The sequence below is a fragment of the Oncorhynchus kisutch genome, linkage group LG19, assembly GCF_002021735.2.
Source record: "Oncorhynchus kisutch isolate 150728-3 linkage group LG19, Okis_V2, whole genome shotgun sequence".
Taxonomy (NCBI): domain Eukaryota; kingdom Metazoa; phylum Chordata; class Actinopteri; order Salmoniformes; family Salmonidae; genus Oncorhynchus; species Oncorhynchus kisutch.
In genome coordinates this window covers 64,019,357-64,163,535 of record NC_034192.2, presented here as the reverse complement: position 1 = coordinate 64,163,535, position 144,179 = coordinate 64,019,357, and the positions used below count along the sequence as shown (strand labels likewise).

General features: G+C 43.0%; 4 protein-coding genes across 6 annotated transcripts; 1 reads left to right on the top strand and 3 right to left on the bottom strand.

Moving 5' to 3' along the window:
• Positions 1-42,529: 42,529 nt before the first annotated feature.
• On the top strand, positions 42,530-43,360 carry atoh1b (atonal bHLH transcription factor 1b). The gene has a single exon (XM_031797272.1). It carries the CDS (start codon positions 42,530-42,532, stop codon positions 43,358-43,360), a length of 831 nt encoding a protein of 276 aa, XP_031653132.1.
• Positions 43,361-46,212: 2,852 nt separating this feature from the next.
• Positions 46,213-93,797, bottom strand: dok3 (docking protein 3). Its single transcript, XM_031797271.1, has 6 exons — positions 92,890-93,797; positions 92,488-92,692; positions 91,302-91,402; positions 87,637-87,733; positions 78,894-79,063; positions 46,213-47,511 (listed from the first exon to the last, which is right to left on the bottom strand). Exons 1-6 carry the CDS (start codon positions 92,944-92,946, stop codon positions 46,213-46,215), a joined length of 1,929 nt encoding a protein of 642 aa, XP_031653131.1. The 5' UTR covers positions 92,947-93,797.
• Positions 93,798-94,146: 349 nt separating this feature from the next.
• Positions 94,147-115,206, bottom strand: ddx41 (DEAD (Asp-Glu-Ala-Asp) box polypeptide 41). Its single transcript, XM_031797889.1, has 17 exons — positions 114,635-115,206; positions 114,186-114,284; positions 113,807-113,957; positions 113,524-113,598; positions 113,029-113,089; positions 111,897-112,033; positions 107,339-107,411; positions 105,379-105,532; positions 104,105-104,241; positions 102,889-103,051; positions 100,049-100,180; positions 99,480-99,551; positions 97,964-98,060; positions 97,634-97,783; positions 96,355-96,426; positions 95,752-95,862; positions 94,147-94,659 (listed from the first exon to the last, which is right to left on the bottom strand). The coding sequence occupies exons 1-17, from the start codon at positions 114,659-114,661 to the stop codon at positions 94,523-94,525; spliced, it is 1,848 nt and encodes a 615-aa protein (XP_031653749.1). The 5' UTR covers positions 114,662-115,206; the 3' UTR covers positions 94,147-94,522.
• An 11,022-nt stretch (positions 115,207-126,228) lies between these two features.
• LOC109885660 (protein FAM193B) lies at positions 126,229-138,843 on the bottom strand. 3 transcript variants are annotated; one of them, XM_031798093.1, is made up of 6 exons: positions 138,275-138,843; positions 137,197-137,436; positions 128,048-128,650; positions 127,348-127,765; positions 126,897-126,993; positions 126,229-126,702 (listed from the first exon to the last, which is right to left on the bottom strand). In XM_031798093.1, exons 1-6 carry the CDS (start codon positions 138,287-138,289, stop codon positions 126,606-126,608), a joined length of 1,470 nt encoding a protein of 489 aa, XP_031653953.1. In that variant the 5' UTR covers positions 138,290-138,843; the 3' UTR covers positions 126,229-126,605. The 3 variants fall into 3 exon arrangements, with proteins under 3 accessions (XP_031653953.1, XP_031653951.1, XP_031653952.1); XM_031798091.1 differs by having other exon boundaries at positions 127,348-128,650; positions 138,275-138,842; XM_031798092.1 differs by having other exon boundaries at positions 127,348-128,650; positions 138,293-138,837.
• Positions 138,844-144,179: the final 5,336 nt, after the last annotated feature.

Below are 144,179 nucleotides of genomic sequence, written 5' to 3'. Positions count from 1 at the left end.
AAGATTACGTTGTTTACAGGAAACTCACTCTGCATCCTTAGTGTTTACAGGAAACTCACTCTACATCCTTAGTGTTTATAGGAAACTCACTCTACATCCAAAGATTACGTTGTTTACAGGAAACTCACTCTGCATCCTTAGTGTTTACAGGAAACTCACTCTACATCCTTAGTGTTTACAGGAAACTCACTCTACATCCTTAGTGTTTACAGGAAACTCACTCTACATCCTTGGTGTTTACAGGAAACTCACTCTACATCCTTAGATGACGTTGTTTACAGGAAACTCACTCTACATCCTTAGTGTTTACAGGAAACTCACTCTACATCCTTAGATTACGTTGTTTACAGGAAACTCGCTCTACATCCAAAGATGAAGTTGTTTACAGGAAACTCACTCTACATCCAAAGATGAAGTTGTTTACAGGAAACTGGCTCTACATCCTTAGTGTTTACAGGAAACTGGCTCTACATCCTTAGTGTTTACTGGAAACTGGCTCTACATCCTTAGTGTTTACAGGAAACTTGCTCTACATCCTTAATGTTTACAGGAAACTAGCTCTACATCCTTAGTGTTTACAGGAAACTGGCTCTACATCCTTAGTGTTTACAGGAAACTGGTTCTACATCCTTAGTGTTTACAGGAAACTGGCTCTACATCCTTAGTGTTTACAGGAAACAGGCTCTACATCCTTAGTGTTTACAGGAAACTGGCTCTACATCCTTAGTGTTTACAGGAAACTGGCTCTACATCCTTAGTGTTTACAGGAAACTGGCTCTACATCCTTACTGTTTACAGGAAACTGGCTATACATCCTTACTGTTTACAAGAAACTGGCTCTACATCCTTACTGTTTACAGGAAACTGGCTCTACATCCTTACTGTTTACTGTAAACTGGCTCTACATCCATAGTGTTTACAGGAAACTGGCTCTATATCCTTAGTGTTTACAGGAAACTGGCTCTACATCCTTAGTGTTTACAGGAAACTGGCTCTACATCCTTACTGTTTACAGGAAACTGGCTCTACATCCTTAGTGTTTACAGGAAACTGGCTCTACATCCTTACTGTTTACAGGAAACTGGCTTTACATCCTTACTGTTTACAGGAAACTGGCTCTACATCCTTACTGTTTACAGGAAACTGGCTCTACATCCTTACTGTTTACAGGAAACTGGCTCTACATCCTTACTGTTTACAGGAAACTCGCTCTACATCCTTAGTGTTTACAGGAAACTGGTTCTACATCCTTAGTGTTTACAGGAAACTGGCTCTACATCCTTAGTGTTTACAGGAAACTGGCTCTACATCCTTAGTGTTTACAGGAAACTCACTCTACATCCTTAGTGTTTACAGGAAACTCACTCTACATCCTTAGTGTTTATAGGAAACTCACTCTACATCCAAAGATTACGTTGTTTACAGGAAACTCACTCTGCATCCTTAGTGTTTACAGGAAACTCACTCTACATCCTTAGTGTTTATAGGAAACTCACTCTACATCCAAAGATTACGTTGTTTACAGGAAACTCACTCTGCATCCTTAGTGTTTACAGGAAACTCACTCTACATCCTTAGTGTTTACAGGAAACTCACTCTACATCCTTAGTGTTTACAGGAAACTCACTCTACATCCTTGGTGTTTACAGGAAACTCACTCTACATCCTTAGATGACGTTGTTTACAGGAAACTCACTCTACATCCTTAGTGTTTACAGGAAACTCACTCTACATCCTTAGATTACGTTGTTTACAGGAAACTCGCTCTACATCCAAAGATGAAGTTGTTTACAGGAAACTCACTCTACATCCAAAGATGAAGTTGTTTACAGGAAACTGGCTCTACATCCTTAGTGTTTACAGGAAACTGGCTCTACATCCTTAGTGTTTACTGGAAACTGGCTCTACATCCTTAGTGTTTACAGGAAACTTGCTCTACATCCTTAATGTTTACAGGAAACTAGCTCTACATCCTTAGTGTTTACAGGAAACTGGCTCTACATCCTTAGTGTTTACAGGAAACTGGTTCTACATCCTTAGTGTTTACAGGAAACTGGCTCTACATCCTTAGTGTTTACAGGAAACAGGCTCTACATCCTTAGTGTTTACAGGAAACTGGCTCTACATCCTTAGTGTTTACAGGAAACTGGCTCTACATCCTTACTGTCTACAGGAAACTTGCTCTACATCCTTAGTGTTTACAGGAAACTGGCTCTACATCCTTACTGTTTACAGGAAACTGGCTCTACATCCTTACTGTTTACAGGAAACTGTCTCTACATCCTTAGTGTTTACAGGAAACTGGCTCTACATCCTTAGTGTTTACAGGAAACTGGCTCTACATCCTTAGTGTTTACAGGAAACTGACTCTACATCCTTAGTGTTTACAGGAAACTGGCTCTACATCCTTAGTGTTTACAGGAAACTGGCTCGACATCCTTAGTGTTTACAGGAAACTGGCTCTACATCCTTAGTGTTTACAGGAAACTGGCTCTACATCCTTACTGTTTACAGGAAACTTGCTCTACATCCTTAGTGTTTACAGGAAACTGGCTCTACATCCTTACTGTTTACAGGAAACTGGCTTTACATCCTTACTGTTTACAGGAAACTGGCTCTACATCCTTACTGTTTACAGGAAACTGGCTCTACATCCTTACTGTTTACAGGCAACTGGCTCTACATCCTTACTGTTTACTGTAAACTGGCTCTACATCCTTAGTGTTTACAGGAAACTGGCTCTACATCCTTAGTGTTTACAGGAAACTGGCTCTACATCCTTAGTGTTTACAGGAAACTGGCCCTACATCCTTAGTGTTTACAGGAAACTGCCTCTACATCCTTACTGTTTACAGGAAACTGGCTCTACATCCTTACTGTTTACAGGAAACTGGCTTTACATCCTTACTGTTTACAGGAAACTGGCTCTACATCCTTACTGTTTACAGGAACTGGCTCTACATCCTTACTGTTTACAGGAAACTGGCTCTACATCCTTACTGTTTACAGGAAACTCGCTCTACATCCTTAGTGTTTACAGGAAACTGGTTCTACATCCTTAGTGTTTACAGGAAACTCGCTCTACATCCTTAGTGTTTACAGGAAACTGGCTCTACATCCAAAGAGGAAGTTGTTTACAGGAAACTCACTCTACATCCTTAGTGTTTACAGGAAACTCACTCTGCATCCTTAGTGTTTACAGGAAACTCACTCTACATCCTTACTGTTTACAGGAAACTCATTCTACATCCTTAGTGTTTACAGGAAACTGGCTCTACATCCTTAGTGTTTACAGGAAACTCACTCTACATCCTTAGTGTTTACAGGAAACTCACTCTACATCCTTAGATGACGTTGTTTACAGGAAACTCACTCTACATCCTTAGATTACGGTGTTTACAGGAAACTCACTCTACATCCTTAGTGTTTACCGGAAACTCACTCTACATCCTTACTGTTTACAGGAAACTCACTCTACATCCTTAGTGTTTACATGAAACTCACTCTACATCCTTACTGTTTACAGGAAACTCACTCTACATCCTTAGATTACGTTGTTTACAGGAAACTCGCTCTACATCCAAAGATGAAGTTTTTTTACAGGAAACTCACTCTACATCCAAAGATGAAGTTGTTTACAGGAAACTGGCTCTACATCCTTACTGTTTACAGGAAACTCGCTCTACATCCTTAGTGTTTACAGGAAACTCGCTCTACATCCTTAGTGTTTACAGGAAACTGGCTCTACATCCTTAGTGTTTACAGGAAACTGGCTCTACATCCTTACTGTTTACAGGAAACTGGCTCTACATCCTTAGTGTTTAAAGGAAACTGGCTCTACATCCTTACTGTTTACAGGAAACTGGCTCTACATCCTTAGTGTTTACAGGAAACTGGCTCTACATCCTTAGTGTTTACAGGAAACTTGCTCTACATCCTTAGTGTTTACAGGAAACTGGCTCTACATCCTTAGTGTTTACAGGAAACTGACTCTACATCCTTAGTGTTTACAGGAAACTCACTCTGCATCCTTAGTGTTTACAGGAAACTCACTCTACATCCTTACTGTTTACAGGAAACTCATTCTACATCCTTAGTGTTTACAGGAAACTGGCTCTACATCCTTAGTGTTTACAGGAAACTCACTCTACATCCTTAGTGTTTACAGGAAACTCACTCTACATCCTTAGATGACGTTGTTTACAGGAAACTCACTCTACAACCTTAGATTACGGTGTTTACAGGAAACTCACTCTACATCCTTAGTGTTTACAGGAAACTCACTCTACATCCTTACTGTTTACAGGAAACTCACTCTACATCCTTAGTGTTTACATGAAACTCACTCTACATCCTTACTGTTTACAGGAAACTCACTCTACATCCTTAGATTACGTTGTTTACAGGAAACTCGCTCTACATCCAAAGATGAAGTTTTTTACAGGAAACTCACTCTACATCCAAAGATGAAGTTGTTTACAGGAAACTGGCTCTACATCCTTACTGTTTACAGGAAACTCGCTCTACATCCTTAGTGTTTACAGGAAACTCGCTCTACATCCTTAGTGTTTACAGGAAACTGGCTCTACATCCTTAGTGTTTACAGGAAACTGGCTCTACATCCTTACTGTTTACAGGAAACTGGCTCTACATCCTTAGTGTTAAAGGAAACTGGCTCTACATCCTTACTGTTTACAGGAAACTGGCTCTACATCCTTAGTGTTTACAGGAAACTGGCTCTACATCCTTAGTGTTTACAGGAAACTTGCTCTACATCCTTAGTGTTTACAGGAAACTGGCTCTACATCCTTAGTGTTTACAGGAAACTGACTCTACATCCTTAGTGTTTACAGGAAACTGGCTCTACATCCTTAGTGTTTACAGGAAACTGGCTCTACATCCTTACTGTTTACAGGAAACTGGCTCTACATCCTTAATGTTTACAGGAAACTCACTCTACATCCTTAGATTACGGTGTTTACAGGAAACTGGCTCTACATCCTTAGTGTTTACAGGAAACTGGCTCTACATCCAAAGAGGAAGTTGTTTACAGGAAACTCACTCTGCATCCTTAGTGTTTACAGGAAACTCACTCTACATCCTTAGTGTTTATAGGAAACTCACTCTACATCCAAAGATTTTTTATTTTATTTTTTTATTTCACCTTTATTTAACCAGGTAGGCTAGTTGAGAACAAGTTCTCATTTGCAACTGCGACCTGGCCAAGATAAAGCATAGCAGTGTGAGCATACAACAAAGAGTTACACATGGAGTTAGCAATTAACAAGTCAATAACACAGTAGAAAACAAAGGGGGGGTCTATATACAATGTGTGCAAAAGGCATGAGGAGGTAGGCAAATAATTACAATTTGCAGATTAACACTGGAGTGATAAATGATCAGATGGTCATGTACAGGTAGAGATATTGGTGTGCAGAAGAGCAGAAAAGTAAATAAATAAAAACAGTATGGGGATGAGGTAGGTGAAAAGGGTGGGCTATTTACCAATAGACTATGTACAGCTGCAGCGATCGGTTAGCTGCTCAGATAGCTGATGTTTGAAGTTGGTGAGGGAGATAAAAGTCTCCAACTTCAGCGATTTTTGCAATTCGTTCCAGTCACAGGCAGCAGAGTACTGGAACGAAAGGCGGCCAAATGAGGTGTTGGCTTTAGGGATGATCAGTGAGATACACCTGCTGGAGCGCGTGCTACGGATGGGTGTTGCCATCGTGACCAGTGAGCTGAGATAAGGCGGAGCTTTACCTAGCATAGACTTGTAGATGACCTGGAGCCAGTGGGTCTGGTGACGAATATGTAGCGAGGGCCAGCCGACTAGAGCATACAAGTCGCAGTGGTGGGTGGTATAAGGTGCTTTAGTGACAAAACGGATGGCACTGTGATAGACTGCATCCAGTTTGCTGAGTAGAGTGTTGGAAGCCATTTTGTAGATGACATCGCCGAAGTCGAGGATCGGTAGGATAGTCAGTTTTACTAGGGTAAGCTTGGCGGCGTGAGTGAAGGAGGCTTTGTTGCGGAATAGAAAGCCGACTCTTGATTTGATTTTCGATTGGAGATGTTTGATATGAGTCTGGAAGGAGAGTTTGCAGTCTAGCCAGACACCTAGGTACTTATAGACGTCCACATATTCTAGGTCGGAACCATCCAGGGTGGTGATGCTAGTCGGGCATGCAGGTGCAGGCAGCGACCGGTTGAAAAGCATGCATTTGGTTTTACTAGCGTTTAAGAGCAGTTGGAGGCCACGGAAGGAGTGTTGTATGGCATTGAAGCTTGTTTGGAGGTTAGATAGCACAGTGTCCAAAGACGGGCCGAAAGTATATAGAATGGTGTCGTCTGCGTAGAGGTGGATCAGGGAATCGCCCGCAGCAAGAGCAACATCATTGATATACACAGAGAAAAGAGTCGGCCCGAGAATTGAACCCTGTGGCACCCCCATAGAGACTGCCAGAGGACCGGACAGCATGCCCTCCGATTTGACACACTGAACTCTGTCTGCAAAGTAATTGGTGAACCAGGCAAGGCAGTCATCCGAAAAACCGAGGCTACGGAGTCTGCCGATAAGAATATGGTGATTGACAGAGTCGAAAGCCTTGGCAAGGTCGATGAAGACGGCTGCACAGTACTGTCTTTTATCGATGGCGGTTATGATATCGTTTAGTACCTTGAGTGTGGCTGAGGTGCACCCATGACCGGCTCGGAAACCAGATTGCACAGCGGAGAAGGTACGGTGGGATTCGAGATGGTCAGTGACCTGTTTGTTGACTTGGCTTTCGAAGACCTTAGATAGGCAGGGCAGGATGGATATAGGTCTGTAACAGTTTGAGTCCAGGGTGTCTCCCCCTTTGAAGAGGGGGATGACTGCGGCAGCTTTCCAATCCTTGGGGATCTCAGACGAGATGAAAGAGAGGTTGAACAGGCTGGTAATAGGGGTTGCGACAATGGTGGCAGATAGTTTCAGAAATAGAGGGTCCAGATTGTCAAGCCCAGCTGATTTGTACGGGTCCAGGTTTTGCAGCTCTTTCAGAACATCTGCTATCTGGATTTGGGTAAAGGAGAACCTGGAGAGGCTTGGGCGAGGAGCTGCGGGGGGGGCGGAGCTGTTGGCCGAGGTTGAAGTAGCCAGGCGGAAGGCATGGCCAGCCGTTGAGAAATGCTTATTGAAGTTTTCGATAATCATGGATTTATCAGTGGTGACCGTGTTACCTAGCCTCAGTGCAGTGGGCAGCTGGGAGGAGGTGCTCTTGTTCTCCATGGACTTCACAGTGTCCCAGAACTTTTTGGAGTTGGAGCTACAGGATGCAAACTTCTGCCTGAAGAAGCTGGCCTTAGCTTTCCTGACTGACTGCGTGTATTGGTTCCGGACTTCCCTGAACAGTTGCATATCACGGGGACTATTCGATGCTATTGCAGTCCGCCACAGGATGTTTTTGTGCTGGTCGAGGGCAGTCAGGTCTGGGGTGAACCAAGGGCTGTATCTGTTCTTAGTTCTGCATTTTTTGAACGGAGCATGCTTATCTAAAATGGTGAGGAAGTTACTTTTAAAGAATGACCAGGCATCCTCAACTGACGGGATGAGGTCAATGTCCTTCCAGGATACCCGGGCCAGGTCGATTAGAAAGGCCTGCTCACAGAAGTGTTTTAGGGAGCGTTTGACAGTGATGAGGGGTGGTCGTTTGACTGCGGCTCCGTAGCGGATACAGGCAATGAGGCAGTGATCGCTGAGATCCTGGTTGAAGACAGCGGAGGTGTATTTGGAGGGCCAGTTGGTCAGGATGACGTCTATGAGGGTGCCCTTGTTTACAGAGTTAGGGTTGTACCTGGTGGGTTCCTTGATGATTTGTGTGAGATTGAGGGCATCTAGCTTAGATTGTAGGACTGGCGGGGTGTTAAGCATATCCCAGTTTAGGTCACCTAACAGAACAAACTCTGAAGCTAGATGGGGGGCGATCAATTCACAAATGGTGTCCAGGGCACAGCTGGGAGCTGAGGGGGGTCGGTAGCAGGCGGCAACCGTGAGAGACTTATTTCTGGAGAGAGTAATGTTCAAAATTAGTAGTTCGAACTGTTTGGGTATGGACCTGGAAAGTATGACATTACTTTGCAGGCTATCTCTGCAGTAAACTGCAACTCCTCCCCCTTTGGCAGTTCTATCTTGACGGAAGATGTTATAGTTGGGTATGGAAATCTCTGAATTTTTGGTGGCCTTCCTGAGCCAGGATTCAGACACAGCAAGGACATCAGGGTTAGCAGAGTGTGCTAAAGCAGTGAGTAAGACAAACTTAGGGAGGAGGCTTCTGATGTTGACATGCATGAAACCAAGGCTTTTTCGATCACAGAAGTCAACAAATGAGGGTGCCTGGGGACATGCAGGGCCTGGGTTTACCTCCACATCACCCGCGGAACAGAGAAGGAGTAGTATGAGGGTGCGGCTAAAGGCTATCAAAACTGATCGCCTAGAGCGTTGGGGACAGAGAATAAGAGGAGCAGGTTTCTGGGCATGGTAGAATATATTCAGGGCATAATGCGCAGACAGGGGTATGGTGGGGTGCGGGTACAGCGGAGGTAAGCCCAGGCACTGGGTGATGATGAGAGAGGTTGTATCTCTGGACATGCTGGTAGTAATGGGTGAGGTCACCGCATGTGTGGGAGGTGGGACAAAGGAGTTATCAGGGGTATGAAGAGTGGAACTAGGGGCTCCATTGTGAACTAAAACAATGATAACTAACATGAACAACAGTATACAAGGCATATTGACATTTGAGAGAGACATACAGCGAGGCATACAGTAATCACAGGTGTTGAATTGGGAAAGCTAGCTAAAACAGTAGGTGAGACAACAGCTAATCAGCTAGCACAACAACAGCAGGTAAAATGGCGTAGACTAGGCAACGGGGCCAACAGATAAAACAAACAAGCAGAATGGAGTACCGTGATTAATGGACAGTCCAGCGTGCATCAGCTATGTAGCCAAGAGATCAGTGTCCAGGGGGCAGCGGTGGATGGGGCAGGGAAGCTGGACTGGCGAGTGTTATCCAGGTTAAAAAAAACTAACAATGACTAAATAGCTTGTAGCTAGTTAGCTGGTTAGCTTCTGGAGGTTTTTGAGTGTGTTCTAAAAATAAATAAAAAATAATAGCGATTCCGTATCACATTGGGTGAGGCAGGTTTCCGGAAGGTATAAACAAATTAAAAGTCAAAAGAGATAGAAAGTAAATATGGGTCCGGTGGGCGTTTGGGACGCGGCGATTCAGGCGGTTAGCAGGCCTGTGCTAACAAGCTAACAGTTTGTAGGCCCGGGCTAGACAAGGTAGCAGTTAGCGGACCGGAGCTGGACAAGCTAGCAGTTAGCAGGCCGAATTAGCAAGCAGGGAGATAGCGAGGGCTAGAGAGTTAGCCTTTGGGGGACGTCGCGATGGGGTGAGTCTGTTTATTCCTCTTCATGCGGTGACATCGATAGACCGGTCGTGGGCCCGGGTATTGTAGCTCAGGAGTATGCTACGGTGGTAGCGCAGGCCGGGATTACGGTGTTTACAGGAAACTCACTCTACATCCTTAGATTACGGTGTTTACAGGAAACTCACTCTACATCCTTAGATGATGTTGTTTACAAGAAACTCACTCTACATCCTTAGATGACGTTGTTTACAGGAAACTCACTCTGCAACTTATTCCAGAACGATCTAATGTAATGTATTACAAAAATAAAACAAACTCATCTATGAACTGAAGAGGGAGTCATCTATGTACTGAATAGGGAGTCATCTATGTACTGAATAGGGAGTCATCTATGTACTGAATAGGGAGTCATCTATGTACTGAATAGGGAGTCATCTATGTACTGAATAGGGAGTCATCTATGTACTGAATAGGGAGTCATCTATGTACTGAATAGGGAGTCATCTATGTACTGAAGAGGGAGTCATCTATGAACTGAATAGGGAGTCATCTATGAACTGAATAGGGAGTCATCTATGAACTGAATAGGGAGTCATCTATGAACTGAATAGGGAGTCATCTATGTACTGAATAGGGAGTCATCTATGTACTGAATAGGGAGTCATCTATGTACTGAATAGGGAGTCATCTATGTACTGAATAGGGAGTCATCTATGAACTGAATAGGGAGTCATCTATGTACTGAATAGGGAGTCATCTATGTACTGAATAGGGAGTCATCTATGTACTGAATAGGGAGTCATCTATGTACTGAATAGGGAGTCATCTATGTACTGAATAGGTAGTCATCTATGAACTGAATAGGGAGTCATCTATGAACTGAATAGGGAGTCATCTATGTACTGAATAGGGAGTCATCTATGTACTGAATAGGGAGTCATCTATGAACTGAATAGGGAGTCATCTGTGTACTGAATAGGGAGTCATCTATGTACTGAATAGGGAGTCATCTATGTACTGAATAGGGAGTCATCTATGAACTGAATAGGGAGTCGTCTATGTACTGAAGAGGGAGTCATCTATGTACTGAATAGGGAGTCATCTATGTATTGAAGAGGGAGTCATCTATGTACTGAATAGGGAGTCATCTATGTACTGAAGAGGGAGTCATCTATGTACTGAATAGGGAGTCATCTATGTACTGAATAGGGAGTCATCTATGTACTGAAGAGGGAGTCATCTATGTACTGAAGAGGGAGTCATCTATGTACTGAATAGGGAGTCATCTATGTACTGAAGAGGGAGTCATCTATGTACTGAATAGGGAGTCATCTATGTACTGAATAGGGAGTCATCTATGTACTGAATAGGGAGTCATCTATGATTCTCTGAATTATATTTTAAAAGGAAGTAAATTATTTCTCTCTTCCGTCTCATCCTTTCCCACTGACTGAAGATTACGTCAAGAAAAAATGGAAAATGTATTTAATTTTAATACAATGCCTTGCAAAATTATTCACCCCCTTGGCATTTTTCCTATTTTGTTTCATTACAACCTGTAATTTAAATAGATTTTTATTTGGACTTCATGTAATGGACACACACAAAATAGTACAAACTGGTGAAGTGAAATGAAAAAAATATCTTATTTCAAAAAATGTCAATTAAAAAACTGGAAAAGTGGTGCATGCATATGTATTCATCCCCTTTGCTATGAATACCCTGGTGCAACCAATTACCTACAGAGGTCACATAATTAGTTAAATAAAGTCCACCTGTGTGCAATCTAAGTGTCACACAGTGATCTCAGTATATATATACACCTGTTCTGAAAGGCCCCAGAGTTGGCAACATCACTAAGCAAGGGACACCACCAAGCAAGCGGCACCATGAAGACCAAGGACCTCTCCAAACAGGTCAGGGACAAAGTTGTGGAGAAGTACAGATCAGGGTTGGGTTATAAAAAATATCTGAAACTTTGAACATCCTACAGAGCACCAATAAATCCATTATTAAAACATTTAAATAATATGGAACCACAACAACCCTGAGAGGCTCGCCCACCAACACTCACAGACCAGGCAAGGAGGGTATTAATCAGAGAGGCAACAAAGAGACCAAAGATAAACCTGAAGGTGCTGCAAAGCTCCACAGCGGAGATTGGAGTATCTGTCCATAGGACCACTTTAAGCCGTACACTCCACAGAGCTGGGCTTTACGGAAGAGTGGCCAGAAAAAAATAAGCAAACACATTTGGTGTTCACCAAAAGGCATGTGGGAGACTCCCCAAACATATGGAAGAGGGAACTCTGGTCAGATGAGACTAAAATTGAGATTTTTGACCATCAAGGAAAACGCTATTTCTGGCGCAAACCAAACACCTCTCATCACCCCAAGAATTCCATCCCCACAGTGAAGCATGGTGATGGTAGCATCATGCTGTGGGGATGTTTTTCTTCGGCAGGGACTGGGAAGCTGCTCTGAATGGAAGGAATGATGGATGGCGCTAAATACATGGAAATTCTTGAGGGAAACCTGTTTCAGTCTTCCAGAGATTTGAGACTGGGACAGAGGTTCACCTTCCAGCAGGTGAACCTCTGTGGTATGAGAATCTGTGGTATGACTTAAAGATTGCTGTACATCAGCGGAACCCATCCTACTTGAAGGAGCTGGAGCAGTTTTTCCTTGAAGAATGGGCAGAAATCCCAGTGGCTAGATGTGCCAAGCTTATAGAGACATACATCAAGAGACTTGCAGCTGGAATTGCTGCAAAGATGGTTCTACAAAGTATTAACTTGGGGGGGGGGGGGTAGTTATGCACCCTCAAGTTTTCTGTTTTTTTTTTGTCTTATTTCTCGTTTGTTTCACAATAAATAAAAGAAATTCTACTTCAAAGTGATAGGCATGTTGTGTAAATCAAATGATACAAACCCCCCCCCCCAAAAAAACTCAATTTTATTTCCAGGTTCTAAGGCAACAAAATAGGAAACATGCCAAGGGGGGGTGAATACTTTCGCAAGCCACTGTACACTGCAATTTTCCTGTTCGCACTTTGTATCCAAAGTCTGTGCCGCTCTGTTTTGGAGTTCTGTCTCTCTCTGTTCTGAAGCTCTCTGGGCCTCAGAGATGTGCTTTGATGTCTGCCTGACTGCGTGTTAACATGATGTGAGTCCTGCTGCTCCCCGAAATTGTTTTAATCTGAGCCTGTGCTGGTGAAACCTGGCTGTGTCGATAGCTTTGTCCATCTCTAGCTCAGACCCAACAATTTGAAAAGTTTCTCTCTCACTCACTGTGAGTGTATAACAAATACAATACAATCTCATCACCGTCTTTCACAAGCAGATGCAGCTCAGTCACAAACTGTTCAAACAATTCGCTAGCTCCCTGTTCTTTCTCATGGAATTTGTACCTGGAGATAACATGTGCTTCAAAACGATTGTAGTATTTTTTTTACAGAACTTTTGATTCAGCCTCGGTAAATGTGCTGTGAGAGATTACTCCGTCCTCTCCTTCAGAGGACCTGTCAGCTCCACACGCTGTTAGAGATTAACCCATCCTCCCCTTCAGAGGACCTGTCAGCTCCACATGCTGTTAGAGACTACCCCATCCTCTCCTGTCTCCTTCAGAGGACCTGTCAGCTCCACACGCTGTTAGAGAATACCCCATCCTCTCCTTCAGAGGTCCTGTCAGCTCCACATGCTGTTAGAGACTACCCCATCCTCTCCTGTCTCCTTCAGAGGACCTGTCAGCTCCACACGCTGTTAGAGATTACCCCATCCTCTCCTGTCTCCTTCAGAGGACCTGTCAGCTCCACGTGCTGTTAGAGATTACCCCATCCTCTCCTTCAGAGGACCTGTCAGCTCCACACACTGTTAGAGATTACCCTGTCCTCTCCTGTCTCCTTCAGAGGACCTGTCAGCTCCACACACTGTTAGAGATTACCCCATCCTCTCCTTCAGAGGACCTGTCAGCTCCACATGCTGTTAGAGATTACCCCATCCTCTCCTGTCTCCTTCAGAGGACCTGTCAGCTCCACATGCTGTTAGAGATTACCCCATCCTCTCCTTCAGAGGTCCTGTCAGCTCCACATGCTGTTAGAGACTACCCCATCCTCTCCTGTCTCCTTCAGAGGACCTGTCAGCTCCACACGCTGTTAGAGATTACCCCATCCTCTCCTGTCTCCTTCAGAGGACCTGTCAGCTCCACGTGCTGTTAGAGATTACCCCATCCTCTCCTTCAGAGGACCTGTCAGCTCCACACACTGTTAGAGATTACCCTGTCCTCTCCTGTCTCCTTCAGAGGACCTGTCAGCTCCACACACTGTTAGAGATTACCCCATCCTCTCCTTCAGAGGACCTGCCAGCTCCACATGCTGTTAGAGATTACCCCATCCTCTCCTTCAGAGGACCTGTCAGCTCCACACACTGTTAGAGATTACCCTGTCCTCTCCTGTCTCCTTCAGAGGACCTGTCAGCTCCACATGCTGTTAGAGATTACCCTGTCCTCTCCTGTCTCCTTCAGAGGACCTGTCAGCTCCACATGCTGTTAGAGATCACCCTGTCCTCTCCTTCAGAGGACCTGTCAGCTTCACATGCTGTTAGAGATTACCCTGTCCTCTCCTTCAGAGGACCTGCTCCACACACTGTTAGAGATCACCCTGTCCTCTCCTTCAGAGGACCTGTCAGCTCCACACACTGTTAGAGATTACCCTGTCCTCTCCTTCTGAGGACCTGCTCCACACACTGTTAGAGATCACCCTGTCCTCTCCTTCAGAGGACCAGTCAGCTCCACATGCTGTTAGAGATTACCCTGTCCTCTCCTGTCTCCTTCAGAGGACCTGTCAGCTCCACACGCTGTTACAGATTCCCCCGTCCTCCCTGTTTGTCAGAGATTGTATAAATCCCAAGGTCCCTGGTCAAAAAGCACCATATATGGAATAGGGTGTCATTTGGGGACTCAGAGATAGGATGGTGTCTGACAAGCAGCTCGGCACATAGAGAATAATCCCATGAACTGAAGAGGAGTTGATGAAGATACATCTTTATCTATCTAACAAACACACACACACACACACACACACACACACACACACACACACACACACACACACACACACACACACACACACACACACACACACACACACACACACACACACACACATACACACACACACTTCTGTATCCTCCTCACAACAAATGGCTGTATCTGTTTGGCATCGTCTCCAGATGAATGCCTTTCAGACCCAGGTTGAGTACCAAATGGCACCCTATTCCCTAAAGAGTGCACTACTTTTGACTACAGCCTAAAGCGCCCTGGTCAAAAGCAGTATTCTAGAAAGGAAATAAGGGCCCACTTGGAACGCGCTCATTCTTTGTCCCCGGGACAGAATCACCAATCTCTCACACAATAATCATGTAAAATGGTTTGAAGCATGACATGATTTGTTTTGAATAACAGTTTTGATAAGGAGTTGATTGAAAACATAAACCTCATGGAGTTGAATATTCAGGGCTGGTTTTTTTCTCAGTCATCAGAGGAGCTGATGCAGAGATGCAGTGTTGGCTCCATCTAGTGGACCATAGTGAAAGGACAGGGGGAAATCATTACTCTTCAACTGAGTCAATAGCTCTCTTAAATCTCCTGCAGGCCTATAAGAGACATAGAATACTACATTTATACATAGAAACATATTTAGAGATATAACCAATTGTGTTTAAATGTTTCAGACTCACACTGATCCACAAAGTCATGCTACATCATCATATGCCCAGTCTTTGGATAATATATACATTATTTATCCTGGAAGGATCCATACAGGCCATGAAATGTTAATTAAAGTATGTCTATTCTTGTGTATTGTATTCCCTGACAGCTACAGCGTCTCTGGCATTGTGGCGTGTTTGAGGCTGGGCTAGTTCTATCTGCGGTCTTCTATCTGCGGTCTTCTATCTGCCATATGCTGGTGTCGGACAATAGAAGCCTGACTTTCTAGAGTTATACAGACTTCTAACTGCGTGTCTCTCTCTCTCTCTCCAAATCTATTGTCGTATATTAGATACCTCTTTAGTTAACTGACTTCTAACCGCGTGTCTCTCTCTCTCTCCAACTCTTTTGTCGTATATTAGATACCTCTTTAGTTAACTGACTTCTAACCGCGTGTCTCTCTCTCTCTCCAACTCTCTTGTCGTATATTAGAGATACGTGTTTAGAGTTATACAGAGCGGTATATAAACAGGCATTTATAATGTGTTTAATGTATTTTACAGAACAGAAGTGTATATTAAGAGATGTTTTCAGTTCCTGATTATTTCCTGGATAGAAGCAGAATCGTTGTGTTCTGAATCTGTGTTCTGAATCTGTGTTCTGAATCTGTGTTCTGAATCTGTGTTCTGAATCTGAGTTCTGAATCTGTGTTCTGAATCTGTGTTCTGAATCTGTGTTCAGATAATACGTTAGATCTCCAGAAAACACAACACCTTTAGAATGTTTAAGTAAACATGTTTACCTGTGCCTGCTGTGCAAGCTGAGTTGCCCTGCGCGCGCACATACACACACACACACACACACACACACACACACACACACACACACACACACACACACACACACACACACACACACACACAGACAGAGACAGACACACCACAGAGACACACACGCACACACACACACAGAGAGACAGACACACCACAGAGACACAGAGACACACACACACAGAGAGAGACAGACACACCACAGAGACACACACACACACACACACAGAGACAGACACACCACAGAGACACAGAGACACACACACACACAGAGAGACAGACACACCACAGAGACACAGACACACACCACACACAGAGAGACAGACACACCACAGAGACACAGAGACACATACACACACACAGAGAGACAGACACACCACAGAGACACAGACACACCACAGAGACACAGAGACACATACACACACAGAGAGACAGACACACCACAGAGACACAGACACACAGACGCAGAGGTCACAGCAACGCCACCCACAACCCCTTGCAGATCGCAACAGATCAGACACCCCAGCGGCCCTTGTTACCGAATATCTCCGGCTAACTTGAAGTCTTCACTTTAGTTTAGCTATGAACACACAGTGACAACTCTCTCCATTACCTTCACAGCCCACGGCCAGCCCACGGCCAGCCCACGGCCAGCTCACGGCCAGACCACGGCCAGCCCACGGCCAGCCCACGGCCAGCCCACGGCCAGACCACGGCCAGCTCACGGCCAGCCCACGGCCAGCCCACGGCCAGACCACTGCCAGACCACGGCCAGCCCACGGCCAGACCACGGCCAGCTCACGGCCAGACCACGGCCAGCCCACGGCCAGCCCACGGCCAGCTCACGGCCAGCCCACGGCCAGCCCACGGCCAGACCACGGCCAGCCCACGGCCAGCCCACGGCCAGACCACGGCCAGACCACGGCCAGCCCACGGCCAGACCACGGCCAGACCACGGCCAGCCCACGGCCAGACCACGGCCAGCCCACGGCCAGCCCACGGCCAGACCACGGCCAGCCCACGGCCAGCCCACGGCCAGACCACTGCCAGCCCACGGCCAGACCACGGCCAGCCCACGGCCAGACCACTGCCAGCCCACGGCCAGACCACTGCCAGCCCACGGCCAGACCACGGCCAGCCCACGGCCAGCCCACGGCCAGACCACTGCCAGCCCACGGCCAGACCACTGCCAGCCCACGGCCAGCCCACGGCCAGCCCACGGCCAGCCCACGGCCAGACCTCCTCACCGTGAAGATTTGAACATTCGGGGTTGATCTTAAATTAAAGACCTTAAATGAATAGCTTTGGTCTATTAGAGGAAACCTTGGAATGTACTATGACTCTTAATAATGTAGCTTCCTAAAAATCTGGTTTAATTCATTAATTATGTCTCTACCTACTTTAAATTGAGACATAGATTATTTATCTAATCAAAACGCTGGTTTAATTCATTCATTATTCCTGTTTGGCCCTGTCCGGGGGTGTCCTCGGATGGGGCCACAGTGTCTCCTGACCCCTCCTGTCTCAGCCTCCAGTATTTATGCTGCAGTAGTTTATGTGTCGGGGGGCTGGGGTCAGTTTGTTATATCTGGAGTACTTCTCCTGTCCTATTCGGTGTCCTGTGTAAATCTAAGTGTGCGTTCTCTAATTCTCTCCTTCTCTCTTTCTTTCTCTCTCTCGGAGGACCTGAGCCCTAGGACCATGCCCCAGGACTACCTGACATGATGACTCCTTGCTGTCCCCAGTCCACCTGGCCATGCTGCTGTTCCAGTTTCAACTGACCTGAGCCCTAGGACCATGCCCCAGGACTACCTGACATGATGACTCCTTGCTGTCCCCAGTCCACCTGGCCATGCTGCTGTTCCAGTTTCAACTGACCTGAGCCCTAGGACCATGCCCCAGGACTACCTGACATGATGACTCCTTGCTGTCCCCAGTCTACCTGGCCATGCTGCTGCTCCAGTTTCAACTTCCACCTGACTGTGCTGCTGCTCTAGTTTAAACTGTTCTGCCTTATTATTATTCGACCATGCTGGTCATTTATGAACATTGAACATCTTGACCATGTTCTGTTATAATCTCCACCCGGCACAGCCAGAAGAGGACTGGCCACCCCACATAGCCTGGTTCCTCTCTAGGTTTCTTCCTAGGTATTGGCCTTTCTAGGGAGTTTTTCCTAGCCACCGTGCTTCTCCACCTGCATTGCTTGCTGTTTGGGGTTTTAGGCTGGGTTTCTGTACAGCACTTTGAGATATCAGCTGATGTACGAAGGGCTATATAAATAAATTTGATTTGATTTGATGATTATGTCTTTACCTACTGTTTGCTTCTATCAGCTCTGTCTCACGTCTCAGAACTAGATATTCATCCATGTTTCTCAAACCTCAAATTTGGACGTTTTTCAATTTTAGGCATTGACTCCACATTGTTTAGGGATGGGAAAGTATTTAAGAAGAAGAGCCTTTACACGTGAAATATATCGGTGAATCAAAAATACACTGGTTTGATTCATCCTAAAAGTTGACATATTAAATTGTTCAATGCATTAAATATTGGAAGGTGAGAAAACTGTAATAGGGGTTAAACAGTAGTCCTGATCCTCACTAATCATGGAACTGTAATAGGGGTTAAACAGTAGTCCTATAAATCTACCCTGATCCTCACTAATCATGGCACTGTAATAGGGGTTAAACAGTAGTCCTATAAATCCACCCTGATCCTCACTAATCATGGCACTGTAATAGGGGTTAAACAGTAGTCCTATAAATCTACCCTGATCCTCACTAATCATGGCACTGTAATAGGGGTTAAACAGTAGTCCTATAAATCCACCCTGATCCTCACTAATCATGGCACTGTAATAGGGGTTAAACAGTAGTCCTATAAATCCACCCTGATCCTCACTAATCATGGAACTGTAATAGGGGTTAAACAGTAGTCCTGATCCTCACTAATCATGGAACTGTAATAGGGGTTAAACAGTAGTCCTATAAATCTACCCTGATCCTCACTAATCATGGCACTGTAATAGGGGTTAAACAGTAGTCCTATAAATCTACCCTGATCCTCACTAATCATGGAACTGGGATTACAAACGTCCAATCATTGTGGACCGTGTTCCAGGTTTCAGGTTGAGACTTGCTATGTGTGTTCCGTAATGATCCCAAGAGGCTTCATGTCCCAGATTATTGGCCAACGTGTAATCCGTTAGCCTGATATGACCCACTATAGATAGAGATCCTCAGGAACAACCACAGGAACTAGACAGAGGAAAGAAAGGCCAACTAACAATGGAACGGTATATAGCACAATATAAAAGGTTTCCATCCACAGTTTTAATGCTATTAAAGTCATATCATATAAAACAAAAATATGAAATAATGGAAAGTTGGAAAGTTTCAGTACATTCTTATAAACGCTGATTTAATAATAATAATAATAATTTACTTATTCAACAAGATGGGATCTTTTTGTGTTGGTAAAATTTATTATGTGAGAAATGGCTTTGTGTGCAAATATTGATATAATAACCATCATGTATTAGTATTGATATATTAACCATCACATATTAGTATTGATATAATAACCATCACATATTAGTATTGATATATTAACCATCACATATTAGTATTGATATAATAACCATCATATATTAGTATTGATATAATAACCATCACATATTAGTATTGATATATTAACCATCACATATTAGTATTGATATATTAACCATCACATATTAGTATTGATATATTAACCATCACATATTAGTATTGATATAATAACCATCACATATTAGTATTGATATAATAACCATCACATATTAGTATTGATATAATAACCATCACATATTAGTATTGATATATTAACCATCACATATTAGTATTGATATATTAACCATCACATATTAGTATTGATATATTAACCATCACATATTAGTATTGATATAATAACCATCATATATCAGTATTGATATATTAACCATCATAAGGAAATCAACTTAGTCACACGATGACATGGTGTGTGGTCCTCCCACTACGACTATGGAAAACCATGCAGTTTAAATTAGGCTAACCATATTCATTCGGATTAAGGAAAACTTAAAGGAAAACTCCACCTGAAAACTATCGTTTGGTATTTTATTCGTCCATTGTTGACATAGTCCTCAAATGTTTAGCATGTCAGCGATCGAGTTCTCAAGATATGTAACTTTCCAAAAATATAGAAATCTCGCATCAATCATATGATGTAAAAATGCATCAAACAGACCAGATTTCTGTGTTTTGTTTGAAGCGAAAAAGAAGAAAAAAAGGTTCATTTGTGCACTACCTCATCACTCCTTTAAATCTGCAACACGATCTCGTGGAAACACCACTGGTGCGGGAAAAATGCACATATTTACAGCTGGCAGATACAGGGAGAGGCTAGTCTACATGATGAGATTATTATGGATGAGTGAGAATATTTTTTGATTTGTCAAAACATTTGATCATCATGTCGCCACAAACGAATAGCGAGTGAATATTCTCATGCTTCAATTCAAGATCAGATTACAGATCAGATTACAGATCAGATTACAGATCAGATTACAGATCAGATTACAGATCAGATTACAGATCAGATTACAGATCAGATTACAGATCAGATTACAGATCAGATTACACTAGAGAGGAAAGTGCATTTTAAAAAGAGAATCAAATTAAATGTACTTCAATGTACTTATTTGCTTAAAAACTTTAAATCATCAGCACATTCCTCTTGAAATTCGTTAGTTGATTCAACTAATCTTGCTTGTATGATTCAAATAGGCCGACTTCATTATGACCCCACTCCTCACATGAGACAGAGACAGAGAGACAGAGAGAGACAGAGAGAGAGACAGAGAGAGAGACGGGTAGAGACAGAGAGAGAGACAGAGAGAGAGACAGAGAGAGAGACAGAGAGAGACAGAGAGTGACAGAGAGTGACAGAGAGAGAGACAGGGAGAGACAGAGAGAGACAGAGAGAGAGACAGAGAGAGAGAGAGACAGGTAGAGACAGAGAGAGAGACAGAGAGAGACAGAGAGTGACAGAGAGAGAGACAGGGAGAGACAGAGAGAGAGACAGAGTCAGAGAGAGAGACAGAGAGAGAGACAGAGAGAGAGACAGGGAGAGACAGAGAGACAGAGTCAGAGAGAGAGACAGAGAGAGACAGAGAGTGACAGAGAGAGAGACAGGGAGAGACAGAGAGAGAGACAGAGTCAGAGAGAGAGACAGAGAGAGAGAGACAGAGAGAGAGACAGACAGAGAGACAGAGAGAGACACAGAGAGAGAGAGAGACAGAGAGAGAGACAGAGAGAGAGAGAGAGAGACACAGAGAGAGAGAGACACAGAGAGAGAGAGAGACAGAGAGAGAGAGAGACAGAGAGAGACAGAGAGAGACAGAGAGAGACAGAGAGACAGAGAGACAGAGTCAGAGAGAGAGACAGAGAGAGACAGAGAGTGACAGAGAGAGAGACAGGGAGAGACAGAGAGAGAGACAGAGTCAGAGAGAGAGACAGAGAGAGAGAGACAGAGAGAGAGACAGACAGAGAGACAGAGAGAGACACAGAGAGAGAGAGAGACAGAGAGAGAGACAGAGAGAGAGAGAGAGAGAGAGACACAGAGAGAGAGAGACACAGAGAGAGAGAGAGACAGAGAGAGACAGAGAGAGACAGAGAGAGAGAGAGAGAGAGAGACAGAGAGAGAGAGAGAGAGACAGAGAGACAGACAGAGAGACAGAGAGACAGAGAGAGAGAGACAGAGCAGCTAACCGATCCCTGCAGCTGTACATAGTCCATCTGTAAATAGCCCATCCAATCAACCTACCTCATATTGTTTTTATTTACTTTCTGCTCTTTTGCAAACCAGTATCTCTACTTGCACATCATCATCTGCTCATCTATCACTCCAGTGTTAATTTTCTATATTGTAATTACTTCGCTACTATGGCCTATTTATTGCCTTACCTCTTCAAGCCATTCACACACACTGAATATAGACTTCACTCTATTGTGCTGACTGTATGTTTGTTAACGCCATGTGTAACTCTGTGTTGTTGTTTGTGTCGAACTGCTTTGCTTTTTTCTTGACCAGTTCGCAGTTGTAAATGAGAACTTATTCTCAACTGGCCTACCTGGTTAAATACAGGTGTTCTCAACTAGCCTACCTGGTTAAATAAAGGTGTTCTCAACTAGCCTACCTGGTTAAATACAGGTGTTCTCAACTAGCCTACCTGGTTAAATAAAGGTGTTCTCAACTAGCCTACCTGGTTAAATAAAGGTGTTTTCAACTAGCCTACCTGGTTAAATAAAGGTGTTCTCAACTAGCCTACCTGGTTAAATAAAGGTGTTCTCAACTAGCCTACCTGGTTAAATAAAGGAGATCTGGCCTACCTGGTTAAATAAAGGAGAAATTTAAAATATATATATTTTCCTTCAACTGGATTAAATTAATTTCCATTTAACTTTTTTCAATTAATGTTGTTTTATGATTTGAATATTTAAGGTGTTAATTAGCTTTTTTAATTATTGGTTTAGCTGCTTTGCATCAAAGATTGACTGCAGGTGTGCCAGGCCTAATTACACAACTGAGGAGCCTAATTCGTTAATTGGACCATGAACAGACCTACCTGCTGAGAATGATCTCCAACAACAAATCATGGTTCATTAAGATAAACGGCACACGTTCCTTCACTGGAGATCAGAGCAGGGGTCTGAGACGGCTCCTTTCTCCCGGTGCGGTGGAATGGAGCCGAGCTAGAGAGGACCTTGCCAATCACACGACACCGGCCTGCCGCCCAGGCGCGCACACCTGCAATGTTTCCATCTTCTTCTCAACTCTCTTTTAATTAAAGACTCGTTAAACAATCAAATGATTCCACTTTTCACACAATAGACAATATCACAGAGGTACAGGGAACAACAAGGTCTGCCTGTCTGAGGTACAGGGAACAACAGGGTCTGCCTGTCTGAGGTTCAGGGAACAGTGGGCCGACTATACAAATCCACCCCCTGTTCTATTTCTCGAGCCTATCATTAACCCCGTCCACCCCAGCTACGGAGGTGACATGGGGTAGAGAGGTGGGAGACCTTGTGTTGGTGACATCTAACACCACGTTTCGACCACGTTCGCCAAAATTAGCAGTCTCATTCAACTTTAGGGAAGGGAAGTAATATTGTAGTTTAAAGTAGCCTGACGGCTCATTAGATAACAATGTTATCTGTGGTAGCGGGCTAATTGATCAACTATTAGGCAGGAACAGAACCGTTTACAGTGATAAATTCTCCATTATTATGCTCTACTGCATGGCTCACACTACTATATTATGTCTAGAGGCAACAGTAAGTGCTGTTACCTTCACCTAAGCTGTTAGTTAGGGTGTTGTGGACGGGCGTAAGCATCTGCATGTCTAACCTTCAGAATTAGCATTAAATACCTAAACTTAATAATATACAAGAGCAGAGTATTTTTTTAAATCTACCAATTGGTTTGGTAAACAGAGACAAATATGAATATATTTCAGATCTTTAATTGATCCCCAGAAATTCTGAACTCTCCATATAATCTAGTGAGTTTGATCAGTAAATTCTAGTTAAGGTTTATTTATTTATTTTTTAATTAGATGCCGATTGGTTTTTAGATACATCTACTGAAACCTCCAGTGAATGAAAACTCCCACCAGAAAATCTGTTGGCCAGCAAGTGTGGAGGGTTTTTAGTGGTTGAAATGAATGTATTCAGCGCCAGCATGGGGGAACCACGACTGCCAAAGCCTGTTCGGTACCTGTATATGTTGAGTCTGAATACGACTGAGAAGGAAAGAAGTGCGTAAGGAGGACATCAGCCCCAACAGGATCAACAGGTGTCAAACAGGATCAACAGGATCAACAGGATCAACAGGATCAACAGGTGTCAAACAGGATCAACAGGATCAACAGGTGTCAAACAGGATCAACAGGATCAACAGGTGTCAAACAGGATCAACAGGATCAACAGGTGTCAAACAGGATCAACAGGATCAACAGGTGTCAAACAGGATCAACAGGATCAACAGGAGCAACAGGTGTCAAACAGGATCAACAGGATCAACAGGATCAACAGGTGTCAAACAGGATCAACAGGATCAACAGGTGTCAAACAGGATCAACAGGATCAACATGTGTCAAACAGGATCAACAGGATCAACAGGTGTCAAACAGGATCAACAGGATCAACAGGTGTCAAACAGGATCAACAGGATCATCAGCCCCAACAGGATCAACAGGATCATCAGCCCCAACAGGATCAACAGGATCATCAGCCCCAACAGGATCATCAGGATCAACAGGATCATCAGCCCTAACAGGATCAACAGGATCATCAGCCCCAACAGGATCAACAGGATCAACAGGATCATCAGCCCCAACAAGATCAACAGGATCATCAGGATCAACAGGATCATCAGCCCCAACAGGATCAACAGGATCAACAGGATCATCAGCCCCAACAAGATCAACAGGATCATCAGGATCAACAGGATCATCAGCCCCAACAGGATCAACAGGATCATCAGCCCCAACAGGATCAACAGGATCATCAGGATCAACAGGATCATCAGCCCCAACAAGATCAACAGGATCATCAGCCCCAACAGGATCAACAGGATCATCAGCCCCAACAAGATCAACAGGATCATCAGGATCAACAGGATCATCAGCCCCAACAGGATCAACAGGATCATCAGCCCCAACAGGATCAACAGGATCATCAGCCCCAACAGGATCAACAGGATCAACAGGATCATCAGCCCCAACAGGATCATCAGCCCCAGCAGGATCAACAGGATCATCAGCCCCAACAAGATCAACAGGATCATCAGGATCAACAGGATCATCAGCCCCAACAGGATCAACAGGATCATCAGCCCCAACAGGATCAACAGGATCATCAGCCCCAACAGGATCAACAGGATCATCAGCCCCAACAGGATCAACAGGATCAACAGGATCATCAGCCCCAACAGGATCAACAGGATCATCAGCCCCAACAGGATCATCAGCCCCAACAGGATCAACAGGATCAACAGGTGTCAAACAGGATCAACAGGATCAACAGGATCATCAGCCCCAACAGGAGCAACAGGATCATCAGCCCCAACAGGATCAACAGGATCATCAGCCCCAACAGGATCAACAGGATCATCAGCCCCAACAGGATCAACAGGATCATCAGCCCCAACAGGATCAACAGGATCATCAGCCCCAACAAGATCAACAGGATCATCAGCCCCAACAGGATCAACAGGATCATCAGCCCCAACAAGATCAACAGGATCATCAGGATCAACAGGATCATCAGCCCTAACAGGATCAACAGGATCATCAGCCCCAACAGGATCAACAGGATCAACAGGATCATCAGCCCCAACAAGATCAACAGGATCATCAGGATCAACAGGATCATCAGCCCCAACAGGATCAACAGGATCAACAGGATCATCAGCCCCAACAAGATCAACAGGATCATCAGGATCAACAGGATCATCAGCCCCAACAGGATCAACAGGATCATCAGCCCCAACAGGATCAACAGGATCATCAGCCCCAACAGGATCAACAGGATCATCAGCCCCAACAAGATCAACAGGATCATCAGCCCCAACAGGATCAACAGGATCATCAGCCCCAACAAGATCAACAGGATCATCAGGATTAACAGGATCAACAGGATCAACAGGATCATCAGCAATACAGGATATAATAAAAACCACAACTACAACTACGATGCTGGAGTGGTTGTATATACAGGTCAGTACCAGAACCTTATTCAATGTCCAGGGTCCTGGAGTGGTTGTATATACAGGTCAGTACCAGAACCTTATTCAATGTCCAGGGTCCTGGAGTGGTTGTATATACAGGTCAGTACCAGAACCTTATTCAATGTCCAGGGTCCTGGAGTGGTTGTATATACAGGTCAGTACCAGAACCTTATTCAATGTCCAGGGTCCTGGAGTGGTTGTATATACAGGTCAGTACCAGTACCTTATTCAATGTCCAGGGTCCTGGAGTGGTTGTATATACAGGTCAGTACCAGAACCTTATTCAATGTCCAGGGTCCTGGAGTGGTTGTATATACAGGTCAGTACCAGAACCTTATTCAATGTCCAGGGTCCTGGAGTGGTTGTATATACAGGTCAGTACCAGAACCTTATTCAATGTCCAGGGTCCTGGAGTGGTTGTATATACAGGTCAGTACCAGAACCTTATTCAATGTCCAGGGTCCTGGAGTGGTTGTATATACAGGTCAGTACCAGAACCTTATTCAATGTCCAGGGTCCTGGAGTGGTTGTATATACAGGTCAGTACCAGAACCTTATTCAATGTCCAGGGTCCTGGAGTGGTTGTATATACAGGTCAGTACCAGAACCTTATTCAATGTCCAGGGTCCTGGAGTGGTTGTATATACAGGTCAGTACCTTATTCAATGTCCAGGGTCCTGGAGTGGTTGTATATACAGGTCAGTACCAGAACCTTATTCAATGTCCAGGGTCCTGGAGTGGTTGTATATACATGTCAGTACCAGAACCTTATTCAATGTCCAGGGTCCTGGAGTGGTTGTATATACAGGTCAGTACCAGAACCTTATTCAATGTCCAGGGTCCTGGAGTGGTTGTATATACAGGTCAGTACCAGAACCTTATTCAATGTCCAGGGTCCTGGAGTGGTTGTATATACAGGTCAGAACCAGAACCTTATTCAATGTCCAGGGTCCTGGAGTGGTTGTATATACAGGTCAGTACCAGAACCCTATTCAATGTCCAGGGTCCTGGAGTGGTTGTATATACAGGTCAGTACCTTATTCAATGTCCAGGGTCCTGGAGTGGTTGTATATACAGGTCAGTACCTTATTCAATGTCCAGGGTCCTGGAGTGGTTGTATATACAGGTCAGTACCTTATTCAATGTCCAGGGTCCTGGAGTGGTTGTATATACAGGTCAGTACCGTATTCAATGTCCAGGGTCCTGGAGTGGTTGTATATACAGGTCAGTACCGTATTCAATGTCCAGGGTCCTGGAGTGGTTGTATATACAGGTCAGTACCGTATTCAATGTCCAGGGTCCTGGAGTGGTTGTATATACAGGTCAGTACCTTATTCAATGTCCAGGGTCCTGGAGTGGTTGTATATACAGGTCAGTACCGTATTCAATGTCCAGGGTCCTGGAGTGGTTGTATATACAGGTCAGTACCTTATTCAATGTCCAGGGTCCTGGAGTGGTTGTATATACAGGTCAGTACCTTATTCAATGTCCAGGGTCCTGGAGTGGTTGTATATACAGGTCAGTACCTTATTCAATGTCCAGGGTCCTGGAGTGGTTGTATATACAGGTCAGTACCTTATTCAATGTCCAGGGTCCTGGAGTGGTTGTATATACAGGTCAGTACTTTATTCAATGTCCAGGGTCCTGGAGTGGTTGTATATACAGGTCAGTACCTTATTCAATGTCCAGGGTCCTGGAGTGGTTGTATATACAGGTCAGTACCTTATTCAATGTCCAGGGTCCTGGAGTGGTTGTATATACAGGTCAGTACCTTATTCAATGTCCAGGGTCCTGGAGTGGTTGTATATACAGGTCAGTACCTTATTCAATGTCCAGGGTCCTGGAGTGGTTGTATATACAGGTCAGTACCTTATTCAATGTCCAGGGTCCTGGAGTGGTTGTATATACAGGTCAGTACCTTATTCAATGTCCAGGGTCCTGGAGTGGTTGTATATACAGGTCAGTGCCTTATTCAATGTCCAGGGTCCTGGAGTGGTTGTATATACAGGTCAGTACCTTATTCAATGTCCAGGGTCCTGGAGTGGTTGTATATACAGGTCAGTACCAGAACCTTATTCAATGTCCAGGGTCCTGGAGTGGTTGTATATACAGGTCAGTACCAGAACCTTATTCAATGTCCAGGGTCCTGGAGTGGTTGTATATACAGGTCAGTACCAGAACCTTATTCAATGTCCAGGGTCCTGGAGTGGTTGTATATACAGGTCAGAACCAGAACCTTATTCAATGTCCAGGGTCCTGGAGTGGTTGTATATACAGGTCAGTACCTTATTCAATGTCCAGGGTCCTGGAGTGGTTGTATATACAGGTCAGTACCTTATTCAATGTCCAGGGTCCTGGAGTGGTTGTATATACAGGTCAGTACCTTATTCAATGTCCAGGGTCCTGGAGTGGTTGTATATACAGGTCAGTACCTTATTCAATGTCCAGGGTCCTGGAGTGGTTGTATATACAGGTCAGTACCTTATTCAATGTCCAGGGTCCTGGAGTGGTTGTATATACAGGTCAGTACCGTATTCAATGTCCAGGGTCCTGGAGTGGTTGTATATACAGGTCAGTACCGTATTCAATGTCCAGGGTCCTGGAGTGGTTGTATATACAGGTCAGTACCGTATTCAATGTCCAGGGTCCTGGAGTGGTTGTATATACAGGTCAGTACCTTATTCAATGTCCAGGGTCCTGGAGTGGTTGTATATACAGGTCAGTACCGTATTCAATGTCCAGGGTCCTGGAGTGGTTGTATATACAGGTCAGTACCTTATTCAATGTCCAGGGTCCTGGAGTGGTTGTATATACAGGTCAGTACCTTATTCAATGTCCAGGGTCCTGGAGTGGTGTATATACAGGTCAGTACCTTATTCAATGTCCAGGGTCCTGGAGTGGTTGTATATACAGGTCAGTACCTTATTCAATGTCCAGGGTCCTGGAGTGGTTGTATATACAGGTCAGTACTTTATTCAATGTCCAGGGTCCTGGAGTGGTTGTATATACAGGTCAGTACCTTATTCAATGTCCAGGGTCCTGGAGTGGTTGTATATACAGGTCAGTACCTATTCAATGTCCAGGGTCCTGGAGTGGTTGTATATACAGGTCAGTACCTTATTCAATGTCCAGGGTCCTGGAGTGGTTGTATATACAGGTCAGTACCTTATTCAATGTCCAGGGTCCTGGAGTGGTTGTATATACAGGTCAGTACCTTATTCAATGTCCAGGGTCCTGGAGTGGTTGTATATACAGGTCAGTACCTTATTCAATGTCCAGGGTCCTGGAGTGGTTGTATATACAGGTCAGTGCCTTATTCAATGTCCAGGGTCCTGGAGTGGTTGTATATACAGGTCAGTACCTTATTCAATGTCCAGGGTCCTGGAGTGGTTGTATATACAGGTCAGTACCTTATTCAATGTCCAGGGTCCTGGAGTGGTTGTATATATATACTTATTCAAGGTACTTGAGGGGTTGAGGTGGTTTTATACATATAAAGTAACCTATAGTATGAATATATACATACTAATGGTAATATATACATACTAATGGTAATATATACATACTAATGGTAATATATACATACTAATGGTAATATATACATACTAATGGTAATATATACATACTAATGGTAATATATACATACTAATGGTAATATATACATACTAATGGTAATATATACATACCTAATGGTAATATATACATCCAATGGTAATATATACATACTAATGGTAATATATACATCCTAATGGTAATATATACATACTAATGGTAATATATACATACTAATGGTAATATATACATACTAATGGTAATATATACATACTAATGGTAATATATACATACTAATGGTAATATATACATACTAATGGTAATATATACATACTAATGGTAATATATACATACTAATGGTAATATATAACATACTAATGGTAATATATACATACTAATGGTAATATATACATACTAATGGTTAATATATACATACTAATGGTAATATATACATACTAATGGTAATATACATACTAATGGTAATATATACATACTAATGGTAATATATACATACTAATGGTAATATATACATACTAATGGTAATATATACATACTAATGGTAATATATACATACTAATGGTAATATATACATACTAATGGTAATATATACATACTAAAGGTAATATATACATGTAAACAGGAGTAATAGTGACCATTAGTAGGATAAATAGATAGATACTAATGGAAATCAATAATCGTTGAACATCAGCTAATTGAGTAATAAATCAAATCAATAATCATTGTAATAGCAGGTTGTGTCTGAGTGGGTAGAGACCTCTGGGTGGGCATAGAATCAGTATAGAAAATATGTGGGGGAGAGAGAGAGAGAGAGCAGCAGTAGTTTGTTAGCCATTTAACAGTCTTATGGCCAGGGGATAGAAGTTGGATTTGCATTATCATGGGCCATCATATAAGATAAACTCTTAGAAAGTTATTGCAGCGGGTTGGCGTCTTACTGGAATGGGGGTTATTGTTAGGGTATAAGTAGGGGTGGGGCTTGCTGTTAGGGTATGGGGACTAGAGGTACCCCCCTCACCCTGTGTTTTGACTCGCGATCATATTTCACCCTGTCTTCCAAAATTGACCTCTGTAATGTTCTCCTCACACCTCCCGTGGTCTCGTCCCCCGCCTCCCCCCGGCCTCCCCGCGGCAGATGGGGAGTGTAGCCGGGCGCCTCAGCCCACTTTCGGCAGGTCTGCAGGCTGTTGCGGCCTGGCGGTTGGGAGGGCCTCGCTGGAGAGATGAAATATTCATGTTAGGCAGAGTGAATGGGCTCCCCGGGTGGAAGGAGCGTGCCTGGTTGTTGTTCAGGCCGGACTACTGCTCTCATTAGCCTGCTGACAGGGGGGAGTTTCTCTAAAAATCCAGGCCTACCGCCTGTCATGCACACGCACGAAATGATCCGTGCCCGTGCACACAATGCAAGAAACCACACACACACACAGAGGGCATGTGAACACACGCACACACAAACACAACACAAAAAAGCATTGGCCACGAAAAATGTCTCTGGCATAAACTTTCCCTTGTGTGAAAATTATAACCTTAGACCCTAACTGGCCCCTAACTGCCCCTAACTACATACACCTTAGACCCTAACTGCCCCCTAACTGCCCCCTAACTACATACACCTTAGACCCTAACTGCCCCCTAACTGCCCCCTCACTGCCCCCTAACTACATACACCTTAGACCCTAACTGCCCCCTAACTGCCCCCTAACTACATACACCTTAGACCCTAACTGCCCCCTAACTACGTACACCTTAGACCCTAACTGCCCCCTAACTACATACACCTTAGACCCTAACTGCCCCCTAACTACATACACCTTAGACCCTAACTGCCCCCTAACTACATACACCTTAGACCCTAACTGCCCCCTAACTACATACACCCTACACCCTAACTACATACACCTTAGACCCTAACTGCCCCCTAACTGCCCCCTACACCCTAACTACATACACCTTAGACCCTAGCTGCCCCCTAACTGCCCCCTAACTGCCCCCTAACTACATACACCTTAGACCCTAACTGCCCCCTACACCCTAACTACATACACCTTAGACCCTAACTGCCCCCTAACTACATACACCTTAGACCCTAACTGCCCCCTACACCCTAACTACATACACCTTAGACCCTAACTGCCCCCTAACTGCCCCCTATACCCTAACTACATACACCTTAGACCCTAACTGGCCCCTAACTAAATACACCTTAGACCCTAACTGCCCCCTACACCCTAACTACATACACCTTAGACCCTAACTGCCCCCTACACCCTAACTGCCCCCTACACCCTAACTGCCCCCTAACTGCCCCCTAACTGCCCCCTACACCCTAACTTCATACACCTTAGACCCTAACTGCCCCCTAACTGCCCCCTACACCCTAACTACATACACCTTAGACCCTAACTGCCCCCTAACTGCCCCCTACACCCTAACTACATACACCATAGACCCTAACTGCCCCCTAACTGCCCCCTATACCCTAACTACATACACCTTAGACCCTAACTGCCCCCTAACTAAATACACTTTAGACCCTAACTGCCCCCTAACTACATACACCTTAGACCCTAACTGCCCCCTACACCCTAACTACATACACCTTAGACCCTAACTGCCCCCTAACTAAATATACCTTAGACCCTAACTGCCCCCTAACTACATACACCTTAGACCCTAACTGCCCCCCTAACTACACACTAACTGCCCCCCTACACCCTAACTGCCCCCTAACTGCCCCCTAACTGCCCCCTACACCCTAACTTCATACACCTTAGACCCTAACTGCCCCCTAACTGCCCCCTACACCCTAACTACATACACCTTAGACCCTAACTGCCCCCTAACTGCCCCCTATACCCTAACTACATACACCTTAGACCCTAACTGCCCCCTAACTAAATACACCTTAGACCCTAACTGCCCCCTAACTGCCCCCTACACCCTAACTACATACACCTTAGACCCTAACTGCCCCCTACACCCTAACTACATACACCTTAGACCCTAACTGCCCCCTACACCCTAACTGCCCCCTAACTGCCCCCTAACTGCCCCCTACACCCTAACTTCATACACCTTAGACCCTAACTGCCCCCTAACTGCCCCCTACACCCTAACTACATACACCTTAGACCCTAACTGCCCCCTAACTGCCCCCTATACCCTAACTACATACACCTTAGACCCTAACTGCCCCCTAACTAAATACACTTTAGACCCTAACTGCCCCCTAACTACATACACCTTAGACCCTAACTGCCCCTACACCCTAACTACATACACCTTAGACCCTAACTGCCCCCTAACTAAATACACCTTAGACCCTAACTGCCCCCTAACTACATACACCTTAGACCCTAACTGCCCCCTAACTACATACACCTTAGACCCTAACTGCCCCCTACACCCTAACTGCCCCCTACACCCTAACTGCCCCCTAACTGCCCCCTAACTGCCCCCCTACACCCTAACTTCATACACCTTAGACCCTAACTGCCCCCTAACTGCCCCCTACACCCTAACTACATACACCTTAGACCCTAACTGCCCCCTAACTGCCCCCTACACCCTAACTACATACACCATAGACCCTAACTGCCCCCTAACTGCCCCCTATACCCTAACTACATACACCTTAGACCCTAACTGCCCCCTAACTAAATACACTTTAGACCCTAACTGCCCCCTAACTACATACACCTTAGACCCTAACTGCCCCCTACACCCTAACTACATACACCTTAGACCCTAACTGCCCCCTAACTAAATATACCTTAGACCCTAACTGCCCCCCTAACTACATACACCTTAGACCCTAACTGCCCCCTAACTACACACTAACTGCCCCCCTACACCCTAACTGCCCCCTAACTGCCCCCTAACTGCCCCCTACACCCTAACTTCATACACCTTAGACCCTAACTGCCCCCTAACTGCCCCCTACACCCTAACTACACTACACCTTAGACCCTAACTGCCCCCTAACTGCCCCCTACACCCTAACTACATACACCTTAGACCCTAACTGGCCCCTACACCCTAACTACATACACCTTAGACCCTAACTGCCCCCTAACTGCCCCCTATACCCTAACTACATACACCTTAGACCCTAACTGCCCCCTAACTAAATACACCTTAGACCCTAACTGCCCCCTAACTGCCCCCTACACCCTAACTACATACACCTTAGACCCTAACTGCCCCCTACACCCTAACTACATACACCTTAGACCCTAACTGCCCCCTACACCCTAACTGCCCCCTAACTGCCCCCTAACTGCCCCCTACACCCTAACTTCATACACCTTAGACCCTAACTGCCCCCTAACTGCCCCCTACACCCTAACTACATACACCTTAGACCCTAACTGCCCCCTAACTGCCCCCTATACCCTAACTACATACACCTTAGACCCTAACTGCCCCCTAACTAAATACACTTTAGACCCTAACTGCCCCCTAACTACATACACCTTAGACCCTAACTGCCCCTACACCCTAACTACATACACCTTAGACCCTAACTGCCCCCTAACTAAATACACCTTAGACCCTAACTGCCCCCTAACTACATACACCTTAGACCCTAACTGCCCCCTAACTACATATACCTTAGACCCTAACTGCCCCCTAATTGCCCCCTACACCCTAACTACATACACCTTAGACCCTAACTGCCCCCTACACCCTAACTACATACACCTTAGACCCTAACTGCCCCCTACACCCTAACTACATACACCTTAGACCCTAACTGCCCCCTAACTGCCCCCTATACCCTAACTACATACACCTTAGACCCTAACTGCCCCCCTAACTAAATACACCTTAGACCCTAACTGCCCCCTAACTGCCCCCTACACCCTAACTACATACACCTTAGACCCTAACTGCCCCCTACACCCTAACTACATACACCTTAGACCCTAACTGCCCCCTACACCCTAACTGCCCCCTACCCCTAACTGCCCCCTAACTGCCCCTACACCCTAACTTCATACACCTTAGACCCTAACTGCCCCCCTAACTGCCCCCTACACCCTAACTACATACACCTTAGACCCTAACTGCCCCCTAACTGCCCCCTACACCCTAACTACATACACCATAGACCCTAACTGCCCCCTAACTGCCCCCTAACTGCCCCCTACACCCTAACTTCATACACCTTAGACCCTAACTGCCCCCTAACTGCCCCCTACACCCTAACTACATACACCTTAGACCCTAACTGCCCCCTAACTGCCCCCTATACCCTAACTACATACACCTTAGACCCTAACTGCCCCCTAACTAAATACACCTTAGACCCTAACTGCCCCCTAACTGCCCCCTACACCCTAACTACATACACCTTAGACCCTAACTGCCCCCTACACCCTAACTACATACACCTTAGACCCTAACTGCCCCCTACACCCTAACTGCCCCCTAACTGCCCCCTAACTGCCCCCTACACCCTAACTTCATACACCTTAGACCCTAACTGCCCCCCTAACTGCCCCCTACACCCTAACTACATACACCTTAGACCCTAACTGCCCCCTAACTGCCCCCTATACCCTAACTACATACACCTTAGACCCTAACTGCCCCCTAACTAAATACACTTTAGACCCTAACTGCCCCCTAACTACATACACCTTAGACCCTAACTGCCCCTACACCCTAACTACATACACCTTAGACCCTAACTGCCCCCTAACTAAATACACCTTAGACCCTAACTGCCCCCTAACTACATACACCTTAGACCCTAACTGCCCCCTAACTACATACACCTTAGACCCTAACTGCCCCCTACACCCTAACTGCCCCCCTACACCCTAACTGCCCCCTAACTGCCCCCTAACTGCCCCCTACACCCTAACTTCATACACCTTAGACCCTAACTGCCCCCTAACTGCCCCCTACACCCTAACTACATACACCTTAGACCCTAACTGCCCCCTAACTGCCCCCTACACCCTAACTACATACACCATAGACCCTAACTGCCCCCTAACTGCCCCCTATACCCTAACTACATACACCTTAGACCCTAACTGCCCCCTAACTAAATACACTTTAGACCCTAACTGCCCCCTAACTACATACACCTTAGACCCTAACTGCCCCCTACACCCTAACTACATACACCTTAGACCCTAACTGCCCCCTAACTAAATATACCTTAGACCCTAACTGCCCCCTAACTACATACACCTTAGACCCTAACTGCCCCCTAACTACACACTAACTGCCCCCTACACCCTAACTGCCCCCTAACTGCCCCCTAACTGCCCCCTACACCCTAACTTCATACACCTTAGACCCTAACTGCCCCCTAACTGCCCCCTACACCCTAACTACATACACCTTAGACCCTAACTGCCCCCTAACTGCCCCCTACACCCTAACTACATACACCTTAGACCCTAACTGCCCCCTAACTAAATACACTTTAGACCCTAACTGCCCCCTAACTACATACACCTTAGACCCTAACTGCCCCTACACCCTAACTACATACACCTTAGACCCTAACTGCCCCCTAACTAAATACACCTTAGACCCTAACTGCCCCCTAACTACATACACCTTAGACCCTAACTGCCCCCTAACTACATATACCTTAGACCCTAACTGCCCCCTAATTGCCCCCTACACCCTAACTACATACACCTTAGACCCTAACTGCCCCCTACACCCTAACTACATACACCTTAGACCCTAACTGCCCCCTACACCCTAACTACATACACCTTAGACCCTAACTGCCCCCTAACTGCCCCCTATACCCTAACTACATACACCTTAGACCCTAACTGCCCCCTAACTAAATACACCTTAGACCCTAACTGCCCCCTAACTGCCCCCTACACCCTAACTACATACACCTTAGACCCTAACTGCCCCCTACACCCTAACTACATACACCTTAGACCCTAACTGCCCCCTACACCCTAACTGCCCCCTACACCCTAACTGCCCCCTAACTGCCCCCTACACCCTAACTTCATACACCTTAGACCCTAACTGCCCCCTAACTGCCCCCTACACCCTAACTACATACACCTTAGACCCTAACTGCCCCCTAACTGCCCCCTACACCCTAACTACATACACCATAGACCCTAACTGCCCCCTAACTGCCCCCTATACCCTAACTACATACACCTTAGACCCTAACTGCCCCCTAACTAACCCCTACACCCTAACTAACCCCTACACCCTACAGTTGAAGTCAGAAGTCTACATACACCTTAGTCAAAAACATTTCAACTTAGTTTTTCACAATTCCTGACTTTTAATCCTAGTAAAAAAAAATCCCTGTTTTAGGTCAGTTTGGATCACCACCTTATTTTAAGAATGTGATGTGTCAGAATACTAGTTGAGCCAAGACCTCAGAAAATAAATAGCTGTGGTTATACCTACCAGCCCTGCATTGACTCCTATAACTACTAAATGATTCATAGCTATGGTTATACCTACCAGCCCTGCATTGACTCCTATAACTACTAAATGATTCATAGCTGTGGTTATACCTACCAGCCCTGCATTGACTCCTATAACTACTAAATTATTCATAGCTGTGGTTATACCTACCAGCCCTGCATTGACTCCTATAACTACTAAATTATTCATAGCTATGGTTATACCTACCAGCCCTGCATTGACTCCTATAACTACTAAATGATTCATAGCTGTGGTTATACCTACCAGCCCTGCATTGACTCCTATAACTACTACATTATTCATAGCTGTGGTTATACCTACCAGCCCTGCATTGACTCCTATAACTACTAAATTATTCATAGCTATGGTTATACCTACCAGCCCTGCATTGACTCCTATAACTACTAAATGATTCATAGCTGTGGTTATACCTACCAGCCCTGCATTGACTCCTATAACTACTACATAATTCATAGCTGTGGTTATACCTACCAGCCCTGCATTGACTCCTATAACTACTACATAATTCATAGCTGTGGTTATACCTACCAGCCCTGCATTGACTCCTATAACTACTAAATTATTCATAGCTGTGGTTATACCTACCAGCCCTGCATTGACTCCTATAACTACTACATAATTCATAGCTGTGGTTATACCTACCAGCCCTGCATTGACTCCTATAACTACTACATAATTCATAGCTGTGGTTATACCTACCAGCCCTGTAGTCAGACATATCTGTTATCAGTTATCCGGTCCGTGACGGAGACAGGTGTGTCCATCTCTCTGCCACCTGGCCACTTTTATCATGCAAATAATCCACAGAGATTGTCAATTTTTACTGTTTATTTGAGAACAAAATACAACATATATTCCTCTGCTATGTATTCCACTTGTCCCTCTATGAGTCTGCATCTCCCGAGCCAATTCCGTTGCCTATCTGCGCTAAATTACATTGTTAAGGGATAAGGACATTTTTAACTGATGTTGGCAGCAACACAAACTAGAGGAAGATCAATATTCAGATGAAGTATGAGGAGATGACAAGACGAGTACTCCACCCTCACGGAGTTACGGACTTCATGTGAATAATTCATATGTTTATAGGTGAAACTGACAAGACTCCAAAAAGTAGCGCTTAGGAAAATGTGTATTCGATCAAAATAAATCATTTGTTTATTTTTCACGACACCTAAAAGTCCCCCAATATTTTCTCGAATCGAATAAACACAAATACACTAGTCGTGAGAGTTAATTCGTTTGAAAACAAACTACTTTAAAATGAAAAATGAAAAATAAAACTATTTTTCTCCCAAGACATAAACGAAACGTCTTCAGCATAATAAATGACCTCGGATGCCAAGTGAAGCCAAATATCAACAACATCAGGGTTGGGTTACAATGCACGACATTTGCAGGAAAAGACAGTTAAGATTGACCCCAATTGTTTTCTTTTGTTGGGAAGAGGCAACCCACGCCATTGGCTGTGTATATTCTCTAAAAATCCAGGCCTACCGCCTGTCATGCACACGCACGAAATGATCCGTGCCCGTGCACACAATGCAAGAAACCACACACACACACAGAGGGCATGTGAACACATGCACACACAAACACAACACAAAAAAGCATTGGCCACGAAAAATGTCTCTGGCATAAACTTTCCATTGTGTGAAAATTATAACCTTAGACCCTAACTGCCCCCTAACTGCCCCCTAACTACATACACCTTAGACCCTAACTGCCCCCTAACTGCCCCCTAACTACATACACCTTAGACCCTAACTACGTACACCTTAGACCCTAACTGCCCCCTAACTACATACACCTTAGACCCTAACTGCCCCCTAACTACATACACCTTAGACCCTAACTGCCCCCTAACTACATACACCTTAGACCCTAACTGCCCCCTACACCCTAACTACATACACCTTAGACCCTAACTGCCCCCTAACTGCCCCCTACACCCTAACTACATACACCTTAGACCATAGCTGCCCCCTAACTGCCCCCTAACTACATACACCTTAGACCCTAACTGCCCCCTAACTGCCCCCTACACCCTAACTACATACACCTTAGACCCTAACTGCCCCCTACACCCTAACTACATACACCTTAGACCCTAACTGCCCCCTACACCCTAACTACATACACCTTAGACCCTAACTGCCCCCTAACTGCCCCCTATACCCTAACTACATACACCTTAGACCCTAACTGCCCCCTAACTAAATACACCTTAGACCCTAACTGCCCCCTAACTGCCCCCTACACCCTAACTACATACACCTTAGACCCTAACTGCCCCTACACCCTAACTACATACACCTTAGACCCTAACTGCCCCTTACACCCTAACTGCCCCCTACACCCTAACTGCCCCCTAACTGCCCCCTAACTGCCCCCGAACTGCCCCCTACACCCTAACTTCATACACCTTAGACCCTAACTGCCCCCTAACTGCCCCCTATACCCTAACTACATACACCTTAGACCCTAACTGCCCCCTAACTAAATACACTTTAGACCCTAACTGCCCCCTAACTACATACACCTTAGACCCTAACTGCCCCCTACACCCTAACTACATACACCTTAGACCCTAACTGCCCCCTAACTGCCCCCTATACCCTAACTACATACACCTTAGACCCTAACTGCCCCCTAACTAAATACACCTTAGACCCTAACTGCCCCCTAACTGCCCCCTACACCCTAACTACATACACCTTAGACCCTAACTGCCCCCTACACCCTAACTACATACACCTTAGACCCTAACTGCCGCCTACACCCTAACTGCCCCCTAACTGCCCCCTAACTGCCCCCTACACCCTAACTTCATACACCTTAGACCCTAACTGCCCCCTAACTGCCCCCTACACCCTAACTACATACACCTTAGACCCTAACTGCCCCCTAACTGCCCCCTATACCCTAACTACATACACCTTAGACCCTAACTGCCCCCTAACTAAATACACTTTAGACCCTAACTGCCCCCTAACTACATACACCTTAGACCCTAACTGCCCCTACACCCTAACTACATACACCTTAGACCCTAACTGCCCCCTAACTAAATACACCTTAGACCCTAACTGCCCCCTAACTACATATACCTTAGACCCTAACTGCCCCCTAACTGCCCCCTACACCCTAACTACATACACCTTAGACCCTAACTGCCCCCTACACCCTAACTACATACACCTTAGACCCTAACTGCCCCCTACACCCTAACTACATACACCTTAGACCCTAACTGCCCCCTAACTGCCCCCTATACCCTAACTACATACACCTTAGACCCTAACTGCCCCCTAACTAAATACACCTTAGACCCTAACTGCCCCCTAACTGCCCCCTACACCCTAACTACATACACCTTAGACCCTAACTGCCCCCTACACCCTAACTACATACACCTTAGACCCTAACTGCCCCCTACACCCTAACTGCCCCCTACACCCTAACTGCCCCCTAACTGCCCCCTAACTGCCCCTACACCCTAACTTCATACACCTTAGACCCTAACTGCCCCCTAACTGCCCCCTACACCCTAACTACATACACCTTAGACCCTAACTGCCCCCTAACTGCCCCCTACACCCTAACTACATACACCATAGACCCTAACTGCCCCCTAACTGCCCCCTATACCCTAACTACATACACCTTAGACCCTAACTGCCCCCTAACTAACCCCTACACCCTAACTAACCCCTACACCCTACAGTTGAAGTCAGAAGTCTACATACACCTTAGTCAAAAACATTTCAACTTAGTTTTTCACAATTCCTGACTTTTAAACCTAGTAAAAAAAATCCCTGTTTTAGGTCAGTTTGGATCACCACCTTATTTTAAGAATGTGATGTGTCAGAATACTAGTTGAGCCAAGACCTCAGAAAATAAATAGCTGTGGTTATACCTACCAGCCCTGCATTGACTCCTATAACTACTAAATGATTCATAGCTATGGTTATACCTACCAGCCCTGCATTGACTCCTATAACTACTAAATGATTCATAGCTGTGGTTATACCTACCAGCCCTGCATTGACTCCTATAACTACTAAATGATTCATAGCTGTGGTTATACCTACCAGCCCTGCATTGACTCCTATAACTACTAAATTATTCATAGCTATGGTTATACCTACCAGCCCTGCATTGACTCCTATAACTACTAAATGATTCATAGCTGTGGTTATACCTACCAGCCCTGCATTGACTCCTATAACTACTAAATGATTCATAGCTGTGGTTATACCTACCAGCCCTGCATTGACTCCTATAACTACTACATTATTCATAGCTGTGGTTATACCTACCAGCCCTGCATTGACTCCTATAACTACTAAATTATTCATAGCTATGGTTATACCTACCAGCCCTGCATTGACTCCTATAACTACTAAATGATTCATAGCTGTGGTTATACCTACCAGCCCTGCATTGACTCCTATAACTACTACATTATTCATAGCTGTGGTTATACCTACCAGCCCTGCATTGACTCCTATAACTACTACATTATTCATAGCTATGGTTATACCTACCAGCCCTGCATTGACCCCTATAACTACTACATAATTCATAGCTGTGGTTATACCTACCAGCCCTGCATTGACTCCTATAACTACTACATAATTCATAGCTGTGGTTATACCTACCAGCCCTGTAGTCAGACATATCTGTTATCAGTTATCCGGTCCGTGACGGAGACAGGTGTGTCCATCTCTCTGCCACCTGGCCACTTTTATCATGCAAATAATCCACAGAGATTGTCAATTTTTACTGTTTATTTGAGAACAAAATACAACATATATTCCTCTGCTATGTATTCCACTTGTCCCTCTATGAGTCTGCATCTCCCGAGCCAATTCCGTTGCCTATCTGCGCTAAATTACATTGTTAAGGGATAAGGACATTTTTAACTGATGTTGGCAGCAACACAAACTAGAGGAAGATCAATATTCAGATGAAGTATGAGGAGATGACAAGACGAGTACTCCACCCTCACGGAGTTACGGACTTCATGTGAATAATTCATATGTTTATAGGTGAAACTGACAAGACTCCAAAAAGTAGCGCTTAGGAAAATGTGTATTCGATCAAAATAAATCATTTGTTTATTTTTCACGACACCTAAAAGTCCCCCAATATTTTCTCGAATCGAATAAACACAAATACACTAGTCGTGAGAGTTAATTCGTTTGAAAACAAACTATTTTAAAATGAAAAATGAAAAATAAAACTATTTTTCTCCCAAGACATAAACGAAACGTCTTCAGCATAATAAATGACCTCGGATGCCAAGTGAAGCCAAATATCAACAACATCAGGGTTGGGTTACAATGCACAACATTTGCAGGAAAAGACAGTTAAGATTGACCCCAATTGTTTTCTTTTTTTGGGAAGAGGCAACCCACGCCATTGGCTGTGCCATCCAAACCTGTGTGCCTCCTTGGGCGGGGTTGGGTGGACGGGGATATAGTAGTGCCGTCCTTGGTCATTGAAGATAGACACATTTGCAGCGCTGTCCAAACCTGGTTTTGGTGGATTTTTTTTATTTTAAGTTCACTTTTTCTTCCCCCCTCTGAAACTCCTCCTAACTCTTCAACCGACTCTTCCCGCTGAATATTCAAGACACGTTCCAGTGCTTTCCAAGTATTGGTTATCTAAGAAAGAGCAAAATAACACACCATACCTCTCCAACCAAGTCGTGGATGTCTGTAGCCGTTATGACAGCGAAAACAGAACTGTCCGGCTGGCCAGACTACACAGGCGAGGACTTCTCCCTGATGGAACAGTCTAAACTGGAGCCTCTCGCATCCAGAACCAGGGTACCATCTCCTAGAGGGCCGTCTCTATTCTCAACCAGAGATACGGGCCATTACGCGCACAGCGGCTCCATGGATATCTCACTGGAGAAACTCATGTCGGTGAGTAAACTAGCGGACAGTGGTGTCAGGATAGAGATGGACCTGGATACAGTACCTGGAAACGGTAGGCAGCAGGGCCACCACCCGGGCCCGCAGAAACACCGGCGAGTCGCGGCTAACGCCCGGGAGAGACGGAGGATGCACGGGCTGAACAAGGCGTTTGACACGTTGCGGAGTGTGATTCCGTCCGATAATAATAAATTGTCCAAGTATGACACTCTCCAGATGGCTCAGATCTACATCCAGGAGCTTTCGGGGCTGCTCACCGGGGTGGTGAAGCCAGAGGTCCGGGGAGGGTCGCGGAGTGGATGCGCCTCACCAGACATAGACCACCTCATCCCGGATAGGAGGAACCTTCTGGGGTCTCTCTCTCCAGAGCCCTTGCGGGGTGGCGGCGGGATGACTGGGATCAGCAACACCCTGCAGGACTCCCCCTCCCCGCAGCCTAAGAACAAGAGACTGGTCGGACAACAGGAGAACAATGGCCCCGTCGGTCACCTCATCATTCTGTCTGCGCCTAAATCTGATCTAGGATCGGGGAATAAGAGGGTGTCTAACACTTCCAACGGGAGTGATGGAGAGTCGTCGCATTACAGTGACTTTGAGGACGGACAGGCCGGTAGACGGTGACCATTTAGAGTGACAACAGGAACTCTTTTAGGAGAAGTTTTCATACGGATCCTTTAATATTTTATATAAACTGTCTGTGTTTTAGAAGACAATAACGGACACCAAAATAGAGCCACGCAGCCCACCTTGAAATGTTGAATGATATTCTGGTTCAGATTGAGACGGTAGTCTAGGCCTACTCTCAGTTACATTTAGACAAGAACACTTGTCTCATCATGCCATATTTATTTATTATAAATGGACACCGGGGTTGGGGTCAATTTAATTTTAAATTCAGGAAGTAATTCCAATTCGGTAAGCAGCAGGGCAACATTGGCATCAGAATTTGGTTTACTTTCCTTCCCGAATTGACTGTAATTGAAATGGAATGTTCCCCAAACTCTGTTTGGAGCTCATCTTGAAAAGATTTATAACGTTCTGGGTTCGATTAAAACGGTAGTCTAGCCGACATTTAAGACCACGAATATCCCCGTGAGCACAAGACGTTGAAAATGTTGTATTTTCAACATGTTTTACTCATAGGGAGGGATGTTTCATCATACCATATGTATTTATTAGATATCAACACTGTAAAATAAAAAGAGCTAGCCTACTGTGTGATATTGAAGACTTCATTGTGTGTTTAAACCAGGCCTGATAATATGACTTCTCATCGGGACTTCACTTCCTTCCTTTCTAGCACTTTATTGACTAAATACATCTGGAACACTTGGTTTCACGGTTTGATGGCATGCATATCTAATAATAATTTAAAAATATATATATAAACAAAAATATTTTGATATTAATCTATTGTTATTTGATTTCTTCCAAGAATAGTTTTTGATTGAGAAAAAAAAACGTTTTTTGGTAGATACATTTTTAGAACGTTTTTTTCTCTCCATTTTCCAGAATAATTCACTCTGTCTGATCTCATTTCAACAGCTTCAACACTGTACATTCCAAGGACTTTATTGGCATGGGAAATAAATGTATCACCTTCTTTTAGTCAACTCAATATGTTGTTTCAATATATTTTAATTTAATGCAAGAGATACAGCCATAATATGTAAATGTTGAAATAAAAATAAAATGAAAAATAAAAATGCAATTTACAAATGCACATACAACACTTTTGATGGAATCCTATATTTTGAATAATGCTGGTTGGTTTCCTTCTCTCGTAGCATGTCTTGTGAACAGACTACATAACATACATGATATTGTTCTGGGTAGATGAGATTAGGTAGGGATAGAGTCCTGGTAGTGATCATTACAGCCACTGTATTTTCAGCTTCACTGGGACCAGGGGGTGTAGAGAGGTTGGGGGGATTTCTAGGCTAAATGCTGAAATAAATGCAATTTACAAATGCACACAATACACTTTTGATTCAATTGTGCACTTTTAATACTGGAAGTTCTTCAGGCACTCAAAGTCACCCCCCCATGTCTTCTAGTTCTGATAGAGCTGGTATAACAGTCCCCTCCCCATGTCTTCTAGTTCTGATAGAGCTGGTATAACAGTCACCTCCCAATCTTCTAGTTCTGATAGAGCTGATATAACAGTCAACTCCCCATGTCTTCTAGAGCTGATAGAGCTGGTATAACAGTCACCTCCCCATGTCTTCTAGTTCTGATAGAGCTGGTATAACAGTCACCTCCCAATCTTCTAGTTCTGATAGAGCTGATATAACAGTCAACTCCCCATGTCTTCTAGAGCTGATAGAGCTGGTATAACAGTCACCTCCCCATGTCTTCTAGTTCTGATAGAGCTGGTATAACAGTCAACTCCCCATGTCTTCTAGTTCTGATAGAGCTGGTATAACAGTCCCCTCCCCATGTCTTCTAGTTCTGATAGAGCTTGTATAACAGTCACCTCCCCATGTCTTCTAGTTCTGATTGAGCTGGTATAACAGTCACAAGTCACCTCCCCATGTCTTCTAGTTCTGATAGAGCTGATAGATGATAGAGCTGGTATAACAGTCCCCTCCCCATGTCTTCTAGTTCTGATGGACCTGATAGATGATAGAGCTGGTATAACAGTCACCTTCCCATTCTTCTAGTTCTGATGGACCTGATAGAGCTGGCATAACAGTCACAAGTCACCTCCCCATGTCTTCTAGTTCTGATAGAGCTGGTATAACAGTCACAAGTCATCTCCCCATGTCTTCTAGTTCTGATAGAGCTGGTATAACAGTCACCTCCCCATGTCTTCTAGTTCTGATAGAGCTGGTATAACAGTCCCCTCCCCATGTCTTCTAGTTCTGATAGAGCTGGCATAACAGTCACCTCCCCATGTCTTCTAGTTCTGATAGAGCTGGTATAACAGTCACAAGTCACCTCCCCATGTCTTCTAGTTCTGATAGAGCTGATAGAGCTTGTATAACAGTCCCCTCCCAATGTCTTCTAGTTCTGATGGACCTGATAGAGCTGGTATAACATTCACAAGTCAACTCCCCATGTCTTCTAGTTCTGATAGAGCTGATAGAGCTGGTATAACAGTCCCCTCCCATGTCTTCTAGTTCTGATAGAGCTGGTATAACAGTCCCCTCCCCATGTCTTCTAGTTCTGATAGAGCTGGTATAACAATCACAAGTCACCTCCCCATGTCTTCTAGTTCTGATAGAGCTGGTATAACATTCACAAGTCACCTCCCCATGTTTTCTAGTTCTGGTAGAGCTGGTATAACAATCACAAGTCACCTCCCCATGTCTTCTAGTTCTGATAGAGCTGGTATAACAATCACAAGTCAACTCCCCATGTCTTCTAGTTCTGATAGAGCTGGTATAACAGTCACCTCCCCATGTCTTCTAGTTCTGATAGATCTGATAGAGCTGGTATAACAGTCACAAGTCTTTTAGTAACGGTAGACATTAGTATTCGCTGCCTCTTGGTGTCACTGTGGCCAGGGGGGGTAGGGGCTGCTGGAACTTAGCCAGATCCTTACCCAGGATGTCAGAGAGCTTCTGTTTAAAGCTGATAGGGTCCTGGTTGGGGGTGATGGAGCCCCTCGAGCCCATCTCTTCTTCCCCCTGTAGCTGGGCCTGGGCCTGCAGGCGGGAGAGGTTTGGCATAGACCGGGACTGGGTTTGGGGTTGAGGCAGGGACCAGGCCAGAGACAGTGGTTGGGTCTCAGAGGGCTTGTTCACTAAAGCATAGATACACTGTGAGCTACCCACCATACTCTCCCTCTCTCTCTCCTCCTCCTCCTCCTCTGCCCTCCCAGTAATACCCCTTCTCAGGTTGTAATAAGGAGACCCCTCCCCCAGCCCCTCCCCCAGCCCCACCCCCAGCCCCTCCCCCAGCCCCACCCCCAGCCCCACCCCCAGCCCCACCCCCACCCCCACCCCCACCCCCAGCCCCAGTTTGTTCAGGTCGACGGTATCCAGGGAGTGACACCTCTCCTCCTCTGCCCTCCCAGTAATACCCCTTCTCAGGTTGTAATAAGGAGAACCCTCCCCCAGCCCCTCCCCCAGCCCCACCCCCAGCCTCAGTTTGTTCAGGTCAACGGTATCCAGGGAGTGACACCTCTCCTCCTCCTCTTCCTCCTCATAGAGATGCAGGCTGTGCTGCATCCTGAGTGGGGCTGGCGGGTGCTTCATTCTGGGGAGGAGGTGGTCCTCTATAGTGGCATACAGATCACAATCAAAGTCAGCCATTGGCTCAGACCCCGGAACCTGTTCAGTAGCAGGAGATATGATTGGAGGGCTGTGTAAGAGGTTGTTTCTCATTGGTAGAGGAGGGGCAGTGGGTCTGTCTGATAGGTCGGTGCGGGTGTGGACTTTGTGTTTGATAGGAGGGTGAGTAGAGGTGGAAGAATGAGGAAGCTGAGGAGACGATGAGTTACGTGGAGGGTGAGTAGAGGTGGAAGAATGAGGAAGTTGAGGAGACGATGAGTTACGTGGAGGGTGAGTAGAGGTGGAAGAATGAGGAAGTTGAGGAGACGATGAGTTATGTGGAAGGTGAGTAGAGGTGGAAGAATGAGGAAGTTGAGGAGACGATGAGTTGCTAGGAGACTGGATAGAGGTCTTGGTGTCTTCATTCTCCATCTCTCTGTGCAGAGTAAGAGCATCTTCCATGGCCTTGTAGATCTGAGGAGCGTGCTTAGACATGAAGGTGAATTGACCCTCTCCCGAGCTACAGCGACGGCCCGCCTCGATGCTGAAGCCCCCCTGTCAATCACACACACAACACAAGGTTACTCAGTCCCTCCAGGATGGACCAATCACAGTCAAATCATCACAATATTATTGGAGAAAATTGACCGATCACTGCACTAAAAAAAGAGGACAAACCATTTCAACCAATCACCACACATTTACCATTTCAACCAATCACCACACATTTACCATTTCAACCAATCACCACACATTTACCATTTCAACCAATCACCACACATTTACCATTTCAACCAATCACCACACATTTACCACATAATATGGATCAGTAAAGCCAAAAGGAAACAAACTCTGTTTCTTCGGCAGCACATTTTTGTGAGAAATTGGACTAAATCACTGATTATGATACAACACAACTCTGATGATTATGATAGATACAACACAACACTGATGATTATGATAGATACAAAACAACTATGATGATTATGATAGATACAACACAACTCTGATGATTATAATAGATACAACACAACTCTGATAATTATGATAGATACAACACAACTCTGATGATTATGATAGATACAACACAACACTGATGATTATGACAGATACAACACAACTCTGACAATTATGATAGATACAACTCTGATGATTATGAGAGATACAACACAACTCTGATGATTATGATAGATACAACACAACTCTGATGATTATGATAGATACAACAGAACTCTGACGATTATGATAGATACAACACAACTCTGATGATTATGACAGATACAACACAACCCTGATGATTATGACAGATACAACACAACTCTGATGATTATGATAGATACAGCACAACTCTGATGATTATGATAGATACAACACAACACTGATGATTATGATAGATACAACTCTGATGATTATGATAGATACAACACAACTCTGATGATTATAATAGATACAACACAACTCTGATGATTATGATAGATACAACTCTGATGATTATGACAGATACAACACAACTCTGATGATTATGACAGATACAACACAACTCTGATGATTATGATAGATACAGCACAACTCTGATGATTATGATAGATACAACACAACACTGATGATTATGATAGATACAACACAACTCAGATGATTATGAGAGATACAACACAACTCTGATTATTATGACAGATACAGCACAACTCTGATGATTATGATAGATACAACACAACTCAGATGATTATGAGAGATACAACACAACTCTGATGATTATGACAGATACAACACAGCACAACTCTGATGATTATGACAGATACAACACAACTCTGATGATTATGACAGATACAACACAACTCTGATGATTATGACAGATACAACACAACTGATGATTATGACAGATACAACACAACTCTGATGATTATGACAGATACAGCACAACTCTGATGATTGTGATAGATACAACACAACTCTGATGATTATGATAGATACAACACAACTCTGATGATTATGAGAGATACAACACAAATCTGATGATTATGATAGATACAACTCTGATGATTATGAGAGATACAACACAACTCTGATGATTATGATAGATACAACACAACTCTGATGATTATGACAGATACAGCACAACTCTGATGATTATGATAGATACAACACAACTCTGATGATTATGATAGATACAACACAACTCTGATGATTATAATAGATACAACACAACTCTGATGATTATGATAGATACAACTCTGATGATTATAATAGATACAACACAACTCTGATGATTATGAGAGATACAACACAACACTGATGATTATGATAGATACAACACAACTCTGATGATTATGATAGATACAACACAACTCTGATGATTATGATAGATACAAAACAACTCTGATGATTATGACAGATACAAAACAACTCTGATGATTATGACAGATACAACTCTGATGATTATGATAGATACAACACAACTCTGATGATTATGATAGATACAACACAACACTGATGATTATGATCGATACAACACAACTCTGATGATTATGATAGATACAACACAACTCTGATGATTATGACAGATACAACACAACTCTGATGATTATGATAGATACAAAACAACTCTGATGATTATGATAGATACAACACAGCACAACTCTGATGATTATGATAGATACAACACTGATGATTATGATAGATACAACTCTGATTATTATGACAGATACAACACAACTCTGGTGATTATGATAGATACAACACAACACTGATGATTATGATAGATACAACACAACTCTGATGATTATGATAGATAAAACACAACTCTGATGATTATGATAGATACAACATAGCACAACTCTGATGATTATGATAGATACAACACAACTCTGATGATTATGATAGATACAACACAACTCTGATGATTATGATAGATACAACACAACTCTGATGATTATGATAGATACAACTCTGATGATTATGAGAGATACAACACAACTCTGATGATTATGATAGATACAACTCTGATGATTATGATAGATACAACACAACTCTGATGATTATGATAGATACAACACAACTCTGATGATTATGACAGATACAGCACACCTCTGATGATTATGATAGATACAACTCTGATGATTATGATAGATACAACACAACTCTGATGATTATAATAGATACAACTCTGATGATTGAGAGATACAACACAGCACACCTCTGATGATTATGACAGATACAGCACAACTCTGATGATTATGATAGATACAACTCTGATGATTATGAGAGATACAACACAACTCTGATGATTATGATAGATACAACACAACTCTGATGATTATAATAGATACAACACAACTCTGATGATTATGATAGATACAACTCTGATGATTATGACAGATACAACACAACTCTGATGATTATGATAGATACAACACAACTCTGATGATTATGATAGATACAACACAACTCTGATGATTATGATAGATACAACACAACTCTGATGATTATGATAGATACAACACAACTCTGATGATTATGATAGATACAACACAGCACAACTCTGATGATTATGTTAGATACAACACAACACTGATGATTATGATAGATACAACTCTGATTATTATGACAGATACAACACAACTCTGATGATTATGATAGATACAACACAACACTGATGATTATGATAGATACAACACAACTCTGATGATTATGATAGATACAACACAACTCTGATGATTATGATAGATACAACACAGCACAACTCTGATGATTATGATAGATACAACACAACTCTGATGATTATAATAGATACAACACAACTCTGATGATTATGATAGATACAACACAACTCTGATGATTATGATAGATACAACACAACTCTGATAATTATGATAGATACAACACAACTCTGATGATTATGATAGATACAACACAACTCTGATGATTATGATAGATACAACACAACTCTGATGATTATAATAGATACAACACAACTCTGATGATTATGACAGATACAACACAACTCTGATGATTATGATAGATACAACTCAACTCTGATGATTATAATAGATACAACACAACTCTGGTGATTATGATAGATACAACACAACTCTGATGATTATGACAGATACAACACAACTCTGATGATTATGACAGATACAACACAACTCTGATGATTATGATAGATACAACACAACTCTGATGATTATAATAGATACAACACAACTCTGATGATTATGATAGATACAACACAACTCTGATGATTATGACAGATACAGCACAACTCTGATGATTATGATAGATACAACACAGATGATTATGATAGATACAACACTGATGATTATGATAGATACAACTCTGATGATTATGACAGATACAACACAACTCTGATGATTATGATAGATACAACTCTGATGATTATGATAGATACAACACAACTCTGATGATTATGATAGATACAACACAACACTGATGATTATGATCGATACAACACAACTCTGATGATTATGATAGATACAACACAACTCTGATGATTATGATAGATACAAACACAACTCTGATGATTGTGATAGATACAACACAACTCTGATGATTATGATAGATACAACACAACTGATGATTATGATAGATACAACACAACTCTGATGATTATAATAGATACAACACAGCACAACTCTGATGATTATGATAGATACAACACAACTCTGATGATTGTGATAGATACAACACAACTCTGATGATTATGATAGATACAACACAACTGATGATTATGATAGATACAACACAACTCTGATGATTATAATAGATACAACACAGCACAACTCTGATGATTATGATAGATACAACACAACTCTGATGATTATGATAGATACAACACAACTCTGATGATTATGATAGATACAACACAGCACAACTCTGATGATTATGATAGATACAACACAACTCTGATGATTATGATAGATACAACACAACTCTGATGATTATGATAGATACAACACAACTCTGATGATTATGATAGATACAACTCTGATGATTATGAGAGATACAACACAACTCTGATGATTATGATAGATACAACACAACTCTGATGATTATGATAGATACAACACAACTCTGATGATTATGATAGATACAACACAACTCTGATGATTATGATAGATACAACACAGCACAACTCTGATGATTATGATAGATACAACACAACTCTGATGATTATGATAGATACAACACAACTCTGATGATTATGATAGATACAACACAACTCTGATGATTATGATAGATACAACACAACTCTGATGATTATGATAGATACAACACAACTCTGATGATTATAATAGAAAGAACACAACTCTGATGACTATGATAGATACAACACAACTCTGATGATTATGATAGATACAACACAACTCTGATGATTATGATAGATACAACACAACTGATGATTATGATAGATACAACACAACTCTGATGATTATAATAGATACAACACAGCACAACTCTGATGATTATGATAGATACAACACAACTCTGATGATTATGATAGATACAACACAACTCTGATGATTATGATAGATACAACACAGCACAACTCTGATGATTATGATAGATACAACACAGCACAACTCTGATGATTATGATAGATACAACACAACTCTGATGATTATGATAGATACAACACAACTCTGATGATTATGATAGATACAACACAACTCTGATGATTATGATAGATACAACTCTGATGATTATGAGAGATACAACACAACTCTGATGATTATGATAGATACAACACAACTCTGATGATTATGATAGATACAACACAACTCTGATGATTATGATAGATACAACACAACTCTGATGATTATGATAGATACAACACAACTCTGATGATTATGATTGATACAACACAACTCTGATGATTATGATAGATACAACACAACTCTGATGATTATGATAGATACAACTCTGATGATTATGATAGATACAACTCTGATGATTATGATAGATACAACTCTGATGATTATGATAGATACAACACAACTCTGATGATTATGATAGATACAACACAACTCTGATGATTATGACAGATACAGCACGGCTCTGATGATTATGATAGATACAACTCTGATGATTATGATAGATACAACACAACTCTGATGATTATGATAGATACAACACAACTCTGATGATTATAATAGATACAACTCTGATGATTATAATAGATACAACTCTGATGATTATGAGAGATACCACACAACTCTGATGATTATGACAGATACAACACAGCACAACTCTGATGATTATGACAGATACAGCACAACTCTGATGACTATGATAGATACAACTCTGATGATTATGAGAGATACAACACAACTCTGATGATTATAATAGATACAACACAACTCTGATGATTATGACAGATACAGCACAACTCTGACGATTATGATAGATACAACTCTAATGATTATGATAGATACAACACAACTCTGATGATTATGATAGATACAACACAACTCTGATGATTATGACAGATACAACTCTGATGATTATGATAGATACAACACAACTCTGATGATTATGACAGATACAACATAACTCTGATGATTATGATAGATACAACACAACTCTGATGATTATGATAGATACAACACAACACTGATGATTATGATAGATACAACTCTGATGATTATGACAGATACAACTCTGATGATTATGACAGATACAACACAACTCTGATGATTATGATAGATACAACTCTGATGATTATGATAGATACAACACAACTCTGATGATTATGATAGATACAACACAACTCTGATGATTATGATAGATACAACACAACTCTGATGATTATGATAGATACAACACAACTCTGATGATTATGATAGATACAACACAACTCTGATGATTATAGATACAACACAACTCTGATGATTATATAGCATACACACACTCTGATGATTATGATAGATACAACACAGCACAACTCTGATGATTATGATAGATACAACACAGCACAACTCTGATGATTATGATAGATACAACACAACACTGATGATTATGATAGATACAACTCTGATTATTATGACAAATACAACACAACTCTGATGATTATGATAGATACAACACACACACTGATGATTATGATAGATACAACACAACTCTGATGATTATGATAGATACAACACAACTCTGATGATTATGATAGATACAACACAGCACAACTCTGATGATTATGATAGATACAACACAACTCTGATGATTATGATAGATACAACACAACTCTGATGATTATGATAGATACAACACAGCACAAATCTGATGATTATGATAGATACAACTCTGATGATTATGATAGATACAACTCTGATGATTATGAATAGATACAACACAACTCTGATGATTATGATAGATACAACACAACTCTGATGATTATGACAGATACAGCACACTCTGATGAGTATGATATACAACTCTGATGATTATGATAGATACAACACAACTCTGATGATTATGATAGATACAACACAACTCTGATGATGATAATAGATACAACTCTGATGATTATGAGAGATAAAACACAACTCTGATGATTATGACAGATACAACACAGCACAACTCTGATGATTATGACAGATACAACACAGCACAACTCTGATGATTATGATAGATACAGCACAACTCTGATGATTATGATAGATACAACTCTGATGATTATGAGAGATACAACACAACTCTGATGATTATGATAGATACAACACAACTCTGATGATTATGACAGATACAGCACAACTCTGATGATTATGATAGATACAACACAACTCTGATTATGATAGATACAACACAACTCTGATGATTATGATAGATACAACACAACTCTGATGATTATGATAGATACAACACAACTCTGATGATTATGACAGATACAACTCTGATGATTATGATAGATACAACTCTGATGATTATGATAGATACAACACAACTCTGATGATTATAATAGATACAACACAACTCTGATGATTATGACAGATACAACACAACTCTGATGATTATGATAGATACAACTCAACTCTGATGATTATAATAGATACAACACAACTCTGATGATTATGATAGATACAACACAACTCTGATGATTATGACAGATACAACACAACTCTGATGATTATGACAGATACAACACAACTCTGATGATTATGATAGATACAACACAACTCTGATGATTATAATAGATACAACACAACTCTGATGATTATGATAGATACAACACAACTCTGATGATTATGACAGATACAACACAACTCTGATGATTATGATAGATACAACTCTGATGATTATGATAGATACAACACAACTCTGATGATTATAATAGATACAACACAACTCTGATAATTATGATAGATACAACACAACTCTGATGATTATAATAGATACAACACAACTCTGATGATTATAATAGATACAACACAACTCTGATGATTATGATAGATACAACACAACTCTGATGATTATAATAAAGAAACACCAACTCTGATGATTATGATAGAACAACACAACTCTGATGATTATATAGATACACACAGCACACTCTGATGATTATGATAGATACAACACAACTCTGATGATTATGAGATACAACACAACTCTGATGATTATGATAGATAACAACACAACTCTGATGTATATAGAAGAACACAACCCTCTGCAGGATATGATAGACACAACACAACTCTGATGACTATGATAGATACAACACAACTCTGATGATTATGATAGATACAAACACACCATGATGATTATGATAGATACAACACAACTGATGATTATGATAGATACAACACAACTCTGATGATTATAATAGATACAACACAGCACAACTCTGATGATTATGATAGATACAACACAACTCTTGATGATTATGATAGATACAACAGCACCAACTCTGATGATTATGATAGATACAACACAGCACAACTCTGATGATTATGATAGATACAACACAACTCTGATGATTATGATAGATACAACACAACTCTGATGATTATGATAGATACAACACAACTCTGATGATTATGATAGATACAACTCTGATGATTATGAGAGATACAACACAACTCTGATGATTATGATAGATACAACACAACTCTGATGATTATGATAGATACAACACAACTCTGATGATTATGATAGATACAACACAACTCTGATGATTATGATAGATACAACTCTGATGATTATGAGAGATACAACACAACTCTGATGATTATGATAGATACAACTCTGATGATTATGAGAGATACAACACAACTCTGATGATTATGATAGATACAACACAACTCTGATGATTATGATAGATACAACACAACTCTGATGATTATGATAGATACAACACAACTCTGATGATTATGATAGATACAACTCTGATGATTATGATAGATACAACACAACTCTGATGATTATGATAGATACAACACAACTCTGATGATTATAATAGATACAACACAACTCTGATGATTATGATAGATACAACACAACTCTGATGATTATAATAGATACAACACAACTCTGATGATTATGATAGATACAACTCTGATGATTATGATAGATACAACACAACTCTGATGATTATGATAGATACAACACAACTCTGATGATTATGACAGATACAACTCTGATGATTATGATAGATACAACTCTGATGATTATGATAGATACAACACAACTCTGATGATTATGATAGATACAACACAACTCTGATGATTATGACAGATACAACACAACTCTGATGATTATGATAGATACAACACAACTCTGATGATTATAATAGATACAACACAACTCTGATGATTATGATAGATACAACACAACTCTGATGATTATGACAGATACAACACAACTCTGATGATTATGACAGATACAACACAACTCTGATGATTATGATAGATACAACACAACTCTGATGATTATAATAGATACAACACAACTCTGATGATTATGATAGATACAACACAACTCTGATGATTATGATAGATACAACACAACTCTGATGATTATGATAGATACAACTCTGATGATTATGATAGATACAACACAACTCTGATGATTATAATAGATACAACACAACTCTGATGATTATGATAGATACAACACAACTCTGATGATTATGATAGATACAACACAACTCTGATGATTATGATAGATACAACACAACTCTGATGATTATGATAGATACAACACAACTCTGATGATTATGATAGATACAACTCTGATGATTATGATAGATACAACACAACTCTGATGATTATGATAGATACAACACAACTCTGATGATTATGATAGATACAACACAACTCTGATGATTATGATAGATACAACACAACTCTGATGATTATGATAGATACAACACAACTCTGATGATTATGATAGATACAACACAACTCTGATGATTATAATAGATACAACACAACTCTGATGATTATGATAGATACAACACAACTCTGATGATTATGATAGATACAACACAACTCTGATGATTATGATAGATACAACACAACTCTGATGATTATGATAGATACAACACAACTCTGATGATTATGATAGATACAACACAACTCTGATGATTATGATAGATACAACACAACTCTGATGATTATGATAGATACAACACAACTCTGATGATTATGATAGATACAACACAACTCTGATGATTATGATAGATACAACACAACTCTGATGATTATAATAGATACAACACAACTCTGATGATTATGATAGATACAACACAACTCTGATGATTATGATAGATACAACACAACTCTGATGATTATGATAGATACAACACAACTCTGATGATTATGATAGATACAACACAACTCTGATGATTATGATAGATACAACACAACTCTGATGATTATGATAGATACAACACAACTCTGATGATTATGACAGATACAACACAACTCTGATGATTATGATAGATACAACTCTGATGATTATGATAGATACAACACAACTCTGATGATTATGATAGATACAACACAACTCTGATGATTATGATAGATACAACACAACTCTGATGATTATGATAGATACAACACAACTCTGATGATTATAATAGATACAACACAACTCTGATGATTATGATAGATACAACACAACTCTGATGATAATAGATACAACACACACAACTCTGATGATTATGATAGATACAACACAACTCTGATGATTATGATAGATACAACACAACTCTGATGATTATGATAGATACAACACAACTCTGATGATTATGATAGATACAACACAACTCTGATGATTATGATAGATACAACACAACTCTGATGATTATGATAGATACAACACAACTCTGATGATTATGATAGATACAACACAACTCTGATGATTATGATAGATACAACACAACTGATGATTATGATAGATACAACACAACTCTGATGATTATGATAGATACACACACAACTCTGATGATTATGATAGATACAACACAACTCTGATGATTATGATAGATACAACACAACTCTGATGATTATGATAGATACAACACACACAACTCTGATGATTATGATAGATACAACACAACTCTGATGATTATGATAGATACAACACAACTCTGATGATTATGATAGATACAACACAACTCTGATGATTATGATAGATACAACTCTGATGATTATGATAGATACAACACAACTCTGATGATTATGATAGATACAACACAACTCTGATGATTATGATAGATACAACACAACTCTGATGATTATGATAGATACAACACAACTCTGATGATTATGATAGATACAACACAACTCTGATGATTATGATAGATACAACACAACTCTGATGATTATGATAGATACAACACAACTCTGATGATTATGATAGATACAACACAACTCTGATGATTATGATAGATACAACACAACTCTGATGATTATGATAGATACAACACAACTCTGATGATTATGATAGATACAACACAACTCTGATGATTATGATAGATACAACACAACTCTGATGATTATGATAGATACAACACAACTCTGATGATTATGATAGATACAACACAACTCTGATGATTATGATAGATACAACACAACTCTGATGATTATGATAGATACAACACAACTCTGATGATTATGATAGATACAACACAACTCTGATGATTATGATAGATACAACACAACTCTGATGATTATGATAGATACAACACAACTCTGATGATTATGATAGATACAACACAACTCTGATGATTATGATAGATACAACACAACTCTGATGATTATGATAGATACAACACAACTCTGATGATTATGATAGATACAACACAACTCTGATGATTATGATAGATACAACACAACTCTGATGATTATGATAGATACAACACAACTCTGATGATTATGATAGATACAACACAACTCTGATGATTATAATAGATACAACACAACTCTGATGATTATGATAGATACAACACAACTCTGATGATTATGATAGATACAACACAACTCTGATGATTATGATAGATACAACTCTGATGATTATGATAGATACAACACAACTCTGATGATTATAATAGATACAACACAACTCTGATGATTATGATAGATACAACACAACTCTGATGATTATGATAGATACAACACAACTCTGATGATTATGATAGATACAACACAACTCTGATGATTATGATAGATACAACACAACTCTGATGATTATGATAGATACACACACAACTCTGATGATTATGATAGATACAACACAACTCTGATGATTATGATAGATACAACACAACTCTGATGATTATGATAGATACAACACAACTCTGATGATTATGATAGATACAACACAACTCTGATGATTATGATAGATACAACACAACTCTGATGATTATGATAGATACAACACAACTCTGATGATTATGATAGATACAACACAACTCTGATGATTATGATAGATACAACACAACTCTGATGATTATGATAGATACAACACAACTCTGATGATTATGATAGATACAACACAACTCTGATGATTATGATAGATACAACACAACTCTGATGATTATGATAGATACAACACAACTCTGATGATTATGATAGATACAACACAACTCTGATGATTATGATAGATACAACACAACTCTGATGATTATGATAGATACAACACAACTCTGATGATTATGATAGATACAACACAACTCTGATGATTATGATAGATACAACACAACTCTGATGATTATGATAGATACAACTCTGATGATTATGATAGATACAACACAACTCTGATGATTATAATAGATACAACACAACTCTGATGATTATGATAGATACAACACAACTCTGATGATTATGATAGATACAACACAACTCTGATGATTATGATAGATACAACACAACTCTGATGATTATGATAGATACAACACAACTCTGATGATTATAATAGATACAACACACAACTCTGATGATTATGATAGATACAACACAACTCTGATGATTATGATAGATACAACACAACTCTGATGATTATGATAGATACAACACAACTCTGATGATTATGATAGATACAACACAACTCTGATGATTATGATAGATACAACACAACTCTGATGATTATGATAGATACAACACAACTCTGATGATTATGATAGATACAACACAACTCTGATGATTATGATAGATACAACACAACTGATGATTATGATAGATACAACACAACTCTGATGATTATAATAGATACACACACAACTCTGATGATTATGATAGATACAACACAACTCTGATGATTATGATAGATACAACACAACTCTGATGATTATGATAGATACAACACACACAACTCTGATGATTATGATAGATACAACACAACTCTGATGATTATGATAGATACAACACAACTCTGATGATTATGATAGATACAACACAACTCTGATGATTATGATAGACACAACTCTGATGATTATGATAGATACAACACAACTCTGATGATTATGATAGATACAACACAACTCTGATGATTATGATAGATACAACACAACTCTGATGATTATGATAGATACAACACAACTCTGATGATTATGATAGATACAACACACACAACTCTGATGATTATGATAGATACAACACAACTCTGATGATTATGATAGATACAACACAACTCTGATGATTATGATAGATACAACACAACTCTGATGATTATAATAGAAAGAACACAACTCTGATGATTATGATAGATACAACACAACTCTGATGATTATGATAGATACAACACAACTCTGATGATTATGATAGATACAACACAACTGATGATTATGATAGATACAACACAACTCTGATGATTATAATAGATACAACACACAACTCTGATGATTATGATAGATACAACACAACTCTGATGATTATGATAGATACAACACAACTCTGATGATTATGATAGATACAACACAACTCTGATGATTATGATAGATACAACACAGCACAACTCTGATGATTATGATAGATACAACACAACTCTGATGATTATGATAGATACAACACAACTCTGATGATTATGATAGATACAACACAACTCTGATGATTATGATAGATACAACTCTGATGATTATGATAGATACAACACAACTCTGATGATTATGATAGATACAACACAACTCTGATGATTATGATAGATACAACACAACTCTGATGATTATGATAGATACAACACAACTCTGATGATTATGATAGATACAACACAACTCTGATGATTATGATAGATACAACACAACTCTGATGATTATGATAGATACAACTCTGATGATTATGATAGATACAACTCTGATGATTATGATAGATACAACTCTGATGATTATGATAGATACAACACAACTCTGATGATTATGATAGATACAACACAACTCTGATGATTATGACAGATACAGCACGGCTCTGATGATTATGATAGATACAACTCTGATGATTATGAGAGATACAACACAACTCTGATGATTATGATAGATACAACTCTGATGATTATGATAGATACAACACAACTCTGATGATTATAATAGATACAACACAACTCTGATGATTATGACAGATACAACACAACTCTGATGATTATGATAGATACAACACAACTCTGATGATTATAATAGATACAACACAACTCTGATGATTATGATAGATACAACACAACTCTGATGATTATGATAGATACAACACAACTCTGATGATTATGACAGATACAACACAACTCTGATGATTATGATAGATACAACACAACTCTGATGATTATAATAGATACAACACAACTCTGATGATTATGATAGATACAACACAACTCTGATGATTATGATAGATACAACACAACTCTGATGATTATGATAGATACAACTCTGATGATTATGATAGATACAACACAACTCTGATGATTATGATAGATACAACACAACTCTGATGATTATGATAGATACAACACAACTCTGATGATTATGATAGATACAACACAACTCTGATGATTATGATAGATACAACACAACTCTGATGATTATGATAGATACAACACAACTCTGATGATTATGATAGATACAACACAACTCTGATGATTATGATAGATACAACACAACTCTGATGATTATGATAGATACAACACAACTCTGATGATTATGATAGATACAACACACACAACTCTGATGATTATGATAGATACAACACAACTCTGATGATTATGATAGATACAACACAACTCTGATGATTATGATAGATACAACACAACTCTGATGATTATAATAGATACAACACAACTCTGATGATTATGATAGATACAACACAACTCTGATGATTATGATAGATACAACACAACTCTGATGATTATGATAGATACAACACAACTGATGATTATGATAGATACAACACAACTCTGATGATTATGATAGATACAACACACAACTCTGATGATTATGATAGATACAACACAACTCTGATGATTATGATAGATACAACACAACTCTGATGATTATGATAGATACAACACACACAACTCTGATGATTATGATAGATACAACACAACTCTGATGATTATGATAGATACAACACAACTCTGATGATTATGATAGATACAACTCTGATGATTATGATAGATACAACACAACTCTGATGATTATGATAGATACAACACAACTCTGATGATTATGACAGATACAACACAACTCTGATGATTATGATAGATACAACACAACTCTGATGATTATGATAGATACAACACAACTCTGATGATTATAATAGATACAACACAACTCTGATGATTATGATAGATACAACTCTGATGATTATGATAGATACAACACAACTCTGATGATTATGATAGATACAACACAACTCTGATGATTATGACAGATACAACTCTGATGATTATGATAGATACAACTCTGATGATTATGATAGATACAACACAACTCTGATGATTATGATAGATACAACACAACTCTGATGATTATGATAGATACAACACAACTCTGATGATTATGATAGATACAACACAACTCTGATGATTATATAGATACAACACAACTCTGATGATTATGATAGATACAACACAACTCTGATGATTATGATAGATACAACACAACTCTGATGATTATGACAGATACAACACAACTCTGATGATTATGATAGATACAACACAACTCTGATGATTATGATAGATACAACACAACTCTGATGATTATGATAGATACAACACAACTCTGATGATTATGATAGATACAACACAACTCTGATGATTATGATAGATACAACTCTGATGATTATGATAGATACAACACAACTCTGATGATTATAATAGATACAACACAACTCTGATGATTATGATAGATACAACACAACTCTGATGATTATGATAGATACAACACAACTCTGATGATTATGATAGATACAACTCTGATGATTATGATAGATACAACACAACTCTGATGATTATAATAGATACAACACAACACTGATGATTATGATAGATACAACTCTGATGATTATGACAGATACAACACAACTCTGATGATTATGATAGATACAACACAACTCTGATGATTATGATAGATACAACACAACTCTGATGATTATGATAGATACAACACAACTCTGATGATTATGATAGATACAACACAACTCTGATGATTATGATAGATACAACACAACTCTGATGATTATGATAGATACAACACACAACTCTGATGATTATGATAGATACAACACACACAACTCTGATGATTATGATAGATACAACACAACTCTGATGATTATGATAGATACAACTCTGATGATTATGATAGATACAACACAACTCTGATGATTATGATAGATACAACACAACTCTGATGATTATGATAGATACAACACAACTCTGATGATTATGATAGATACAACACAACTCTGATGATTATGATAGATACAACACAGCACAACTCTGATGATTATGATAGATACAACACAACTCTGATGATTATGATAGATACAACACAACTCTGATGATTATGATAGATACAACACAGCACAACTCTGATGATTATGATAGATACAACTCTGATGATTATGATAGATACAACTCTGATGATTATGATAGATACAACACAACTCTGATGATTATGATAGATACAACACAACTCTGATGATTATGACAGATACAACACAACTCTGATGATTATGATAGATACAACTCTGATGATTATGATAGATACAACACAACTCTGATGATTATGATAGATACAACACAACTCTGATGATTATGATAGATACAACTCTGATGATTATGATAGATACAACACAACTCTGATGATTATGATAGATACACAGCACAACTCTGATGATTATGATAGATACAACACAACTCTGATGATTATGATAGATACAACACAACTCTGATGATTATGATAGATACAACTCTGATGATTATGATAGATACAACACAACTCTGATGATTATGATAGATACAACACAACTCTGATGATTATGACAGATACAGCACAACTCTGATGATTATGATAGATACAACTCTGATGATTATGATAGATACAACACAACTCTGATGATTATGATAGATACAACACAACTCTGATGATTATGATAGATACAACACAACTCTGATGATTATGACAGATACAACTCTGATGATTATGATAGATACAACTCTGATGATTATGATAGATACAACACAACTCTGATGATTATAATAGATACAACACAACTCTGATGATTATGACAGATACAACACAACTCTGATGATTATGATAGATACAACACAACTCTGATGATTATGATAGATACAACACAACTCTGATGATTATGATAGATACAACACAACTCTGATGATTATGATAGATACAACACAACTCTGATGATTATGACAGATACAACACAACTCTGATGATTATGATAGATACAACACAACTCTGATGATTATAATAGATACAACACAACTCTGATGATTATGATAGATACAACACAACTCTGATGATTATGACAGATACAACACAACTCTGATGATTATGATAGATACAACTCTGATGATTATGATAGATACAACACAACTCTGATGATTATAATAGATACAACACAACTCTGATGATTATGATAGATACAACACAACTCTGATGATTATGATAGATACAACACAACTCTGATGATTATGATAGATACAACACAACTCTGATGATTATGATAGATACAACACAACTCTGATGATTATAATAGAACAACACAACTCTGATGATTATGATAGATACAACACAACTCTGATGATTATAATAGATACAACACACAACTCTGATGATTATGATAGATACAACACAACTCTGATGATTATGATAGATACAACACAACTCTGATGATTATGATAGATACAACACAACTCTGATGATTATAATAGAAAGAACACAACTCTGATGATTATGATAGATACAACACAACTCTGATGATTATGATAGATACAACACAACTCTGATGATTATGATAGATACAACACAACTGATGATTATGATAGATACAACACAACTCTGATGATTATGATAGATACAACAACACAACTCTGATGATTATGATAGATACAACACAACTCTGATGATTATGATAGATACAACACAACTCTGATGATTATGATAGATACAACACACACAACTCTGATGATTATGATAGATACAACACAACTCTGATGATTATGATAGATACAACACAACTCTGATGATTATGATAGATACAACTCTGATGATTATGATAGATACAACACAACTCTGATGATTATGATAGATACAACACAACTCTGATGATTATGATAGATACAACACAACTCTGATGATTATGACAGATACAACACAACTCTGATGATTATGATAGATACAACTCTGATGATTATGATAGATACAACACAACTCTGATGATTATGATAGATACAACACAACTCTGATGATTATGATAGATACAACACAACTCTGATGATTATGATAGATACAACACAACTCTGATGATTATGATAGATACAACTCTGATGATTATGATAGATACAACACAACTCTGATGATTATGATAGATACAACACAACTCTGATGATTATGACAGATACAACTCACAACTCTGATGATATGATAGATACAACTCTGATGATTATGATAGATACAACACAACTCTGATGATTATAATAGATACAACACAACTCTGATGATTATGATAGATACAACAACTCTGATGATTATGATAGATACAACACAACTCTGATGATTATGATAGATACAACACAACTCTGATGATTATGATAGATACAACACAACTCTGATGATTATGATAGATACAACACAACTCTGATGATTATGATAGATACAACACAACTCTGATGATTATGATAGATACAACACAACTCTGATGATTATGATAGATACAACACAACTCTGATGATTATGATAGATACAACACAACTCTGATGATTATGATAGATACAACTCTGATGATTATGAATATACAACACAACTCTGATGATTATGATAGATACAACACAACTCTGATGATTATGATAGATACAACACAACTCTGATGATTATGATAGATACAACACAACTCTGATGATTATGATAGATACAACACAACTCTGATGATTATGATAGATACAACACAACTCTGATGATTATGATAGATACAACACAACTCTGATGATTATGATAGATACACACACAACTCTGATGATTATGATAGATACAACTCTGATGATTATGATAGATACAACTCTGATGATTATGATAGATACAACACAACTCTGATGATTATGATAGATACAACACAACTCTGATGATTATGATAGATACAACACAACTCTGATGATTATGATAGATACAACACAACTCTGATGATTATGATAGATACAACACAACTCTGATGATTATGATAGATACAACACAACTCTGATGATTATGATAGATACACACAACTCTGATGATTATGATAGATACAACACAACTCTGATGATTATGATAGATACAACACAACTCTGATGATTATGATAGATACAACACAACTCTGATGATTATGATAGATACAACACAACTCTGATGATTATGATAGATACAACTCTGATGATTATGATAGATACAACACAACTCTGATGATTATGATAGATACAACACAACTCTGATGATTATGACAGATACAACTCTGATGATTATGATAGATACAACTCTGATGATTATGATAGATACAACACAACTCTGATGATTATGATAGATACAACACAACTCTGATGATTATGATAGATACAACACAACTCTGATGATTATGATAGATACAACACAACTCTGATGATTATGATAGATACAACACAACTCTGATGATTATGATAGATACAACACAACTCTGATGATTATGATAGATACAACACAACTCTGATGATTATGACAGATACAACACAACTCTGATGATTATGATAGATACAACACAACTCTGATGATTATGATAGATACAACACAACTCTGATGATTATGATAGATACAACACAACTCTGATGATTATGACAGATACAACACAACTCTGATGATTATGATAGATACAACTCTGATGATTATGATAGATACAACACAACTCTGATGATTATAATAGATACAACACAACTCTGATGATTATGATAGATACAACACAACTCTGATGATTATGACAGATACAACACAACTCTGATGATTATGATAGATACAACTCTGATGATTATGATAGATACAACACAACTCTGATGATTATAATAGATACAACACAACACTGATGATTATGATAGATACAACTCTGATGATTATGACAGATACAACACAACTCTGATGATTATGATAGATACAACACAACTCTGATGATTATGATAGATACAACACAACTCTGATGATTATGATAGATACAACACAACTCTGATGATTATGATAGATACAACACAACTCTGATGATTATGATAGATACAAAACAACTCTGATGATATGATAGCTACAGACAGCACAACTCTGATGATATGATAGATACAGACACAGCACAAACTCTGATGATTATGATAGATACAAACACAACACTGATGCTTATGATAGATACAACTCTGATTATTATCAGACAGATACAACACAACTCTGATGATTATGATAGATACAACACAAACACTGATGATTATGATAGATACAACACAACTCTGATGATTATGATAGATACAACACAACTCTGATGATTATGATAGATACACACAGCACAACTCTGATGATTATGATAGATACAACACAACTCTGATGATTATGATAGATACAACACAACTCTGATGATTATGATAGATACAACACAGCACAACTCTGATGATTATGATAGATTACCAACTCTGATGATTATGATAGATACAACTCTGATGATTATGATATGATACAACACAACTCTGATGATTATGATAGATACAACACAACTCTGATGATTATGACAGATACAGCACAACTCTGATGATTATGATAGATACAACTCTGATGATTATGATAGATACAACACAACTCTGATGATTATGATAGATACAACACAACTCTGATGATGATAATAGATACAACTCTGATGATTATGAGAGATACAACACAACTCTGATGATTATGACAGATACAACACAGCACAACTCTGATGATTATGATAGATACAGCACAACTCTGATGATTATGACAGATACAGCACAACTCTGATGATTATGATAGATACAACTCTGATGATTATGAGAGATACAACACAACCCTGATGATTATGATAGATACAACACAACTCTGATGATTATGACAGATACAGCACAACTCTGATCGATTATGATAGATACAACTCTGATGATTATGATAGATACAACACAACTCTGATGATTATGATAGATACAACACAACTCTGATGATTATGATAGATACAACACAACTCTGATGATTATGACAGATACAACTCTGATGATTATGATAGATACAACTCTGATGATTATGATAGATACAACACAACTCTGATGATTATAATAGATACAACACAACTCTGATGATTATGACAGATACAACACAACTCTGATGATTATGATAGATACAACTCAACTCTGATGATTATAATAGATACAACACAACTCTGATGATTATGATAGATACAACACAACTCTGATGATTATGACAGATACAACACAACTCTGATGATTATGACAGATACAACACAACTCTGATGATTATGATAGATACAACACAACTCTGATGATTATAATAGATACAACACAACTCTGATGATTATGATAGATACAACACAACTCTGATGATTATGACAGATACAACACAACTCTGATGATTATGATAGATACAACTCTGATGATTATGATAGATACAACACAACTCTGATGATTATAATAGATACAACACAACTCTGATAATTATGATAGATACAACACAACTCTGATGATTATAATAGATACAACACAACTCTGATGATTATAATAGATACAACACAACTCTGATGAATTATGATAGATACAACACAACTCTGATGCATTATAATAGAAAGAACACAACTCTGATGATTATGATAGATACAACACAACTCTGATGATTATAATAGATACAACACAGCACAACTCTGATTGATTATGATAGATACAACACAACTCTGATGATTATGATAGATACCAACACAACTCTGATGATTATGATAGATACAACACAACTCTGATGATTATAATAGAAAGAACACAACTCTGATGACTATGATAGATACAACACAACTCTGATGATTATGATAGATACAACACAACTGATGATTATGATAGATACAACACAACTCTGATGATTATAATAGATACAACACAGCACAACTCTGATGATTATGATAGATACAACACAACTCTGATGATTATGATAGATACAACACAACTCTGATGATTATGATAGATACAACACAGCACAACTCTGATGATTATGATAGATACAACACAACTCTTGATGATTATGATAGATACAACACAACTCTGATGATTATGATAGATACAACTCTGATGATTATGAGAGATACAACACAACTCTGATGATTATGATAGATACAACACAAACTCTGATGATTATGACAGATACAACACAACTCTGATGATTATGATAGATACAACTCTGATGATTATGATAGATACAACACAACTCTGATGATTATGATAGATACAACACAACTCTGATGATTATAATAGATACAACACAACTCTGATGATTATGATAGATACAACACAACTCTGATGATTATAATAGATACAACACAACTCTGATGATTATGATAGATACAACTCTGATGATTATGATAGATACAACACAACTCTGATGATTATGATAGATACAACACAACTCTGATGATTATGACAGATACAACTCTGATGATTATGATAGATACAACTCTGATGATTATGATAGATACAACACAACTCTGATGATTATAATAGATACAACACAACTCTGATGATTATGACAGCTACAACACAACTCTGATGATTATGATAGATACAACTCAACTCTGATGATTATAATAGATACAACACAACTCTGATGATTATGATAGATACAACACAACTCTGATGATTATGACAGATACAACACAACTCTGATGATTATGACAGATACAACACAACTCTGATGATTATGATAGATACAACACAACTCTGATGATTATAATAGATACAACACAACTCTGATGATTATGATAGATACAACACAACTCTGATGATTATGACAGATACAACACAACTCTGATGATTATGATAGATACAACTCTGATGATTATGATAGATACAACACAACTCTGATGATTATAATAGATACAACACAACTCTGATAATTATGATAGATACAACAACAACTCTGATGATTATGACAGATACAACACCAACTCTGATGATTATGATAGATACAACACAACTCTGATGATTATAATAGATACAACACAACTCTGATGATTATGATAGATACAACACAACTCTGATGATTATGACAGATACAACACAACTCTGATGATTATGATAGATACAACTCTGATGATTATGATAGATACAACACAACTCTGATGATTATAATAGATACACACAACTCTGATAATTATGATAGATACAACACAACTCTGATGATTATGATAGATACAACACAACTCTGATGATTATAATAGATAATACACAACTCTGATGATTATGATAGATACAACACAACTCTGATGATTATAATAGAAAGAACACAACTCTGATGATTATGATAGATACAACACAACTCTGATGATTATAATAGATACAACACAGCACAACTCTGATGATTATGATAGATACAACACAACTCTGATGATTATAATAGATACAACACAACTCTGATGATTATGATAGATACAACACAACTCTGATGATTATGACAGATACAACACAACTCTGATGATTATGATAGATACAACTCTGATGATTATGATAGATACAACACAACTCTGATGATTATAATAGATACAACACACTCTGATAATTATGATAGATACAACACAACTCTGATGATTATGATAGATACAACCACAACTCTGATGATTATAATAGTATACAACACAACTCTGATGATTATGATAGATACAAACACAACTCTGATGATTATGATAGATACAACACAACTCTGATGATTATGATAGATACAACACAACTCTGATGATTATGATAGATACAACACAACTCTGATGATTATAATAGAAAGAACACAACTCTGATGATTATGATAGATACCAACACAACTCTGATGATTATAATAGAAAGAACACAACTCTGATGACTATGATAGCTACAACACAACTCTGATGATTATGATAGATACAACACAACTCTGATGATTATAATAGAAAGAACACAACTCTGATGATTATGATAGATACAACACAACTCTGATGATTATAATAGATACAAACACAGCAGAACTCTGATGATTATGATAGATACAACACAACTCTGATGATTATGATAGATACAACACAACTCTGATGATTATGATAGATACAACACAACTCTGATGATTATGATAGATACAACTCTGATGATTATGATAGATACAACACAACTCTGATGATTATAATAGATACAACACAACTCTGATGATTATGACAGATACAACACAACTCTGATGATTATGATAGATACAACTCAACTCTGATGATTATAATAGATACAACACAACTCTGATGATTATGATAGATACAACACAACTCTGATGATTATGACAGATACAACACAACTCTGATGATTATGACAGATACAACACAACTCTGATGATTATGATAGATACAACACAACTCTGATGATTATAATAGATACAAACACAACTCTGATGATTATGATAGATACAACACAACTCTGATGATTATGACAGATACAACACAACTCTGATGATTATGATAGATACAACTCTGATGATTATGATAGATACAACACAACTCTGATGATTATAATAGATACAACACAACTCTGATAATTATGATAGATACAACACAACTCTGATGATTATAATAGATACAACACAACTCTGATGATTATAATAGATACAACACAACTCTGATGATTATGATAGATACAACACAACTCTGATGATTATAATAGAAAGAACACAACTCTGATGATTATGATAGATACAACACAACTCTGATGATTATAATAGATACAACACAGCACAACTCTGATGATTATGATAGATACAACACAACTCTGATGATTATGATAGATACAACACAACTCTGATGATTATGATAGATACAACACAACTCTGATGATTATAATAGAAAGAACACAACTCTGATGACTATGATAGATACAACACAACTCTGATGATTATGATAGATACAACACAACTGATGATTATGATAGATACAACACAACTCTGATGATTATAATAGATACAACACAGCACAACTCTGATGATTATGATAGATACAACACAACTCTGATGATTATGATAGATACAACACAACTCTGATGATTATGATAGATACAACACAGCACAACTCTGATGATTATGATAGATACAACACAACTCTGATGATTATGATAGATACAACACAACTCTGATGATTATGATAGATACAACTCTGATGATTATGAGAGATACAACACAACTCTGATGATTATGATAGATACAACACAACTCTGATGATTATGACAGATACAACACAACTCTGATGATTATGATAGATACAACTCTGATGATTATGATAGATACAACACAACTCTGATGATTATGATAGATACAACACAACTCTGATGATTATAATAGATACAACACAACTCTGATGATTATGATAGATACAACACAACTCTGATGATTATAATAGATACAACACAACTCTGATGATTATGATAGATACAACTCTGATGATTATGATAGATACAACACAACTCTGATGATTATGATAGATACAACACAACTCTGATGATTATGACAGATACAACTCTGATGATTATGATAGATACAACTCTGATGATTATGATAGATACAACACAACTCTGATGATTATAATAGATACAACACAACTCTGATGATTATGACAGCTACAACACAACTCTGATGATTATGATAGATACAACTCAACTCTGATGATTATAATAGATACAACACAACTCTGATGATTATGATAGATACAACACAACTCTGATGATTATGACAGATACAACACAACTCTGATGATTATGACAGATACAACACAACTCTGATGATTATGATAGATACAACACAACTCTGATGATTATAATAGATACAACACAACTCTGATGATTATGATAGATACAACACAACTCTGATGATTATGACAGATACAACACAACTCTGATGATTATGATAGATACAACTCTGATGATTATGATAGATACAACACAACTCTGATGATTATAATAGATACAACACAACTCTGATAATTATGATAGATACAACACAACTCTGATGATTATGACAGATACAACACAACTCTGATGATTATGATAGATACAACACAACTCTGATGATTATAATAGATACAACACAACTCTGATGATTATGATAGATACAACACAACTCTGATGATTATGACAGATACAACACAACTCTGATGATTATGATAGATACAACTCTGATGATTATGATAGATACAACACAACTCTGATGATTATAATAGATACAACACAACTCTGATAATTATGATAGATACAACACAACTCTGATGATTATGATAGATACAACACAACTCTGATGATTATAATAGATACAACACAACTCTGATGATTATGATAGATACAACACAACTCTGATGATTATAATAGAAAGAACACAACTCTGATGATTATGATAGATACAACACAACTCTGATGATTATAATAGATACAACACAGCACAACTCTGATGATTATGATAGATACAACACAACTCTGATGATTATAATAGATACAACACAACTCTGATGATTATGATAGATACAACACAACTCTGATGATTATGACAGATACAACACAACTCTGATGATTATGATAGATACAACTCTGATGATTATGATAGATACAACACAACTCTGATGATTATAATAGATACAACACAACTCTGATAATTATGATAGATACAACACAACTCTGATGATTATGATAGATACAACACAACTCTGATGATTATAATAGATACAACACAACTCTGATGATTATGATAGATACAACACAACTCTGATGATTATGATAGATACAACACAACTCTGATGATTATGATAGATACAACACAACTCTGATGATTATGATAGATACAACACAACTCTGATGATTATAATAGAAGAACACAACTCTGATGATTATGATAGATACAACACAACTCTGATGATTATAATAGAAAGAACACAACTCTGATGACTATGATAGCTACAACACAACTCTGATGATTATGATAGATACAACACAACTCTGATGATTATAATAGAAAGAACACAACTCTGATGATTATGATAGATACAACACAACTCTGATGATTATAATAGATACAACACAGCAGAACTCTGATGATTATGATAGATACAACACAACTCTGATGATTATGATAGATACAACACAACTCTGATGATTATGATAGATACAACACAACTCTGATGATTATAATAGAAAGAACACAACTCTGATGACTATGATAGATACAACACAACTCTGATGATTATGATAGATACAACACAACTCTGATGATTATGATAGATACAACACAACTCTGATGATTATGATAGATACAACACAACTCTGATGATTATAATAGATACAACACAGCACAACTCTGATGATTATGATAGATACAACACAACTCTGATGATTATGATAGATACAACACAACTCTGATGATTATGATAGATACAACACAGCACAACTCTGATGATTATGATAGATACAACACCACTCTGATGATTATGATAGATACAACACCACTCTGATGATTATGATAGATACAACACAACTCTGATGATTATGATAGATACAACACAACTCTGATGATTATGATAGATACAACACAACTCTGATGATTATGATAGATACAACTCTGATGATTATGAGAGATACAACACAACTCTGATGATTATGATAGATACAACACAACTCTGATGATTATGACAGATACAACACAACTCTGATGATTATGACAGATACAACACAACTCTGATGATTATGATAGATACAACTCTGATGATTATGATAGATACAACACAACTCTGATGATTATGATAGATACAACACAACTCTGATGATTATAACAGATACAACACAACTCTGATGATTATGATAGATACAACACAACTCTGATGATTATAATAGATACAACACAACTCTGATGATTATGATAGATACAACTCTGATGATTATGATAGATACAACACAACTCTGATGATTATGACAGCTACAACACAACTCTGATGATTATGATAGATACAACTCAACTCTGATGATTATAATAGATACAACACAACTCTGATGATTATGATAGATACAACACAACTCTGATGATTATGATAGATACAACTCAACTCTGATGATTATAATAGATACAACACAACTCTGATGATTATGATAGATACAACACAACTCTGATGATTATGACAGATACAACACAACTCTGATGATTATGACAGATACAACACAACTCTGATGATTATGATAGATACAACACAACTCTGATGATTATAATAGATACAACACAACTCTGATGATTATGATAGATACAACACAACTCTGATGATTATGACAGATACAACACAACTCTGATGATTATGATAGATACAACTCTGATGATTATGATAGATACAACACAACTCTGATGATTATAATAGATACAACACAACTCTGATAATTATGATAGATACAACACAACTCTGATGATTATGATAGATACAACACAACTCTGATGATTATAATAGATACAACACAACTCTGATGATTATAATAGATACAACACAACTCTGATGATTACGATAGATACAACACAACTCTGATGATTATAATAGATACAACACAGCACAACTCTGATGATTATGATAGATACAACACAACTCTGATGATTATGATAGATACAACACAACTCTGATGATTATGATAGATACAACACAACTCTGATGATTATAATAGATACAACACAGCACAATTCTGATGATTATGATAGATACAACACAACTCTGATGATTATGATAGATACAACACAACTCTGATGATTATGATAGATACAACACAACTCTGATGATTATGATAGATACAACTCTGATGATTATGAGAGATACAACACAACTCTGATGATTATGATAGATACAACACAACTCTGATGATTATGACAGATACAACACAACTCTGATGATTATGATAGATACAACTCTGATGATTATGATAGATACAACACAACTCTGATGATTATGATAGATACAACACAACTCTGATGATTATAATAGATACAACACAACTCTGATGATTATGATAGATACAACACAACTCTGATGATTATAATAGATACAACACAACTCTGATAATTATGATAGATACAACACAACTCTGATGATTATGATAGATACAACACAACTCTGATGATTATAATAGATACAACACAACTCTGATGATTATAATAGATACAACACAACTCTGATGATTATGATAGATACAACACAACTCTGATGATTATAATAGATACAACACAACTCTGATGATTATGATAGATACAACACAGCACAACTCTGATGATTATGATAGATACAACACAACTCTGATGATTATGATAGATACAACACAGCACAACTCTGATGATTATGATAGATACAACACAACTCTGATGATTATGATAGATACAACACAACTCTGATGATTATGATAGATACAACACAGCACAACTCTGATGATTATGATAGATACAGCACAACTCTGATGATTATGATAGATACAACACAGCTCTGATGATTATGATAGATACAACACAACTCTGATGATTATGATAGATACAACACAACTCTGATGATTATGATAGATACAACTCTGATGATTATGAGAGATACAACACAACTCTGATGATTATGATAGATACAACACAACTCTGATGATTATGACAGATACAGCACAACTCTGATGATTATGATAGATACAAAACAACTCTGATGATTATGATAGATACAACACAACTCTGATGATTATAATAGATACAACACAACTCTGATGATTATGATAGATACAACACAACTCTGATGATTATAATAGATACAACACAACTCTGATGATTATGATAGATACAACACAACTCTGATGATTATGATAGATACAACACAACTCTGATGATTATGATAGATACAACACAACACTGATGATTATGATAGATACAACACAACTCTGATGATTATGATAGATACAACTCTGATGATTATGATAGATACAACACAACTCTGATGATTATGATAGATACAACACAACTCTGATGATTATGACAGATACAACACAACTCTGATGATTATGATAGATACAACACAACTCTGATGATTATGATAGATACAACACAACTCTGATGATTATGATAGATACAACTCTGATGATTATGATAGATACAACACAACTCTGATGATTATGATAGATACAACTCTGATGATTATGAGAGATACAACACAACTCTGATAATTATGATAGATACAACACAACTCTGATGATTATGATAGATACAACACAACTCTGATGATTATGATAGATACAACATAACTCTAGCTGAAATCTACTAGACATTACCACTGAATAATCAGACTAATTAGGAATCCTGACCTTTTACGTGACCTGTCCAAAGCGTCGTAGGAGGTGGTAGGGCCAGCAATAGAGGATCTGACCTCTGACCTTACACCCTGACCTCTAACTCTTTACATTGACCTGTCCGAAGTGTCGTAGGGCCAGCAGTAGAGTATCTGACCTCTGACCTTTTACCCTGACTTCTAACCATTTACCTTGACCTGTCCGAAGCGTCGTAGCAGGTGGTAGGGCCAGCAGTTGACGGTCACACCAGTCTGGAGGTCCTGGAGCAATATGGCATCTCGTTCTGGCAAGAGGAGGTAACTTCCTGTCAGCTGACATCTCCTCGACGCCTCATTGGTCTTAACTGTCACCTGGTATTGGGCTGGGAGGAGCAGCAGAAGGCAGAGGGGAGGGGGAGGAGGAAAGATATTTTAACATAACGCTCACAATGATTTGTTAAGGTTCATCATTCATACATGGAGATTTATGTAGCCCTTACTGTATCTCAAGTAAGGATTAGTTCCACACAATGTCTGTTACACAAAACTCTGACATGCTGACTAGTCAAAAAAAAACGTTTTTAAAATTGGAATAAAAAGCATATAAATAGATTAAACACAAAAGTCACAAGGATATTTAAATGATTTGCACAACCACTCTTATTTTTCTGCAGTCTCCAGCTTGTCAGAGAGGAAGTCAACAGAATGACACTCACCAAAACACTTTGAAATGAAAGACATTTGGATAAGGCAGCGGTTCCCTCCTGCCTGTATAGAGAATGGGGACGTCCCAAATCGCACCCTATTCGGGCCACAGGGCTCTAGTCAAAAGTAGTGCACTATGTAGGGAATAGGGTGTTATTTGGGATAAAAGAGCAGTCTTTTTTGCTGTTTAATACTACAGTGATGATTAAAACCTACCCTTACCCGGAAACCATGGCGGCATTCGCATAAAACTGAAAGCGCGAACCACCGCATTTCACCATGGAAAGAGGTCTGGGAATATGGCTGAACATAAACAGTGTAGTTATTCCCTCCGCAAGGCAATCAAACAAGCGAAATGCCGGTACAGGGACATGGTGGAGTCGCAATTCAACGGCTCAGACATGAGACATATGTGGCAGGGTCTACAGGAAATTACAGACTACAAAAAGAAATCCAGCCACGTTACGGAAACCGACATCACGCTTCCAGACAAACTAAACACCTTCTTTTCCCGCTTTGAGGATAATACAGACGGCGTCCCTAGCCACGTCCCCAGAGTATGCACAGACCAGCTGGCTGGTGTGTTTACGGACATATTCAATCTCTCCCTATCCCAGTCTGCTGTTCCCACATGCTTCAAGATGGCCACCGTTGTTCCTGTACCCAAGAAGGCACAGATAACTAAACTAAATGACTACCGACCCCGTAGCACTCACTTCTGTCATCATGAAGTGCTTTGAGAGACGAGTCAAGGACCATATCACCTCCACCTTACCAGCCACCCTAGTCCCACTTCAGTTTGCATACTGCCCCAACAGGTCCACAGACGTCGCAATCGCCATTTGGACAAAAGGAATACATATTTAAGAATGCTGTTCATTGACTTCAGCTCAACATTTAACACCATTGTACCCTCCAAGCTCATCTTTAAGCTGGAGGCCCTGGGTCTGAACCCCGCCCTGTACAACTGGGTCCTGGACTTCCTGACGGGCCGCCCCCAGGTTGTGAAGGTCGGAAACAACATCTCCACTTCACTGATTCTCAACGGCAACTGCTCCGCCCTCACCCGTAAGGCTCTCCAGAGGGTAATGAGGTCTGCACAACGCATCAGCAACGCAACTAGCTGCCCTCCAGGACACCTACAGCACCCGATGTCACAGGAAGGCCAAAAAGATCATCAAGGACATCAACCACCCGAGCCACTGCCTGTTCACCCCGCTATCATCCAGAAGGCGAGGTCAGTACTGGTGCATCAAAACTGGGACCGAGAGACTGAAAAACAGCTTCTATCTCAAGGCCATCAGACTGTTAAACAGCCACCACTAACATTGAGTGGCTGCTGCCAACACACTGACTCAACTCCAGCCACTTTAATAATGGGAAATTATGTCAAATATATCACTAACCAACATACTGACTCAACTCTCCAGCCACTTTAACGATGTAAAAAAATATGTAAAAATGCATATATCACTAGCCACTTTAAACAATGCCACTTCATATGTTTACATAACCTACATTACTCATCTCATATGTATATACTGTACTCGATACCATCTACTGCATCTTGCCTATGCCGTTCTGGACCACCACTCATTCATATATCTTTATGTACATATTCTTTATCCCTTTACACTTGTGTGTATAAGGTAGTAGTTTGGGAATTGTTAGATATGACTGCATTGTTAACTTGAAGCGCAAGCATTTCGCTCCATGTTAACATCTGCTAACCATGTGTATATGACAAATCAAATTTCATTTGAAAGCTCCCTAGAAAACATTCATTTCATTTCATTTATTCATCATCCACTCGTTTTTCTTTTAAGGCCTTTTCGTTCGGCGTTAGTTTTTCTAAAACAGCAGTGTCATCCTTCTCTGTTCCATTGGGCCATACTGTGTCCTGTTTCGAAACACTCAGCGCTTACAGGACAGATTACTGTGATAACAACACATAGTGGGGCGGGAACGCAAGATGTACCGTATCCAAGATGGATAAGATGTACCGTATCTACACTACATGACCATGACCTGCATGTCGAACATCTCATTCCAAAATCATGTGCATTAATATGAGGTTGGTCCCCCCCTTTGCTATAATAACAGCCTCCACTCTTCTGGGAAGGCTTTCCACTAGATGTTGGAACATTGCTGCTATAACAGCCTCCACTCTTCTGGGAAGGCTTTCCACTAGATGTTGGCACATTGCTGCTATAACAGACTCCACTCTTCTGGGAAGGCTTTCCACTAGATATAGGAACATTGCTGCTATAACAGCCTCCACTCTTCAGGGAAGGCTTTCCACTAGATGTTGGAACATTGCTGCTATAACAGCCTCCACTCTTCAGGGAAGGCTTTCCACTAGATGTTGGAACATTGCTGCTATCTTTTTTAACCTTTATTTAACCCGGCAAGTCAGTTAAGAACAAATTCTTATTTTCAATGACGGCCTAGGAACAGTGGGTTAACTGCCTGTTCAGGGGCAGAACGACAGATTTTGTACCTTGTCAGCTCGGGGGTTTGAACTTCCAACCTTCCGGTTACTAGTCCAACGCTCTAACCACTAGGCTACGCTGCCGCCCCCACCTATAACAGCCTCTCTTCTGGGAAGGCTTTCCACTAGATGTAGGAACATTGCTGCTATAACAGCCTCCACTCTTCTGGGAAGGCTTTCCACTAGATGTTGGAACATTGCTGCTATAACAGCCTCCACTCTTCTGGGAAGGCTTTCCACTAGATGTAGGAACATTGCTGCTATAACAGCCTCCACTCTTCAGGGAAGGCTTTCCACTAGATGTTGGAACATTGCTCCTATAACAGCCTCCGCTCTTCTGGGAAGGCTGTCTACTAGATGTTGGAACATTGCTGCTATAACAGCCTCCACTCTTCTGGGAAGGCTTTCCACTAGATGTTGGAACATTGCTGCAGGGACTTGCTTCCATTCAGCCACGAGCATTAGTGAGGTCGGTCACTGATGTTGGGGGTGATTAGGCCTGGCTCGCAGTCAGCGTTCCAATTAGGGCTGTGGTTGTCACCGGTGATCTCCTGGCTTCCACACACAGCCAACAAGCCATTTTAAAAAGTCTAATAAATCCATGTAATATAGTCTCCACCATCACAATAAATCCATGTAATATAGTCTACCTACACCTTCACAATAAATCCATGTAATATAGTCTACACCATCACAATACATCCATGTAATATAGTCTACACCATCACAATAAATCCATGTAATATAGTCTACCTACACCATCACAATAAATCCATGTAATATAGTCTACACCATCACAATAAATCCATGTAATATAGTCTACACCTTCACAATAAATCCATGTAATATAGTCTACCTACACCATCACAATAAATCCATGTAATATAGTCTACACCATCACAATAAATCCATGTAATATAGTCTACACCATCACAATAAATCCATGTAATATAGTCTACACCATCACAATAAATCCATGTAATATAGTCTACACCTTCACAATGAATCCATGTAATATAGTCTACACCATCACAATAAATCCATGTAATATAGTCTACCTACACCATCACAAAAAATCCATGTAATATAGTCTACCTACACCATCACAATGAATCCATGTAATATAGTCTACACCATCACAATAAATCCATGTAATATAGTCTACACCATCACAATAAATCCATGTAATATAGTCTACACCATCACAATAAATCCATGTAATATAGTCTACACCATCACAATAAATCCATGTAATATAGTCTACCTACACCATCACAATAAATCCATGTAATATAGTCTACCTACACCATCACAATAAATCCATGTAATATAGTCTACACCATCACAATAAATCCATGTAATATAGTCTACACCATCACAATAAATCCATGTAATATAGTCTACACCATCACAATAAATCCATGTAATATAGTCTACCTACACCATCACAATAAATCCATGTAATATAGTCTACACCATCACAATGAATCCATGTAATATAGTCTACACCATCACAATAAATCCATGTAATATAGTCTACCTACACCATCACAATAAATCCATGTAATATAGTCTACCTACACCATCACAATAAATCCATGTAATATAGTCTACACCATCACAATAAATCCATGTAATATAGTCTACCTACACCATCAAAATAAATCCATGTAATATAGTCTACACCATCACAATAAATCCATGTAATATAGTCTACACCATCACAATAAATCCATGTAATATAGTCTACACCATCACAATAAATCCATGTAATATAGTCTACACCATCACAATAAATCCATGTAATATAGTCTACACCTTCACAATAAATCCATGTAATATAGTCTACACCATCACAATAAATCCATGTAATATAGTCTACCTACACCATCACAATAAATCCATGTAATATAGTCTACCTACACCATCACAATAAATCCATGTAATATAGTCTACCTACACCATCACAATAAATCCATGTAATATAGTCTACACCATCACAATAAATCCATGTAATATAGTCTACACCTTCACAATAAATCCATGTAATATAGTCTACACCATCACAATAAATCCATGTAATATAGTCTACCTACACCATCACAATAAATCCATGTAATATAGTCTACCTACACCATCACAATAAATCCATGTAATATAGTCTACACCATCACAATAAATCCATGTAATATAGTCTACACCATCACAATAAATCCATGTAATATAGTCTACCTACACCATCACAATAAATCCATGTAATATAGTCTACACCATCACAATAAATCCATGTAATATAGTCTACACCATCACAATAAATCCATGTAATATAGTCTACACCATCACAATAAATCCATTATTTATTTTAGACAGGTCTAAAGAAACATGATATGAAGAAAATGTAGTCTATTTCAGAATAGCATACCGAGTTGTCCTTTAGGTCCTGATCTGGCTATGCCAAATGGCTGTGGGCTACAATAGTTCATTTAGCAGACAAGATCTGCTTAGAATTCCGTGGCATTATTTTATAGTATAGAATACAATTGAACAAAGCTGAATTTAAAATAAATATTTTTTCTTCACGATTCCATGTCGTGCGCACATGCGGCTATTCTGTGTTGTTTGGTTAACAAAGAAACGGGTTCTCATATATAGATTTTAGATTGATGTAACTTTAGTTCTACATGATTTATTTTTTTAATACATAAGGCTCCAGGATGAGACTCTAATGATGATTTTAAAAAAGAAAGTAGTAGTCATGACCTCTGCTTTGTTTCTTGTGCGGGCTGTACACACTCCGATAGTCTCTCATTCACAATTTAACAAGCACTTGATAAAGCCGCGGCATCCCTCCTTAAAAAAATAACTTCCTTTCGAGGTGTGATGCACTGTGCCCCTTTCCCGGAGAGTGAAGAGTCTCTCACTCCCTACCTTCTGTTGACCCTGTTGACTCATCAGTAGGAAAAAATGGTTTCTCTTTTGGTCCATTCAACAACAGAGCGATACGATCCTTGTTTCAGCAGGATGTTGTATCTATACCTTATGTCATGCCTTATTGGAATGGATTTATTGATAATATCTGTTGGAAAAAAGTTTGGATGTTGCCACACACATACCTACTTGTTAAGTTTCCTTTAAAATTATTCATAAATATTATCCTGCCAACCACTATATGAAGAAGTTTAAGGAAAACATCAACTCAAATTGCTCCTTTTGTAATGACCACCCAGAAACAGTTGTGCATCTTTTTTGGCATTGTATGCATGTAAGAAAACTGTGGCAAGACATCAGTAGGTTTATAATTGAACACATTTATGACGTTTTTACACTATTGTGGAGAGATGTACTGTTTGGATTCTTTACATACAATAGAAATAAGCAGAATCATTTTTATGTAATTAATTTCATTATTCTTTTGGCCAAATTTCATATACACAAATGTAAATTTACAAACAGAAAACCACATTTTCGTACCCTACAAAAAGAAATTGAACTGTATTTTAAGACGGTTAAATGCTCTACTAACAAAAAAGCTGTTAGAATTGTAAGTATATGCATGTCCCTTAAGGTCCTTGTGTAATTGTAATGTGATATTGTACCCCCTAGCCCCGCCCCCAGCCCCGCCCCTAGCCCCGCCCCTAGCGCGATTGTCTATTGTTTGTAATCTATGTATGCTTGTGTTCCCTCCTGTGCTTTATGTATTGATTTGATATTCATTTTAAAAAATAATTTAAAAAAAATATATATATATAATATATATAAAATAAATATTTAAAAAAGAGTCTCTCACTCGCATGGCTCCCCGTCACGTGATCGGGTCTTTCTCAACGGCTACAAATGAACACAGACAAATCCGGGATGCAACTGCGTGTGCCCTTATCCAATTCCTCATATTTAAGATATTAGAACTGTCCACGTTTACTTTTAGTCAGTCAACAAGATGAGTAGGCCTAATGAATAGCAAAAGCACTAGTCTATGTCATTCTACTATCCCCTATAGTACAAAAGTCAACCTATTCTATTCCTTTTATACGCAATGAGGCTGACGCAACAGATCAGAACTTTTAGCTTAAAATGTTGATAAACTATTAGGCTATTTCTTCACATAAGTGCAGCGATGTGCACACAACGGTAGGCTATAAACGTCAATGTTCCATTAGCGAGAGAACGCCATTATCACCAGCGACCCCTAAAGGGGTTATGTAAACACCATTATCACCAGCGACCCCTAAAGGGGTTATGTAAACACCATTATCACCAGCGACCCCTAAAGGGGTTATGTAAACACCATTATCACCAGCGACCCCTAAAGGGGTTATGTAAACACCATTATCAACAGCGACCCCTAAAGGGGTTATGTAAACACCATTATCAACAGTGACCCCTAAAGGGGTTATGTAAACACCATTATCAACAGTGACCCCTAAAGGGGTTATGTAAACACCATTATCACCAGCGACCCCTAAAGGGGTTATGTAAACACCATTATCACCAGCGACCCCTAAAGGGGTTATGTAAACACCATTATCACCAGCGACCCCTAAAGGGGTTATGTAAACACCATTATCACCAGCGACCCCTAAAGGGGTTATGTAAACACCATTATCAACAGTGACCACAAATGCAATTATACATGTAGTGCTTTTAATATAAAGGTGCATTTCTATGGTGAAAATGATCTTCCCCAAACTGGAAACGTGCAGCGTGTTTATATATGCCAGTTCGGCTTCTGCACCCCTTGTAAAGCGGATTAATGTGCTTCATTTTAATTGGTTATTTGGCCACTTTAGTTGTGATACAAACATACATGCCTATGGGCTAGGCTACATGAGGTGTGATACAAACCTTATTAAAATATACATGCCTATGGGCTAGGCTACATGAGTTGTGAGACTATGGTTCGAACAAGTGACAAACAAAAGGCATTGTTTCTTATGCTGGACATCATTCACAAGTGACGGGCTAATATTGTCACCCATCAGACTATTCTTGATTTAATCTTGTCTTTACATATACAAAATAATATATGTGTGACATTTGTTTCAATTTAGAATGGACCATCGTCATGCACCTGTATCAAAACAGGGACAGGGGGAAAAATACATGTCATCTATGCACTTAAATAGCAAATGGAGGACGCTTTTCCTGTAGTTTATTTTCATGACAGCCAGGTAGGCTATACACCGGTTGTAAATATAAGCAATGTGTTTAATATTAGTAAAGTTGAGAAATAACTATAGTAGGCCTAGCCTATGGAAAGCTGATGGGCTCCTCCTCTTTTTAGTAGAGGCCATCACTCTGTTTTCTACCGCAATTGCATAGCCTATAGAAATGTTGCGCAACATGAGCTCATGGGCTCTCACGAAGTGTTTGATTAGATTTTCCATTACATTTGCATTGATGTCAGAGTGATTAGAGGGACAATAGAGTGGTGAGAACCAGGCAGTTAGCAAGTTTAGTAGGCTACTAATGACCAGCAGCAGCATCAGAGCTTGGAGAAGACTAATTACCAAAGACTAAATGATCCGGGGAGCGGCGGTATTACGGTCAGCCCTAGCTCTAATTCATCCCAAAGGTGTTCGATGGGGTTGAGGTCAGGACTCTTTTGCAGCCCAGTCAAGTTGTTGGGTGGGTGTGTTGGTGTGTTGGTGTGTGGTTGGGTGGGTGTGTTGTTGGGTGGGTGTGTTGGTGTGTTGGTGTGTGTTGGTGTGTGGTTGGGTGGGTGTGTTGGTGTGTGGTTGGGTGGGTGTGTATTCTATGTACCTGTCTTCCAGGTAGCATACAGCTCATTCTCCTCCATGGGTATCCCCATCCCACCTCCTCTCTCCTTCTCTCTGGTCTCTGTGTGTCCAGGCTCTTTCTGCAGCAGAAGAAAAGGATGGTGATATGATACTAGAGAAAACCACTATTGATGCTAAAACATAATGCTCATATATATAAATGAGAGGCCCAGACACACAGAGTATTGTTCTGATTTCACAGAAGTCTTTGTCAAGTGGCAGAGCATTGTAAATGTTAGATTAAATTATAATTAGTAACCGTTCTGATCCAGGACCAGTTTTTCTTTATAATCATAATGAATATGATTACATGGAAAGAGGGAGATGACCCTAGTTCAGAGATGACCCTAGATCAGAGATGACCCTAGATCAGAGATGACCCTAGATCAGAGATGACCCTGGATCAGAGATGACCCTAGATCAGAGATGACCCTAGATCAGAGATGACCCTAGATCAGAGATGACCCTGGATCAGAGATGACCCTAGATCAGAGATTACCCTGGATCAGAGATTACCCTAGATCAGAGATGACCCTAGATCAGAGATTACCCTAGATCAGAGATGACCCTAGATCAGAGATGACCCTGGATCAGAGATGACCCTAGATCAGAGATGACCCTGGATCAGAGATGACCCTAGATGTATACAAGACCAGTTAGTCTCAGTTAGTTTTATGATTGTAAAACAGTTAAAGAAGAGGCTAGGGGGAGGGAGATGGGGTTTGAGAGGAGGCTAGGGGGAGGAGAGACAGGCTCTAGGGGGGAGGAGAGACGGGGGTTTGAGAGGAGGCTAGGGGGAGGAGAGATGGGGTTTGAGAGGAGACTAGGGGCAGGAGAAACAGGGTTTAAGAGGAGGCTAGGGGGAGGAGAGACGGGGTTTGAGAGGAGGATAGGGGGAGGAGAGACAGGCTAGGGGGAAGGAGAGACGGGGGTTTGAGAAGAGGTTGGGGGAGGAGAGACGGGGGTTTGAGAAGAGGTTGGGGGAGGAGAGACGGGGGTTTGAGAAGAGGTTGGGGGAGGAGAGACGGGGTTTGAGAGGAGTCTAGGGGGAGGAGAGACAGGGTTTGAGAGGAGGCTAGGGGGACGAGAGACAGGCTAGGGGGGAGGAGAGACAGGCTAGGGGGAGGAGAGACAGGCTAGGGAGAGGAGAGATAGGCTAGGGGGAGGAGAAACAGGCTAGGGGGAGGAGAGACAGGCTAGGGGGGAGAAGAGACAGGCTAGGGGGAGAAGAGACAGGCTAGGGGGTAGAAGAGACAGGCTAGGGGGAGGAGAAACAGGCTAGGGGGGAGGAGAAACAGGCTAGGGGGGAGGAGAAACAGGCTAGGGGGAGGAGAGACAGGGGTTTGAGAGGAGACTAGGGGGAGGAGAGACAGGCTAGGGGGGAGGGGAGACGCGGGTTTGAGAAGAGGCTAGGGGGAGGAGAGACAGGTTTGAGAGGAGGCTAGGGGGAGGAGAGACAGGGTTTAAGAGGAGGCTAGGGGGAGGAGAGACTGGGTTTGAGAGGAGGCTAGGGGGAGGAGAGACTGGGTTTGAGAGGAGGCTAGGGGGAGGAGAGACAGGCTAGGGGGAAGGAGAGACGGGGGTTTGAGAAGAGGTTAGGGGGAGGAGAGACGGGGTTTGAGAGGAGTCTAGGGGGAGGTGAGACAGTGTTTGAGAGGAGGCTAGGGGGACGAGAGACAGGCTAGGGGGAGGAGAGACAGGGTTTGAGAGGAGGCTAGGGGGAGGAGAGACAGGCTAGGGGGAGGAGAGACCGGCTAGGGGGAGGAGAGACAGGCTAGGGGGAGGCGAAACAGGCTAGGGGGAGGAGAAACAGGCTAGGGGGGAGGAGAGACAGGCTAGGGGGAGGAGAGACAGGCTAGGGGAGAAGAGACAGGCTCGGGGGAGGAGAAACAGGCTAGGGGGAGGAGAGACAGGCTAGGGGGAGGAGAAACAGGCTAGGGGGAGGTGAGACAGGCTAGGGGGAGGAGAAACAGGCTAGGGGGAGGAGAGACAGGCTAGGGGGAGGAGAGACAGGCTAGGGGGAGGGAGATGTGGCTAGGGGGGAGGAGAGACAGGCTAGGGGGGAGGAGAGACAGGCTAGGGAGAGGAGAGATAGGCTAGGGGGAGGAGAAACAGGGTAGGGAGAGGAGAGATAGGCTAGGGGGAGGAGAAACAGGCTAGGGGGAGGAGAGACAGGCTAGGGGGAGGGAGATGTGGCTAGGGGGAAGAGAGATGTGGCTAGGGGGAGGGGAAACAGGCTAGGGGGGAGGAGAGACAGGCTAGGGGGAGGGGAGACAGGCTAGGGAGAGGGGAGACAGGGTTTGAGAGGAAGCTAGGGGGAGGGGCTACAGGCTAGGTGGAGGGAGACAGGCTAGGGGGAGGGGAGACAGGCTAGGGGGAGGGGCGACAGGCTAGGTGGAGGGGAGACAGGCTAGGGGGAGGGGAGACAGGCTAGGGGGAGGGGCGACAGGCTAGGGGAGACAGGCAAGGGGGGGGAGACAGGCTAGGTGGAGGGGAGACAGGCTAGGGGGAGGAGAGACAGGCTAGGTGGAGGAGAGACAGGCTAGGGGGAGGGGAGACAGGCTAGGGGGAGGGGCGACAGGCTAGGGGAGACAGGCAAGGGGGGGAGACATGCTAGGTGGAGGGGAGACAGGCTAGGGGAGGGGAGACAGGCTAGGGGGAGGGGAGACAGGCTAGGGGGAGGGGAGACAGGCTAGGGGGAGGGGAGACAGGCTAGGGGGAGGAGAGACAGGCAAGGGGGAGGGGAGACAGGCTAGGGGGAGGGGAGACAGGCTAGGGGGAGGGGAGACAGGCTAGGGGGAGGGGCGACAGGCTAGGGGGAGGGGAGACAGGCTAGGGGGAGGGGAGACAGGCTAAGGGGAGGGGCGACAGGCTAGGGGGAGGGGTGACGGGCTAGGGGGAGGGGAGACAGGCTAGGGGGAGGGGAGACATGCTAGGGGGAGGGGAGACAGGCTAGGGGGAGGGGAGACAGGCTAGGGGGAGGGGAGACAGGCTAGGGGGAGGGGAGACAGGCTAAGGGGAGGGGCGACAGGCTAGGGGGAGGGGAGACAGGCTAGGGGGAGGGAAGACAGGCTAGGGGGAGGGGAGACAGGCTAGGGGGAGGGGAGACAGGCTAGGGGGAGGGGCGACAGGCTAGGGGGAGGGGCGACAGGCTAGGGGGAGGGGAGACAGGCTAGGGGGTGGGGAGACAGGGTTTGTGTAAGCAGCAGTAAAGAGAAGGAGAAGTAAGGAGGTGACCAACTGTTACCACCAGGACTACTTCCTCATTGTTGCCAGTGGGTTTGCTTGAAAATTGCTCCCTAAGAGGCTCCTGGTCAAAATGAGTGAAGTACAAGGAATAAGGTGCCCTATAGGGAATAGGGCGCATTTGCTACAGGCTGAGCTACCAGAGAGACTAACACTACAAGCCCCTTCTAGTGTTGTCTTATGAATAATAGCCCCTTATAGTCCCCTCCTCCCTGTGTACCTGGAAGGAAGGAGCGACTGAGAGAAACACTATTTATATAGTCCCCTCCTCCCTGTGTACCAGGAAGGAAGGAGCGACTGAGAGAAACACTATTTATATAGTCCCCTCCTCCCTGTGTACCAGGAAGATAACAAACACATACGGCCCCGACCAGGAAGATAAAAAACACATACGGCACCTACCTGGAAGGCTAGTTGGCAGAGAGCCCCCACCCAGTCATGGTAGTTCTCTGAGGCCAGGATGTATCTTCTTTGTGTGGTGTTCAGGTCGAACGCTCTACAGTCTGGAGGTCAAAAGTCAACAAGTTTATTTTAGGAAAAAAAAGTGAACTAAAGCGGGCAAATAAATGTAATAAACCAACATTTAAACAGATAAACTGCCTTAATAAATCAGGGTTTCAACTGTTTCTCAGATTGCAGAGAGTTTACACTCTGAAACACTGATATTAACAGATTAAGGACCGGTTTCATAGACAGATTAAGGACTGGTTTCATAGACAGATTAAGGACTGGTTTCATAGATTAAGGACTGGTTTCATAGACAGATTAAGGACCGGTTTCATGGACAGATTAATGACTGGTTTCATAGACAGATTAAGGACTGGTTTCATAGACAGATTAAGGACTGGTTTCATAGATTAAGGACTGGTTTCATAGACAGATTAAGGACCGGTTTCATAGACAGAGTAAGGACCGGTTTCATAGACAGTGTAAGGACCGGTTTCATAGACAGATTAAGGACTGGTTTCATAGACAGATTAAGGACTGGTTTCATAGACAGATTAAGGACTGGTTTCATAGACAGATTAAGGACTGGTTTCATAGATTAAGGACTGGTTTCATAGACAGTTTAAGGACTGGTTTCATAGATTAAGGACTGGTTTCATAGACAGATTAAGGACCGGTTTCATAGACAGTTAAGGACTGGTTTCATAGATTAAGGACTGGTTTCATAGACAGATTAAGGACCGGTTTCATGGACAGATTAATGACTGGTTTCATAGACAGATTAAGGACTGGTTTCATAGACAGATTAAGGACTGGTTTCATAGACAGATTAAGGACTGGTTTCATAGATTAAGGACTGGTTTCATAGACAGATTAAGGACTGGTTTCATAGACAGATTAAGGACCGGTTTCATAGACAGATTAAGGACTGGTTTCATAGATTAAGGACTGGTTTCATAGACAGATTAAGGACCGGTTTCATGGACAGATTAATGACTGGTTTCATAGACAGATTAAGGACTGGTTTCATAGACAGATTAAGGACTGGTTTCATAGACAGATTAAGGACTGGTTTCATAGACAGATTAAGGACTGGTTTCATAGACAGATTAAGCCTAGTACTGGACTAAAAACACAATACCATCATTAGGTAGTGCTGGAGCGAAGCTCTCCTCTGGGACCAGGGTAACACTGAGGCAGTCACACAGCTGAACAATCCTCCTACACTGGGTGGATTTGGACTTGGTGGTTGTGTGGCCTCCGTCAAGGATGTCGTGGAATTCGACTCGACCGATGCCGAAAATGCTAGTGGGGTAGAGAACGATCCACGTCTTCCTCCACGTTTTCTGTGGTGAACGGATATAGCAGTCAATCACGATGAATTCTTCTTTTAGCGTTGAAAGAACTTTCATAACATCACTTGAATTTGTAATCAGACGAGAATAGCCTTCAACGATTTCTTCCAACATTAGTAAAGACGATCATCTATTAGCTCAGTTAAGTAAAGTCTTGCAGATAATACAGCATCTCCGTAAACACTCACCTTTCCAAACTTGTTCCCCTTAACGTAGAGCATCCCCTCCTTGAAAACAACCTCCATCCTCTCCCTCTGTGAGGCAATCAAACAGTTCTTGACCTTCACCTGAGTGTAGCCTACGTCCTCTCTCAAGTCTGTTAGGTTATCCTCTAGTAAAACGCTGTAGTCTTTCTAAATTCTGTTAGTTAGGTTATCCTCCCCTAAAACACTGTAGTCTTTGTTCTAATTTCTGTTAGGTTATCCTCCCCTAAAACGCTGTAGTCTTCGTTCTAATTTCTGTTAGTTAGGTTATCCTGTAGTCTTCGTTCTAATTTCTGTTAGGTTATCCTCCCCTAAAACGCTGTAGTCTTCGTTCTAATTTCTGTTAGTTAGGTTATCCTGTAGTCTTCGTTCTAATTTCTGTTAGGTTATCCTCCCCTAAAACACTGTAGTCTTTGTTCTAATTTCTGTTAGGTTATCCTCCCCTAAAACGCTGTAGTCTTCGTTCTAATTTCTGTTAGTTAGGTTATCCTGTAGTCTTCGTTCTAATTTCTGTTAGGTTATCCTCCCCTAAAACGCTGTAGTCTTCGTTCTAATTTCTGTTAGTTAGGCTATCCTGTAGTCTTCGTTCTAATTTGTTAGTTAGGTTATCCTGTAGTCTTCGTTTTAATTTCTGTTAGGTTATCCTCTAGTAAAACTCTGTAGTCTTCGTTCTAATTTCTGTTAGTTAGGTTAACCACCAGCACCTCAGAGGTCAGCACCCTCCCCAAGTCTGTGTTAATACGGTTACATCTACCACTACCAACTGACAGTCAAGTCCCTTCCCCCCCTGTCTCTCCGCTGCAGCTGTGTTCCAGTCAACACAGCAGTCTGAGGTGATAGTGAACCTGCAGATCAGCAGTAGCAAGTGGTCTAGGCTTCCCTTCCTTCCTCTCTATAACACGTCATTTACCAGAGAAAGATACTATTTTTCTCTCCATCTGATTAAAAAAAAAATAAGAATACAAAAATTAAATACATGCATCACCAGAAAGACATGCGGAAAAAAACAAGTAAATATATTTGATAGATTAAAAACAGATCGTACTGAGATGATTAAACTCATTCTTAGTAATTATCTAAAAATTCTTATCGTGTTCACCATGGTTACGAAAGACACTCACACTTCCCTTTCTGAGAGTAATTCTATCGAAGACCGTGGGATTTCAACACATATTTCTACAGACCAAAGTTACAAAATCGTTCCACCGTCCATAAAAATGAGCACCAGTGGAAAGTCTGATGTGGATCGTAAAATTGATTTATTAACGTCGCAGAGAAATAAATGTATAATTAAATTTATAATACAAAACAGATAAGAGAAATAAGAGAGTTGCACAAAAATAGGTCAACATTTTATACATACAGAGCAATTCTGTCTTTATCTTATCAGCCCCAGAGACAAGACAAATACATGTTACTTCCTCAATTCTCTGAGAAACAAGGCCATCACAGCCATGCCGGTCTCACACAGCCATGTATAGCAACCTGCTGGGTCAAAACCATATGTCAAATACTATTTGACGTGCACTTGGGACAATCCCAATTGGTCCCCCATTGTCCCTGGCAAAAACAAACCAGGCACAGCATTAAGTAGGTGACAGTATTCCGTGATGTAAATTCAGAAGTCCATGGAGCTGTGTGCCAGGTAGTCTTTCCGTCCGATATTGGTGACCTGTTTGGTCTGCATGGCCTCCAGTTTGGGACAGTCTGTGATACGATGACCAAGACCACCGCAGAATGTACAGCCTCTCTCTCCTGGGGAACAGTAGCAAGAAAAACAACAGGTTAGAATGGAGGAGGAACCAAGAGATGGCAGACATCTGGGCTATTAAAATCATAGTTACAGCAATACACTTTTCATTTTAAATAGTAACTTCTGTGAATAGAAAAGGAGAAATGAGTGACAGAAGCAGCAGAAGTTTACATACACTTAGGTTGGAGTCATTAAAACTCGTTTTTCAACCACTCCACAAATTTCTTGTAAACAAACTATAGTTTTGGCAAGTCGGTAAAGGACATCTACTTTGTGCAGGACAAAAGTCATTTTTCCAACAATTGTTTACAGAGATTATTTCACTGTATCACAATTCCAGTGGGTCAAAAGTTTACATACACTAAGTTGACTGAGCCATTAAACAGCTTGGAAAATTCCAGAAAATGATGTCATGGCTTTAGAAGCTTCTGATAGGCTAATTGACATCATTTGAGTCAATTGGAGGTGTACCTGTGGATCTATTTCAAACTCAGTGCCTCTTTGCTTGACATCATGGGAGAATCAAAGGAAATCAACCAAGACCTCAGAAAATAAATTATAGACCTCCACAAGTCTGGTTCATCCTTGGGAGCAATTTCCAAACGCCTGAAGGCACCACGTTCATCTGTACAAACAAGGGTACGCAAGTATAAACACCATGGGACCACGCAGCCGTCATCCCGCTCAGGAAGGAGACGGGTTCTGTCTCCTAGAGATGAACGTACTTTGGTGCGAAAAGTGCAAATCGATCCCAGAACAACAGCAAAGGACCTTATGAAGATGCTGGAGGAAACAGGTACAAAAGTATCTATATCCACAGTAAAACTTGTCCTATATCGACATAACCTGAAAGGCCGCTCAGCAAGGAAGAGGCCACTGCTCCAAACCCGCCATTAAAAAAACAGACTATGGTTTGCAACTGCACATGGGGACAAAGATCGTACTTGGCTGAGGTGTATGTAATCTTCTGACTTCAACTGTATATATGTATATATGTGCGTGTGTGTATATATATATATATCGAGAGAGAGAGAGAGCGTGAGAGAAAGGAAGGAGAGTAAGTAGCAGAAAGAGACCAGGATAGTGCGCGTTACCTCCGATATCCAGCATGGTCTCGTCTCCTGTCTGTAGGACCTGTAGAACAGGAGGAACCTTCTGCTTGGCTTCTATCAGCAGGGCCTTCAGATCCATCAGCACCGACTCATCTACAGGTGGGAAGATTTCAGGGTTGTGAACAATAAGAACCAAAAGAAAAGGACTGCAATAGCGAGGAACTACCTGGACTTATACAAGCATCATCTTTATTTTCTATTGCAAATTATTGTGTAAAAAAAAAGAAAAAAGAAAGTTAATTAAGTATCTTAATGGAATTACAACCCAGGGCATTAGACAGGTGTTCTAGGGAGTTTTTCCTAGCCACCGTGCTTCTACACCTGCATTGCTTGCTGTTTGGGGTTTTAGGCTGGGTTTCTGTACAGCACTTTGAGATATCAGCTGATGTACGAAGGGCTATATAAATACATTTGATTTGATTTGATTCTCTCTACAAATCTGTTTTAAGGGGCATCTGATTCAACAGCCATGGAAACAGACCCCAGAACATGATACAACAGCCATGGATACAGACCCCAGAACATGCAACGGAAACCAACATGATGGCTAAATGTTAAGGAATCAGGTGGGGGCTTGTTTCTTACCACAGCCTTTGTTGATGAAAGTGGTGGCGATCCCAGTCTTCCCTGATCGACCGGTTCGACCAATCCTGTGGACTGGAACAAACAACAACACACAGTTTTTTTAGTCCGTCGGTGGATGAGTCTGATTATAGAGAGGGAATACATGAGATTTAGGGATACCAATAACATGCACTTGAGGGGAGATATGAGCAGATTAACTTGAGAAGAAATGGGGTAACATGTACTCTCTCTCTAGGCCAGGTTACACTCTCTCCCTCTAGGCCAGGTTACACTCTCTCCCTCTAGGCCAGGTTACACTCTCTCCCTCTAGGCCAGGTTACACTCTCTCCCTCTAGGCCAGGTTACACTCTCTCCCTCTAGGCCAGGTTACACTCTCTCCCTCTAGGCCAGGTTACACTCTCTCCCTCTAGGCCAGGTTACACTCTCTCCCTCTAGGCCAGGTTACACTCTCTCCCTCTAGGCCAGGTTACACTCTCTCCCTCTAGGCCAGGTTACACTCTCTCCCTCTAGGCCAGGTTACACTCTCTCCCTCTAGGCCAGGTTACACTCTCTCCCTCTAGGCCAGGTTACACTCTCTCCCTCTAGGCCAGGTTACACTCTCTCCCTCTAGGCCAGGTTACACTCTCTCCCTCTAGGCCAGGTTACACTCTCTCCCTCTAGGCCAGGTTACTCTCTCTCCCTCTAGGCCAGGTTACTCTCTCTCCCTCTAGGCCAGGTTACTCTCTCTCCCTCTAGGCCAGGTTACTCTCTCTCCCTCTAGGCCAGGTTACTCTCTCTCCCTCTAGGCCAGGTTACTCTCTCTCTAGGCCAGGTTACTCTCTCTCTAGGCCAGGTTACTCTCTCTCTAGGCCAGGTTACTCTCTCTCTAGGCCAGGTTACTCTCTCTCTAGGCCAGGTTACTCTCTCTCTAGGCCAGGTTACTCTCTCTCTAGGCCAGGTTACTCTCTCTCTAGGCCAGGTTACTCTCTCTCTAGGCCAGGTTACTCTCTCTCTAGGCCAGGTTACTCTCTCTCTAGGCCAGGTTACTCTCTCTCTAGGCCAGGTTACTCTCTCTAGGCCAGGTTACTCTCCGTAGGCCAGGTTACTCTCTCTAGACCAGGTTACTCTCTCTAGACCAGGTTACTCTGAAGCACATTGTGGTAACTGCTGATGAAAAAGGGCCTTGATCAAATCATATTGATTTCTGACTGTAAATTGCTCTGGATAAGATTGTTCTGCTAAATCACCAAAATGTAAAAAAAACCTCCCCAGTTAATTAATTGAGATGTAAAAGTCTTACCATAGTTCTCTATCTCCTCTGGCATGTCGTAGTTGACCACGTGCTGTATAGCAGGGAAGTCCAGACCTTTAGACGCGACATCAGTAGCTACCAAAACATCCTTCTTCCCTTCCTTAAAGGCCTCGATGGCCTTGGTACGCTCCTCCTGGTCTGGAAACACATAGCAGAGTGGGAGTGAAATAGCACCCCTATTTAGGTAGTCCCAGCAGGAAGAAGGGGTTTTACTCTTACCATTTCCTCTACTCCTTTCAGCACTAGGGCACATGTTAAGGGCAGGGTGGTTGAGGTAGGAAAACTAAGGGGGGGGGGGGGGGGGGGTAGTGATCTTACCTTTTCCTCCGTGGATAGCCACAGCCTCCACTCCTTTTAGCAGGAGATATTCATGAATGGCGTCCACGTCTGCTTTCTTCTCAGCAAACATCAACACCTGGGTGACAGAGAACAACACTACCATCTTACCATCTGATTAAACACACAACAACACTACCATCTTACCTTCTGAATAAACAACACACACATTTAGTATATTAACATGGCCTTGTCCTGGGCTAGAGAGGAAACAGAACTAAAGGTCAAACAGAACGTACTAACTAAAGGTCAAACGGGCAGTACAGACCTCTTTACCTATAATTAGTACTGTGGTTGACCTCTACAGAGTACTGGGGTTGACCTCTACAGAGTACTGGGGTTGACCTCTACAGAGTACTGGGGTTGACCTCTACAGAGTACTGGGGTTGACCTCTACCTTTACAGAGTACTGTGGTTAACCTCTACCTTTACAGAGTACTGTGGTTAACCTCTACCTTTAGAGAGTACTGTGGTTAACCTCTACCTTTAGAGAGTACTCTGGTTGACCTCTACTGTTAGAGAGTACTGTGGTTGACCTCTACCGTTAGAGAGTACTGTGGTTAACCTCTACCGTTAGAGAGTACTGTGGTTGACCTCAGCTAGGCTGGATGCTGTGTGAGAATGAAGGCTTCCTGACAGGCACAGCATCACCTCAGCTAGGCTGGATGCTGTGTGAGAATGAAGGCTACCCAGAGTTACTAACCAGAGGAGGGGCTGTTACTAACCAGAGGAGGGGCTGTTACTAACCAGAGGAGGGGCTGTTACTAACCAGAGGAGGGGCTGTTACTAACCAGAGGAGGGGCTGTTACTAACCAGAGGAGGGGCTGTTACTAACCAGAGGAGGGGCTGTTACTAACCAGAGGAGGGGCTGTTACTAACCAGAGGAGGGGCTGTTATTATAACCAGAGGGACTGTTACTAACCAGAGGAGGGGCTGTTATTAACCGGAGGAGGAGGGGTTGTTACTAACCAGAGGGGCTGTTACTAACCAGAGGGGCTGTTACTAACCAGAGGAGGGGCTGTTATTATAACCAGAGGAGGGGCTGTTATTAACCGGAGGAGGAGGGGTTGTTACTAACCAGAGGGGCTGTTACTAACCAGAGGGGCTGTTACTAACCAGAGGAGGGGCTGTTATTATAACCAGAGGGACTGTTACTAACCAGAGGAGGGGCTGTTATTAACCGGAGGGGCTGTTATTAACCAGAGGAGGGGCTGTTATTATAACCAGAGGGACTGTTACTAACCAGAGGGACTGTTACTAACCAGAGGAGGGGCTGTTATTAACCAGAGGAGGGGCTGTTATTAACCAGAGGAGGGGCTGTTACTAACCAGAGGGGCTGTTACTAACCGGAGGAGGGGCTGTTACTAACCAGAGGGGCTGTTACTAACCGGAGGAGGGGCTGTTACTAACCAGAGGAGGGGCTGTTATTAACCAGAGGAGGGGCTGTTACTAACCAGAGGAGGGGCTGTTATTAACCAGAGGAGGGGCTGTAACTAACCGGAGGAGGCGTCTTCTGTAGACACTCCAGCAGGTAAACCATCTTAGCCTCTTCCTTCACATACTCCACTTCCTGAAATTCAATACAATGTAAAAACAATCAATGTAAGCATCTTAATAGTCATATATATATATATATATATATCAGACAGTCCATTTGCAGGCAGGGCACTACTTTAGGCCAGGCAGGGCACTACTTTAGGCCAGGCAGGGCACTACTTTAGGCCAGGCAGGGCACTACTTTAGGCCAGGCAGGGCACTACTTTAGGCCAGGCAGGGCACTACTTTAGGCCAGGCAGGGCACTACTTTAGGCCAGGCAGGGCACTACTTTAGGCCAGGCAGGGCACTACTTTAGGCCAGGCAGGGCACTACTTTAGGCCAGGCAGGGCACTACTTTAGGCCAGGCAGGGCACTACTTTAGGCCAGGCAGGGCACTACTTTAGGCCAGGCAGGGCACTACTTTAGGCCAGGCAGGGCACTACTTTATAGACCAGGTAGTGCACTATATAGAGAAGAGGGTGCTACAGTATTTGGGACGGATCAATAATTTTTCTGCTGGTGCGTTGTACCTGAATGACGTCCAGGCTGGCAGCGCCGGCCCGGCCCACGTTGATGGTGATGGGTTTGACCAGGGCACTCTTGGCAAAGTTCTGGATCTTCTTGGGCATGGTGGCACTAAACAGAAGAGTTTGTCTCTGGCCCTGCAAATCAAATCAAATTCACACGCGCTGAATACAACAGGTATAGATAGACCTTACAGTGTAAAGAATATATAAGTAAATATATAATAAAAGTAACAAATAATTTTAAGAGCAATTGAAGAGCAGCAGTAAAATAACAATAGCGAGGCTATATTCAGGGGGTACCAGTACAGAGTCAATGTGGAGGCTATATACAGGGTATTACGGTACAGAGTCAATGTGGAGGCTATATACAGGGTATTACGGTACAGAGTCAATGTGGAGGCTATATACAGGGTATTACGGTACAGAGTCAATGTGGAGGCTATATTCAGGGGGTACCAGTACAGAGTCAATGTGGAGGCTATATACAGGGTATTACGGTACAGAGTCAATGTGGAGGCTATATACAGGGTATTACGGTACAGAGTCAATGTGGAGGCTATATACAGGGTGTTACGGTACAGAGTCAATGTGGAGGCTATATACAGGGTATTACGGTACAGAGTCAATGTGGAGGCTATATTCAGGGGGTACCAGTACAGAGTCAATGTGGAGGCTATATACAGGGTATTACGGTACAGAGTCAATGTGGAGGCTATATTCAGGGGGTACCAGTACAGAGTCAATGTGGAGGCTATATACAGGGTGTACCGGTACAGAGTCAATGTGGAGGCTATATACAGGGGGTACCGGTACAGAGTCAATGTGGAGGCTATATACAGGGTGTACCGGTACAGAGTCAATGTGGAGGCTATATACAGGGGGTACCAGTACAGAGTCAATGTGGAGGTTATATACAGGGGGTACCAGTACAGAGTCAATGTGGAGGCTATATACAGGGGGTACCGGTACAGAGTCAATGTGGAGGCTATATACAGGGGATACCGGTATATAGTCAATGTAGAGGCTATATACAGGGGGTACCAGTACAGAGTCAATGTGGAGGCTATATACAGGGTATTACGGTACAGAGTCAATGTGGAGGCTATATACAGGGGGTACTGGTACAGAGTCAATGTGGAGGCTATATTCAGGGGGTACCAGTACAGAGTCAATGTGGAGGCTATATACAGGGGGTACCGGTACAGAGTCAATGTGGAGGCTATATACAGGGTATTACGGTACAGAGTCAATGTGGAGGCTATATACAGGGGGTACTGATACAGAGTCAATGTGGAGGCTATATTCAGGGGGTACCAGTACAGAGTCAATGTGGAGGCTATATACAGGGGGTACCAGTACAGAGTCAATGTGGAGGCTATATTCAGGGGGTACCAGTACAGAGTCAATGTGGAGGCTATATTCAGGGGGTACCAGTACAGAGTCAATGTGGAGGCTATATACAGGGGGTACCGGTACAGAGTCAATGTGGAGGCTATATACAGGGTATTACGGTACAGAGTCAATGTGGAGGCTATATACAGGGGGTACTGATACAGAGTCAATGTGGAGGCTATATTCAGGGGGTACCAGTACAGAGTCAATGTGGAGGCTATATTCAGGGGGTACCAGTACAGAGTCAATGTGGAGGCTATATTCAGGGGGTACCAGTACAGAGTCAATGTGGAGGCTATATACAGGGGGTACCGGTACAGAGTCAATGTGGAGGCTATATACAGGGTATTACGGTACAGAGTCAATGTGGAGGCTATATACAGGGGGTACTGATACAGAGTCAATGTGGAGGCTATATTCAGGGGGTACCAGTACAGAGTCAATGTGGAGGCTATATACAGGGTGTACCGGTACAGAGTCAATGTGGAGGCTATATACAGGGGGTACCAGTACAGAGTCAATGTGGAGGCTATATACAGGGTATTACGGTACAGAGTCAATGTGGAGGCTATATACAGGGGGTACCGGTACAGAGTCAATGTGGAGGCTATATACAGGGGATACCGGTATATAGTCAATGTAGAGGCTATATACAGGGGGTACCAGTACAGAGTCAATGTGGAGGCTATATACAGGGTATTACGGTACAGAGTCAACGTGGAGGCTATATAGAGGGTATTACGGTACAGAGTCAATGTGGAGGCTATATACAGGGGGTACTGGTACAGAGTCAATGTGGAGGCTATATACAGGGTGTTCCGGTACAGAGTCAATGTGGAGACTATATACAGGGTGTTACGGTACAGAGTCAATGTGGAGGCTATATACAGGGTATTACGGTACAGAGTCAATGTGGAGGCTATATACAGGGGGTACTGATACAGAGTCAATGTGGAGACTATATACAGGGTATTACGGTACAGAGTCAATGTGGAGGCTATATACAGGGTATTACGGTACAGAGTCAATGTGGAGACTATATACAGGGGTAACAGTACAGAGTCAATGTGGAGGCTATATACAGGGGGTACCAGTACAGAGTCAATGTGGAGGCTATATACAGGGGGTACCGGTACAGAGTCAATGTGGAGGCTATATACAGGGGGTACCAGTACAGAGTCAATGTGGAGGCTATATACAGGGGGTACCAGTACAGAGTCAATGTGGAGGCTACATACAGGGGGTACCAGATCGTTGAGGTATAAAGGGTGATGTTAAAAGCATTGCTGTTTGGTTCAGTTAGAAAACATACCGCTAGTCGTCACTACACAGAAACAGTGATATGTTGTAATGTGTTCAGGAGCGATCTGGGGGTTAAAATGCCCCCTTGTGTCCAGAACTGGTTTAAACCAGTTTATATCCAACTGGTTTAAACCAGTTTATATCCACACCTTAAAGTAGGAGAAGATAGTTCTGATGTCTTCTTCGAAACCCATGTCTATCATTCGGTCAGCCTCGTCTAGAGCCAGATAACGACAGATATCCAGACTGATCATCTTCTTCTGCAACAGGTCCATCAGACGGCCGGGGGTCGCCACCATCATGTGGACGCCACTACGAAACACCGAGTTCAACAGGGTCAGGGGTCAAACTGGCCCTCACACAGCTGACTGACTGGCTGACTAGTTGACTGGCTGACTAGCAGCTGACTAGCTAGCTGACTGACTAGTTGACTGGCTGACTGACTAGTTAACTGGCTGACTAGATGACTGACTAGTTGACTGGCTGACTAGTTGACTTGCTGACTAGCAGCTGACTGGCTAGCTGACTGACTAGTTGACTGGCTGACTAGATGACTGACTAGTTGACTGGCTGACTAGTTGACTTGCTGACTAGCAGCTGACTGGCTAGCTGACTGACTAGTTGACTGGCTGACTAGTTGACTGGCTGACTAGCAGCTGACTGGCTGACTGACTAGTTGACTGGCTGACTAGCAGCTGACTGGCTGGCTGACTGACTAGTTGACTGGCTAGCTGACTGACTAGTTGACTGGCTGACTAGTTGACAGGCTGACTAGTTGACTAGGTGACTGACTGGCTGGCTGACTAGTTGACTAGCTAACTGGCTGGCTGACTAGTTGACTGGCTGGCTAGCTGGCTGACTAGTTGACTGGCTGGCTGACTAGTTGACTGACTGGTTGACTGGCTGGCTGGCTGACTAGTTGACTGGCTGGCTGGCTGACTAGTTGACTGGCTGGCTGGCTGACTAGTTGACTGGCTGGCTGGCTGACTAGTTGACTGGCTGGCTGGCTGACTAGTTGACTGGCCGGCTGACTAGTTGACTGGCCGGCTGACTAGTTGACTGGCCGGCTGACTAGTTGACTGGCCGGCTGACTAGTTGACTGGCCGGCTGACTAGTTGACTGGCAGGCTGACTAGTTGACTGGCCGGCTGACTAGTTGACTGGCCGGCTGACTAGTTGACTGGCCGGCTGACTAGTTGACTGGCCGGCTGACTAGTTGACTGGCTGGCTGACTAGTTGACTGGCTGGCTGACTAGTTGACTGGCCGGCTGACTAGTTGACTGGCCGGCTGACTAGTTGACTGGCCGGCTGACTAGTTGACTGGCTGGCTGACTAGTTGACTGGCTGACTGGTTCAGAGTACTTACTGTTTGACCACCTCCATCTGGTCTTTGACAGACATGCCTCCTATACAGAGGACTGATCTCATATGTGGAGCCCCTTCTTCCTCCAGCAGCTTACAGTAGTATTCTATGATGGTGTGGGTCTGTTTAGCCAACTCTCTCTGTAGGGAGAGGAGAGGGACATCAGAAACATTACAGTAGTATTCTATGATGGTGTGGGTCTGTTTAGCCAACTCTCTCTGTAGGGAGAGGAGAGGGACATCAGAAACATTACAGTAGTATTCTATGATGGTGTGGGTCTGTTTAGCCAACTCTCTCTGTAGGGAGAGGAGAGGGACATCAGAAACATTACAGTAGTATTCTATGATGGTGTGGGTCTGTTTAGCCAACTCTCTCTGTAGGGAGAGGAGAGGGACATCAGAAACATTACAGTAGTATTCTATGATGGTGTGGGTCTGTTTAGCCAACTCTCTCTGTAGGGAGAGGAGAGGGACATCAGAATCCAACACAGGTTTGAAACCTCATCGGTCACCAGTCAAATGTATCTTCTATGGAAGAGAAAGCAGTCAGGAGCTGATCAGGGTACAGGGTCCTTCACTCTTACAGAAGGTTTGTCTCTAACCTCTATCATAACATTACAGTGTGAAGGACTTACTGAGGGACAGATGATGAGACCGTAGGGCCCTTCACTCTTACAGAAGGTTTGTCTCTAACCTCTATCATAACATTACAGTGTGAAGGACTTACTGAGGGACAGATGATGAGACCGTAGGGCCCTTCACTCTTACAGAAGGTTTGTCTCTAACCTCTATCATAACATTACAGTGTGAAGGACTTACTGAGGGACAGATGATGAGACCGTAGGGCCCTTCACTCTTACAGAAGGTTTGTCTCTAACCTCTATCATAACATTACAGTGTGAAGGACTTACTGAGGGACAGATGATGAGACCGTAGGGCCCTTCACTCTTACAGAAGGTTTGTCTCTAACCTCTATCATAACATTACAGTGTGAAGGACTTACTGAGGGACAGATGATGAGACCGTAGGGCCCTTCACTCTTACAGAAGGTTTGTCTCTAACCTCTATCATAAATTACAGTGTGAAGGACTTACTGAGGGACAGATGATGAGACCGTAGGGCCCTTCACTCTTACAGAAGGTTTGTCTCTAACCTCTATCATAACATTACAGTGTGAAGGACTTACTGAGGGACAGATGATGAGACCGTAGGGCCCTTCACTCTTACAGAAGGTTTGTCTCTAACCTCTATCATAACATTACAGTGTGAAGGACTTACTGAGGGACAGATGATGAGACCGTAGGGCCCTTCACTCTTACAGAAGGGCAGTTTCTTCTCTTGTTCCAGAGAGAACATGATGATGGGGAGGGTGAACACCAGAGTCTTCCCTGAACCTGTGAAGGCGATACCGATCATATCCCGGCCTGAGAGACTGAGCACATACAGAGATAGAGGAAACCAATCAATTATATCGCATTGATATAACCAATCAATCACATCATATTGATATAGCCAACCAACCAATCATATCGTATTGCTATAACCAACCAACCAATCACATCATATTGATATAACCAACCAATTAAATCAAATCACATTTTATTTGTCACATACACATGGTTAGCAGATGTTAATGTGAGTGTAGCGAAATGCTTGTGCTTCTAGTTCCAACAATGCAGTAATTCCTGTAACATCGGGTGGTGTAGTTGTCCTGGAGGGCAGGTAGTTTGCCCCCGGTGATGCGTTGTGCAGACCTCACTACCCTCTGGAGAGCCTTACGGTTGTGGGCGGAGCAGTTGCCGTACCAGGAGGTGATACAGCCCGACAGGATGCTCTCGATTGTGCATCTGTAGAAGTTTGTGAGTGCTTTTGGTGACAAGCCGAATTTCTTCAGCCTCCTGAGGTTGTAGAGACGCTGCTGCGCCTTCTTCACCACGCTGTCTGTGTGAGTGGACCAATTCAGTTTGTCTGTGATGTGTATGCCGAGGAACTTAAAACTTACTACCCTCTCCACTACTGTTCCATCGATGTGGATAGGGGGGTGTTCCCTCTGCTGTTTCCTGAAGTCCACAATCATCTCCTTAGCTTTGTTGACGTTGAGGGTGAGGTTATTTTCCTGACACCACACTCCGAGGGCCCTCACCTCCTCCCTGTAGGCCGTCTCGTCGTTGTTGGTAATCAAGCCTACCACTGTTGTGTCGTCAGCAAACTTGATGATTGAGTTGGAGGCGTGCGTGGCCACGCAGTCGTGGGTGAACAGGGAGTACAGGAGAGGGCTGTGTGGCCAACCAACCAATCACATCATATTGATATAACCAACCAACCAACCAATCACAACATATTGATATAGCCAACCAACCAATCACATCGTATTGATATAACCAACCAATCACATCATATTGATATAACCAACCAACCAATCACATCATATTGATATAACCAACCAACCAATCACATCGTATTGATATAACCAACCAACCAATCACATCGTATTGATATAGCCAACCAACCAATCACATCGTATTGATATAGCCAACCAACCAATCACATCATATTGATATAGCCAACCAACCAATCACATCGTATTGATATAGCCAACCAACCAATCACATCGTATTGATATAACCAACCAACCAATCACATCGTATTGATATAACCAACCAACCAATCACATCATATTGATATAACCAACCAATCACATCGTCTTGATATAGCCAACCAACCAATCACATCATATTGATATAACCAACCAACCAATCACATCATATTGATATAGCCATCCAACCAATCACATCGTATTGATATAGCCAACCAACCAATCACATCGTATTGATATAGCCAACCAACCAATCACATCATATTGATATAACCAACCAACCAATCACATCGTATTGATATAGCCAACCAACCAATCACATCGTATTGATATAGCCAACCAACCAATCACATCGTATTGATATAGCCAACCAACCAATCACATCGTATTGATATAGCCAACCAACCAATCACATCGTATTGATATAACCAACAAACCAATCACATCATATTGATATAGCCAACCAACCAATCACATCATATTGATTATAACTCTTTTTACTAGAATTGTTTTAGAGCTTTACAGTAACGGAGAGAGAAGCGAAGACAATGAGAAGCCAGTTAAACATTGTATATCTTTGTACGGCCAGAAATCATGTTGACATCGTAAGGAACTTCATCAGTGGATAACTACTGTACTTACATGGTTGGAATTCCCTGGATTTGAATGGGTGTAGGGTGAACAATTCCCTTCTTTTTCAGACCTTTCAAGATGGCTGCAAACACATGGTGAAAGAGGGTTGGGGACTGAATGACTAGTCAATCATTTTTAACCACTACAAAAACATGTCACTAAAAAAATAAAAATAAGGAAAATAATAAGGTTTTTAATGATAGTTGAACGTGTCTGTGTGTGTCTGGTGTGTCTCACCTTGTGGGAACGTAGTGTGTGTGTGTCTGGTGTGTCTCTCACCCTGTGGGAACGTAGTCTGTGTGTGTCTGGTGTGTCTCACCCTGTGGGAACGTAGTCTGTGTGTGTCTGGTGTGTCTCACCCTGTGGGAACGTAGTCTGTGTGTGTCTGGTGTGTCTCACCTTGTGGGAACGTAGTGTGTGTGTGTCTGGTGTGTCTCACCTTGTGGGAACGTAGTGTGTGTGTGTCTGGTGTGTCTCACCCTGTGGGAACGTAGTGTGTGTGTGTCTGGTGTGTCTCTCACCCTGTGGGAACATAGTGTGTGTGTGTCTGGTGTGTCTCTCACCCTGTGGGAACGTAGTGTGTGTGTGTCTGGTGTGTGTCACCCTGTGGGAACGTAGTGTGTGTGTGTCTGGTGTGTCTCTCACCCTGTGGGAACGTAGTCTGTGTGTGTCTGGTGTGTCTCACCCTGTGGGAACGTAGTGTGTGTGTGTCTGGTGTGTCTCACCTTGTGGGAACGTAGTGTGTGTGTGTCTGGTGTGTCTCACCTTGTGGGAACGTAGTCTGTGTGTGTCTGGTGTGTCTCACCTTGTGGGAACGTAGTGTGTGTGTGTCTGGTGTGTCTCACCTTGTGGGAACGTAGTGTGTGTGTGTCTGGTGTGTCTCACCCTGTGGGAACGTAGTGTGTGTGTGTCTGGTGTGTCTCTCACCCTGTGGGAACATAGTGTGTGTGTGTCTGGTGTGTCTCTCACCCTGTGGGAACATAGTGTGTGTGTGTCTGGTGTGTCTCTCACCCTGTGGGAACGTAGTGTGTGTGTGTCTGGTGTGTGTCACCCTGTGGGAACGTAGTGTGTGTGTGTCTGGTGTGTCTCTCACCCTGTGGGAACGTAGTCTGTGTGTGTCTGGTGTGTCTCACCCTGTGGGAACGTAGTGTGTGTGTGTCTGGTGTGTCTCTCACCCTGTGGGAACGTAGTGTGTGTGTGTCTGGTGTGTCTCTCACCCTGTGGGAACGTAGTGTGTGTGTGTGTCTGGTGTGTCTCACCCTGTGGGAACGTAGTGTGTGTGTGTCTGGTGTGTCTCTCACCCTGTGGGAACGTAGTGTGTGTGTGTCTGGTGTGTCTCTCACCCTGTGGGAACGTAGTGTGTGTGTGTCTGGTGTGTCTCTCACCCTGTGGGAACGTAGTGTGTGTGTGTCTGGTGTGTCTCTCCCTGTGGGGACGTAGTGTGTGTGTGTCTGGTGTGTCTCTCACCCTGTGGGAACGTAGTGTGTGTGTGTCTGGTGTGTCTCTCACCCTGTGGGAACGTAGTGTGTGTGTGTCTGGTGTGTCTCTCACCCTGTGGGAACGTAGTGTGTGTGTGTCTGGTGTGTCTCTCACCCTGTGGGAACGTAGTGTGTGTGTGTCTGGTGTGTCTCTCACCCTGTGGGAACGTAGTGTGTGTGTGTCTGGTGTGTCTCTCACCCTGTGGGAACGTAGTGTGTGTGTGTCTGGTGTGTCTCTCCCTGTGGGGACGTAGTGTGTGTGTGTCTGGTGTGTCTCTCACCCTGTGGGAACGTAGTGTGTGTGTGTCTGGTGTGTCTCACCCTGTGGGAACGTAGTGTGTGTGTGTCTGGTGTGTCTCTCACCCTGTGGGAACGTAGTGTGTGTGTGTCTGGTGTGTCTCTCACCCTGTGGGAACGTAGTGTGTGTGTGTCTGGTGTGTCTCTCACCCTGTGGGAACGTAGTGTGTGTGTGTCTGGTGTGTCTCTCACCCTGTGGGAACGTAGTGTGTGTGTGTCTGGTGTGTCTCTCACCCTGTGGGAACATAGTGTGTGTGTGTCTGGTGTGTCTCTCACCCTGTGGGAACGTAGTGTGTGTGTGTCTGGTGTGTCTCTCACCCTGTGGGAACGTAGTGTGTGTGTGTCTGGTGTGTCTCTCACCCTGTGGGAACATAGTGTGTGTGTGTCTGGTGTGTCTCTCACCCTGTGGGAACGTAGTGTGTGTGTGTCTGGTGTGTCTCTCACCCTGTGGGAACGTAGTGTGTGTGTGTCTGGTGTGTCTCTCACCCTGTGGGAACGTAGTGTGTGTGTGTCTGGTGTGTCTCACCCTGTGGGAACGTAGTGTGTGTGTGTCTGGTGTCTCTCACCCTGTGGGAACGTAGTGTGTGTGTGTGTCCGTGTCTGTCTGGTGTGTCTGACCCTGTGGGAACTTAGTGTGTGTCTGTCTGGTGTCTCTCACCCTGTGGGAACGTAGTGTGTGACTGTCTGGTGTCTCATCCTGTGGGAACTTAGTGTGTGTCTGTCTGGTGTCTCATCCTGTGGGAACTTAGTGTGTCTGTCTGGTGTCTCATCCTGTGGGAACTTAGTGTGTGTCTGTCTGGTGTCTCTCACCTTGTGGGAACGTAGTGTGTGTGTGTCTGGTGTGTCTCACCCTGTGGGAACGTAGTGTGTGTGTGTCTGGTGTCTCTCACCCTGTGGGAACGTAGTGTGTCTGTCTGGTGTCTCATCCTGTGGGAACTTAGTGTGTGTCTGTCTGGTGTCTCTCACCCTGTGGGAACGTAGTGTGTGTGTGTGTCTGGTGTGTCTCTCACCCTGTGGGAACTGAGTGTGTGTGTGTCTGGTGTGTCTCACCCTGTGGGAACTGAGTGTGTGTGTGTCTGGTGTGTCTCACCCTGTGGGAACGTAGTGTGTGTCTGTCTGGTGTCTCTCACCCTGTGGGAACGTAGTGTGTGTGTGTGTCCGTCTGGTGTGTCTCACCCTGTGGGAACGTAGTGTGTCCGTGTGTGTCTGGTGTCTCTCACCCTGTGGGAACGTAGTGTGTCCGTGTGTGTCTGGTGTCTCTCACCCTGTGGGAACGTAGTGTATGTGTGTCCGTGTGTGTCTGGTGTGTCTCACCCTGTGGGAACGTAGTGTGTGTGTGTCCGTGTGTGTCCGGTGTGTCTCACCCTGTGGGAACGTAGTGTGTGTCTGTCTGGTGTCTCTCACCCTGTGGGAACTTAGTGTGTGTCTGGTGTCTCTCACCCTGTGGGAACTTAGTGTGTGTGTGTCTGTTGTGTCTCTCACCCTGTGGGAATGTAGTGTGTGTGTCTGGTGTGTCTCACCCTGTGGGAACGTAGTGTGTGTGTGTCTGTGTGTGTCTGGTGTGTCTCTCACCCTGTGGGAACTTAGTGTGTGTGTGTGTGTGTGTCTGGTGTCCCCCACCCTGTGGGAACGTAGTGTGTGTGTGTGTGTGTCTGGTGTGTCTCACCCTGTGGGAACTTAGTGTGTGTCTGTCTGGTGTCTCTCACCCTGTGGGAACGTAGTGTGTGTGTGTGTCTGTGTGTGTCTGGTGTCTCTCACCCTGTGGGAACTTAGTGTGTGTGTGTGTGTGTCTGGTGTCTCTCATCCTGTGGGAATTTAGTGTGTGTGTGTGTCTGGTGTCTCTCACCCTGTGGGAACTGAGTGTGTGTGTGTCTGGTGTCTCTCACCCTGTGGGAACTGAGTGTGTGTGTGTCTGGTGTCTCTCACCCTGTGGGAACTGAGTGTGTGTGTGTCTGGTGTCTCTCATCCTGTGGGAACGTAGTGTGTGTGTGTCTGGTGTCTCTCACCCTGTGGGAACTTAGTGTGTGTGTGTCTGGTGTCTCTCACCCTGTGGGAACATAGTGTGTGTCTGGTGTCTCTCATCCTGTGGGAACGTAGTGTGTGTCTGTCTGGTGTCTCTCACCCTGTGGGAACTTAGTGTGTGTCTGGTGTCTCTCACCCTGTGGGAACTTAGTGTGTGTGTGTCTGTTGTGTCTCTCACCCTGTGGGAATGTAGTGTGTGTGTCTGGTGTGTCTCACCCTGTGGGAACGTAGTGTGTGTGTGTCTGTGTGTGTCTGGTGTGTCTCTCACCCTGTGGGAACTTAGTGTGTGTGTGTGTCTGGTGTCCCCCACCCTGTGGGAACGTAGTGTGTGTGTGTGTGTGTCTGGTGTGTCTCACCCTGTGGGAACTTAGTGTGTGTCTGTCTGGTGTCTCTCACCCTGTGGGAACGTAGTGTGTGTGTGTGTCTGTGTGTGTCTGGTGTCTCTCACCCTGTGGGAACTTAGTGTGTGTGTGTGTGTGTCTGGTGTCTCTCACCCTGTGGGAACTGAGTGTGTGTGTGTCTGGTGTCTCTCATCCTGTGGGAACGTAGTGTGTGTGTGTCTGGTGTCTCTCACCCTGTGGGAACTGAGTGTGTGTGTGTCTGGTGTCTCTCATCCTGTGGGAACGTAGTGTGTGTGTGTCTGGTGTCTCTCACCCTGTGGGAACTTAGTGTGTGTGTGTCTGGTGTCTCTCACCCTGTGGGAACATAGTGTGTGTCTGGTGTCTCTCATCCTGTGGGAACGTAGTGTGTGTCTGTCTGGTGTCTCTCACCCTGTGGGAACTTCATCTCCCTGAAGCTCTTGATCGGCGGAGGGATACCGTCACCGTCGACCAGGATGTGGTACTTCTTCCTGACGCGGTCGTGTCTCGCAGGGGGCATGTTCAGGATGTACCGTGGAGCCAACCAACTATATAAAACAACAACATTAACGTTATCTTTACTGTAGATTTTACACTTAACAGAAATATAAAACACAACATGTAAAGTGTTGGTCCCATGTTTCATGAACTGAAATAAAATATTCTAGAAATGTTCCATATGCAGATAAAGCTTAATTTTCTGCACAAATGTGTTAACATCCACCTGACAGGTGTGGCATATCAAAGAAGCTGATTGAACATCATGATCATTACACAGGTGCACTTTGTGCCGGGAACAAAGGCCACTCTAAAATGTGCAGTTTTTGTCACACAGCAGGAATGCTGCTGAAGGCTCAAGTTGAGGGAGCGTGCAATTAGCATGATGACGGCAGGAATGTCCAACAGAGCTGCTTCCAGATAATTAAATGTTTATTTCTCTACCATAAGCCGCCTCCAACATCATTTTAGAGAATTTGGCAGTACATTCAACCGGCCTCACAACCACAGACCACATGTAACCACACCAGCCCAGGACCTCCACATCCGGCTTCTTCACATATGGGATCGTCAGAGGGGGGAGAGAGGGGTGCTAAAGAGTATTTGTCAGAAGAAAAAAAAAGCCCTTTTGTGTAGAAAAACTCATTCTGATTGGCTGGGCCTGGCTCCCCACCTCACAGGTTCACCCATGTCTGTGCCCCTCTCCAGTCATGTGAAATCCATAGATTAGGGCCTAATTAACGTTTTTCAATTGACTGATTTCCTCATATGAACTGTAACTCAGTAAAAATGTAACCATTGTTGCGTTTCTATTTTAGTTCGGTATAGAATGTATTGCTACTGGATGTACCGCAGAGCCAACCAACTGAACTACACATGTTAGGTTATGCTATTTTAACTCATCATGACATGAAACACATCAAATAACATGCACAGAAACACATTAGATTTAGCTTATTCTGGTGTGTGGTAGGAACTGTCAAAACGCTGTCATTTATCACAAAGTAACCCCTTATCAGTCACCCTCTAGAATCTGGACTCACACCTTGTTTTGATGGGATCGTCATAGATGATGCCTTTGGCCATTTCCTTCACCGACATGAGAGCTGAAAGAGAAACAAACGATTAGAGCTGGACTGGGATAAAAGCCTGCAACACAGCCCGTGTTGTCCACTCTTGAAGTGAATCTGAACTAGAACAACAGTGGCCCATTGACAGTGATAGGGTCAGTGTGTACAGTAACATCTCTTACCTCTACAGGGTCAGTATGTACAGTAACACCTCTTACCTCTACAGGGTCAGTGTGAACAGTAACACCTCTTACCTCTACAGGGTCAGTGTGAACAGTAACATCTCTTACCTCTACAGGGTCAGTGTGTACAGTAACACCTCTTACCTCTACAGGGTCAGTATGTACAGTAACACCTCTTACCTCTTCAGGGTCAGTGTGAACAGTAACACCTCTTACCTCTACAGGGTCAGTGTGAACAGTAACACCTCTTACCTCTTCAGGGTCAGTGTGAACAGTAACACCTCTTACCTCTTCCCTCTGCCACACTCTGCAGAATCTTCTGTTCTTCTTTCAGCTGCTTCTCCTTGGCTGACTCTTTACGAGCTGTGGACATAAACAGACACATTTTAGCATTTAAGCAAAAAGACAACTCAAGATCATTATACATTTTAGAATCCATAACTGGTATGACCTTCTGTTTTCTACTACCCATGGACAAAAAAAAAAACATAATTCACCACACTGAACAATGATCATTCCAATTCTAACTGTGAAATGATTAAAATTTCAAAACGGCCACTGTATCACTTACCTTCCGCCTTTTCCTTGAGAACCTGGTGTTGATCCAGCAGGGAGACGTTAGAACGTGGTCCCAGACCCTCGTCCTCATCTCTCTGCTCTCCTCCACTATCCTTCTGCTCCTCCTCTACCACCTTCCCTCGCAGACGCAGCATCTTCAGTTGCTGGGGGGGGGGGGGGGGGGGGCACAGAGTGACAGGGTTGATTGGGAAGGAGAGATGGAGGGAGGAAAGTTATGGGTCATTGTGTTTGGTGGATCTACAGTACAAATCATTCTGACGCTGCCCAGTCAAAGCTAATCCATGTCTGTCAGCTACAGGCTCATATACACACACACAATCTGACACTTCCAGGGGATGAATACGAAAGGGAGAGGGAGACTGTGTGCTTACCATTTGATGCTTTCTGATTTTGACAGGTACGTATGGGACATAGTCATCCTCTTCAGATGGATGATCTGATCCGGACTTCTCCTCCTCCCCATAGGATCTCTGTGGAAACAAAGTACACCCCAAAAAATGTTTTACAAAAAGGAAAAGTTAAATGGTTTATTCAACTGCCTAACAAAACTATTTTCCAGTTTGCAAACAAAATGCAAAGCTACATCACAGATGAATAGGGTAAGTTAATTATTGGTATATTTGGCTACTAAAACATTTCGCTACAGTCGCATTAACATCTGCCTGCTAACCGTGTGTAAGTGACAAATAAAATGTGATTTAAAGGAGCCTAGCGTCTATGAATGGGTCAGTTACAACGGGATCTTTGCTAGCTAGCTAGCAAGCGAGTGTGCTAACAATGCTAGCTAGGTTTGTTTTCCATAAAATTTAACACCACCTACCTTTTTAGTCCGGTGTTCTGTCTCCATTTTATTGTGTTATGTTATGGGTTACTACTGTAGCCTGTTAAATGCTGTTTTTGGACAACTTTATTTCCCCAAAATACATGAAAAATATACCCCACGTTTGGCGCTGTAAGAAAACACTAAAGACGAAGTTCGATTGTTTCTGTACGGCGAGCAGGAAATGACATATCGAACCAGCGTGAAAGACGTTTTGGAAAATCTTCGCTTTGGGCAGTTTGACCGCAGAGTTTCTAAATCCAGAGGCGCAATATCGCGAGACTTCCGGGAACAGCCCAAACCCCAGGGGGTTTGAGAAGTCAATGAGAGAAGTGAAAAAAAAAAAATCCTCAGTTGTTCATTTTCTCGAAACATAAAGACACAACCTAGATTTGAGCAAATGTCTTAAATAGGTGAAGAATGGTATTACTCCAACGTTGTGAAACTGACACATTTTCAACAACTTTATATTGAAGGAGTACCTTCGTTTTGACGGACTGCACGTCCGACAGAGGAAGAAAACTCGGCGGACAATCTGTTTCCCTCCATCCAGCATGTCGTTTTTTTTGCCCAACCAAACATGGAGTTTTTGTCTGGATGTCAATGAGTGTCGAATTTGGTCAACAACAAAACATTAATGGCTTATTTGCTACGTGAGGTTTATTTGATCGAATAGACGTTTCGTAAATGCTTAAGTTGTTACGAGTGTACTTATAAAAAAAGTATGATGATATTCTGGCAACTTTGAGAGAATAAAAAGCGTTACATCTCCAGATTATGCATGTCATGAGGATAGTAAAACGTAGCCTCTCTACATTGAATACAGGCGGTGGACATCACAACCGCCATCGAATATTCAAAATAAGTTTACAAGAATGATACGTATCCACCACTAGACTGCCCGCCGTGCCGCTTCGTGGACAACGACTCCCATTGTTAGGTCGAAGAGACATGTATCTTGTCAGTATATCTATAGTCTTTGGACCCTGATTTTTATTTAACCAATTGATTTAACCTTTAACTATGAAGGTCGCCATGACATCACCTACAAGTGTGATTGGGGATTTCTATTGGAGAACAAGTTTTAACCTAAATTCATACTGTACTGTCTTTGGTCTGGCCTTGCCTGACAACTCAAAACGGAGTTTTTCCGGATGCTCTATGTTAATGTCCATGCGATTGAAGTGCGCGTGTGCAATAACTATATTCTCCCTGCCACGCCTAAACAACGCACATTTGTTAAAACTTTGGCAAAGGGTAAAGTATACAAAACTTAGTCCACTGTGTTCGTAACATATTCTAGTTTTGGGAACAGAAAACTGCATCGAGATCAAATGTTTCATAAATGAGCAGAATGTCGGCCAAAATCCATCTTCTCCCACTGCTGGCCACTGGGCTTCCTCTCATCACCATATTTGGGGGTGAGTGGAGACGCCATCCGGATGCTTCAGATTTATCCATCTGGCTCATTGTTCTGGCGTCCCTATAGACCGTAGTTCCTATCAGGGTAGGTATTAACTCCGCCAATGTTTCGTTGGACAAAGGCTATGAGAAAAATTAATGGCGTTTTTGTAGGGTTTTTGGATAAACACTGAAAATAAGAATTGATGTAATAATAAAAAACACAAAGGCATCATTATTTCATAAAGGTCATGTTAACTGACTGCTGACGTAACTCATTTCATAAAGGTCATGGGATCAACCAAAAAAGTTGGAAGTCCATCATTCTATATGGCTGGAGTAAGAAGTCTGGGTAGCAACCCTCGTGACTACACACTGTCGGGAAGACTTGGAGAGCTCGTGTCAGCCAGACCAATTTTGGCTTGTCCCTGTCTGCCATCCTCTGCTAGTCTGGACTTTAACATGATTACTTTGGTTGGACATAACCTTTATGGATATTAGGCAATTCTGAAAGGAATTTATTTTTTACATGATGCATCTGTAACAGTATAACTTTAGACCGTCCCCTCGCCCATACCCGGGCGCGAACCAGGGACCCTCTGCACACATCAACAACAGTCACCCACGAAGCATCGTTACCCATCGCTACACAAAAGCCGCGGCCCTTGCAGAGCAAAGGGGGAACCACTACTTCAAGGTCTCCGAGCGAGTGACGTCACCGATTGAAACGCAATTTAGCGCGCACCGCCGCTAACTAAGCTAGCTGTTTCACATCCGTTACACCAGCACCACCGCTAACTAAGCTAGCCGTTTCACATCCGTTACACATCATATCATGAGACCTTAGCCTTTGGGCTAAAACCACTCAGAAAGCAAAACACCACACTTTATTTTGTCAAAACTGCGATGTTTTAATCTTTCCGAATGAAAAGGTTTTCACAGTATCAAAAGTGAATAAGAATAAAAAATATAGATGACAGAAAAGAAGCCAACTCGGCTTAGGCTGACATTAATGGTAGTAAACTTCTACATTCCACACATTTCAGATAATGTCTTCTAGTTGAATATAACCTGGATACAACATTTCATTTACAACATTTTCGGGAAGAAATAAAATATATATATATAAATGAAAATAGAACATATGACGGAAACCCTTTAAACATCGAAGCACCACTTCCTTCATAACATCACATCAACTAGCGATTGTTTTGTGATCAGAAAGGGAACTCCTCTAAAGTTCAGGACTGCAGAATCAGATACGGAGTGACAGCAGAGGTTCTTGCTGAGGTGTATGACCTCAGAAGGTCAAGAGTATTGTGCATTTTTTTACCATGGTTGAAATCCTCACCTATCATCAGAGAGACGGGTCATCATTATGGTTGAAATCCTCACCCATCCTCAGAGAGAAGGGTCATCATTATGGTTGAAATCCTCACCCATCCTCAGAGAGAAGGGTCATCATTATGGTTGAAATCCTCACTCAGAGAGACGGGTCATCATTATGGTTGATATCCTCACCCATCCTAAGAGAGACGGGTCATCATCATGGTTGAAATCCTCACCCATCCTCAGAGAGACGGGTCATCATTATGGTTGAAATCCTCACCCATCCTCAGAGAGAAGGGTCATCATTATGGTTGAAACCCTCACCCATCCTCAGAGAGAAGGGTCATCAATATGGTTGAAATCCTCACCCATCCTCAGAGAGAAGGGTCATCATTATGGTTGAAATCCTCACCCATCCTCAGAGAGACGGGTCATCAATATGGTTGAAATCCTCACCCATCCTCAGAGAGACAGGTCATCATTATGGTTGATATCCTCACCCATCCTAAGAGAGACGGGTCATCATCATGGTTGAAATCCTCACCCATCCTCAGAGAGACAGGTCATCATTATGGTTGAAATCCTCACCCATCCTCAGAGAGACAGGTCATCATTATGGTTGAAATCCTCACCCATCCTCAGAGAGACAGGTCATCATTATGGTTGAAATCCTCACTCAGAGAGACGGGTCATCATTATGGTTGAAATCCTCACTCAGAGAGACGGGTCATCATTATGGTTGAAATCCTCACTCAGAGAGACGGGTCATCATTATGGTTGAAATCCTCACCCATCCTAAGAGAGACAGGTCATCATTACGGTTGAAATCCTCACCCATCCTCAGAGAGAGACAGGTCATCATTACGGTTGAAATCCTCACCCATCCTCAGAGAGAGACAGGTCATCATTGTAGATGTGTTTAAAAGGCCCTACAATCACTTATTTTATGTACAAACATTGAGATCAGGCGATGATTGAGGACATTTTTCAACTGAAAACAAAACCAGTCGGTTATTATTGGACAAGTCCAAGTCGTCTTCCGTTTGATACCTAATGAATACAATCTTGTATCAGCAGTAGGTGAGTGATCAAAACAACAGTATGAGGCAGCCGTGGGCAACATCCCAAATGGCACCCCCATATAGTGCCCTACCCAATGGGCCCTGGTCAAAAGTAGTGCACTATATGGGGGAAGATATCAGGTCTGATAGCAGCTAGATCACCAACAACCAATGGGAGATAATCTCTGACAGCAGCTAGATCGCCAACAACCAATGGGAGATCATCTCTGACAGCAGCTAGGTCACCAACAACCAATGGGAGATCATCTCTGACAGCAGCTAGGTCACCAACAACCAATGGGAGATCATCTCTGACAGCAGCCAGGTCACCAACAACCAATGGGAGATCATCTCTGACAGCAGCTAGGTCACCAACAACCAATGGGAGATCATCTCTGATAGCAGCTAGGTCACCAACAACCAATGGGAGATCATCTCTGACAGCAGCTAGATCGCCAACAACCAATGGGAGATCATCTCTTACAGCAGCTAGATCGCCAACAACCAATGGGAGATCATCTCTGATAGCAGCTAGATCGCCAACAACCAATGGGAGATCATCTCTGATAGCAACTAGATCACCAACGACCAATGGGAGATCATCTCTGATAGCAGCTAGATCACCAACAACCAATGGGAGATCATCTCTGACAGCAGCTAGATCGCCAACAACCAATGGGAGATCATCTCTGATAGCAGCTAGATCACCAACAACCAATGGGAGATCATCTCTGATAGCAACTAGATCACCAACAACCAATGGGAGATAATCTCTGATAGCAGCTAGATCACCAACAACCAATGGGAGATCATCTCTGATAGCAGCTAGGTCACCAACAACCAATGGGAGATCATCTCTGATAGCAGCTAGATCACCAACAACCAATGGGAGATCATCTCTGATAGCAGAATCATCACTAACAACTGTAAGTGCTGTTATTGTGAAGTGAAAAAGTAAAGGGGAAACAACGGCTTAGCCGCAAAGTGGTAGGCCACACAAGCACACAGAACGGGATTGTCGAGTGCTGTAGTTCGTAGCTCGTAACAGTCGTCTGTCCTCAGTTGCAACTGAATCAAATTTGATTTGATTTGAGTTCCAAACTGCTTCTGGAAGCAACGTCAGCACAGTAACTGTTAGTCGGGACCTTCATGAAATAGGTTTTCATGGCAGAGCAGCCGCATACAAGCCTAAGATCACCATGCGCAATGCCAAGCGTCGGCTGGAGTGGTGTAAAGCTTGCCGCCATTGGACTCTGGAGCAGTGGAAACGCGTTCTCTGGAGTGATGAATCACGCTTCACCATCTGGCAGTCCGATGGACAAATCTGGGTTCGGCGGATGCCAGGAGAACACTATATGCTACAGTACACAATGACATTCTAGACGATTCTGTGATTCCAACTTTGTGGCAACAGTTTGAGGAAGGCCATTTCCTGTTTCAGCATGACAATGCCCCCGTGCATAAAGTGAGGTCCATACAGAAATGGTTAGTCAAGATCGGTGTGGAAGAACTTGACTGGCCTGCACAGAGCCCTGACCTCAACCCCATCAAACACCTTTGTGATGAATTGGAACGCCCACTGCGAGCCAGGCCTAATCACCCTCAACATCAGTGACCGACCTCACTAATACTCTTGTGGCTGAATGGAAGCAAGTCCCCGCAGCAATGTTCCAACATCTAGTGGAAAGCCTTCCCAGAAGAGCAGAGGCTGTTATAGCAGCAATGTTCCAACATCTAGTGGAAAGCCTTCCCAGAAGAGAGGAGGCTGTTATAGCAGCAATGTTCCAACATCTAGTGGAAAGCCTTCCCAGAAGAGAGGAGGCTGTTATAGCAGCAATGTTCCAACATCTAGTGGAAAGCCTTCCCAGAAGAGTGGAGGTTGTTATAGCAGCAATGTTCCAACATCTAGTGGAAAGCCTTCCCAGAAGAGTGGAGGCTGTTATAGCAGCAAAGGGGGGACCAACTCCATATGATTTTGGAATGAGATGTTCGATGAGCAAGTGTCCACATACACTACATTCATTTAAACACATATTGTAAGTGTTAAACACAATAGTCAGATAAATATTGTTTTCTTTGTTTAAAAAAATAATAATTCTAATTTCACGTCATCAATATCTTTGTACAATGGGGGTATTGAATCTATTGATCCATGGGGTTCCATGTCATTCCACTGCTGTTGATTCCTACATAGTTTGAGGAACATTGATTAACTACACCATAATGACTTACTCAATGGGACTCTTGGGATGCAACCCAAGAATAGGGCGCCATCTTGAACTACAAACCATTAATGAATGACTAGCGTTGGTTCAGCCTATGATGTCATAATGCGGGGACAGGCACAATCAGAGCAGTACGATTGAGGCCATGAGACCACAATACCAGGGTGGATACCCAGCCCACACATGGTGGTGGTGTCTATGACAGTATAGATAACCAGCCCACACATGGTGGTGTCTATGACAGTATAGATAACCAACCCACACATGGTGTCTATGACAGTATGGATAACCAACCCACACATGGTGTCTATGACAGTATAGATAACCAGCCCACACATGGTGGTGGTGTGACAGTATAGATAACCAACCGACACATGGTGTCTATGACAGGACAGATAACCAGCCCACACATGGTGGTGTCTATGACAGTATAGATAACCATCCCACACATGGTGTTGGTGTCTATGACAGTATAGATAACCAGCCCACACATGGTGTCTATGACAGTACAGATAACCAGCCCACAAATGGTGGTGGTGTCAATGACAGAATAGATTACCAACTCACACATGGTGTCTATGACAGTATAGATAACCAACCCACACATGGTGTCTATGGCAGTACAGATAACCAGCCCACACATGGTGTCTATGACAGTATAGATAACCAACCCACACATGGTGTCTATGACAGTACAGATAACCAGCCCACACATGGTGGTGTCTATGACAGTATAGATAACCAACCCACACATGGTGTCTATGACAGCATATAACCAGCCCACACATGGTGGTGGTGTCAATGACTGAAAAGATAACCAACCCACACATGGTGTCTATGACAGTATAGATAACCAACCCACACATGGTGTCTATGACAGTACAGATAGACACCACCATGTGTGGGCTGGTTAGGACAGTACAGATAACCAGACCACACATGGTGGTGTCTATGACAGTATAGATAACCAACCCACACATGGTATCTATGACAGTATATAACCAACCCACATATGGTGTTGGTGTCTATGACAGGACAGATAACCAACCCACATATGGTGTCTATGACAGTATAGATAACCAACCCACACATGGTGTTGGTGTCTATGACAGTACAGATAACCAACCCACACATGGTGTCTATGACAGTATAGATAACCAACCCACACATGGTGTCTATGACAGTATAGATAACCAACCCACACATGGTGTCTATGACAGTATAGATAACCAACCCACACATGGTGTCTATGACAGTATAGATAACCAACCCACACTTTCCAGTTAGGAAAGCATCTTTCAAGGTAATAAGCATTTCTCTACGGCTGGCCATGCTTTCCACCCGGCTACCCCTACCCCGGTCAACTGCCCAGCACCCTCCACAGCAACTTGCCAAAGCCCCCACCATTTCTCCTTCACCCAAATCCAGATAACTGATGTTCTGAAAGAGCTGCAAAATCTGGACCCCTACAAATCAGCCGGGATAGACAATCTGGACCCTCTCTTTCTAAAATGATCTGCCGAAATTGTTGCAACCCCATTTACTAGCCTGTTCAACCTCTCTTTCGTGTCGTCTGAGATTCCCAAAGATTGGAAAGCTGCCGCGGTCATCACACTCTTCGAAGGGGGAGACACTCTAGAAACTGCTATAGACCTAAATCTATCCTACCCTGCCTTTCTAAGGTCTTCGAAAGCCAAGTTAACAAACAGATGACCAACCATTTCGAATCCCACTGTACCTTCTCCGCTATTCAATCTGGTTTCCGAGCTGGTCATGGGTGCACCTCAGCCACGCTCAAGGTCCTAAACGACATCATAACAGCCATCGATAAGCGACATTACTGTGCAGCCGTATTCATCGACCTGGCCAAGGCTTTCGACTCTGTCAATCACAACATTCTATTTGGCAGACTCAACAGCCTTGGTTTCTCAAATGACTGCCTCGCCTGGTTCACCAACTACTTCGCAGACAGAGTTCAGTGTTTCAAATCGGAGGGCCTGTTGTCCGGACCTCTGGCAGTCTCTATGGGGGTGCCACAGGGTTCAATTCTCGGGCCGACTCTTTTCTCTGTATACATCAATGATGTCGCTCTTGCTGCGGGTGAGTCTCTGATCCACCTCTACGCAGACGACACCATTCTGTATACTTCTGGCCCTTCCTTGGACACTGTGCTAACTAACCTCCAAACGAGCTTCAATGCCATACAACTCTCCTTCCGTGGCCTCCAACTGCTCTTAAATGCAAGTAAAACTAAATGCATGCTCTTCAACAGATTGCTGTCCGTACCCACCCACCTGTCCAACATCACTACTCTGGACGGTTCTGACTTAAAATACGTGGACAACTACAAATACCTAGGTGTCTGGTTAGACTGTAAACTCTCCTTCCAGACTCACATTAAACATCTCCAATCCAAAATTAAATCTAGAATCGGGTTTCCTATTTCGCAACAAAGCATCCTTCATTCATGCTGCCAAACATACCCTCGTAAAACTGACCATCCTACCGATCCTTGACTTCGGCGATGTCAGGTACAAAATAGCATTCAACACTCTACTCAGCTAATTGGATGCAGTCTATCACAGTGCCATCCGTTTTGTCACCAAAGTCCCATATTCTACACACCACTGCGACCTGTATGCTCTCGTTGGCTGGCCCTCGCTTCATACTCATCGCCAAACACACTGGCTCCAGGTCATCTATAAGTCTTTGCTAGGTAAAGCCCCGCCTTATCTCAGCTCACTGGTCACCATAGCAGCACCCACTTCAGCAGGTATATCTCACTGGTCACCCCCAAAACCAATTCTTCCTTTGGCCGCCTCTCCTTCCAGTTCTCTGCTGCCCATGACTGGAACGAACTGCAAAAATCTCTGAAGCTGGAGACTCATATCTCCCTCACTAGCTTTAAACACCAGCTGTCAGAGCAGCTCACAGATCACTGCACCTGTACATAGCCCATCTGTAAATAGCCCATCTATCTACCTCATCCCCATATTGTATTTATTTATCTTTTTCTGCACCCCAGTATCTGTACCTGCACATTCATCTTCTGCACATCTACCATTCCAGTGTTTAATTGCTATATTGTAATTACTTCGCCACCATGGCCTATTTATTGCCTTACCTCCCTTATCTTACCTCATTTGCACACACTGTATATAGACTTTTTTTCTACTGTATTATTGATTGTATGTTTGTTTATTCCATGTGTAACTCTGTTGTTGTTGTTTGTGTCACACTGCTTTGCTTTATCTTGGCCAGTTGCAAATGAGAACTACCAGGTTAAATAAAGGTTAAAAAAAGGTTAAATCAATTAACACACACATGGTGGTGGTGTCTATGACAGCATGGATAACCAGCCCACACATGGTGGTGGTGTCTATGACAGCATGGATAACCAGCCCACACATGGCGGTGGTGTCTATGACAGCATGGATAACCAGCCCACACATGGTGGTGGTGTCTATGACAGCATGGATAACCAGCCCACACATGGTGGTGGTGTCTATGACAGCATGGATAACCAGCCCACACATGGTGGTGGTGTCTATGACAGCATGGATAACCAGCCCACACATGGTGGTGGTGTCTATGACAGCATGGATAACCAGCCCACACATGGTGGTGGTGTCTATGACAGTACGGATAACCAGCCCACACATGGTGGTGGTGTCTATGACAGTACGGATAACCAGCCCACACATGGTGGTGTCTATGACAGTATAGATAACCAACCCACACATGGTGGTGTCTATGACAGTATAGATAACCAGCCCACACATGGTGGTGTCTATGACAGTATAGATTACCAACCCACACATGGTGGTGGTGTCTATGACAGTATAGATAACCAACCCACACATGGTGGTGTCTATGACAGTATAGATAACCAACCCACACATGGTGGTGGTGTCTATGACAGTATAGATAACCAACCCACACATGGTGGTGGTGTCTCTGACAGTATAGATAACCAGCCCACACATGGTGGTGTCTATGACAGTATAGATAACCAGCCCACACATGGTGGTGGTGTCTATGACAGTATAGATAACCAGCCCACACATGGTGGTGGTGTCTATGACAGTATAGATAACCAGCCCACACATGGTGGTGGTGTCTATGACAGTATAGATAACCAGCCCACACATGGTGGTGGTGTCTATGACAGTATAGATTACCAACCCACACATGGTGGTGGTGTCTATGACAGTATAGATAACCAGCCCACACATGGTGGTGGTGTCTATGACAGTATAGATAACCAGCCCACACATGGTGGTGGTGTCTATGACAGTATAGATAACCAGCCCACACATGGTGGTGGTGTCTATGACAGTATAGATAACCAGCCCGCCCATGGTGGTGGTGTCTATGACAGTATAGATAACCAGCCCACACATGGTGGTGGTGTCTATGACAGTATAGATAACCAGCCCACACATGGTGGTGGTGTCTATGACAGTATAGATAACCAGCCCACACATGGTGGTGGTGTCTATGACAGTATAGATAACCAGCCCACACATGGTGGTGGTGTCTATGACAGTATAGATAACCAGCCCACACATGGTGGTGGTGTCTATGACAGTATAGATAACCAGCCCACACATGGTGGTGGTGTCTATGACAGTATAGATAACCAGCCCACACATGGTGGTGGTGTCTATGACATTATAGATAACCAGCCCACACATGGTGGTGGTGTCTATGACAGTATAGATAACCAGCCCACACGTAGTGGTGTCTATGACAGTATGGATAACCAGCCCACACATGGTGGTGGTGTCTATGACAGTATAGATAACCAACCCACACATGGTGGTGTCTATGACAGTATGGATAACCAGCCCACACATGGTGGTGGTGTCTATGACAGTATAGATAACCAACCCACACATGGTGGTGGTGTCTATGACAGTATAGATAACCAGCCCACACATGGTGGTGGTGTCTATGACAGTATAGATAACCAATCCACACATGGTGGTGTCTATGACAGTATAGATAACCAACCCACACATGGTGGTGGTGTCTATGACAGTATAGATAACCAACCCACACATGGTGGTGGTGTCTATGACAGTATAGATAACCAGCCCACACATGGTGGTGGTGTCTATGACAGTATAGATTACCAACCCACACATGGTGGTGGTGTCTATGACAGTATGGATAACCAGCCCACACATGGTGGTGGTGTCTATGACAGTATAGATAACCAGCCCACACATGGTGGTGTCTATGACAGTACAGATAACCAACCCACACATGGTGGTGTCTATGACAGTATAGATTACCAACCCACACATGGTGGTGGTGTCTATGACAGTATAGATAACCAACCCACACATGGTGGTGTCTATGACAGTATATTGTGTTTTAACAGTTTTTTTTTAATGCCCGTGTCCTCCACACCGTAAATCAGAAACCTTGTTAAAAACATTGTAAAATGTCTGTGTCTGTGGATATCCACAGGGTTGTGCGTTGAGGGAGAGATACCCTAAACCTCGTGGGTCGTGGGTCAGTACCTTTGGAGAATCCAAGAGGTTTTCAACAATGTTAAAATGTGACACAATTGCAATAAAAACAATTTTTTTATTGTATAAGGTAACTGTTTTCCATACTACATAGTGAAGTACACAGTAGATTAGATCTGATAAACAGAAGGGTGTCAGTTCTCCATGTTTCAACCTGGATCTCTTCTCCCTCGTTGCAAAACAGCAAAGTCTAGTCTCAGTCGCCCCTGTGTGTGAATGATCCCTGGCTGTCAGCCAATAGCAACGCAGTATCGCAGTCCTGAATGGAAAATGGTGTTGCACCAGGGTCCCTTGGCTTGGTGAGGAAAACGAGGAGGAGGACGAAGAGTGGGAATGAGAGAAGGCCTCAGGCCGTCGCGGTTGTATGGACATAGTTGTGTTGGGGGGGGGGGTTCTGCATTCTAGAACCCGTCAGTTACTGGGCTGCGTTGGAAGGAACCTTTTTGAGGGTAAAGTTGGACCAGTTTACTGCAACCTTCTGACGGGTCTGTTTAGCAGAGTCAAGGCAAAACCTACAGAGAGACGAGAGAGATATATCAGTATCTGGTTCAATGAACAGGAGGCTGGTGGCGGCAAAACAACAAACAAAACAAGGGCCAGTTTCCCAGACAAAGACCAAGTTTAGTCTTCTTAGACTAAGAATATCTTGTCTGTTTGGTAAAGCGGCCCTAAATGTTTGAGATTGTCACCGGGGGCCGAGCGTTACCTTTTGAAGTATTCCACCTCACGATCAATCTCATCCATTTCTTTTGGGTCCACGTCTTTAGGGAGGAACACATCGTCTTTAGGGAGGAACACATCGTCTGGGGATGAAAGAAACAGGGCAGAAACATCACGACCAACGAACGGTCTGATCGCTTTATCATTCACACTGACGTCTCCCTTCCTACATGTATAACACAAGAGACAGTCAACGAGAGGGTTATCTAAACTAATGTACCTGACATGTCTCCTCTCCTACAACATGTATAACACAAGAGACAGTCAACGAGAGGGTTATCTAAACTAATGTACCTGACATGTCTCCTCTCCTACAACATGTATAACACAAGAGACAGTCAACGAGAGGGTTATCTAAACTAATGTACATGTCTCCTCTCCTACAACATGTATAACACAAGAGACAGTCAACGAGAGGGTTATCTAAACTAACGTACCGATGTTGCGGCTGGTTTTCTCTCCCTTGTTCTTGTTCTTCTTATTCTTCCCCTTGGGTTGCTGCTGCTGCTGGGCTTGGTTGTGATTGGTTGAGGTGACAGAGTGACCTTTGGCCTCTTGCTCCTCCCCCTTCCCTCTTTGGGTGCTGGGAGCACCAGAGCTACTCACTGTCCCGTTGGTGGCCTGCTGCCGGGTGGGTCTGGTCTCCTCTGCCCTCCTTGCCCCGGTTCTCTGGCTCTCAGCTGAGTGAGGTGGTGGTTTGGAACCAGAACCAGCCTTAGAACCCACAGCATTAGAACTGTTGGAAACAGTTTTCTGCAACTCCACAGCTGCTTTGGATCCGGGTCTGATCTGGTTCTGTTCTGGAGGCAGCTGGTCCTGACGTTGCTGCTTCTTGACCTTCTTCAGCTTGCCAGCCCCAGCATTAACCCCAGACCCAGGAGTAGTAATGTTCTTACCAGCCCCAGCATGAACCCCAGGAGTAGGAGTAGTAATGTTCTTACCAGCCCCAACATTAACCCCAGACCCAGGAGTAGTAATGTTCTTACCAGCCCCAACATTAACCCCAGACCCAGGAGTAGTAATGTTCTTACCAGCCCCAACATTAACCCCAGACCCAGGAGTAGTAATGTTCTTACCAGCCCCAACATTTACCCCAGGAGTAGGGGTAGTAATGTTCTTACCAGCCCCAACATTAACCCCAGGAGTAGGAGTAGTCATGTTCTTACCAGCCCCAGCATTAACCCCAGACCCAGGAGTAGTAATGTTCTTACCAGCCCCAGCATTAACCCCAGACCCAGGAGTAGTAATGTTCTTGAGCTCCGCTAGGGTCTCGTCTTTAGGCTTAGCTACCTTAATAGAGGCCTGGGTCTGGATCGAAGCAGGGGCCTGGTGTTTATTCTCAGGCCTAGCAGAGGGGCACCTCTCTGGGGAGCGCACCCGGATCAGCTTGGAGAGGCTGGGGGTGGTGTGGAGCCTCTGAACATCCTTCGCCCCAGTACCAGCCGCAGCCCATGGTCCCCCTACTCCAGGTACAGTAGCACAAGCCGGGGGTGAGATGGGGCCGATGGGGGAGTTGTCCCGGGGATGGGCCTCCTCCCAGCCGCTGACCAGGTCCAGATGGCTCTTGAAGGTACCCAGGGAGAGAGGGGCCAGGTCGAGGTCTATCTGCTGCAGGTCAGAACAGGAGGAGCCGTTGAGGTGGGAGAGAAGATGGTTGCCCTCCAGAGTAGCCGCTTTTTTGGGGAAGTCATTCACATCCAGGTTGAGGTCGTACATGGAGAACGAGGCCCGGATAGAGTCCTGCAAGGTCAAAGGTAAAAAAAAATATTTTGGAAAAGAGAAGGAAAGCGGCAATAAATTTAATGAACCAACATTTAAAACAGCAAAAAATGTTTCTCAGATTGCAGAGTATACACTCTCTGAAACACTGAAATTAACAGATTAAGGACTGGTTTCATAGACAGATTAAGGACTGGTTTCATGGACAGATTAAGGACTGGTTTCATGGACAGATTAAGGACTGGTTTCATGGACAGATTAAGGACTGGTTTCATAAACAGATTAAGGAATGGTTTCATGGACAGATTAAGGACTGGTTTCATGGACAGATTAAGGACCGGTTTCATGGACAGATTAAGGACCGGTTTCATAGACAGATTAAGGACTGGTTTCATGGACAGATTAAGGACTGGTTTCATGGACAGATTAAGGACTGGTTTCATGGACAGATTAAGGACCGGTTTCATGGACAGATTAAGCCTAGTACTGGACTACATTTTGCTTCCGGTGTATATGCTAGATTATTTTCCACAAGACTATGCTTCATGTCTGAGAAACACCCCTTTAAAAGACTCCAACTCCAGATTATATTCACGAGACAATGTGTCAATAACATGTAAAATAAAAACAACACCTCAATAGACAAACAACATCAATACAATCCAGAGGGTGTCGCTGCCTCAATACAATAGGTCCTGCCATAGACTAGTGTCCTGTCCAGAGGGTGTCGCTGCCTCAATACAATAGGTCCTGCCATAGACTAGTGTCCTGTCCAGAGGGTGTCAAACTGCCTCAATACAATAGGTCCTGCCATAGACTAGTGTCCTGTCCAGAGGGTGTCGCTGCCTCAATACAATAGGTCCTGCCATAGACTAGTGTCCTGTCCAGAGGGTGTCGCTGCCTCAATACAATAGGTCCTGCCATAGACTAGTGTCCTGTCCAGAGGGTGTCGCTGCCTCAATACAATAGGTCCTGCCATAGACTAGTGTCCTGTCCAGAGGGTGTCAAACTGCCTCAATACAATAGGTCCTGCCATAGACTAGTGTCCTGTCCAGAGGGTGTCGCTGCCTCAATACAATAGGTCCTGCCATAGACTAGTGTCCTGTCCAGAGGGTGTCGCTGCCTCAATACAATAGGTCCTGCCATAGACTAGTGTCCTGTCCAGAGGGTGTCAAACTGCCTCAATACAATAGGTCCTGCCATAGACTAGTGTCCTGTCCAGAGGGTGTCGCTGCCTCAATACAATAGGTCCTGCCATAGACTAGTGTCCTGTCCAGAGGGTGTCGCTGCCTCAATACAATAGGTCCTGCCATAGACTAGTGTCCTGTCCAGAGGGTGTCGCTGCCTCAATACAATAGGTCCTGCCATAGACTAGTGTCCTGTCCAGAGGGTGTCAAACTGCCTCAATACAATAGGTCCTGCCATAGACTAGTGTCCTGTCCAGAGGGTGTCGCTGCCTCAATACAATAGGTCCTGCCATAGACTAGTGTCCTGTCCAGAGGGTGTCGCTGCCTCAATACAATAGGTCCTGCCATAGACTAGTGTCCTGTCCAGAGGGTGTCGCTGCCTCAATACAATAGGTCCTGCCATAGACTAGTGTCCTGTCCAGAGGGTGTCGCTGCCTCAATACAATAGGTCCTGCCATAGACTAGTGTCCTGTCCAGAGGGTGTCGCTGCCTCAATACAATAGGTCCTGCCATAGACTAGTGTCCTGTCCAGAGGGTGTCAAACTGCCTCAATACAATAGGTCCTGCCATAGACTAGTGTCCTGTCCAGAGGGTGTCGCTGCCTCAATACAATAGGTCCTGCCATAGACTAGTGTCCTGTCCAGAGGGTGTCGCTGCCTCAATACAATAGGTCCTGCCATAGACTAGTGTCCTGTCCAGAGGGTGTCGCTGCCTCAATACAATAGGTCCTGCCATAGACTAGTGTCCTGTCCAGAGGGTGTCGCTGCCTCAATACAATAGGTCCTGCCATAGACTAGTGTCCTGTCCAGAGGGTGTCGCTGCCTCAATACAATAGGTCCTGCCATAGACTAGTGTCCTGTCCAGAGGGTGTCGCTGCCTCAATACAATAGGTCCTGCCATAGACTAGTGTCCTGTCCAGAGGGTGTCGCTGCCTCAATACAATAGGTCCTGCCATAGACTAGTGTCCTGTCCAGAGGGTGTCGCTGCCTCAATACAATAGGTCCTGCCATAGACTAGTGTCCTGTCCAGAGGGTGTCGCTGCCTCAATACAATAGGTCCTGCCATAGACTAGTGTCCTGTCCAGAGGGTGTCGCTGCCTCAATACAATAGGTCCTGCCATAGACTAGTGTCCTGTCCAGAGGGTGTCGCTGCCTCAATACAATAGGTCCTGCCATAGACTAGTGTCCTGTCCAGAGGCTGTCAAACTGCCTCAATACAATAGGTCCTGCCATAGACTAGTGTCCTGTCCAGAGGGTGTCGCTGCATCAATACAATAGGTCCTGCCATAGACTAGTGTCCTGTCCAGAGGGTGTCGCTGCCTCAATACAATAGGTCCTGCCATAGACTAGTGTCCTGTCCAGAGGGTGTCGCTGCCTCAATACAATAGGTCCTGCCATAGACTAGTGTCCTGTCCAGAGGGTGTCGCTGCCTCAATACAATAGGTCCTGCCATAGACTAGTGTCCTGTCCAGAGGGTGTCGCTGCCTCAATACAATAGGTCCTGCCATAGACTAGTGTCCTGTCCAGAGGGTGTCGCTGCCTCAATACAATAGGTCCTGTCATAGACTAGTGTCCTGTCCAGAGGGTGTCGCTGCCTCAATACAATAGGTCCTGCCATAGACTAGTGTCCTGTCCAGAGGGTGTCGCTGCCTCAATACAATAGGTCCTGCCATAGACTAGTGTCCTGTCCAGAGGGTGTCAAACTGCCTCAAAACAATAGGTCCTGCCATAGACTAGTGTCCTGTCCAGAGGGTGTCAAACTGCCTCAATACAATAGGTCCTGCCATAGACTAGTGTCCTGTCCAGAGGGTGTCAAACTGCCTCAATACAATAGGTCCTGCCATAGACTAGTGTCCTGTCCAGAGGGTGTCGCTGCCTCAATACAATAGGTCCTGCCATAGACTAGTGTCCTGTCCAGAGGGTGTCGCTGCCTCAATACAATAGGTCCTGCCATAGACTAGTGTCCTGTCCAGAGGGTGTCAAACTGCCTCAATACAATAGGTCCTGCCATAGACTAGTGTCCTGTCCAGAGGGTGTCGCTGCCTCAATACAATAGGTCCTGCCATAGACTAGTGTCCTGTCCAGAGGGTGTCGCTGCCTCAACACAATAGGTCCTGCCATAGACTAGTGTCCTGTCCAGAGGGTGTCGCTGCCTCAATACAATAGGTCCTGCCATAGACTAGTGTCCTGTCCAGAGGGTGTCGCTGCCTCAATACAATAGGTCCTGCCATAGACTAGTGTCCTGTCCAGAGGGTGTCGCTGCCTCAATACAATAGGTCCTGCCATAGACTAGTGTCCTGTCCAGAGGGTGTCGCTGCCTCAATACAATAGGTCCTGCCATAGACTAGTGTCCTCTCCAGAGGGTGTCAAACTGCCTCAAAACAATAGGTCCTGCCATAGACTAGTGTCCTGTCCAGAGGGTGTCGCTGCCTCAATACAATAGGTCCTGCCATAGACTAGTGTCCTGTCCAGAGGGTGTCGCTGCCTCAATACAATAGGTCCTGCCATAGACTAGTGTCCTGTCCAGAGGGTGTCGCTGCCTCAATACAATAGGTCCTGCCATAGACTAGTGTCCTGTCCAGAGGGTGTCGCTGCCTCAATACAATAGGTCCTGCCATAGACTAGTGTCCTGTCCAGAGGGTGTCGCTGCCTCAATACAATAGGTCCTGCCATAGACTAGTGTCCTGTCCAGAGGGTGTCGCTGCCTCAATACAATAGGTCCTGCCATAGACTAGTGTCCTGTCCAGAGGGTGTCAAACTGCCTCAAAACAATAGGTCCTGCCATAGACTAGTGTCCTGTCCAGAGGGTGTCGCTGCCTCAATACAATAGGTCCTGCCATAGACTAGTGTCCTGTCCAGAGGGTGTCGCTGCCTCAATACAATAGGTCCTGCCATAGACTAGTGTCCTGTCCAGAGGGTGTCAAACTGCCTCAAAACAATAGGTCCTGCCATAGACTAGTGTCCTGTCCAGAGGGTGTCGCTGCCTCAATACAATAGGTCCTGCCATAGACTAGTGTCCTGTCCAGAGGGTGTCGCTGCCTCAATACAATAGGTCCTGCCATAGACTAGTGTCCTGTCCAGAGGGTGTCAAACTGCCTCAAAACAATAGGTCCTGCCATAGACTAGTGTCCTGTCCAGAGGGTGTCGCTGCCTCAATACAATAGGTCCTGCCATAGACTAGTGTCCTGTCCAGAGGGTGTCGCTGCCTCAATACAATAGGTCCTGCCATAGACTAGTGTCCTGTCCAGAGGGTGTCGCTGCCTCAATACAATAGGTCCTGCCATAGACTAGTGTCCTGTCCAGAGGGTGTCAAACTGCCTCAAAACAATAGGTCCTGCCATAGACTAGTGTCCTGTCCAGAGGGTGTCGCTGCCTCAATACAATAGGTCCTGCCATAGACTAGTGTCCTGTCCAGAGGGTGTCAAACTGCCTCAAAACAATAGGTCCTGCCATAGACTAGTGTCCTGTCCAGAGGGTGTCGCTGCCTCAATACAATAGGTCCTGTCATAGACTAGTGTCCTGTCCAGAGGGTGTCGCTGCCTCAATACAATAGGTCCTGCCATAGACTAGTGTCCTGTCCAGAGGGTGTCGCTGCCTCAATACAATAGGTCCTGCCATAGACTAGTGTCCTGTCCAGAGGGTGTCGCTGCCTCAACACAATAGGTCCTGCCATAGACTAGTGTCCTGTCCAGAGGGTGTCGCTGCCTCAATACAATAGGTCCTGCCATAGACTAGTGTCCTGTCCAGAGGGTGTCGCTGCCTCAATACAATAGGTCCTGCCATAGACTAGTGTCCTGTCCAGAGGGTGTCGCTGCCTCAATACAATAGGTCCTGCCATAGACTAGTGTCCTGTCCAGAGGGTGTCGCTGCCTCAATACAATAGGTCCTGCCATAGACTAGTGTCCTGTCCAGAGGGTGTCGCTGCCTCAATACAATAGGTCCTGCCATAGACTAGTGTCCTGTCCAGAGGGTGTCAAACTGCCTCAAAACAATAGGTCCTGCCATAGACTAGTGTCCTGTCCAGAGGGTGTCGCTGCCTCAATACAATAGGTCCTGCCATAGACTAGTGTCCTGTCCAGAGGGTGTCGCTGCCTCAATACAATAGGTCCTGCCATAGACTAGTGTCCTGTCCAGAGGGTGTCGCTGCCTCAATACAATAGGTCCTGCCATAGACTAGTGTCCTGTCCAGAGGGTGTCAAACTGCCTCAAAACAATAGGTCCTGCCATAGACTAGTGTCCTGTCCAGAGGGTGTCGCTGCCTCAATACAATAGGTCCTGCCATAGACTAGTGTCCTGTCCAGAGGGTGTCGCTGCCTCAATACAATAGGTCCTGCCATAGACTAGTGTCCTGTCCAGAGGGTGTCGCTGCCTCAATACAATAGGTCCTGCCATAGACTAGTGTCCTGTCCAGAGGGTGTCGCTGCCTCAATACAATAGGTCCTGCCATAGACTAGTGTCCTGTCCAGAGGGTGTCGCTGCCTCAATACAATAGGTCCTGCCATAGACTAGTGTCCTGTCCAGAGGGTGTCGCTGCCTCAATACAATAGGTCCTGCCATAGACTAGTGTCCTGTCCAGAGGGTGTCGCTGCCTCAATACAATAGGTCCTGCCATAGACTAGTGTCCTGTCCAGAGGGTGTCGCTGCCTCAATACAATAGGTCCTGCCATAGACTAGTGTCCTGTCCAGAGGGTGTCGCTGCCTCAATACAATAGGTCCTGCCATAGACTAGTGTCCTGTCCAGAGGGTGTCGCTGCCTCAATACAATAGGTCCTGCCATAGACTAGTGTCCTGTCCAGAGGGTGTCGCTGCCTCAATACAATAGGTCCTGCCATAGACTAGTGTCCTGTCCAGAGGGTGTCGCTGCCTCAATACAATAGGTCCTGCCATAGACTAGTGTCCTGTCCAGAGGGTGTCGCTGCCTCAATACAATAGGTCCTGCCATAGACTAGTGTCCTGTCCAGAGGGTGTCAATGCCTCAATACAATAGGTCCTGCCATAGACTAGTGTCCTGTCCAGAGGGTGTCAAACTGCCTCAAAACAATAGGTCCTGCCATAGACTAGTGTCCTGTCCAGAGGGTGTCGCTGCCTCAATACAATAGGTCCTGCCATAGACTAGTGTCCTGTCCAGAGGGTGTCGCTGCCTCAAAACAATAGGTCCTGCCATAGACTAGTGTCCTGTCCAGAGGGTGTCGCTGCCTCAATACAATAGGTCCTGCCATAGACTAGTGTCTTAGTGACTTATTTCTCCTTTATTTAACCAGGTAGGCCAGTTGAGAACACCTTTATTTAACCAGGTAGGCTAGTTGAGAACACCTTTATTTAACCAGGTAGGCTAGTTGAGAACACCTGTATTTAACCAGGTAGGCCAGTTGAGAACAAGTTCTCATTTACAACTGCGACCTGGCCAAGATAGAGCAAAGCAGTTCGACACAAACAACAACACAAAGGTACACATGGCGTTAACAAACATACAGTCAATAACACAATAGAGTGAAGTCTATATACAGTCAACAACACAATAGAGTGAAGTCTTTATGTGTGCAAATGGCGTGAGGAGTTAAGGCAATAAATAGGACGTAATAGTGAAGTAATTACAATATAGCAGATTAACACTGGAATGACAGATGAGCAGATGATGATGTGTAAGTAGAGATACTGGTGTGCAAAGTAAATAAAAACAATATGGGGATGAGGTAGATAGATTGGGTGGGCTATTTACAGATGGACTATGTACAGCTGCAGCGATCGGTTAGTTGCTCAGATAGCTGATGTTTAAAGTTGGTGAGGGAGATATAAGTCTCCAGATTCAGCGATTTTTGCAATTCGTTCCGGTCACTGGCAGCAGAGAACTGGAAGGCAGCCAAATGAGGTGTTGGCTTTGGGGATGACCAGTGAGATATACCTGCTGGAGTGCGTGCTACGGGTGTTGTTATCGTGACCAGTGAGCTGAGATAAGGCAGAGCTTTACCTAGCATAGACTTATAGATGACCTGGAGCCAGTGGGTCTGGCGACGAATATGTAGCGAGGGCCAGCCGACTAGAGCATACAGGTCGCAGTGGTGGGTAGTATATGGGGCTTTGGTGACAAAACGGATGGCCCTGCGATAGACTGCATCCAGTTTGCTGAGTAGAGTGTTGGAGGCGATTTTCCAAATGACATCGCCGAAGTTGAGGATCGGTAGAATAGTCAGTTTTACAAGGGTGTGTTTGGTGGCGTGAGTGAAGGGTGCTTTGTTACAGAATAGAAAGACGATTCTAGATTTAATTTAGGATTGGAGATGTTTAATAGGAGTCTGGAAGGAGAGTTTAAAGTCTAGCCAGACACCTAGGTACTTGTAGTTGTCTAGGGTTAAGGTTACCCTAAGTCAGAACCGTCCAGAGTAGTGATGCTAGTCGGGCAGGCAGGCGGGTGCGGGCAGCGATCGGTTGAAGAGCATGCATTTAGTTTTACTATCGTTTAAGAGCAGTTGGAGGCCACGGAAGGAGTGTTGTATGGCATTGAAGCTCGTTTGGAGGTTAGATAGCACAGTGTCCAAGGAAGGGCCAGAAGTATACAGAATGGTGTCGTCTGCGTAGAGGTGGATCAGGGAATCGCCCGCTGCAAGAGCAACATCATTGATATATACAGAGAAAAGAGTCAGCCCGAGGATTGAACCCTGTGGCACCCCCATAGAGACTGCCAGAGGACCGGACAGCATGCCCTCCGATTTGACACACTGAACTCTGTCTGCAAAGTAATTGGTGAACCAGGCAAGGCAGTCATCCGAAAAACCGAGGCTACTGAGTCTGCCGATAAGAATATGGTGATTGACAGAGTCGAAAGCCTTGGCAAGGTCGAAGAAGACAACTGCACAGTATTGTCTCTTATCGATGGAGGTTATTGTTTAGGACCTTGAGCGTGGCTGAGGTGCACCCGTGACCGGCTCGGAAACCAGATTGCACAGCGGAGAAGGTACGGTGGGATTCGAGATGGTCAGTGACCTGTTTGTTGACCTGTTTGTTGACTTGGCTTTCGAAGACCTTAGATAGGCAGGGCAGGATGGATATAGGTCTCTAACAGTTTGGGTCCAGGGTGTCTCCCCCTTTGAAGAGGGGGATGACTGCGGCAGCTGGCTCCCGGACAATGATCATATGAGTCCCAGATGGCTCCCGGACAATGATCATATGAGTCCCAGATGGCTCCCGGACAATGATCATATGAGTCCCAGATGGCTTCCGGACAATGATCATATGAATCCCAGATGGCTCCGGACAATGTTCATATGAGTCCCAGATGGCTCCTTATTCCCTATATAGTACATTAGTTTTGCCCATGGGCCCTGGTTAAAAGTAGCGCACTATTTAGGGAATATGGAGTCATTTGGGACGCAGATATCCTTACCTTGATGGTGTTTTTGATCTCCTCTAGCCGAGAGGTCAGGAAGGAGTTGACCCTCTCTAGTTCCAGCTGGGGCCACTCCAGCAGCCGACTAGCCTCCGGGCCCTCACCGTACTCCCCATCCAAATCCTCCTCCTCCTCCAGGCTGAGGTGGTCTGGGTCCTCACTGGGCTCTGGAGGGGTGGAGGGGGGGTCGCTACCAGCTCCCTCACCATCACCACTACCCGCCTGGGTCTGCTTCTCCTGAGGTGGGGAGAGACAGACAGATGGTTCTACAGGAGGCCGTCATTGTAAATAAGAATTTGTTCTTAACTGACTTGCCGAGTTAAATCAAGGTTAAACCAAAATAAAAGACAGGACAGACAGTATCACTACGGAAACAGGAGATAGACTAGTGTCCTGTCCAGGGGGTGGCCTGGTACATCAAGCTGTCTCACTACAGAAACAGGAGATAGACTAGTGTCCTGTCCAGGGGGTGGCCTGGTACATCAAGCTGTCTCACTACAGAAACAGGAGATAGACTAGTGTCCTGTCCAGGGGGTGTCCTGGTACATCAAGCTGTCTCACTACAGAAACAGGAGATAGACTAGTGTCCTGTCCAGGGGGTGTCCTGGTACATCAAGCTGTCTCACTACAGAAACAGGAGATAGACTAGTGTCCTGTCCAGGGGGTGTCCTGGTACATCAAGCTGTCTCACTACAGAAACAGGAGATAGACTAGTGTCCTGTCCAGGGGGTGTCCTGGTACATCAAGCTGTCTCACTACAGAAACAGGAGATAGACTAGTGTCCTGTCCAGGGGGTGTCCTGGTACATCAAGCTGTCTCACTACAGAAACAGGAGATAGACTAGTGTCCTGTCCAGGGGGTGTCCTGGTACATCAAGCTGTCTCACTACAGAAACAGGAGATAGACTAGTGTCCTGTCCAGGGGGTGTCCTGTACATCAAGCTGCCTCACACTACACAAACAGGAGATTACTACTGATATTACATCCTACTTACACAAATACATATGTAGACGTCCCAAACAAACACCAATACTTTAATATGTATTAACTGATCTGTGTTGATGAGTATTCCCACCACATCATGTGACATCACCTTCTTCTTCTGTTTATGGCGTGCCCGCTTGGCAGCCTTAGCGCTGTTGGCTGGTTTGTGCTCTGAGGAGTTGATGAAGTCCAGCAGCTCGTCCACGTCTCGGTGGTCGATGGAGGTGGACACGGCCGGGTCAGAGTCCCGTCTCTGGGGAAGACACTCCTCCTTACGACGCGTCAGACGGGACCGGAGCTTCTCTCGGATCTCTGTGTAGTTACGGCTGGTCGGAGCCGCCGGGGGCTAGAGGGAGGAGAGACAACCCTTATTTAATAGGATGCGTTTCATTTCAATGACTTGCTGCCTTCCTTTGCCCTTTGTTCAATCCCCTTAGGTGACAGTAACAGAAACAAGCCATCTCAGATTTAGGGGAAGGATGGCAGAAGGGAGGAGAGCATCTTTATGGATTGATACCCAGCCACAATCTGATTTAGCTTTTTGTATGTTTATTGGCTAGAGAGAGAGAGAGAGACCAAGATGATAGGTAGGACAGAGAGTGCTGAAATAGCTGTGGGTCTGATTCCAACCCATGCTGGCAGTGGTATATCGTTCATGTCCTGCACGGGTAGCAGCTTAGACTGCTAGACCACCGGATTTCACTATCCAACTAGCAAGTTGAGAACAAATTATTATTTACAATCCTTGTTCAGGGAAAGAACGACAGATTTGTACCTTGTCAGCTCAAGGATTCGATCCAGCAACCTTTCAGTTACTGGTCCAACTCACTAACCACTAGGCTACCTGCCGCCCTCTACACTCTAACCACTAGGCTACCTGCCGCCCTCTACACTCTAACCACTAGGCTACCTGCCGCCCCTACGCTCTAACCACTAGGCTACCTGCCGCCCTCTACACTCTAACCACTAGGCTACCTGCCGCCCTCTACACTCTAACCACTAGACTACCTGCCGCCCCAACACTAACCACTAGGCTACCTGCCGCCCCTACACTCTAACCACTAGGCTACCCTGCCGCCCTCTACACTCTAACCACTAGGCTACCTGCCGCCCTCTACACTCTAACCACTAGACTACCTGCCGCCCCTACACTCTAACCACTAGGCTACCTGCCGCCCTCTACACTCTAACCACTAGACTACCTGCCGCCCTCTACACTCTAACCACTAGGCTACCTGCCGCCCCTACGCTCTAACCACTAGGCTACCTGCCGCCCTCTACACTCTAACCACTAGACTACCTGCCGCCCCAACACTAACCACTAGGCTACCTGCCGCCCCTACACTCTAACCACTAGGCTACCTGCCGCCCCTACACTCTAACCACTAGGCTACCTGCCGCCCTCTACACTCTAACCACTAGGCTACCTGCCGCCCTCTACACTCTAACCACTAGACTACCTGCCGCCCCAACACTAACCACTAGGCTACCTGCCGCCCCTACACTCTAACCACTAGGCTACCCTGCCGCCCTCTACACTCTAACCACTAGGCTACCTGCCGCCCTCTACACTCTAACCACTAGGCTACCTGCCGCCCTCTACACTCTAACCACTAGACTACCTGCCGCCCCTACACTCTAACCACTAGGCTACCTGCCGCCCTCTACACTCTAACCACTAGACTACCTGCCGCCCCAACACTAACCACTAGGCTACCTGCCGCCCCTACACTCTAACCACTAGGCTACCTGCCGCCCCTACACTCTAACCACTAGGCTACCTGCCGCCCTCTACACTCTAACCACTAGGCTACCTGCCGCCCTCTACACTCTAACCACTAGGCTACCTGCCGCCCCTACGCTCTAACCACTAGGCTACCTGCCGCCCTCTACACTCTAACCACTAGGCTACCTGCCGCCCCTACACTCTAACCACTAGGCTACCTGCCGCCCTCTACACTCTAACCACTAGGCTACCTGCCGCCCCTACGCTCTAACCACTAGGCTACCTGCCGCCCCTACGCTCTAACCACTAGGCTACCTGCCGCCCTCTACACTCTAACCACTAGGCTACCTGCCGCCCTCTACACTCTAACCACTAGGCTACCTGCCGCCCCAACACTAACCACTAGGCTACCTGCCGCCCCTACACTCTAACCACTAGGCTACCTGCCGCCCCAACACTAACCACTAGGCTACCTGCCGCCCTACACTCTAACCACTAGGCTACCTGCCGCCCCTACACTCTAACCACTAGGCTACCTGCCGCCCCAACACTAACCACTAGGCTACCTGCCGCCCCTACACTCTAACCACTAGACTACCTGCCGCCCCTACACTCTAACCACTAGGCTACCTGCCGCCCCTACACTCTAACCACTAGGCTACCTGCCGCCCTCTACACTCTTAACCACTAGGCTACCTGCCGCCCCTACGCTCTAACCACTAGGCTACCTGCCGCCCTCTACACTCTAACCACTAGGCTACCTGCCGCCCCTACGCTCTAACCACTAGGCTACCTGCCGCCCCTACGCTCTAACCACTAGGCTACCTGCCGCCCTCTACACTCTAACCACTAGGCTACCTGCCGCCCTCTACACTCTAACCACTAGGCTACCTGCCGCCCCAACACTAACCACTAGGCTACCTGCCGCCCCTACACTCTAACCACTAGGCTACCTGCCGCCCCAACACTAACCACTAGGCTACCTGCCGCCCTACACTCTAACCACTAGGCTACCTGCCGCCCCTACACTCTAACCACTAGGCTACCTGCCGCCCCAACACTAACCACTAGGCTACCTGCCGCCCCTACACTCTAACCACTAGGCTACCTGCCGCCCCTACACTCTAACCACTAGACTACCTGCCGCCCCTACACTCTAACCACTAGGCTACCTGCCGCCCTCTACACTCTAACCACTAGATTACCTGCCGCCCCTACACTCTAACCACTAGGCTACCTGCCGCCCCTACACTCTAACCACTAGGCTACCTGCCGCCCCTACACTCTAACCACTAGGTTAGAATGGGTTTACATTTAGCGCCAACGTGAACAATGTGGCAAAGGAAAAGTTCTCCATTAATATTAGAATTCATTTCTAAACAACACGGTGTCAGAAGAACTCACAGTAGCAGCAGTCAAATTACTTTTATGTTGTTCCTTTAAAGCTATTTCAATCAATGACTAAGTGTGCCATACTATACAGTGTGCCATACTATACAGTGTGCCATACTATACAGTGTGCCATACTATACAGTGTGCCATACTATACATTAGGGCTGAGAATTGCCAGGGACCTCACGATATCCTGATTGCAGACCAGAAGGGCTTTATAAATTGCGATTCGATACTGCGATTTGTTTTTATTGCGAATCAATGTTCCAAATGGGCCTACGAGAACCCCCCGGGTGACTAATTATTGGGGAAAAAGCCAAAATGTAAACGAAAATCTGTTTTTTGTGGGAAAATTAGCGAGCAATGTTGTAGTATAAAAGTTGTCATTGACAATCAACAATGTACAAGAGGTTGGGATTTTCATTTTGGGCGACAAGTAGCCATAATCGGGGAGGTATAGTGCTCATAAAAACAGGTTCACGCTTTCTTGCGATATTGCTTGATCAGTTGGTAGGACCATTAGCTGGCCAAAATGAAAAGTGATCCCAAATCATTAACAGTATTGCAATAGTTCTGAATGATTTTTAGATTTCAGGTAATCAAAGTAATCAATATCCTATTCTACAACTTCCTGTCATTATCGGTCATTCTGAGCCGCGTCCCATTTCTTGCAGGCCACTTGCCTTTCCTCCTAGATGGAAAAAAGCAACACCAATCTACTGCTTTTAGTCTCCGACGGGGTTGTAAACGAGTGCACGGATGAGAGGGGACTGATTTATCCTCAGTTAGTTGACGTCTCAGATAAATAGCCATGTTGCATGTTGTTTGATTTAGCTAGCTAGTTGTCATTACTTTGAGCCGAGGGTATGCTCTGGATTACTCTAATCTGATAGTGGTAGATGCCTAGTCTGCTTTATTGCTCTAATCTGGATTACTGCTAATCAAATGACTATTTTACAATCGTCTGTCACCTCATCTCTCCATCCATGATGAGAGCATCTTATCCTTCCTGTTTGGTCTGGTCTCAGGATGGTAAGTTGGTGGTTGAAGATATCCCTCTAGTGGTGTGGGGGCTGTGCTTTGGCAAAGTGGGTGGGGTTATGTCCTTCCTGTTTGGCCCTGTCCGGGGGTGTCCTCGGATGGGGCCACAGTGTCTCCTGATCCCTCCTGTCTCAGCCTCCAGTATTTATGCTGGAGTAGTTTATGTGTCGGGGGGGCTAGGGTCAGTTTGTTATATCTGGAGTACTTCTCCTGTCCTATTCGGTGTCCTGTGTGAATTTAAGTGTGCTCTCTCTAATTCTCTCTTTCTTTCTCTCTGAGGAGGACCTGAGCCCTAGGACCATGCCTCAGGACTACCTGACATGATGACTCCTTGCTGTCCCCAGTCCACCTGGCCGTGCTGCTGCTCCAGTTTCAACTGTTCTGCCTTATTATTATTGGACCATGCTGGTCATTTATGAACATTTGAACATCTTGGCCATGTTCTGTTATAATCTCCTGCTGGTCATCTATGAACATTTGAACATCTTGGCCATGTTCTGTTATAATCTCCTGCTGGTCATCTATGAACACTTGAATATCTTGGCCATGTTCTGTTCTAATCTCCTGCTGGTCATCTATGAACATTTCAACATCTTGGTCATGTTCTGTTATAATCTCCACCCGACACAGCCAGAAGAGGACTGGCCACCCCTCATAGCCTGGTTCCTCTCTAGGTTTATAATCTCCACCCGGCACAGCCAGAAGAGGACTGGCCACCCCTCATAGCCTGGTTTCTCTCTAGGTTTCTTCCTAGGTTCTGGCCTTTCTAGGGAGGTTTTAGGCTGGATTTCTGTACAGCACTTTGAGACATCAGCTGATATAAGAAGGGCTTCATATTTATAAATATAATTTGATTTGATATTGTTCAAGGTAGGCTATAGCCCACGTTGCTGGAATGACAGTACTATTGAAGACAAGCTGCTCTAGCTAACGTTAGCCTAAATGTTTCACTGCCTATTTCACCAGCTGTGGTATTCTTCATCCCTGTATCCCACAAAACAAAATGAGCTAGCAAACAAGTTCATGATAATTCATTGAGGGAGGAGTGAAAGATATGAAGAGGAAGTGAAAACATTTTTCATCTCTGTGACAATTTACTTTATTGTAGAGCCAAATAAAAAAAAGACTGAAAGAGTACTGAAACATGTTTTTCTCCCTCAGGGTGAGATGGTGAAGGGCAGGCTCATAGATCTGGTGTCCAGCACTTGATCCAAGATGGCCGTCACCATGGAACCCTCAGCTTAGGTAAGAGCGATGACCTAGTAGTTTGTTAGTGATCTCTGTGTTCGTTTGTCAAAAGAGAGCTCTGTCAGGTTGGATGGGGTGTGTCACTGCACAGCTATTTTCAGGTCTCCCCAGAGATGTTTGATCGGGTTCAAGTCCGGGCCACTCAAGGACACAATCCTGTAGGTGCCTTTTGGCAAACTCCAAGCAGGCTGTCATGTGCCTTTTACTGAAGAGTGGCTTCTGTCTGGCCCCTCTATCATAAAAACCATATTGGTGGAGTGCTGCAGAGATGGTTGTCCTTCTGGAAGGTTCTCCCATCTCCACAGAGGAACTCTCTGGCCTACCTGGTTAAATAAAGGAGATCTGGCCTACCTGGTTAAATAAAGGAGATCTGGCCTACCTGGTTAAATAAAGGAGATCTGGCCTACCTGGTTAAATAAAGGAGATCTGGCCTACCTGGTTAAATAAAGGAGATCTGGCCTACCTGGTTAAATAAAGGAGATCTGGCCTACCTGGTTAAATAAAGGAGAGCTGGCCTACCTGGTTAAATAAAGGAGAGCTGGCCTACCTGGTTAAATAAAGGTGAAATATAATCCCCCCCCCCCCCCTC

Coding starts and splice junctions, on each gene's coding strand:
- dok3 (XM_031797271.1), bottom strand. CDS start 92,946: ATGGAGGTTGTTTTCAAGGAGGGGATGCTCTACGTTAAGGGGAACAAG. Junction 79,064..87,636: donor GTATGCTACCTGGAAGACAG/GTACATAGAATA, acceptor TGCTCCTCCCAG/CCCAATACCAGGTGACAGTT. Junction 47,512..78,893: donor GACGCTTCGGACAGGTCAAG/GTAAATGGTTAG, acceptor TGTGATTGACAG/GGGGGCTTCAGCATCGAGGC.
- ddx41 (XM_031797889.1), bottom strand. CDS start 114,661: ATGGAGACAGAACACCGGACTAAAAAG. Junction 113,599..113,806: donor TCTCAAGGAAAAGGCGGAAG/GTAAGTGATACA, acceptor TTATGTCCACAG/CTCGTAAAGAGTCAGCCAAG. Junction 95,863..96,354: donor TTTCATCAACAAAGGCTGTG/GTAAGAAACAAG, acceptor TCCCACCTGTAG/ATGAGTCGGTGCTGATGGAT.
- LOC109885660 (XM_031798091.1), bottom strand. Junction 128,651..137,196: donor AGATCAAAAACACCATCAAG/GTAAGGATATCT, acceptor TTGACCTTGCAG/GACTCTATCCGGGCCTCGTT. Junction 126,703..126,896: donor GAGGTGGAATACTTCAAAAG/GTAACGCTCGGC, acceptor GTCTCTCTGTAG/GTTTTGCCTTGACTCTGCTA.
- atoh1b (XM_031797272.1), top strand. CDS start 42,530: ATGACAGCGAAAACAGAACTGTCCGGCTGGCCAGACTACACAGGCGAG.